Here is a 144,179-nt window from a genome sequence, read left to right as displayed (position 1 = left end):
TCAGCGCTGTGTCTGCAGCGAGTATCCTTGAGGCAAGAGGTAGCATCTCTCTCCCTAAAGCTGGTTTTCTTCCCCTCCCTGTAAAGGGAGGGGAATCCTCCAAGCTCAGTGTTCCTCTCCTATAACATAATCCACTGCCTTGAGGCGGCCTTCCAAGCCCACTTACGTCACTTCCCCATACCCCGAGGGGACTGCAGATCATGGAAAGCTGGTACAAACATGAAGCTCTGGCTACAGACTTTGCCATGAGTATCAAGTCCCTTGTCTCTGACCCAGGAGTGTCGTGTCTTCTGCCAGCGTCCATAGAACCATGCCATGTTAGATTGTAAGTAGGATAAAACCCCAGACCATTAGCAGTTCTCTTCGGTGCCTCTCAGTGTCTTCTCCCAAAGGTACATGGCACCATGACCCTCATCTGTGTGTCTTAGTGTGACCCCCACTAAGACCCTGCTAGGTGACATAAAGAAAAGGTGAAGCCATTGATGATAAAAAAAAAAAAAAAACAAAGCCAAAGTAGAAATTCATTATCCCCCTCCCACTGGCTGGGCTTGTCTGGCACCCATGCCTGGAACCCCAAAAGCACCACGACAGGAGAGGACTCACTGATGGTGTCTTGGCCCAGCATAGGTACCTGGCTGATTTGGGTACATTCTTGGTGGTTTTAGGAAGAAGATATCTACCAATAAAATCTGGCTTCTTAGTCTGCTGCTATCAAATGCTCGCCATTCCCAGACTCCGTTCAGCCTTTCTCGACGAGATTTCAAACCTAATTAAGCTTAGCATTATCATTGTTTTTATCGCATTAAGTTCCCACTTGGCCCACAGCAGCAGAGACCACAAAGTCAGCGCTGCATCTTTAAACAGAAACAACAGATTTTGGTTCAATTAAAAATTCATTAAAATGCAAATTAGTTTGTAAATTTTTTCCCTCTCCTTCTGATGATTCCTCAACATGGCTTTTTAATCATAGCTGGTGCTGAAGGAAGGTGAGCCTGTGGCTGGAAAGGAATAGAGAGGGAGAGCGGGAACTCTGGACCCCTCTCACTGTAGCAGGACAATGATTTGCTGAGAGAACTCCCCCCTCTTCCCCAGTCTATCGCTCCTTTTTCTCCCCAGAGGGAACTGGTTTCATTCTCATGGCTCCCCATGGCCTGACTGATAAACTCCATCACTTTCCTGATCACAGTTTCACTGCCTCTTAAGGGAAACACCAGGATAAAATGAATAATTAACCTTATCCATCTGCATTCCTTGGCCATCACGTAAAATTTTGACAATGCTTTCAGGGAGCTTTCTCCACTAACAGGATGTTGGAATGTGACTCGGGGCTCCTGCAATGACTTAAAAATGACAGCCCCTCACCCCTGCAAGAGCTTGACCAGGTAACCTCCTTACCCAAATCCTCCCAAACCACAGAGCCTACAGAGAGACATCTACAAACTGACACAATGTCCACTATATACAGGATCTGTAAGGCTTTGACCTCACTCTCTGATCAGTCTGCCTAGGAACATTAGGAAGCTCCCAATGGCTATGCCTGGCATAGGAATGGGGAAACTGAGGCTTGGAGATTTGGGGAGATATTTGTCCAAAGTTAAATTACTAGAAAGTAGTACTTAAGACCTGAAGCTGTGTCTTCTGGATTCCAAAGCCAATTCATTACACGAATTCTGTGATTCTTTGTTTCCATTTTCACAGACCTGGTCCAGCTATGACATCCAATGGACCCTAAGACAGGTTGGATGTACATACTGACTCTAGCTTTCTGAAAGACGATGCCCTGCCGCTCTCCTGGTTCTGCTTGCCGGGGAAAGCATGCAGCTATGGCAAGTTCATTAGGTGCCCCTAATTGCTGAGAACACATTCGGGAAGTATGGTAAATGCAACTTAATTGAGAACTAATTAACTTGTTAGACTTATCTGTCGTTACATGCCAATTAAATGTCTAAATATTCTTTTCTTCTCAGATAAAGGAATAAAAAGGGGAAATCAGGGGTGAAACTGGATCTCCAAATGAGAGAATTCAGGTAGCAGGGCCTGGGTGGATGTCACCCCTGCTGGGACAGCAGCGGGGCCTCGTGGTCTGAAGTAGCCAGGCTCATTAACATCATTTTAAGGGAAGATGTTCAAAGGCAGTGGGCAGATTTTTGACTTTCAAAGACTTCTCCATTAAATCTGGTGTGAAATGGGATTTGGCCTCAAAGGCCCCAAGAGACGGGACCTGTGCAAGGGCTGTTTCTCCCACCCGGCTTCTCTCTAGCTATTTAAGGTTCGGGCTTTTTATCCCTTTGTTTGCTGTTAATCTGCCCTTTCCTGTGAAAATCCAAGGAGACCTTCCACGTACCCGCACGCCGTTATCAGGACAGCATATTGCCAGGGCAGGGCTCAGCTTCAGCCCAGCTCCCATGTAATCATTCGCTCTTAATCTGTTCTCGGTGGCTCTGCCATTTAACCCTCTCTTCTGCCAGGGTTTCCAGAAGCTCTTCTAAAGAGAATCCCCCATGGTGGGGAAGGACCACCCTCCCTGAAGGACCAGGAACAAAGGGAAAGCTAAAAAAATAAGTTTGTTCATGGCACTTCATTCTCTGCCCTGGTATTTCTTGTTAAATTATGTCTGTTTAAATCACCGAGAAGAGTGAATTCTGTTTATTTCTATCAGAAACTCAAATCCATACCCGGTCCTGGCAGATGAGGGAATCGGAGACTGTTCTCACCACTGTCTTGTTGCTGTCAGAATGGATGGGCCAGTGAGTTTGGGCTGCCTTGTTGAGATCAGTTGGCGTTGCACAAGGACAGGATGTATCTGGGTTTCTATCTTAATGAAAAGCAGGCATAGCTGCCTGGAAACGCTCCACCTGACTCTCCCCACTCCTCCAGTTTGACAATGAGCACCCCTTACAGATCTTTCTGGCTCCCTGTCTCACTGAAGAAGATCCCAAACCCATCATCCCCAGGGCTTTTCCATTCTTCCTTTCCACAGCCACTGATTATCCTCTGTTCTGGGGGCTGATGGTGCTAACATAACTTGCAACACTCCTAGAGAGAAATTAGGATGCTGAAGGTTCATTCTCTAAAGGGAGCTACTTACCTGCACTGTCCTCAGGCTGGACATTCAAACCCCTCGGTCCAGGTATGTGTTTGTAAAAGAACCCAATGGGATTCCTTAGTTCTGGTCATGAAGCCAACAAAAGAATTCATCGAAGGTGATGCGCACACCCGGTGGAAAGAAGAGTGATAAACCACTTCCTATACGGTCAGCTTAAACCGGGGTGCATAGAGCAAACCGTCAATAACGTACAGTGGGATTCTGATAAGAATTTCCAATTTCTTCTCATTGCAAAACTCATGCCACCCTCCTTCATACCACAAGAAGCCTGCCTGCCCTCTGATTTATCCGGGTGTTTTCAAGTTGATTTTACTGCCTAGGCGGCTACTTCCCTTCTGTTGGAATCTCCAACCCCATTCTTATCCGACCTCAGTCTGTGCTGGGACATGGCTTCTCTGTATGAAGCTCTTGCTTGCTTCTGTTTGCAGAAAACACTCAATCTCTGCTTATGCATTTGTTCAAAGTTCACTTTAAGTACAGAGTATTTATCAACTGGATTGCTCTGCAAAGCGCCTGCCGCCGGTTACTCATTACAGGGAATGGCTTCTCTTCCTATTTTGCATGGCCCTGCAGCTTTCTGTCTGTGTCTCTCCCATTTGAGTGTTCTGTTTTCCCTGGCCAGCTGCCTCTGTTCTCAGCCTGCAACCTGACAATTGGGGGCATATTTCAAACTCTACCCCTTGAGGGTGGGGAAGGTAATGGCCAGTTAGGGATTGACATTAAAAGAGCTCTTCTATTGCATGGAAACGTGGTTACTGTGTTAAAATCCTCCTGGCAGAAACAGCATCCTGATGAGGGAGGTTTAACATAACCTTTGGGGATGGAGGTAGAAATGGGGACCGCAGGGAGGTGTTGTTTCTGCCCAAGAATGATGCTCTCAGCCCTGGTGCCCTTTGGAATCCCCTGGGGAGCATTTGAAAATTCTAACACCTCTGTCCCACCCTAGAGATTCTGATTGAATTACTGGGAGGAGGGAGCCTGAATCAAGGTTGTTTCGAGTTCCCCAGGTGAGACTGAGAACCACTGGGTTAGAGGTTGGAGCCCCATCAGATTCAGCAAGAAAAAGGGAGCTTCTCATTCAGAAGACAGGCAGTCTCAACTTCAAGTCCAAAGGACCAGCAGCAGGATTGGCATTCAGACTGCAAAGCCAAGAGTCCCAAGTGGGGCAGAAATGGAGCACAGTGTAAGGAAAGCCAACCAGACAAGAGCCACAAGGATCTGAGTGACCAAGTGCGAGGGACCTACAGCTCAGCCTTGAAGGCCAAGATGTCTGGAGCCCCAGTGCTCAGCTTGGCTTAATGCCTGAGGCAGGACCCGTAGGGGCCTGTGACTTCCTGCTTAAGGCTCTTAGACACCATTCTGTCTGCATAAGCTAATGGCTGAACCATTTCATACCATTGCTACATAGATTATATGACAAATATAATGGTGTAGAATCATAGAGAGCGGGAGCTGAAAGAAAAATTGTAGTCCAACCTCCTCCATTATATCAAAATCAGATCAAGGCCTGTTTCTCCTGCTCCACTATAAAGGCTTAAAAGACTAAAGTCAAATGTAGAGGCAAGCAGAAATGGTTTGAGTCTTTAGTAAGAAAGTTCCAATTATCATCGACTCTGTTATTGCAGAGAGGTGGGAAATGGGGAAGAATACCTAAAACAACCAGTCCCAAAATTCAATGTTCTTGAAATGTGCCAGAGCTGGTGGTGGGTGGGTAGGGGTTTAAAAATGCAAAGTCCTGGGCCCACTCCAGAGAGTCTGATTCAGTTAGTCTAGGATGGGGCCCAAGAGTCTGCAGTCTAAACATGTGAGGTGCCCAATTACCCCAGGGATTCTGATGTAGGTGGTACAAAAGCTGGATTTTAAGAAATATCGGTTCAAACCGTGATGGCATCATCTGAGTCCTGGGCAGAAAAGTAGTATTACAAATTGGCAGTTATCAACCCTGGCTGCATATAGAATCACCTGGGCAGCATTTTGGAAAAAAATGAATGCCTAGACCTCAACTCAAATCAATTGAATCAGCCTCTCTTAGGGCTGAGGACTTGTATTAGTTAGACATTGCTGTAATGATGCTGTGTAACAAACATCTCAAAACTCAGTGGCTTAAAACAACAAACACTGGTTCTTCACTCACGGGTCTGTGAGGGGGCTAGAGCTTGGCTGATCTAAGCTGGGCTCAGCTGGACAAACACTCTGGACTACAGGCTGTATTCAGGTGAGCTTTATGGATGCTCCATACTCTTTAGAGCAGCACCTGCCTGGGGGATGTTCTTCTTGTGACTCATCACTGGAGCGTGAGAGCCAAACTAGGCACACTTAAGGCTTCTGCTCATGTCACATCCGGTAACATTCCATGGTCAAGCCCAATATCAAGATGGGAAAAAATGCTCTGCTCAATGATCCAACTCCCACAAGGCTCCATCCCAGACCAATTAAATAAAACCTTCTGGGCTGGGGAACAGACAAAGCCCCCAAAATGTGTAGCTGGGATTGGGGCTCTTCCTTCTAAAGGATAATTCAGGTCCCAGGCAGTTAACCCTATGTGAAGGAATTACAGCCCAGCATATTTGGAATAAAACATGGCATAAAGCTCCATGGCATTGGATTATTAATTAATGATGAAGAAAATAATAAAAATCAAGAGTGCATTGTTTGTTCATGTCAGCCCTTCATCTATTTGGACTCAGTTACCACGTTCTGCACGGCCGGCCCCAGCTCCTCTGAGCGTTATGCTGTGGGTTCCGCCGGTCACTGCCTTGCCTTAACTTCCCCTCTCCTCTTGGTCTCACTCCTTGAATGCACTCTAGACATTTTCTGTGCACCCCTTAAATTTGAAGTCCCCTAGAATATCCCTTAGTGCTCCTGCTGTGGCCTTGACTTGAGACGAAGAAAATCAGGCCCCTTGGGACCCTCATACGCTGTTGGTAGAAATGAAAATTGGAGCAGCCACTGTGGAAAACAGTATGGAGGTTTCTCAAGAAACTAAAAATAGAACTACCACATGATCCAGCAATTCTACTGCTGGGTATATAAATGAAAAATCAAAAACCCTAATTCAGAAAGATATCTGCACTCCAGTGTTCAGAGCAGCATTATTTACAATTGCCAAAATAAGGAGGCCGCCTAAGTGGCCATCAACAGATGACTGGATAAAGAAGATGTGGTACAGATACACAATGGTATACTCAGCCATAAAAAAGAATGAAATTTTGCCATTTGCAGCAACATGAATGGACTGGAAGGGCATTATGCCAAGTGAAAGAAGTCAGATAGAGTAAGACAAATACTGTATGATCTCACTTATATATGGAATCTAAAAATATAAAACTAGTGAATATAACAACAGAAAATAAGAAACAGACTCACAGAAATAGAGAAGAAACTAGTGGTTACCATTGGGAGGCAGAGGCTGGGTACAATATAGGGGTGGGGAAGTTAGAGGTACAAACTGCTGAATATAACATGTGCTGCGGGGATGTATTGTGCAACATGGGGACTGGAGCCATATTTTGCAATAACTATCAATGGTGTATAACCCTTAACAATTATATAATTTTTTAAATAAAAATGAAAAAGGAAAAGGAAACAAGGGGGAAAAAATCAGACCCCTGTCCTCGAGACAAAATTCCTGTTAACTCAGCCCAATAAAACTGCTAAGGAGGAAACAGAACCCACTCACTCAGGTCAAGAGCAGCGATCCTGGTTCAAGGTCAAGACCAGTTTCTCAGCCAGTTGCCCTCCCTTTGGGGTCAATTGTCAGCTCTGCCTGTGACTCCCTGAGTTTCCTTACACAAGTCATTTCTTCCTCTCTCAGTCTCAAGTTTCCTCATCTGGAAGAAGAGGATTCTGGAAACAGCCATGCCCTTCCCGCTCTGTCCTTGGTGAGTATGGGATAACGTGGGCCTGAAGGTGGCCCGCAATGGGACACTGAGTTAGGGGGCTTGAAGGAAGCCCAGACCTGGGCTCTTCCCCAGCTCCAGAAGCACTCACTACTTTGTTGCTGCTAATGGAATAACCCCCTAACCACATCCTCCCACATGTGCAGTGACTGGGCTCTCAGTGGGGAAGCTCCCAGGAAGGAGGAGCTTTAACGCAGCTGGCAGCAGGATGTCTAGGATGCGGTCACTGTGGCTGCGCGCATACCTGCTGAAGCACGAGGAGAGTTTGCAGGCCTCACTCCCTGTGTCAGTAAAGCTCTGCCGTTGCAGGTGCTTCCCATTGTTCCCTGCCTTCCTCATCTCCCTGCACCTGAATACTTGGATCGTGACACAGAGATCATTCATCCAACTGCTCACATACTAAACGTGACCCTATGTGGCCCAGCCCTGCCTACCTCTCTGTGCTTGTCTCTTTCTTTCTTCCCCTGATTTACCATATGCCCATCATATCAGCCTCCTGGCCGGTCCCCAAACACACCAACTTCTTTTCCTCTTATGAGCCTGCATACCGGGGTCACAGCCACACCCTCAGGACAGTGTCTGCTTCTACACCAGCATTATATCCTAACGCCCTGTGTTCCTTGATGTCAGCCCCATTCCCCCCTCTACAAGCATGGCCTTAGGGTGAGTCTCTGCCCCCTTTCAACAGAATCGATGTATAACCCTCCACTCACAAAAAAAAAAAAAAAGGAAAAGAAATCCAAAAGATTTATTTCTTTCATACTCCAGGTTAAAAATTTGCAACAGCACAGTGTGTGTATGCACCATAGGTCTCAGTTTAGACAAACTTACCAGATTTAGGAGTCTTATTTTCTCTTAAGGAGCTGTACAGTGGGTTAAAAGTGTATGATTCATAAGCTTTGCATTCATTAGTATCATTTCTATGCTGCTAAACGCATAATTCTGACTCACAGTTCCCACTGAACCTATAAGCAAGAGGATTTATTTTATTGTTTCATTTTATTCTTGCTATTCCTTCCATTTCAGTGTTTCCCTAGGGCTGTGTCATGGGCAAAATTTCACCTGTGATTGGATATGGGATTACAGGGGTGGGAGCTGGGAATCTGGGTACCAGTCTCCAGTTGACAGGTACCTACCCTTTGGTAGGAGGAGGATGCTTTTGAGGAGGGTTGTGGCCCCAGTCAAAATGCTTCTAGCCAGGACAGAGGAAGCCTTGCTTTCTAGAAAAAAGTCACATTTCTGATGCCAGTGTTTCAACTTAGCCCCAGGGCATTAGCACCTCCTCCTTAATATTTTCTAGTTTTGCTTGGTAGCTTGGACAATATATTTTTCTTTTTATATGACTATCCTCAAATTCATTCGTAGTCCCCAACGTGAATAGGCAGCTCACAGAAGAAGCATACAAAAAGACATTCATTCTCACATATAATGAAATAGTTTGCATTTAAAACAACAAAATAGAAATTTTTTCCACCTAGCAGATGGCAAAGAGCCACAAGTTTGATACAACACTATATTAGCAGGTGCGGGGAACATTTCAATACATTTGCATAGCTCTTTGGCAATGGTCACCAATCGTAAAGTGTCCGTGATCCATGAGTCAGCAGTTCTGCACCTGGGCTCTCCTAGAGCTACAGTGGCCCACACGAACATTGCTGGGGAAAACCAATGCCTGTGCAGACTGGACTCCCTTTATTTATTTATTTCTTGTTTTTTATTGAAATATAGTTGATTTACAATGTGTTTGTTTCTGGTGTACAGCATAGTGATTCAGTTATATATATAGATACATCTTTTTCATTAGAGGTTATTACAAGATATTGAATGCAATTCCCTGTGTTATACATTAGAGCCTTGTTGTTTATCTATTTTATACATAGTAGTTTGTATCTGCTAATCTCAAACTCCTAATTTATCCTTCCCCCCTCCCCTTTCCCCTCTGATAACTATAAGTTCCTCTTCTATGCAGACTGGACTCCCTTTAAATTTAACCTCAAGTGTGGAGAAAAGGCAACCATCATACACTGTGGGTGAGAATGTGAACTGGTGCAGCCACTATGGAAAATAATATGGAGGTTCCTTAAAAAACTAAAAATAGATTACTGTATGATCCAGAATCCCACACCTGGGCATGTATCTGTAAAAGATTAAAACTCTAATTTGAGTAGACACTTGCACTTTGATGTTCATTGCAGCACCATTTACATTAGCCAAGACATGGAAGCAACTTAAGTGTCATCAACAGATAAATGGATAAAAGTATGATGTTGGGTTCCCCACCAGCACAGCGGGGGGAAAAACAAGAGTCTGTTTGAGGTGCAGACGAGCCATCCAAATGGAGATGTGAAGTAACAGCTGGATATCTAGACCGAAATTCAGGGGCAAGTCAGGACTGGAGATCTAAGTATGAAAGTCCTCAGCGTGTAGGTGGTATTTAAAGTCTTGAATCCCCAAGATGACATCGTTAGAGAAAGTGTGTTGCTACAGAAGATACGAGGAGACTCAGAGCTTGGCCCTAGTTGGCCAGAGGAGAAAGAAACTGTCAAAAACAAGGGAAGGAAGGGCCACCCAAGAGAGTACATTGTCTAAAAGCCTAGAGGTAGAAGTCTTTGAAAAGGAAGGAGGGGCTAACCAAGTCAGATGCTGCTGAGAGGGCTGGTAAGATGGAAATAGAAAAAGGACCCCTTGGTTGACAAGATGGAGGCCATTGCTGAGGCAGCTAGGGGCCACTTCAGAAGAATGGCGGGGCAGATCACTGTTGGAAATTGGTTGAAGAGAGAATAAGCATAAAGGAGATGGAGACAGAGAATCGACAGCCCATTTGAGGACATTTTGCTATGAAAAGGGACAGAGAAATGGGCCACTGCCCAGATCTTGATTATTTAGAGTAAGAAACTGAATTCCAGAGAGTTTATATGATTTAACCAAAGTCTCATACAAATAGGTGGTATTTAAACCTTTATCCCTGGGGCTGTCTGTCACCAAATCCTGTGTTTTCTTCCCTCCCCTGGACAGACCTTTACAATTTTTCAGGTTGTTTTCTTCCCTCTAGGTTTGTTTTCCCATGGCTATTGCAAAGAAACTAAATTCTATAATTATTCCTCAAAGCCTCTTGCAGGAGGTGACTTTTCTTATTAGAAAAGAGATCTTATTAGACAGAAGCAGGGATGAGGCCTCAGGCAGGTCTTTGTATCTTCAAAAGCAAAGGCCTTCTACTAATTCTTTTCCATAAGCGCTTTCACAGAAAGAGAACATTCAAAGAGATAACAGGGAACAGAAAGATAGACACTCTCTCCCTTTGATTGTTTCAGGTTAATAAATCAGTATTTGTGCAAATGGATTGACTCTGATAGCCACATGCATCTGAGCCAGACCAAGAAAAAAGAATTCCCAAAATGAGTACAACATGGACGAGTCAGTGCCACACTGGGCTGGGGTTACGATCTACCTGTCACTCACTGTCTTCCTAAGGACATCAGATGGCATTACTTCCCAGGACCCCAGCCATCCTATGGGCCATGACATCTGAATTCTTCCTGTGTGGATGCCAAATGCACTTGAAGTAGTCAACCCAAGAGAGGCTGAGAGCCAATGGTGGGTTCCACAAAGGTGTTAACATTATCTACTGATTAACTGGCTTACAGTGTTTACCCCTTTCTAAGTAGATGTTTGGAAGCTTGATCCTGTATGCTACCTTACACCCTAGAAGTTAACACCAAGTTAGTTGAAACAAATAATCAAATTAGGAAAAGGTGATCTGATTTGAACTTCACTTTAAAATAAAAAATAAATGTTGTCTTCTTTTCATTTTTATTAATTTAGTTAGAAAAATAATACATAAACACAGTAGGGAAAACATGAGGAATTACATCCCAGCAGTGTAGTGGGTGTGGCGAGGGCTCACCTAGATGCCCATTCAAGGGAAGACTTGCTGCCCACTGCTGCTGGAGGTGGAGTCAGCGGACAGCTCCAGATGTCAGATCCTTCAGCGTTTGCCCCAGCTCCTGAGCACTACCTTGCTCAAGACCATGCCCTTCCCAGAGGAGTCCGTGCCCAGGGACTCATCACCAATGCCTGGGCATTCCAGCTCCGTAGGGAACAAATCTGATGGATCATGGGCTCTTCAGAGCTCTCTCGGGGGTTGGCCAGGGCTTTACCAAGCCTACATGCTAATCTTGCTCCTTCCTTTCTCCAGTCATGTTGCCTCTCACAGGTGTTGGGCCCTGTTAAAAATTCCCATCTCAGTGTCTAGTTCAAAAGGACCCAACCTGGGATAATTGGTACTGGGAGTGGTCCAAGCAAGCAGGCACTAGGCTGAAGTTTTGGCGGGGGATTCCTGGCTGCTTGAGTGTCAGTGAGGACCTCATGACTGGAGGCAGGAGAAATGCAGGAAATCCAGTTGTTCACATTCTCGCTTTTGATGAATTGGGATGGTAAACCAGCTGAAGGGATGCATCAGCGGGTGCAACTTATCAGAAGAGTGTACTGCAGTAGGGATGAGGCATAGTAACTATAAAAACAATGGATTGGATGCTATTGTTAAGCACCATTGATACTCCAGAAAAAAGTCGTCAAAAGCTATCAAAAGTCAAATGTGAAATCCAGAGGTCTTCCCTGGTAGCCAACAAGGAAGCTTTGGTCCCCTGTAGCGAGAAGACAAAGAAAACTGAAGCCCAGGCTCAAGACTTTATATAGAAGTACTCAAGATGCACCCTAGCCAGGACCCCAGGAGATAGTGTTAGTAAGACGGCACCTAGAAGCCTGGAACAGTGATGGCTCATGCTCAGTGAAGCTGAAATGCTGTAACTGTCATGGCAGATGCTGGAGAAAGGAAGCGAAAGGCTCAGAGAAGTGGGCGGGATGGGGTGGACACACAATGTAAAGACGGATGTTTCAGCACATGTTCCAAGGAAGTCTCAAAAACGGTACCACTCCCTAAGGTCAGTGGTTGGAGGACACTAGCATCGCTAAAGAGTTCAGTGTTGGCTCTCCTCTGTAAGGCACGGCTGGTGGTGGGAGAGGCTATTACAGAGCTCATCACACTGAGAGGAATGAGGGTGGTAGGGCCCTGGAACAATAAAGGCCAGGTGGACACACTTGTTGTGGTAAGTAGCAGGGTAGGAGTGGCATCCAAGGGAGAGCTAGACCCACAAAAAATTCAGAACATTATGCAGACAAGTAACAGAACATATTGTCGCTGGAGGTAAGACAGATGGGCATCCAACAAGGGGACCCTTTAGCTTGAACCACCAGAAGAAACCAAGAATAGATAAACAGAAGGCTGAAGACAGTCACCCCAATAAAATATCACACCCCCTGACCTAGATTCCTTATCTGAGCCAGTTTTCAGGCTCAGACCTATTGTCTGGAGAGGTGGCTTAGTCCCAGGAGGAAGGAGCCTGCAGCACCATGGCAATAACACACCGCAATGACTTCCACAGTCCTTCCTCAGAGGGACCCACAGCCATCTACTCGGGCAGCTGTACACTGGGGAAAGGGAATACTCAAACATTTGGAGGACTGTTGGACGTAGGTCTGAGTTAGCACTGATACTCAGAAGCCTAAAGCATCGCTACCCTTCCCCCTCTGTTAGAGTCAGGGGCTCATGGGGGCCTGGGAACAAGCAGAGTCCTGGGCAAGTGCTGGCTTACAGTGTATCCACGGGGCCCGTGGACCCACCTACTGTCAATTCTGGGGGCATATTTGGGATTAACATATATGGTAGTTGGTGCAACCCCTATACAGTGGGGTGAGAACTATCATAGTGGGGAAGACCAAGGGGAAGCCTTGGAAATGTATCCTTGTTTCAAGGTAATTCTCCATAATTATGGCATTTCTGCTCATCCTCTGAGCCAAGCACACTATAAGACTGTTTCTATAACAGGCAATCTTAGAAGCTAGAAATAGTGTCTCCAAGATAGAGACCCTCAGACACATTCCAAGATGATAAAACGTCCCTCCTCCCAGAAGATTTTCTTAACTTCCAGAGTAATAAGCCTAATCTTTCTCTGGAGAGAAGGATGGGCACGTTTGCCAGCAGCCTCATGTAAGATTCAGCATTCCCTAAGCTCGGTGTTTCTTGGCTGTGACTTACGTGTGTGTATGTATGTGTGTGTGTAGCATTTATTAAGCCTACTCCACATCGCTCCATGGAGCTCGGGGGGCAGTGGGAATCCATGCAAACATTTTATGCCATGACTAATAGATTATCTAAATTTATCTTGCCATATTGTTCTCCTACCAATCAAATTCATGGACGTGCAGAAAGCAAAGCTTATGAACTGCTTGACTGCTTGGCCTGACACAGCCTCCCCCTCCAAAACAAGACAGCAAATCAAAAACAGGATCACATCCTGGAATGGATGCCAGGAATTGGCGACACTCTTAAAGACCTAAAGCGGGGGTTGACAGATTACAGCCCGCAGGCCAAATCTGGCCCACCATCTGCTTCTCTAAATAAAGTTTTATTGGACCACAGCCACTCACTTGTTTACACATCATCCGTGGCTCTTTTTGCACTACAGTAGCAAAGTTGAGTAGTTAGAGAGTGTACGGCCACAAAGCTTAAAATACCTACTACCTGGCCCTTGGCAGAAAAGGTTTACTCACCCCTGATCTAAAGATGTCAGTGTGTGTGATCTCCATCATACCTCAAATTAATTCATCAGCCTGGCCCCTGGAAGAAACCAGATGGATCCTGAAAGATGACAATAAACTACCACAAACTCAACCAAGCAGTAGCCCCAACTGCAGCTGTCATGCCAGATGTATTGACTCTGTTAGCTCAGATTCACATGGCCTCAGGTACATGTGGCCATTGATTTGATAAATGAATTCTTTAATTGGAAAAGAGGATTTGAAACAGTTTACACTCACATGGAATGTGCGACAATATGCATTCATAATTTTGTCCCAGGGATGTATGAACTCTCCTTATAGAAGACATATGGATGTTTTGAACATCCCACAGAGCAGCACATCTAGTCTAATCTCTACATTGATGATATTGCGATAATGGGGTCAGATAAGAAAGAATTGGCTAGCATGCTGGATGCTTTGGTAGGACACATGTGCTTCTGAAGGTAAAAGGTAGAACATGAATATTCAGGGTCAGCCCCATCAATACCGTTTTGGGGGGATGGGTGGGTACAGTGGTCAGGGGCATGCCAAGACATCTTCCAAGCAAAAGATGAAGTATTGCATCTTATATCTCCCACCATGAAGAAGGAAAGAAGCTCAGTGCTTGACAAACACTGGTAGATTCTGTCAAGTACTGGAAGAATCATATTCCACACTTTGCAGTACTGTTCCAGCCCATGGACTGGGTGAAATGAAATACTGTGTAATTTGAGTGGAGCCAAAGCCAGAAAGGACTTTGCAGCAAGTCTAATCTACAGGCTAAGCAGCCTTTCTACTTGAGCCATATGACCCAGCAGAACCCATGCTGTTGAATTATTGGTGGTGGGCAAAGATGCTGTGTGAAGCAAATGGGGAATTCCAGTGAAATAACCACAATGCAAAACCTACGGTTCTGCAAGGCCATAGAATTTGTACACAGCTTCTGGGAGAGATGGAACCCCTGACTGTGGAACACCAGTTGACCATGAGTTCAGAATTTTTCATCATGGTCCACGTCCGCCAGACCCAACATGCCCTCAGGTTGGGTTGTCCTAGCAGCCGCCCACCATGAAATGGAGTGGTATGAAACTGAACAACAGTTGGCCCAGAGGGTACAAGCAAGCTACATGACCAGATGGCATGGATCCTCATGACTTCCTTCTCAGCTCATGCCTCTCCAGGAGCCTGTCCGACTAGCTGAAGGAGGAAAAAGCCCAAAGTTGATTTACAGATGGGTCAGCATTATGCACTGAATATGTTTGTTCCCCCAAAATTCATATGTTGAAGTGCCAACCTTCAAGGTGATGGTAGCAGGAGGAGGGGACGTTTGGGAGGTGAATAGATTTAGACGAGGTCATGAGGGTGGAGCCCCCATGATGGGATTAGTGCCCTTATGAGATGGGGAAGAGACCCCAGAGCTTCCTCCCTGTCATGTGAAGACACAGAGAGAAGGCAGCCATCTACAAGCCAGGAAGAGGGCCCTAACCAGGAACTGAATCCAGCAGCACCTTGATCTGGGACTTCCAGCCTCCACAGCTGTGAGAAACAAATATTTGTTGTTTAAGCCACCCCGTCTGTGGTGTTCTGTTATAGTAGTTGAGACAGTCACCTTGGTATGTGAGTACAAGCTGAAAATGGATGGCCATTGCCATGCACAGGAGCCTTGCTCAGGGGTGGCCTTGGAAGAAAGAGGTGAGGAAAACCCTTCCAATGGGTGCTACTTCATGCCATGCACCTCATCATTCACTTTGTGCAGAAGGAGAAGTGGCCCATGGTTAGAATGTATTATAGCTCATGGGTGGTGTGAGTCATCTGGTTTGAGAACCTATATTAAGAAGTGGATCTGAGTCATGTAAATGGTGGACTGTGGACACAGAGATGTCCACCAAGATCCCTATGGAAGAAAGGTCTTGTTGCTGCAGCTGTGGGCAGTGGACAACTTCCAACCATCAGCTCCTTCAGGGTTCTCCCTGGCTGCAGAGTGACCTCACCCAAGGGCATACCTCTCCTAGGCTAGCACATCCAATTACCTACTGCGGGAAGTCTATAAATCTGGCCTTTTCCACTCAGTGGGGGAAAGCTCTGATGGGGCAAATATGGCCAAGAGTTCCCTGTGCGGTTGGCCAAGCATTGGTTAGGTCCTTGTAGCAGTTCAGCTCTCCACTCGGCCCAGTCTTACTTGCTTTCCCTCTTTTCCATGGTGGTCAGGACAGGAATGAGTTTTTCAAGAGCCCATTCAAGGAAGACATGCTGTCCAGTGTGGGAGGTGCAGTCATCAGACAGCCTCCTGCTGTTAGCTCCTTCCAGGTCGGTCACTTCCAGTCAGAGGTCACTCCTTTCCTGGGACAGCCTGCATCCACTGTCTGAGCAAGCAAGGCTATGGAGGTTGAGCCATTTTAGCCCCATTAAAGACACATCTGATGGACCATATTTGCTCCAGAGTTCCCCTCTGGGTGGGAGGAGGCTTCATCAGGCTTGCACTGTGGTTCACCATCTCCTTCTACCCAGTCCCACTCCTCCCCTTCCTTTCTCAGGTGTTGATCCCTCACAAATATCTTGTAATCTAAACTCTGTTTTAGTACTTGCCTCCAGAGAACAAACACTACAACAAAGAGGGAGAAAAACATGTGCATTAAAGTCACCCCAAATCACCATCCCCACCATAAATAGAGAGCTTGTCTCAGAGGCATGATAGCTCTGTCGTAAGTATGTGAAATCAGCCAAATGAATTGTAAACTGTTAAGTCACCCTTCTGTTTATTCAATGACAGTGTCAACATCCCAAATTTTTCATCAATATAAAATATAAAAGCTTGCCAGTGCCACATCTAAATGATTTGCAGCCCCCAAGCAATTTAAGAATGCTACATTCATGCCATCCAGACATACTGACATCCAATATTTTTCAGTATGTATCTCTAGACCTCTTACCCTCGGTCTTAGTTTTCTATTAGGACCAAATTACCACAGACCTAGTAGCTTAAAACAGCACACATTTATTATCTCATAGTTTCTGTGGGTCAGGATTCTGGACAAGGCTTAGTTGGATTCTCTTTCTTAGAGGTTCCCACAGGCTGCAAATAAGATGTTGTCCAGGACTAGCACCTCATCTGAAGGCTCAATTGGGGAAACTCACTCAATGTTGTTGGCAAGGTCCAGTTCCCCGTGGGCTATTGGATGGAGGGCCCCAGTTCTCTAGTGGATGTTAGCGAGATGCTGCTCTCAGTTCCTTGCCAAATGGGCCTTTCCAACATGGTGGTTGGCTTCACCAAAATGAGCAAGCCAAGAAGTCAATAGAGAGAACCTGATAGCAAGACTGAAGTCACAATATTTTCTAACCCAATTATGGAATTGATATCCCCTTAAACTTGCTGTATTCTATTGGTAAGAAGCAAGTTACTTGCTGGAAGAGGATTGTACAAGGTTGTGGATACCAGGAGGCAGATGTCAGTGGGTACCATCTTGGAGGATGCCCATCACACCATGCAAATATGTACATGTTTATGCTTGCAAAAGTGGGGTCATATTGTTTAATAACATAATAAAATGCAACCTAACTTCCACATACATAAACGTCACCTATTTATGACTGTACATGACTGCATAGTATTCCACCAAACAGCAATCACATGGTTTATTCTCAAAACCCTATTGCCAGACAGTAGGTTGTTTTCGATTTTTCATTTCTATGACTGACGTTACTATAAATATCCTTATAACTAAACATTTCTACATTCACTTATATATTTGCTTAGAAAAAAATTTCTAGAGCTGGGTGGAATTGTTGGATTGAAGATATACACTTTTTAAAGACTTTTGTTATATTATGAGATGTTTTTAACTGATCTCCATTTGATGGACTTAGGTTAACAAAAGGCCCCCATTCCTCTCTGTAAATCATATTACTGCTCTCAAGGCATGCTGGCTGTGTAGGGGGGTGGGGGCAGGCCTCCTTCCAGTGGGTCTGCACACTTTCGTTCTCACTAACCATCAATTCATCCTAGAGAACAGGTGTCCCATATAACAGGGCTTCTGTTACATTGCTAAATTGCCCTCCAGAGAAGTTATTCCATATCACCCTCCTGTGGGCAGTATATGGGATCAGCCCCATTTATTTAAAATCTGTTATATGAGAAGGTGCTGACCCATCCTCAACAAAGTACACACATTCTGGATTCTTCTTCAAACAATGATGTGAGTTTCATGTGAATCCAGTTCTTAGATGCCCCTGGAGCCAGGCACAGATCAAAGTGTGTGAATCAAACGAGACATAAAACAACAGGGAGTGGTGGACCCTGCTGAGAGCTGAAAAGTCTGTGGCCCACTAAAGACTCTAAACTCAAAAACATTTTTAAACACTTTGCTGGCCCAAGAACATATTTTTGTGACTCAGGTTAAACTTGGGCTATGAGTTTATGGCCCATGATTATACTCGAGAGACACTTCATGGAAAATAGTCATTGTCTCTGAGCATGGAAGAAGGCATTCCCTAAGCAAAGCCAACTGCCTCACCCAGGGGACCCTAAAGTCTTTACAACGAAAAAGTCATACAAAACGGGCCAGCAGGAACTCCAAGATGGACAAAGGGCGCAAAAATTGGTAAGTGTTTTCTTGTGGGGAAGCAAAAACTACATGTCATGCAAAGCAGAAACGAATGAACAAATAATGACAGCTGTTCTGGGCACAGTGTTCCCTTTCTCCTTACCTCCAATGGGAAAGGAAGTGGATGTATTATTTTATGTCCCTTTCTTTGGGGGAGGGGAAGGGACGTCAAGAGAAAGACTCTGATTTTTGGTCTAATTACATGTCAGGATATCTGAGGAAAGAGGGGACATTTTATATTTTTCATTAAAGTGTAGTCGATTTACAATGTTGTGTTATTTCTGGTGTACAGCATAGTGATTCAGTTATAGATACACATATATATATATTCCTTTTCATATTCGTATTTTTAACTTTTTGATTTAAACAGCTAGAAATTCACATCTATTCTGATCGTGCCCAAATCAGGGATAGTAATAAATCAAGGTGTCGCTTTATTACTGATTTTCACTGATGGTGCAAGGTGTCATTCTATTACTGTTTTTTGTTACTGATTATTTGAAGAACTGCTCAAATTTAATTTCTTCGCCAAGACTAGAAGGGGCATTAAGAAAAAGACCCCTCTGCAGGGATAACTTGGATTTTTCCAACTAGTTTTTGGTGATCCATGTCCACCTCCCCTTGATTTGTTTGTCTTAGATACTGATTTCCAGAGATATGTCTACTTTTCGTCTCAACTCCAGTGACATTGTGCTTGAAACTGGCTTCTAACGCAGGTCAATAACAAAATGTAAGATTCTTGCCATCCAGGCAATTGCCTTCTCACCCTGTTCCCATTCTCTCAGTTTCTCCCTTGACCCTCCCTGTCCCCGTATTCACCTGCCACTGGCTCATCCCCAGCAGTTATCACCTCATTTTGGGTTCCCCACCCCATCTTGAGCAGTGCCACCTGGTGGCTCCCCTCAGCTATTACAGCAGGACAACAAAAGCAGTACAGAAAAGCTTATCAACTGAATGGAAATGAAAAGATCCAGGACTGACTGCATAAAAGAAATCAAATGACTGATAGATCAAAAAAAAAAAAAATCCTCCTTTTCTGAAACGATTATAAAATCACAAGTTGTAGGAATGCAGAGTAAGGATTGATTCTGCGGGGACTAGTTTACAAACATCAAAACTGTATTCCCATCCATGTCTTCATAAAAAAAATCTTTGCTATTGTATTTGTCAATGGCTGAGGATGACTTTTGAGTAGTTAACCACTTCTCATGGAAGCCCTCTCTTCACTGGCTTCTGAAAGCAAAACTGTAAAATGGTTTTCTATTATCTGGCAAATTATGATGATTCATCAATATTATTGATACTTAAGAGTTTATCCTTTCAAATGGCTACAGCAACCCTGGAATAATAATTCCTGCTTCCTACAAAGCATCTCCCTCTCACTGTCACTAGCTGCCACTGTCGACCTGGGTCCCAGCTGTAATTTTTGCCACATGAATGAAAAGATGAACAAAGAACTGTAAACAAAGTGGCTGTAAATCTTTTCAGCATTTGTCTTTTTTTTTTTTCAAGCTAAGCTTTGGAAATAACAATCAAAAATGTTTGTTGGGGTGTGATTTTTAAATTTCTCTATTTTTTCAAATAGGTGCTGCTTAGTGATTTCTGCTTCGTTGTTATCTGTGCTCAATTTCTTTCAAGAAACAGAGGGGAGAAGTTCTTTTCCTGCCCAGCTTCATCTTTCCCACTGATTTCCTCGCCCAACACATGCCCCTAATGGAGCTTGAAATGAACGCAGTTTTGCTTTTGTTTTCTCCGTTCATCGAGCACACCTCTGCCAGAGGCCAGCCGGGGTCGGTGCCTGGGGCATCTGTCCCCTCAAGCAGCTGGCACACCAAAGGGCAGTGGGGAGAAGTGTCCCCTTTGCTAGGACTGGAACCACAAGGGAATCATATCCTTTGAAGTGAACTCAACTACAGAGGGTGGAAAAGAACTCTAAAATACAGAAAAGCCAGGAAATTAGTGATCCAGGTGGAAAAGTAGGATGATTACAGTGCTGGGAATGTGTGTGAGTGTGTGTTGTGGGGGCGAGGGGCTTCTAAAAAGCCAGGGGAACTCACTTATACCTTAAAAACTACAAGAGTTACAGAACTCATCCCAAATGGTCCAAATGGGGATGCTTCACACAGAGGAAGAGGGAAAACAGGGGCCATTGTAAAGAAATTCCTCTGAGTTCTCCAGATGTCACTGGTTCTCCCTTCCCGTCTGACCTTCCCTGAACGCTCGAGAATCCACACGATCCACCAAATTGGTGAATGTGACAGAGTTTGGCCAAGGATCTGATAGAGGTAAAATAATCTGTGATGGGGCCCTTGGGATCTGAGACCCCAGCTTTATCCTTTTGGAAGAAAACTCAAAGAGTAAGCTGGCTTCCTAATCTCTGCCGGACCCAGGTACTGCTATATTGGGAGAATCACGCTGACATTTCTCTGACTCAGTCTGTGAATAACTTAAATGCTCACAGGCGTGGCTGTTAACTGCCCAGTTTGCCTCCCAGGGATGTCAGATGACTGGAGGCCACGGCTGCTCCCAGGGCCACTCAGGAAAAATTGCTAAACAGTTTTGAGATCAAAAGAGTAACCCCATATTCACCTGTCATCTCGGAGAATTTCCAGAAACCTGCAAAATGGACTGTATTTTCTCCGTTGAATCGAGGCTGCAACTGGGGTTCTGTTACTGACCAAGGACTTGGAAACAAATAAATCATAGCTATTACTAATATTATGCTGATGTGAAGACAGGTACGCAGCTACAAATCTCCATAATCATCCAGAATTGTCAAAAGCATCTCCCTGTTGGAAAACATTTACTCTAAGCTTCAATTATACGTAGGATTCCAATATACTGTGAAGACTATTTGGAACATAAAATCATGAAACTCTACTAGGTGGTAAAGGCAGTCTTCCTTAAAAATGTTCAGTATAATAAATGTTGAGTTGTAATGATGTCCTTTTAGAGTTTGGAAGAGTTTGATTTGGATTTAATAAATTTCTTTAAAAAAATGTTATCTGAGGAAACTTAAATTACTGCCTTCTTTTTTATCTCATTAAATTTCCTCCTAGCAAAAAAAAAAAAAAAAAAAAAAAAGGATATTCCAGAATATATCGTGGTCACATAGCTGCATTCAAGGTGAAGATTATTCTCAAAGAGAGCTCTGCACTGTTGGGATGATTTGAAGACCTGGCTAAGAATTTTATTTGTGAAGATTTGAAAAGAAAGGATATCTTAATGATCTTCGTGTTTCTTTCACCCTCCATTCCCCCCATTTGAACAGATACTCAGTCTCTTTGTCAGTGTGAAAGATCTTCAGCAGAGTTTGAGCAATGGTGAGGCAGAGAGGGGAAGCCGCCCCCTCAGCCCCTGAGATTTGCGAGATTTGGGGCACCACATGGGCGTTAAGCTGCTGCCTCCACTCCCTGCAGGAGTTCCTCTGAATCACCCCCGTGCTCCAGAAGCTGGGGCTGGGCTGTGATGCAGAAACAACCAGCATGGCCAGGTTAGGTCATGATTGGTGACAGCAGGTGAGAAGGATGTGGGAGAGAAGCATCTCCAGGGCTCGGGACACCAGTGGGGCAAGGTTTTGTAAGCTGTGCTTTCCTTCATCAGAAATTGCAAGGTGAATGAATATTAGGTAGATGCTTACAAAACATCAAAGAATGATTGGAAATTGTTTGCAAAACCACTTTTCTTTACTTAATATATGTGTTTATACTGGGTTATTTAGAAAGAATATTAAACTCTGGCAGAAAAAAACATTCAATGCCAAGAAAACGGGTACAACAAATTTTAACGACATTTTTTCTTGATTAGTCATTTATGATCATTGTAGAAAATTTATAAAGCAGAGAAAAGTATACAGGAAAATAAAGATCAATTCAAGTTTCACCGTCCGGAGATAACCACTGCTCGCATTTTATATATGTCCTTTCTGTTTTTGCATTATGCTAAATAATAAATTACAGTAACGTAATGAGCCCTGACTTCATGCTAGGATGCCATGCACTCCAGGTACATTACCTTGGTTCATTCTTACTGAAATTCGTGAGTTAAGCATTGTTATTTTCTTCATTCAATATTTAGGAGACTGAGACTTGGATCAAGATCACACAGTTCTAAGTTCTGGAAAGTGATTTGCATGATCTCAAAATCTACTCCAAACCAGAACTATGCAAAGTGTGGTCCATGGACCAGTGTTGGTGTGTGACCTGCGTGTCACTGGTCCCTGCTGAGACAAGCACAGGAAGTCAAGACAGGCATTTTAGCAACTTTCATAGCAGTTTCACATTTGCCACATCAATGTGTGTGATCAGTGGCTCCCCTCAATGAAGTGGGCTTGGGGGTGCCTAGCAGGCACAGGGAGCAGCCCGAGGGGTGATCTGCACTCTAGTCATGCAGAAGGACACATATTGGGCTGCAATCACTGAGAAGTTAAAAAAATAAAATTGAAATCAAATAAAATCAATAAAATCAAAAATCAAATAAAAATCAAATACACCACAAGTAATTTGAGAAGCAGTGCTCTAAACCATGTTTTTAAATGAAGGTTTTATTATTATTATTCAGCTATGATGAGGCCAACAGATCAGGAGATCCACTGAGAAGATAGTTTGTTACTTACAGTTCCAAGAAGAGGGGGCACCTGGGCCACACGGGGCCACCAGGGGAAGCACTGGGGTCAGTCAGGAGGCAGAGGAAGTAGAAGGAAATTGTGGGCAAGAGCCTTTATTATGGTTTCCATGAACAGGTGAGGCAAGGTAAACAGGCTCAGGATTGGCTGGTTTGCATAATTTCAATGGGCTCTGAGGCATAGGGGCATAGGGGCTGCTTCTGAGTGTCTGGTACCCAGCCTTAGGGTGTTTATGGCAGGGGGATAGTGGCTCAGAATGCGAGAGCCCCATAGAGCAGTGGTTGGGGTGGGGACTCTTGACTCGCTGGTTTGCACATGAAAGGCACAATTCCAGACAAACCCTTTACCATCTCTAGGAACTGACTACCCTGGGCGGGGCAGTCTCTCCAGGGCCAGCAAGGTCCCAGATGTCAAAGCATTAAAATCAAAATACCTGCGTGACACAAACCACTAAACCGTCTCCCTAGGGTGATAACAATGAAATAAATGTAGGAAAGTACGGTAACAGGATGCTAAGCATCAGAAAGATGCAACAACATGAAACTCAGCCACAGAAACAGCTCTGTTGCCCGCAGACTCTGTCATTTCTAGTTAGTGGCTTTTGGCAAGTCCTTGCTTTAGACAATCGTCCGAAGGCAGGTCTAATGAGGACTCATATGCGGAACTGGAGGTGGGAGAGAAAAAAACCTACAGCGATCTCTTCCATCCCCATTGTGGCAGAGCCTGCCAGTTGTCCCCCATGCTCCTACTCCCCTTCTTCCGTGATAGACTTCTCAGCTGAGTGCATAGAAGGCCAGAATAAAGATTCGTTGCACGCTTCCCTTACAGCTAAGTGTGGCCACATGACAGTTTCCAGGCCAAAGGGACAGAAGCAGAAGCACCGTGTGGCCAGTTTCAAAAACTGTCTTTTTGTCTTTATCTCTTCCTCCATTCTATCGCTTGGAGCCTGGATGTGATGGGCCACAAGGAAAGGGCCTCACTGGAGGGATGGAAGAGAGGCAAGCTGGAAGGACCTGAGTCTCTGAGGACCTCAGGGATCCCATGGCCAAACCAGCCATGGCTACCTGCTTGGTGACTCGCACATGAGAGGGAAATAAACTTGGGGTTTACTGTTACTTGCAGCTAAGCTTAATCCAAACTAATACTCTCATAAGACCACTGGTTTCTTGATCCTTCTGGAACCTTCCCAGCTTGCTTTGTCACACCTGACTGTAGGAACTGGGACGAGAAGATGTACAACCACGAGGAATACATTTGAGGAGAAGGACTCCCAAAGGGACAGTTTACAAGAAACCCACTTGGGGCCAAAGGGCACTCTCCTTTAACCAGTGTTTTGTGCTAAAGATCCCAGCAGGTCGACATTTCAATGAACACTTCCATCTGGAGTTTACTTTATTATTGTATTATCTAATTGGGGGGGTATGTAATTATGTTCATTTATTTTTAGAGGAGGTACAGGGGATTGAACCCAGGACCTCATGCATGCTAAGCATGTGCTCTACCACTTGAGCTATACCCTCCCCTCTGGAGTTTACTTTAGAAATGGTGTTTCACCGAGCATGCTCACCAGGTCGATGTGACTGTGACAACTCCCTTGCCACTGATTACTGGTGTTGCTGGAAACAGCTGATTGTTAAGCAGGACCATGATTAAAAGTTAAAGGATACAAACTTACATTAAGTAAATTAGGTTAAAAATAAAGGCAATTCATACTCAGAACACATCACTTCCTAATTTTATTTTCTACCTTTTTCTATTACCTATGCTCTTGCGATTTTGAAGGGTGAAAAGTTGCATTTCTGAGAACATTCAAATTTTGCGTAAATTTCAGAAAAGAAGGCACGTTCTCTCGGCTGTTGGAGGTGCAGAAGTACAACAACCTATTAGTCTGTTCCAACTACAATGTTCTGCCTCTTTATACACCCACCCCACCTAGAGCTGTCCGCAGCTCCCGATTCGGAGAAGGTGAAAAAGGAAGGCCGCTATCACTCTGTAGTTTCTTAACATTCTAAACTACTTTCGGAGAGAGTTCAAGGGTGTTAGGCACTAGGTCAGAGTTTTGGGTAAGAAAATTATTATTTATTATTGAATTTAAAAAAAAAAAAAAAAGCTTTGGATTGACTAAAAGGCCTAGGTTCTTCCAGGCGGAAAGATGGAAATTGAGATTTACGATTATGCTCTCTCCAATGATGAAGAGTGTGCAGGGAGTGAAGATAAATTTGATCCTCGAATCCTGGCATCTCAGAACTAAGGGGATACAGTAAGAATCAGAGGTGGTGCCTGTTTACAAATCCATCCGGAACTGCCCGAAGTGCTGGAGGGAGGCCTTGGCCCAGGGGAGGTGACTGAATTAATTAAAATGTTCTCTCTGCCAAGCAAACCATGTTGGGCAATTTGGCCTCTTTTGAGCCTCAGTTTCCTCACATGTAGAATGGAGATGGTGGTACCCGTGTGAAAGGATTGCCAGGAGGGGTCTTCATGACTCCCAAGAAGTAGTTCAGGTGAAAAGTCTACATATCTGGGGGGATGGGTGGGGGGAGTTGAGTTAGATGTGTAAATGGTAGCCGTAGTTTTGGGGTCTCCATGAATTTCAGCTCTGGGTGGGGTCCCCACTCTTGAGGTTGGCCCTAGAGGGAGAAGCGTGCTGTAGCCAGGGTCAGGGGTGAGAAGTGGCTGCCCCATTGCCGGTGTGACTCCCCTGGACTCCTTCAGGGCTCTGCAGAGCCCTCTGCTCCTCTTTCTTTCGTTCATACTCCCTTCCCAGGGTCTAATTAGGTGCCTGAATAGTTAATATACTCTATTAATTTGAGCTAAAATATTAATGGGTGGTGATGACTTTTAATTTGCTGCCACTCCCTTTTTTTTTTTTTAAACTTCATTTCTGCAAAGCCAATCAAGCAGTGTTGCAGGGAAACAGTGTAAAAGTTATTCTTGCATATTTGGGAACAGCAAGCCCTTAGTTTGAGAAAAAAGAAGACTTTAAATAGTTGACTCAAAGGCAGTACCCTGCTACTTGTATTTTAAAGCAACATTCCTTGCCTCCCGAAAAGCTACAATGTGACACAGTATGCAAAAGTTCATTTGAAAGTGATGGGATCAGAAGGTAAAGATCCGCCACCCCACATAGGCTTCCTACTAGCCAATGCCTTTTTGGTGCTTCATAAACATATCATTTGTGTAGCATTCAACAGAAACATTTCTCATACTTTGGGTATTTTAACCCATTCAGTGGCTTGACTTAAAGAAATGATTACTATAGGACCTTCCAGTTTCTTGGGAAAATCAAGGCAAGAAAAAATAATTTGCTGAAACAGGGGAGTCAGGGAGAGGGGAGGGGTCAGGATGGCCTAGCCAAGCTAGTATCCAGGTGGAAGTTTACCTGGTATTTACAGATATGACACTTCCAACCCATTCACTCTTCCTCTTTCCAGATTCCAGGAACAGTTTTCAGAGACAGCTGCAAAGGGTAGTGAGTGCGCACAGATCACTGTAAAAGTAGCTGGCCCGTGAGATTCAAGTCTAAGTATTTACAGACAGCATCCCCCAGTCAACTACCACAAGGGTTCCTTATCACTCTCCGAGTGAAATCCCATCTCAATAACTCTCAGTGCAAGGATAGCCTCTCCATTACAAAGCCAGCTCTGTTTCCCAGAAGCTGTACTTGAGGGACGTTGCTCCGTGAGTCTGGTTACAAGGATTTCCCTGTGAGGGATGGGACTGTTCACCAAGTTTCTACTCTTCCTGGCCACTCATAGGGACTCTCCTCAAGTGAGTCCGAAGAAGGGAGCCTCTGCTCCTGGGATGATAACGTAGGTCGCATAATAGGAAGTGGAATACTGTTGTAGCCGTGCTTATCATGGTGACATTTACCTGACCTGGGATGAGCTTAGGATCATGGCATTCTCTCCATGCTGTTCAGCAAGGAGTGTAGTTGGTAGAGAAGCAGAGAGCAGAGGAGAGAGAAGCCAGCCAGGTTCCTCTTGCTCTTTGCGGTGATCTTATTAATCAATTACAAGCTATTCAGGAGACCACAGCTGTGTTGTAGCTCACATCCCATACCATAATTACCTACTTGCAGGTCTGTCTTCCTCCTGAATTGTGAGCCACTAGAGGGCAGGAACCATGTCTCTCTCCTCTTATGCTAGCTTTAGCCCCTAGCGCATAACCTGGCACAGAGTAGTTGCTCAATAAATATTGCCGAGTGATGGAGTAAATGAATGAGTGATTGAAATATCGAGCAGTATGACAGCTGCAGCCCAGTCTTTCCTCTCCCTTTTCTGATATCCCAACCATTTATCTCAGAAACACAAGACAACATGGTAACAAACACAACTCCACAACTCCAAAGCCACTCATCAAACAAGACCGAGGGAGAGATCTAGGCACCCAGAAAACTTGGAAACAGGAAGTTCGACCACGTGGCCAACTGCTCTGATGGGAAACCCTGTTTTGATGTCTGTTACCACCTCTAACAGACAGGGAGAGTGACATCCAACACTGCGCTCAATATCATGAGAAAGTCTCATGCCAAGAAAAATATGTGGTATTCTGAAGGAGCTCACTGTAAGAGGAGCAGAGGGGCAGGACTTGTGCCAGGGGCAGGGAAATAAAGAATCGCTGTCCTGGGGATTCGTATACCCCACCTCTGGGGAAAAGACACCTGCTCCCCACACTCCCCATTTCTCTGTGCTGTTTCTCTCTCCTGTTCTCCAGGCAAAGTGAGAACTCTTCCTGCAGGGAAGAGCTTATCCTGGCTTTTAGGGTCAGCAATAGCTGTCCAGCAGCCCCCTAACTTGGAAGCCTTCCTCCTGCCCCTCCTTCCTACATACAAAGAGGCAGAGGGACAGGCAGTATTTTGGTGGGGAAATAAAAAAGTCCCTCTGACCAACCCAGGGTCCCTCTGATGGAGCTAAGGCACTGCCAGCCCCTTTCCAGACCCCTCTGAGTCTGGCTCTGTACGGGTGGCCCTGAGGGCACAGCCAAACTGCCTCTCCCATTCATTTGCCAGTGCTTTCCAGAGAAACCTTTCCATAGAGCTTCTCAAACAGAACTCTTCCCCCCAAATTCAACCCCCAAGGACACTTTCATAAACCAGATGATCATTTCTGGGAAGTTACATTTCCTGATTTCAGGATTGTTCCAATTAAGTGCAAGAAAAAGAAAATTTAGGTAATTATCTAATTCCAGTAAAACTTAATGGGGCCCTTCTCACCCCGGGCTAATGGTTGGTGCAAAATGTAATTTGAGTTAAACTATCTAAGGCTGGGGAAGTCGCAAATATTCAACATGGGGGGCATTACCCCTTGTGGGAGACAGATTTTGTAGGAGACCTTTCGATCAAGACAGGACTCCCGGGGTGGTGGCGGGGTGGGGGTGGCGACTGATTTTGCCAGGAGAGGGCAAGAACTGGAAAGATGAAGCCCAGCTCAGCATTAGCACCGCGAGGTCCCAGGCAGGGTGGGCTCTGAGTCTACCACTGTGGGTGGAGCCGCCACTCCAGCAGGATCCCAGGGTTCTAGCCAAGGCTGCATGACCTCAAGCAACTCAGGGAGCCTCTCCGGACCCGATCTCCTTGGGTCTATCAGTGGAGACCAAGATGACTGCCTTGGGGGTGGTTTCTCAGGGGCCGAGCATCTCGCCCACAAATTGCAATCTGCATCTCCGCCGAAGTTGGCCTGCCTTGGATGTGTCTTCTCCACTCCCCTTCCCCCACCCCACCTCCTAATTCGTCAACTGCTGAAACATCTGCCTGGCTGAAAACGCCTCTTCGCCACGCGCTGGGAGCTGTCCCCAGGTGTTGGTCTTTGTGTCGGAAAAACTTTGCGAGAAAGCGAGGGCGCTGGACAAAGAGCGAGAGAGGGAGGGCGTTTGCCAGCCAGCGGGCAACGCCAGGGCGGTGCGCGCTCTTCCCTGGGCTCAGCTTGGTACCCGGACGCACGCGGTGCCCCGAGCCCGGCCTCCCTAGGCGAAGAGTGGAAGGCTTCGGCCACATCCCAGCGCCCTCGGGAGCTGAAAGAAACCAGGAGGGAGAAGCAAAGGCGGGCGGCTGGACGTTGGAGTTGACTGCGGTGGGAGGAGGCGAGCAGAGGCGCGGAGCAAAGCTGTCAAACTGCGCGCGGAGCCCCGAGCGGGGCGGGGGAAAGGGAGGGGAGGGGAAAGGAGAGGAGGGGCGGGCGGGCGGGAGCTGAGAGGGAGCGAGCGGGCTCGCCGGGCCTGATCAACCCTTGTCTGCCGCTGTCGCCGCCGCCGCCGCTGGCCGGGACTCGCCCGGAGCGCAGGGTGTCTGCCCCGCTGCGCGCCGCGCGCCGCGCGCGGAGGCTCCGGCGCCTGTCGCTGCGCCCTCCAGCCCCAGCTGCTCGCGCCGGCCCGCGCGGGTCCCGGTGGGCGCGAACCCACCATGCAGCTGCAGTTCCGGAGCTGGATGCTGGCTGCGCTCACGCTGCTCGTGGTCTTCCTCATCTTCGCAGACATCTCGGAGATCGAAGAAGAAATCGGGTAAATAGCTGCGCCCGGGCCCGTGCCGAGCCCTGGCGGGATCTCTCCCCACCCTGATACTCCGGATTCCCCCGCACACCCGCTTTGTGTGCGCCGCGCCCCGCTGTCGCTCCGCTGGAGAGGTGGGAGACGATTTTGACCGGGGGTGGCGGTGCCCGGGGCCCGGGACCGTTTGGGGAGCGGAGGGCGGGGGCGCGGCTGCGGTGGGGAGTCCCCGGGCGAGGAGCACTGGCAGTCTCCAGCTGACCCGCGTAGGGGAGCAGACTCGCCCACCCGGCCCCCCTTTTCCCCGCGCGTCCGCGCGCGTTGTCGCCGGGGTCGAGGGAGGGCGCCGGGGAGTGTCTGGGGCGGGCGGAGGGGCCGAGAGTGGAGGAGGCAGGAGTTTCTTTGTCTCCGGCTCGGCCGCTTTCTCGCCTTGGCAAAGTGGGCAGGGGGCGCGCGGGGATCTCTGCGCTGGGGGAGGGGATCCCCGGGCTGGAGCGGACGGAGAGGGATCTTTACGGGTTCTCGGGAAGGGGAGTGTCCCCAGTACAAACAGATACGCACACGAGCCTCCCGCTGTCTCGGGAGCCCAGCCTTGGGGCGCGGGCTGGCACCGCCAGAGGCGGAGCGCGCAGGGGTGAGCTGAGATCCCTTCCCCACCCTCGCCTGGCTCAGGACGCTCAGATAACCCTGCGGCGCCCACTGTGCCCCCGGGTTCCCATGCGCTTTCCGCTCGGAGACAGAGACCTTTCGGGAAAGTCTGTACCGCCGCCCGCTGGTCTTTGGGGTCCCCAGGCAGGCAGTCTCGCCTCGCTTTTCTCCGGATCTCTCCAGGGGCGGGACCGCGAGCCCCTGCCCGGGCGGGACTTCCAGGAGGCGCAATTGCTGCATGGGACGCACCCGCTGTGGGTCTCGGAGGCTGAGACTCGCGCCCAGCAGCCCCCGGCACGCGGGGTGGGCCCCTCTCGGCTTCCGCGCCACAAAGAGCCTCCAACCGGCGGTGGGCAGGTGAGGAGGCAGCCAGGGTTCCGAGAGACCCTGTGGCCCTAGAAGAAAGTGAGGTCACGGAGTGGGCACAATGTCCCTTCCTCCGTGGGGCTAGTAAGGATGCAGGCTCCCTCCGCTAGCCCTGCGCTGCGTGCGCCCCTCCTTTGTCCCATTTGTTATTTCATTCACTATCAGCGCGAGTTAAGGGCCTGGCTTAGCTGACAGGTCCCTCAAAAGGGAAATGCCAGTCCTGGTCCCGGATGCCCAGGCCCTCAGCACTCAAAGCTGGGGCAGGCGCCACTTCCTGCTCGCTCCGTTTCTGCCTGCCCCTTCCCATCTTGGCAACCCCAGAATTCCTTCTGTAAACTCCACTGCTATTCAGGAACACCTTTCTCTGCCTCTTCCTCTTCCTCCTCCTCCTCGGTTTCCCCAAGAGCTTAGAAAACTTTCACAAATACTGTTCAGTTAATGCACGACGTGCTTCCACGCGGAGATGAAACACTTCTTTCCGGAGCTGTTCGCCTCAAAAACATGGATGGGAAAGGAAATCGAAAAGGACAAGTCTTGGGGTGATGGAGGACGCAGTGGGGAGGGCCTTCCTCTCCGCTCCTCCACTCTCCTCCCAGATGTGGGCACTGCCTGGCCCGACCACGTGCTGACCTTGCCTGGGAGGGAAGGACCAGCAGCTGCCCATTGTTCTGCTGTGAAAACATAAGTGCTGTACCCATTCAGGCATCCCTGGCTTGTCTGCTGACTGAACTTTTACCCAATTTCTTCTACATGTCAGGGACTTTAAATTTTTAAAATGCAATCAGGTAATCACTTTGCATGTAATGCTGCACTTTCCAGCCAAATGCATTGTAAAACCCCCACTCCCCACATTAGATTGTTCCACCAGGGTATCGAAAAATAAGCTTCAAGGCCTGCGCTAAGAAGGGTACTTACATATATGTTTAAAACCCAGGGCTCTTCTGCTGTGAATGTGTTCCCTGAGACCTATTTCACTGAGGAAGGGGTGGGGGTCCCTGCTTGGGCCACTCCTGGGAAAAATAATCAAACTAGTCAAATGTGTTACCTTGTGTGGCATTACCCTTCCCTCTGGTGCCCCTGTCCTCAGGCTGACCCCAGGATTGACCAGTCCTGACCCCAGGCTGAGACACCCTTCTCCCTTAGCCCCTCCTCCAGTCCCACCCACAGTCTGCCCCTCACATGTTTAGCTCATCTGGGATTTGCCATGACTGGGGGACGAAGGACATGGGGCAGATGACCAGAATCCCGACAGCCCCCTGTGTCTGCTTACAAGCCAAGTTTCAAGCTCAGTCACTTATTTAATCCTTGGAACCAACTTCGTGCAGCCAGCAGGGGCTCAGTGCGGTAGGTGCCCTGGCGCAGTGGCCAGTGAGGGGCGCCTGGAGTAGGACTCTTGTTCTCACCGTGTGCCTTGCCTCTCCAGGAGACCTGGAATCATACTCAAGACCATGATGCTAGTGCACCAGCCCTGCCCACCCTTCCCCTAACTTGATATCGACCTGTGCTGGGGAAGGTTGCAAATTACCTGCCAGTGTCAGTCCTTGGGAGAAAACGATGTTTCTGTAAAAGGATGGCTGTTTCTGGAAGGCAATGATGGGACCTTGTGATCTATTAGGAAGGGAGGAAAGAAGGAAGAAATCTCTTTTTGGAGTAAAATTTCCTTGGATTGAGGAATGAGAAGTATAAGAGGAAAGACAATTCCATGTATATTGTCTGGAGAGGCAAAACTGAGATACACTTTTGTTAAGGTCTTGATTTTCTTTCCTATAAAATGAGGCGTTTGATGTCGTGGTCTCAGAGATCCTGTCTTGCCCTAGGAATCATATAACAGGTTGTGAAGGGCAGGCTTCCTTCCAGGGCTATTTCCTAAGAGACATGTCATGTCTCTGTTCCTAAATGATGATTTTCAAAGTTCCATTTCTAACTTGCTTGCTTGGGGAAATGCCTCCCTGGGGCTGAACAAGAAAAAAAAGTGTAGAAAGATGAGTTCTCTGCAAAGCACTCAGAGAGTGAATTCAAATTCTAAATCAGAGATTGGGTGGAGCTTTGGTAAAACAGCCCCCATCAACTCATGCAGCACCCCAAATTTTAGAGTCAGTTAGAGCAAGTTGTAAGCTAAAATCTTTTTCTGATTGTCCCCTGGGCTTTAGCCTTGAGTATAACCTCCAAGAGAGAAGTGTGGGCAAGTCTGTCTTGCCCACCGTGGTGCCCCCAGAACTTGACACACAGAAGACATTCGAGAAACACCTATTGAATGAATATCCTTCTGGGGTCTGGCCCAGTGATGGACACGCTTGGCATCCTTGGGCAAGGCTGACACTCACAGAGCCTTCAGATGGGAAGGGAGTGTAAGTCTCCCCCTAAGGAACCTCCTCTGTTTTTACAATTTAGATAAATTTGACCCTGAGAAGTAACAACACTTATCCAAGATCACACCCTGGCTCGTTAGGGACCAAAAAGCCTGCACATGTCTCCTCATTTGTAAGCCAACTCCCCAAATGAGGTCCTCTAACTATAAAAGAGTTACAGAACTCTGATTAAGGAGGATGTAACTGGTAATAATAACAGAAATCATGGCCATGGTGAAGATGAGGATGATGATGGTTAACATTTATTAACTTATTGAGTGCTTGCTATGAACTGAAGGCTATTCCAAGCTCCTCATAGACATTAAGACGTGTCATTGTCATGGCAACCCAGTGATCACCTACGAATGGCACCACCTCTGGTCCCATCAAGTTCAATGCGATGCTAGAGGACAGAATGGCGCTATCCCCTGGTTTAGCCAGACAGGTTCACCTGCCATGGGCCTGAGCATCCTAGACTCATAGGTGGGGCCTTGGGCTAAAGCTTCTGAAGGTGGAGAACTCCCATTCCATTGCAAACCTGATTCTGATGTCAGCTGAAAGCACCTTCCCCGCTTCTACATGCCATATGATTGGGTATCCAGAAGTCTGGACTAGGGCTGAAAGTAAGGATACTTAACAGGCGATCCCTCTCAGGCACTGACCTATCAGAATGGACATCTGACTGGTCAGAACGGATGCCACCTAGTACACCATGGCCAGGGCTCCTGGTGCACCCCAGTCAAACATCAGACTCTGTCTAGAAAAGCGATGGATAAGGAGAAGCTAGCTCTGACCATCAGATTTGTGAGCAGGAAGCTACTGCCATCAGTTAAGGGTGAAGTGAGGTGCACCTTTTAATGAATGAGTCCAGGTGGATGTGAAAGAAAATGACCTTGAGGACTTGCAGTCCAGGTACTCTGTAAGCAACACGTATTTGCTTAAGATGATGCAACCTTTTTATGCCCATTCTTCTCCCCAGTCCTAGTGTACTTCACTCAAGCGTAAGCATGATTGGAGGATAAAATAGGACAGCAAGAAGGTCTGGTTTTTAACTGACTTGCTCAAGTCCTTGCTGCCAACTGTTCCTAGCTTCAAATTTAAATTGTAAATAGATATCCATCTTAGAAACCAATTCACCACTCAGGGCCTCTCTCCCCTTGTAAAGCAGGGTTGCTAGGTTTTAGGTTTTACAAATTGGGGATGTTGTAAATTGCAAATTATAAATACTTCTCAGAGAGAGGGGAATTCTATAAAGGCTCCCATTGTTTTTAGTGTGGCATACAAGGTAATACATAATCTGGTCCCTGCCTCCCTCTTCAGCCTCCCTGGGCTCCAGCCATTCTGTATTGCCCACAGTTCCCTGGTATGTATCTTGATTTTATGCCTCTGTGCCTTTGCACATGCTCTTACTCCTTTCTGGAACAACCTCCTTGCACACCCTGTTCTTCCTGACCCCCATCCCATCCTTCTGTCCTTCCCCTGACTCCTCCTTCAAGGCTAAGGGCTAGTGTCATCTTCTTTGCAAAGCATTCCAGGACCTCAGACCTTCCTTGGACAGTCTGGGATGGCTGTCCTCTGGTGTGTACACTTAGCATCCTGTCATACCAGCAGCCTATGGAGATGGACTCAATGCTTACATTTTATTTTCTCCCTTAACCCCAGCCATGTTGATAAGGATATGGTTTAGTAAATAGAGCCCATGCAGTATTTTTGGAATGAACAAACTTAGGCCTGGCACACGGCAAAAGTAAACACTCAGCCTCTCTGCCCCCAAAGCTCTGCACTATTCCATTGACAATTAAATACTCCTCCACTTGCTCAGAAAGCCCACTGCTTTCCCCAGCGTGGGTATCCAACATGGGGGGGCACAGCCCGGTTAAGGGCACAGTAGTCATTGTCTCAGAATGTTGGGGAGAAGATCAAGGGGAATGAAAGGACCTTTCTAGTTTGCAAAAGAGGAGGACCCAGTGGTAAGTTTCCTGCTGCCAGTTCAGATAAAAAGGAAAGCTGTAGCGCCCCACCTGCAAGCCTCTGTCCAGCTCTTTATTCTCCAGAGAGCCCTTTGTAGCCCTGCTTCTGCCAATAGTGCCAGTCCCCCAGCCACCCACCTTCTGCCTGGAGACGAAGTGCCCTCTCTGTCCATCTTTATCCCCTCCAGGGCTTCCACACTGGCATTAAGAGCAGACTTACTTGGGGCCAACTGTGTCCTTCCAAGGGATGGTCCCCAGAAAGGATGTGTTGTGTGTTTGAAACACTGAAGGAGGGAGAAAGAAATATGAAGTCAGGTCGATGTGTGTCATTTTAGAAAGATTTTCTTTATGAAGCACTTTTAAGTGGTGTCTTGATTTTCTAACACTGGTCAAACCAGGCAATCGTGATGGATCAGCCGAGACTGTGGCAGCTGCGAGGACCTTTGATGAGTTCGGGAGCCTAGCATTTCTCCGCTGCCTCAAGCAAAAGAGAGTTTGGGAGGCAGATGGAAAGACATAGTGGAAAGACTGAGGGAGGGGCAGGATGGTCAATGCCACCCCGGGAGGGGGGGTGTCAGCTGGCCACCTCCCTCCAGGGGCTGGGGACAGGTCCATCCATCCAAGAGAAGCCCCGGGGTGAGATGCTTGGGTACCATCTGTGTCTGGGGAAACTGTCCTGTGTCTGAATGACTGCTGGTCTGGGGCTTGTCCTTAAGTGTTGAGATTAGTCACTCTCCTGGGTGGCAGCTGGGCTGGTTTTAAATTCTGTCCAGTCTCCTGCAATTCGTCACTCAGCTTGGAAGCCACTCTGTGTCCTGACGGGACCTGTTTGTCCCAGCATTTTCTTAGCTTCAGCTGTCAGAGGCTTCGCAGTGGCAAAGGGAAGTGATCCAACCAGGGAGAGAGCAGTGCCCGACAAGACGTGTATCTGTATTACACGTGGCAGGGAGCAGCTCCTCCTCCGGACACTTCCAGCACTTGGAATCCTGATTCGCTGCTCTTGGAAACCCAGCATCCCGCCTTGCCGTGTGGGTGTGTGTTTGAGTTGGGAAATTGCTCTGCGAGGATGAAGCTCTTGGCTGTCACTGAGTTTCCCCAGCACTTCACTGTTACTATTGGAGGAGCCCGGAGGTACTCAGCTCTGCTTCGTGGTCCCCTTTTAAGACCCAGGACTACAATTTCTCCTCTTCCTCTTAGTCAACAGCTGGGGGTTGAAATGATCCTGAGGTCACTGTTCCCCATGCTGATCTGCAGATGGGTAGCGATCCCAAAGGAAAAAGAAAAAGGAAAAAGAAAAAGAAAAAGCACAACATAGCCATAACAGTCATGTTAGTTTCAAGTTTGCCGACTGTCATTTCCTGAGAAGATCTCTGCTATATTCTGCGATGTTCTTTTTTTTTTCTTTTGGGGATATTGATGTCTATTCTTTCCTGAAAGAGGCTGATGGTACATAGTTGTACTGTTTTTCCTAAACTGAGTCTAGTAGCCTACTTTTCTGGAAATGTTGCTGATCGTTGAAATCTAGGGTCTGAGTTTACATTGAAGAGTAATCAGAGGGCATCACTTCTGGAAACAGGGGCTCGCTCCTCACACATCTATTCTCTGTGAAGGCTGGCTCCAGCAAAGAGGAACAGCACGTCGTTTTTTTGACGTGTCTGCTGTGTGCAATACGACAGCCTAATCGCTTCATCTCTGTTTGCACCTGTAATCATCCCAGCCAAACTATGAGGTCCATGTTATTGTTATCTTCATTCTACAGATGAGAAAACTGAGGCACAGACCAGTTAAGTAACTTGGCCAGAGTCACACAGCTAGTCAGTTGCAATGTGAATCCAAGCTCCAGGGAATCAGGAGAACCATCCAAAACTGATGAACAAAATGACATCCAGTGGGGGAAATATGCATGCGCACATTTCCAAAGGATTAAGCTTGGAAACACAGTGGTCTGTGTGAGAGAGAAACTGGGAGGCAGCAGCGCTGGAGGAGAGCTCAGGAGACAGCAAGCAGGGGCCAGGCTATAATGGAATAGGGCAGCCCAGAAGATCGATGCAATTTAGGGTTGCCAGTTCCATGGCACCTTGTTTTGGAATGGTGCCCCCTACGCTGCCTTCCCTGTTTCCCCCTCCTCCAGCCCCCTTCTTGTCCCCACTGGGTCTCATCAGAGTGTCTCTGGAGCATGTTTGTTTGACCAGCTCATTACAGGAAAGACACACACCCACTGAAGGAAGAGAAAAACAACCCTAACCATTAAAGCGGGAGGAATTTTCTTCTGGGGAAAGACAGAAGGGCTAGTGCAGTCGGCTTCCTGGAACCTGGTGAGGAAGGAAGGAAGCAGGCAGGCTGGGGACGGGCTTCTGCAGGGGGACTGTACAGGCCCAGGGACCCCCTTTCCTAGGGGCTGACATTGTACAGAGAGCTCCACGGGACAGTCACATAAACCTCACAGCCACTCCGCCTATCAGCAGATGAGGAAGTGGAGGCCCAGAGAGGTGCCAGCACTTGCTAAGGTCACACAGCCAGTAACGTGGAGCTAAGATGGCAACCAGGTTTGCCTGACCCCACCACCAATGCTATTCTGAGTGACTTCTGTGTCCTGGAATCACCGGGCTGCCTGCTCCTGTTTGCCCTGCCTCCCACCTCCTGCTCTGGGCCATTTTCTGAACCACTCAGATAGTTTGCAGGGGAAGCTGGAAACACTGGAACTTCAGAAAAGACTCCCAGCAGGTCAGGTGAGCCTCCCAAACAGTATGGCAACCACGCCCTTGGGTGCAGCATTTCAGGGATTCTGAGAAGGGGGCAGGAAACCTTGGAGTCTGTCCAGTGAAGTGTGGGCGCTTGTTAGATATCCCGTCTCCGATTTCAAGAACAAGAATATTGGCTGTGCTCAGAGGAGCGATACGCAGGATTAATTCACACCTTCTTTCTTGGTAAATGCCAACGTGGCTTAAATAATGAAGCGAGGAGGCATAAGATACTTGGAGAAAATGAGCTGGTAAATTGATAGGGCGGGCGACTTTCCTTTGCGATTCTCCTGTAAGCAGCAAAGCCCCTTCTGTTACACCTCTGAGGTTCCCAAAGTTTGGGAGTTGACTTTAAGTGTCCGGGTATGGCCACCAAACCTCCAGCAGTGTCAGAATGACTCATTAGGGCTTCTTTGTAAATCTCTCCCAGCTACCAGCCTGGCACCTTCCCCTGTCTATAAGGACTGGCAAATCCTCCCTACGAGCTAGACTCACTGCTCATACCTCTGGACACTGGGCTTTATCTTTGGAGCCCCCGGGAGCTGCTGTGAGAAGACTGAGGCTCTTGTGTCTGATGAAACACTTATTACCTGTGTGACCTTCGGGCAGGTGGCTTCACCTCTCTGAGCCTCAGTTTCCTAATCTGTATAATGGAGTATTAATAATATCCACCTCACAGTGTTCTGGGGAGTAAATAAAATGTAAATGATGGAAATGGAAAATGGTGCAGCTGCTGTGGAAAATAGTATGGCAGTTCCTCCAAAAAATAAAAATAGAATTACCATCTGACCCAGCCATTCCACTTCTGAGTTATGCCTAAAAGAATCAAAAGAAAGGACTTGAACAGATATTTGTATGCCCATGTTTATAGCAGTATTATTTGCAGTAGCCAAAAAATGTCCACCAGTGGATGAATGGATAAGGAAAACGCAATGTGTACATATAATGGAATGTCAGCCTTAGGAAGGAAGGAATGTCTGACACATGCTACAACATGGATGAGCCTTGAGAACATTATACTAAATTAAATAAACCACACAAAGAACAAATATTGTATTATTTCTCTTATACATGGTAACTAGAGTATTCAAATTCATAAAGACAGAAAGTAGAATGGTAGTTGCCAGGAGCTGGGGGAATGGGGAGTTATTGTTCAGTTGGCACAGAATTTCAGTTTTGCAAGATGAGAAGAATTCTGGAGATTGGTTGCACAACCATCTGAATGTGCCTAACACTACTGAACTGTACAGTTGAAACAGTGAAGATGGCTGATTTTAGGTTATGTATATTTTTACCACAATTAAACACACACACACACAAATGGAAGCAGCCAAAAGAGTGCCTGGCAGGTGCTCAAGACACATTGATTTATTTGAAGAGTTTAGTTGTGATATTAACAAAGCAACATCAATGCATTATTTAATTCAAAAAATAATATAGTACCAAAAAGCATGGGGAGGGGGAGGGCGTAGAGGGAGAAAAAGTGGAAGGGTCTCAGACGAGAATTAAAGAAATACAAACCATTTCTTTGTTGTGAGTATATTTGGATACACTTGCTTGGAGGTGGCCCAAATTCCCAACACCTGGGATTTAGGGCTGCGGAAAGTGCAAAAATATACTTATTGTGGACACTTTGTAAACACTCGTTGGCCTGCCTTGTCTAATTTCAGGGAAGGGGCCCACAATGTCTCGTAAAAGCCTAAACTGCATGGAAGGCACAGAGTGGTGGAGGAGAGAGGCCAATGGTGCAGACAGCCCCAGACCACCCCTCCCTCCCAGATCCAGGTTCCCAGCTGCCCCTTTCCTTACCACCTGCATCAGAGTAGCCACAGTTAGTGCTTTTGGCTCAAGGATGAATCTGAACAGAGAAGAGAGTCCCAAAATGCTGAGCCCCTGAGGTCTGGTTTCCACTGGGCTGGGACCTGCTGAGATACAGCTGTCTTTCCCCTTTTAGGCTCATGCCAGACAGTTCCCATAAGACAACAGGAGAGAGCAAGTGCTGTGGTTTCCAGGGGCAGGAAGTGCCACAGCCGGGAGCTGTTACAAATGGCACTGGCCCCACCCTAGAGTTTCTGATTCAGCAGGTCTGGGGTAGAGCCTGAGAACTGACATCACTAACAAGTTCCAGGTGATGCTGATGCCTCTGGTCCTTCCGAGGACCACACTCCAAGAATCACTGGGCTAGAGCCTTGTCAATCAAAGTGTGGTTCTTGGCCCAGCAACTTGGGCAGGATCTGGAGTTTTGATAGGAATGCAAAATCTCAGGCCTCACCCCAGATCCAGACTTAATGAAATTAAGTCTGCATCGGAACAAGACCCCAGATAATTTGCATACACACTCCCTCCATTGGAGGGAATAATTGGCTTCCTGGCTTTCTGCAGAGCCCCAGCCCAAAGCAATGACTGTGGCTCATCAGACAAGGGGAAACTTGCCTGAGGACCCCTGTTGCTCATCACAGAATTGGCCCAGAGTGACCTTCAAATGGATATCATAAAAATTAATAATGGTTATAATTATAGCCATTTGCTGGATACCTGTGTGTGGGCCAGGAGTTTTTCATACAGTATTTCACACAATTATTATAAAACCCTGGAAAAACCCATTTTGTGGATAAGTAAACTGAGACTCAGGTAAAGTAACTGCTTAATAAACATTGGGGAAAAAAAAAACCCTGAATTTTGTCAAGGTCTAGCTGGCCGTTTCCCAGTTTAGCCCTGTGGGTTAGCCTGCTTCTCTCCCTTTGCCCTTCCCACAAGTGAGGCCCAAGGCATTAAGACAAGGGGAAATCTTACCCAAGGATTGAATCAATGTATTAAATGAGCGTAAGGAGGCTGCAGAGTGTCTATACCAGAAATAACCTTGACCCATGGCTGGAGCATGTGATAGAAATTTCCAGAGAAGCTGGTTAGCCAAGTACTCCTTGGCTGTATCATTAAGCCCTCTCATGATCTTGGCTAGGATGTGATCATTCACACAGCCAATGGCCCCACTTCACAGTTGGCACACGCAGTAACAGTTCTCTAGAGTTCTTGGGGTTCCTGAGTGGTTTCCGTGGCTTGCCCAGCCAACAGCAGTCTAATTCCAAACTCCATTCTCAGTTATAAAAAGCAGAGGAATTGATGGGGGAGGCCTCTAAGGGCAGTCGGAGGCGAGTCTAGGGGAGCCTTTTAAAACCAATCTGCTACTTCAGATAAAGACAGCCTCTGGGCAGGCTGGAAGCCAAGAATTTAATTGTGTTTATTTTTGCCATAACTTCCTATTTGGGGCAAGGGATATTGATATTCCATGTATAGTAGTGATACAAAGATTCCTTTTATGATAAATTCATTTATGTTTTTGAGTGAGTCGATTCAAAGAAAACTATTAAGTCAATAAGGTAATATGAGCAAAGTGACTGCAGCCGACGCAGTGACCATGTGCCAGCTTGACTTCTCCTCGTAACCAGTATCTGCCCCCTTGGCAGCAAAGCCGTGCCGACTCCTTGAAAACTTCTATAGAGAGTAAGTGAGTTAAATCTTCCCCAAAATCACCTAGTTACAGACATGCTTTCTTATGGTATGTGGGAAGTTGCCCAGTGCACAAAAGAAGACTCGTCCAATGAAACAATCTTGCGGATGACTCGAAGGGCAAGGATGATTTAGACCCTAGAGGCCCCCACCACACCCCTAGCAACACCACTAGGTAAGAACCCCCATCTTACATCTCCAGGCACCCTTTGTTTCTCCTTTGACCGCTCCTCGCGTTCTGTGTTTCTTGCCCGGTGCCTTTATTGCCTGCTAGACTGCAGCGTTAGGAGGGCTAGGAACATTTCAGATCTGTGTGGCGTGGTAGTTCCAGCTCCTTGCATGGTGCCCGGCAGACAGCAAGTGCTGATTTGGAGAACAAAGGGAGGAAAGGAAGGAGGGCAGGAAGGACGGAGTCAGCTCCTGAGAGAAGCTCAGAAAGACCCCTGCCACCTACATTCTGCAACCATTTATCCATTTCTTCCTATGGCCAAAGGAGAGAAAACATGGTGGGTTACAGGAGCTTCCGCATCATTGTCTGATTTGAAACCCACTGAATTCCATCTTGTTTATAGATGAAACCCGTTTTTCCTTTTCCCCGATTCCGTGGAGGAAGACCAGCCCACTGTTAAGGTATTCTTAGCAGGATAATTCGTGGTGCTGGACAAGCTCTGTGGCCTGGGTCCATAGAAGCCAGAGGATTGAAGGGATGTGGATGTGGCCAGAATTGGGAATCGGGGAGGCTGGTTCCAGGCAGACTGAGATCATGCTGATAACAAGGAGATTAATAAGGGTCTGCAACCTACTCTGTCCTGTAGCAGGGAGGAGGGTTTTTAAATCAGTGCTGGTCTGGCCGGCTTAATGGTACCTAATCTTACCTTTTGAAGCTGGAACATTTGAGAGTTGAGATCAACTGACATAAAATAAAGTAAAATGTGTTGACTTTTGGATTTTTGGTCTTCATCGGAGTCCCATTGTGTTGTGCTGTTTTTATTTTCTGTCTTGGAAATAGGCAGAGATTAGCCACTGGAGAAAGTCGTTCTGCCAGGACTCAGTGATGATATATTAGCTTTTGTTCTTATTTTTTTTCATCTTCCACAAGATGATTGCCCATGAGGGAAAGATCCATTTCTGTCCTGTTCATCTCCCTTATACCCAGGGCACGTCACCTGGTAAAGGCTCAGGGATTGTATCTCAAGTGCAGCATTTCAGCATAACCAGCACACACACTCTGCCGTGGACCAGGCTGCGAGAAAAGTCAGTCTGTTTCCGATTAGGTGTAGGAACAGCAGCTTTACAAGCCACTCACCGGGCCCCTGGAGGAAAGCCTCAGGAAGGCGCCCTGGTACCTGGTTTCTGTGACAGTTACTATGAGCTCTGTGTGGTCATCACCAAGTTTTGTGAGTAGAATGCATCGGATTCAGTATACACAGGTGCTCACAAGCCCTGTGCTGGGTGCTGGTGACATGTAAAGATAAACCCAGCCCAGAAAAAGTGCACGAGGAGTTTACGGTGATGGCCGAGAGAGTTCTCGCGTGATGATGAGAGATGTGTCTGGAGTGAGTGAGAGTTCGGAGATCTGGGCTTTGGTTGTGGACCTGCCACGTCAAGGGCAGGCCCTAAGCTCTCGGGGCCTCAGTTTCCCCAGCTGTAAATGAGGATTCGACAAACCCACAGATCTCCTCTAGCTCCCAAACATCACCACTGGGTGCCTTCCATGTTGGGTGAGTCCAGACTTACTGGAAATAGCTCGTCCTTTTGCTATGCCTGGAAATTCCTTGCCCTGAAATCTTAGAGCAGGGCAATAAATAGGTGCTGATCTATTTTCACCTACCACCTGCTCTACATTAAAAAGGGTGGAGGGGGAAGGCCACTCTAAGGAAAGGAGGAAGGCAAACTAACATACTGAGCATGCCACATGCCAGGCATTGCTGTAGACGCTTTGCACATCTCAACGAGGCCTCTTTTGGGGGGAGGGGAGTGGGGTTATTTATTTATTTATTTTTAGAGGAGGTACTGGGGATTGAACCCAGGACCTCCTGCATGCTAAGCATGCAGGCTACCACTTGAGCTATACCCTCCCCCTCAGCAAAGCCTCTTGATGAACTTACAAGACAGGCTCGGTAGCGTCGCCATCCTCCCAACTCTCAGTACCGCCAGCAGAATCATTCTGTTACAGCGGGATTGGTGTTCCAGATAAATTATGCTCAATTTACCATGTTTTAGAAAAGCACGTGAGTGTGTGTAATAAAATACAGGAAAGCTATCATCAGTCATAGCTCAGTTGGGGAGTTTTGGAAGCCTCCTTCCTTTGGTTGTCAGGAAGATTCATTGTCACCAACAAGCATCTCAGTCTAGTGAGAGTCCCCGTCCTCAGTGAGCCCTGCTGTGTAATAGAAACAGAAATGGCAATACTTTGTTGATGGTGCTCATGATTCAGACTATAGAAGGTCCCAAGAGGGAGTCCCCACCATGGGCGGGGGAGCAAATGAGATATTTTTCTGGAGGAGGTGAGATTAGGGTGGGTCTAGAAGGAGGGGTCCAAGACTTAGCAGCAAGAAGACTGAAGTTGGTAATCCAGATGGGAAGGATGGCCCAAGCCAGACAGTACAAGTGCCCATCAAGGAGCTGTTCCTAGCTTTGGGGCTTGGCTGGAGTGGAGGACATGGGGGTGGAGGAAAATAAGACAGAACAGAGGGTGCAGAGCCAGGAGGTCAGGGGCTGAGGGACTCACACTTGATTCCTTGGGGGTTGCTTAGGTCTACCTGGGGGTCCAAAGACCTCTGAAGAGTCTGTGATGGGTTTCAGGAGATCCATGAACCTCTTGATGTTTTAGGCATTTTTCTGGGCAAAGGATTCTCAAAGGGATCCACAAAGCTGGAGAGGAGCTGCTATGGACAGTTGGGACCCCTGGAGTGTTTGGAACAGGAATGTGCAGACAATAGGTACGTTGCTGGAAGAGGCAGAAGTGGGGAGACCACCCGGGTCCCCTATAGGAGCTGCATGGAGTGTCTGGGCTGGGAGGAGAGGGTATCAATGGCCAGGAAAAGAGAGTTAGGGAGTCTTGGTTACAGAAGAAATGGCAACCTCTGGGACTGTCACAGGTGATGGCTGGACAATGGCTGAGCCCACTGGATTCCTCTTGTCAGAATCCAGGGGGAAAACTATTCCTTAATGTCCGATGGAGAGTTTGGCTTTAAACATAATGACTTTAAGAGGATGGAGTTCATCTATGTGGGAATGAAGACATTTAAAAATCACCAATCACCAATTATTGGAGTGAAAGGACAAAGAAGCCCATTCCCCTTTGTCTTCCAAGCAAAACAGCGAAGGCCCCAGGATGGGAAGGGGCTTGTCTGTGGTCACCTAGATGGTGGCAACCATGACCAGTGTGTGAAAGAATATTTAGGAGAGAGATCAGAGCTGAGATGGAGACCCCAGTATTAAGCTTCGGTCTTTGCCCTCATTTGGGGAGGATGGTGGAAGGAGGGGCCAAGGAAGCAAAGGCCATGGAGAAGGACAAAGAACTAGGGGGAGAATCGAGACCAAAGCAGTGACCAAGAGGGCTGAGCGCCCCCTGCAGGAGGGCCATTGGCCGGGGCATCCGTGGGCTCCTGGTGACAGGAGAGCGGACTCTTTCCTTGGACTGGTGAGGTGATGCGAGATTTCAGAGAGGTCCCTAATGAAAGGGGACCCCTGATTACAGTCTGGCCTTGCTAGAGCTTTGAGAAGCAAAGAGAAGCAGGTCAAGGGCGGAGACCAGGCAGGAGGAGACTATTTTACAAATAAAGGTGTGTATTTGTAAAAATAAGGTAAAGAAACGATGAGGGGAAAGAAGGAAAGAGGAAAAGGTTGTATCAGAAAGCCACAATCTTGAGGCAAAAATGGGACTAATAAACAGAGGCGGGGAGAGGAAGAGGACGGATGAGGATTCAGAGACCATCAACGGAGTGAGAAGTGTCCAGAGACGACATGAATTTTAAAAGAGGGAAGGTTGGGAGCCACTAACGCATCAGCTCCTCTCGCCTTTGGGGCCGTGATCTGCGCAGACCGCTCTGCCTGATGCGCTTCCCACAGCCCTTTGAAGGCTGCCCCCTCATATTTTAGGGTTCTGACAAAACACCAGCCCCCAAAACAGCTCTTCCCTGCCCACTCCCAAATGTACCCTCCGTCTATAACCCTCCATCACTGTGTCTCCAGTTTTCTTCTTAGCACCACCCAGTCTTTGGGTAGGTGGTTATGACTGTGTCCTTTGCTGGAGTGTTTCCTGTATGTGTGTTCCTATCTCCAAATTTATAACTGGAGATAGTGGGTCTCCATCCCCTACTGTGACCCCAGAGTCCAGCCCAGGGCCTGTCACATAGTAGGTACTCAATTAACCCCTGCTGGTTGGGACATGGAGAAAGGAAAAGAAAGGATTTCAGCCATGATCGACTTTCTCTTCTTGGAAAACTTGAATAAGAACAATAATAAAAATAAAATTAAAATAACACCTGCCAAGCTGTTGATATGTATTCATCCTCTCTCTCACTCTTCAGTTTACTCATTTTAAGGCATGAGGAAGCTCCGTTTTAAATACTCCGCTAATGAAGATGGAGTTAGGGATCCCTCCAAAACCTGTGTTCTTTTTTGCTGCCTCATTTTTCGACAGTGTTGGCTCAAAGAAATATTTCCAGTAGGAAGACAAGAGGCTAAATCCCTTTCTCCCATCCCATCTGTGTGTCCTCTCCCCACGCCTGCCCGCAGCATCACCCAGTTCTGAATGTGCCCTGCCACACCTGCCCGGGCAGGCAAGTTTTACAAGAGGATATGATCTGTCTAGAAAGAAGGGTTAAATCTCCCATCCACCTGTCAGTCTACTGCGGTCACATGGGAAGTCAGCAGGGAAAGAATTCTCTTTGCCTTTTGATTATCCTAAACACTCAGGAGGGGGCTGGCTGTGCCCCCTCCTCCCTAGCCTTCTCCCCGGGGTGTTTTCTACAGGAATGTGATGGCAGGAGAAGTGGGGAGAGGGTGAGGCTTTGCGGGAGCCCCCAAATGCAGAGCCCTCAGTGACGACTTGAGCCGCTGTCCCCTGGACTCTGTCCAGGCAGGCCTGTGACTGTGATGCCCCTCAGGCCCCAGCCCACCCTGAGGGTCTGGACTGATGCTCAGGGCAAGAGGAAGAGCAAAAAAGGAGGGCTGCCTGTTCACCCATCTTTGTTCCTCTTCTTTGTGCTTGTTTAGAATGGAAACCAGGCTCCCAGCCTTCTGCAAAGCCTGAACTTCCTGGCAGAAGCTGCTGGCATTATTCAAAGTGTCAGGGCCGAAGTCTAGAATGAGGAGGTAGGCATCAAGTCAGAGGGACAACCCCAGGCCCCTGCACACGCCCCCCCCCGTCCTGACGTGGCTCCACACCTCCCCGTCTTAGCTCTGGCGTGTGACGTTTTGGGCATGCCTGGAGTCAGGTGTCGTGTCCCAGGTTCGATGACCACCTGGCCCTGCCCTCTGGCTTCTCTTCGGCATTTGCTCCTGTTACACTGAGTTCCAGTTTTGACTCAGCTCAGGCTTTGACCCTTACCCCACCCCCACTCCTTGCACCAAGTTCCTGATTTGGAGACCATCCTTCGGATGGAGCCGGGTTTAAATCCTGCCTCTAGCCCCCTCCCTGCTGTAAATCCTTGGCTATGATGCGTCACATCTCTAAGCAAAATGGGAATAATAAAAAGACCCACCTCATAGGGTTGTGATGGGTACAAAAGGAGAAAATCCACGGTGAGAACTTGGTCTGTGTCTGTCCCGTGGTCCGTGCTCTGGCAGGATTGAGTCTGCTGACGATCACTCCTCTGGGCTCTGTCCATCTGAGCAGAGTCCTCCTCAAGTGCCCACTCAGACACCCAATTCTGGCATCACCCTGGACGCAGCCCTGGGTGCCACCGTCCTCCCTACGCCCGTTCCTGCTCCCTCCTCCACCAGCCACAGTGGTGTTTGTGGGGTGAAGTCATTTTCCACACCCTAAACCCACAGGCTGGAGTTCATTTTTTCCACCCTGAGCACTGTCTCTGGGCTTTTCTCCAAGGCAATCAGAAAGCAGCTCACAGGGAGGACCTAAAGGGCAGACCCCCCCACCCCAGTTCCTCCCCAGAGCCTTGGGCTCCTACAGAACACGAGATGGGGAATGGGGATCGAGGCCCCAGCTGACACCGGGAGACATTAGGGCTGAGTTTCCTCCCAGAGCCAGGACTGGCTTCCTCTTACTAGTCTATCAGTCGATGATTCAATCAGCAAGCCCCAGAAAGCCGCCTCACACCATGTTACAGGGAGAACAGAGCTCCCAGACTTCCTTTCCCGGAACTTTTGTCTTCTGAATATTGGGCATGTTGCTGTGGAGAGGGTTGCGTTGGGGAGGTCAGTGCCCCTCAGTGTTCCTCTTCTGCTATGGTTGATTTCATCAATAAGCATCTTGTCAGTCATCATTGAAAGGGAACAAGAGACTAGTACCCCGTGCCACTTCCTGCACACCCTCAGGTCCTGTGGGCTTGCTGTACTTGGCATAAGAGGGCCGTCTGAGTCAGAGAAAGTCATGGAAAAAGTGACATGAGCTGAGCTTTGCTGCCTGAGTGGGGGTGGATCTAGGGATCTCAAACTCAAATGCCTCCTTCAGGCTCCAGGCAGATCACAACAATAAATGAAACAGCTCAGTGTAAGGCAATAAGGAGTGGTGTGGACTGGGTGAAAATATACTATGTACCACCCCACCCCCCAGCATGAAGCACAGCTGCTTCTCAGCTCCACCAATGACTGTGATTCAGGGTTGCCAATGCTTTGATTGTTCAAAAGAAGCCAAAATTTAGGATACTTTATAATGACTAGTCCCTTAACTTTTAACTATTGGCCTCTTATTTTTCAAAGATTCAACATTATGCAAGCCCCCCAAATACACATTCAGGGCAGATATGACCTGAGGTTGTCAAGTCATAAACTCTGAATGAAGTCAGTGGAAAATAGAATAAAGGATCCTGGAAGGAGAGCATGATGTTCAAAGGCACAGTCTTGTGATCTGACTCACACGTGCCAGAAACAGCCCATTGCTTGGTGGAGTTGGCAAGGGGATGTGTGGGAAAGGTGAAGATGAGGACAAGGAGCACCAGCTCAGAAAGGGTCTTCTGCGCTATGCTAAGGAGCCTGAACTTTACTTTGAAGATGGTGGGTCTCTGTGCAGGAACCTGGGAGAGTGTCCGGGAGGGAGCACCATGCTGCACTTTGCCTTTTGGAAAGCCGGGTCCCACGTGGGAGCTGTTGGCAAAGAATGACTCTCTGCAGAGAGGGAGCTAAGAGAGAGGCCACAGCGGTGGTCCAGAGGGAAGGCACGAGGGTGCGGCTCCTGCTGTCCTCAGGTGGTCAAGTCTGAAGGCTGGGTGATGGGAGGGTGGGGAGTGCCCACAGCATCCTGATTCTGAACGACTGGGTGGGGGCCATTCCCTGAGACAACCCTGAGAGAGAACAGGGTCAGGGTGTGAGAGCTAGTCTGAGGTCTGTGGGGGTGGGGGGGAGTGTCCAGGCTATTCTCTGATTCTGGAGCCAGGAGTGAGCCTGAAGGTACCTGGAGATATGTGGGCATAAAGATGAACAACGGCAGCTGGGGTTTCACAAGGGCTAAGGGTGAGTTCTGAGCGACCCCAACATCTAAGGGACGGTGGGGGATGGGGGGGACATGCGAGGGGGAGGCGGGGAAGAGTTTCAAAGAAAACCTGGAGAGGTATTGGCACTTGATGAAGGAGGGGGATACTGGGACCTAAGGGATATTTCAGGGTCTCACTCAGTGTCTGCAGAGCAAGGAGGACTGATGTGTCATCCATCCACTCAGGGATCAGGTCACACTACAAACATCCCATTGGGGCTCCATGCATGGGCCACACCCAGCTCTTGGCAACATGACTGTCAGATGTGCCTCTTGTGCTATTTAGCTGAGTACTTCTTTGCTGAAGAAAACGCACTGATTTCTTTTTTATTGAAGTATAGTTGATTTATGATGTTGTGTTAATTTCTAGTGTACAGCATAGTGATTCAGTTATAAATATATATATATATATATATATATATACCTTTTCATAGTCTTTTTCATTATAGGCTATTACAGGGTATTGAATATAGTTCCCTGTGCTGTACAGTAGGACCTTGTTGTTTATCTATTTTATATATAGTAGTTAGGATCTGCAAATCCCGAACTCCCAATTTATCCCTCCCCACTCCCTTCCCCACCAGTAATAAGTTTGTCTTCTATGTCTGTGATTGTGTTTCTGGCAAACACACTAATTAAATCTCAGGCAGGCCTCCCCTCTGGATGCTCCCCCCCACACACACACACACACACCATCAGACAGAGCAGCGGCAGTGGCGGGAATCATGGCTCTGCCATGGTTAACACGCTCCATGTTCTTCTGTCCACTGCTCCCTGTTTCTCCCTAACGGACGGCACTGGAGGAAGGCAGCTTCCCTGAGGACAGCAGTTCCGAGGGGGCTCAGCAGAGTTCACATGCAGCAATGGTTTCTTCTGACCCCGAAGGCAGTAGCCGTCACCTTAAGTAACGATACTGCAGCTGACAGTCATGTCTGTCCGGTGCTTCTCACTGCGGTCCCACCACAAGACCCTGCTTTGCAGAGAAGGACATTGAGACCTTGAGAGGCCAAGGGCTGCAAAGCTAGAGCCCACTGGGAGCCAGAACCCTAGCGCCGTCACTCGTGGTGCTGTTGTCCTCATTCCAGATGACAGTGACGTTCCCTGAGTGCTGACTGCTTGTCGGGGGTGGGGGGAGGGGAGGGCAGCGTTTATCCAGAATCAGCAGAGTGGGGAAGGGGACACATGAAACACCCAGAAGAAAAGTGACTTTGAAGTCCTCCCCAACCTGGGTGCCCTCCAGGGGTTTTCTCAGGAAAAGGCTGCAGCTGTGTTAACAGGGACACGGCGTCTGAGTGCAGGTCTGTCAAGAAATGAACAAAAGAGAGGGAAGAAAGGCCGGCTTAAGGTAGAGGCCTTTCAAGTCCCAGCAAGGCGGGCTCAAGACCCCCACGCAGCACGTCGGAGGGGCGATCTGCTTCTCTCTAAAGAGCACGGATTTATCCATGCCGTGTGACATGAATGAAATGAGAAGTTTTCAGGGCCGCCAAGCTCTCCATTAAGGTTTTATGGTAGTATATTTCTAATACAATTTAAAAAGCAGGAAATGACAGTCAAGGCTAACACTGTGTCTGCAGCTGGAAGCCCAGTGACTGTCAACAGTGGACACTAAGTGACTGGCCAGTGGAGGTGCTGTGGTTTGAATGTTTGTGTCTCCCCCATCCCTGAAAATTCACATATTCGAATCCTAATACCCAATGTGATGGAATTTGGAGGGAAGGGCCTTGGGGTCATGAGGTCATGAGGGTGGAGCCCTCATGAATAGGATTAGTGCCCTTATAGAAGAGGCTTCAGAGAGCTCCCCCGCCCCTTCTTCAAGGTGAGGATACAGGACATCCGGGACCCAGAAGAGGGCCCTCTCCCAGCCATGCTGGCACCCTGATTTTGCACTTCCCGCCTTCAGAACTGTGAGCTAACAATTACTACTGTTTATAAGCCTCCCAGACAACAGTATTATGTTCTGGCTGCCCAAATGGACTGAAATAAGATTGAATGAATTTTCATATGAAACTGTCCCTACACGTAGCTTTCAATGGCTGGATCACATTTTATCCTTATTGGTGTGGTTGGAGAATCTGACTTGAATCTTTTCCCAATTAGCTCACCAACTGTCTCACAACGGCTTGTTGAGTAACCTTTGCTTCCGCCTGTCTCCAGCACCTCCCCGGCAGCAGGGTATTAGATCCTTACATGCAGCAGGTAAAGAGCAGGGTGCAGGGGCCACCTTTCTGCAGGCACATGTGGTTTGGTTACACGTGACCTGAATCCCTGCTCTCCCAGTTTATCCGCTGGGGGTGACCCCCGGGCAAATCATTTAACATTTTGAGCCTGCGTGTCCCATTTCTAAGACCAAAATGCAAAAATTAACATGCCGCTGGGACAGTGCCAGGCATGTGGTGGAGCTCAAACAAATAAAATTATTAATAATTTTCACTGGTTTCTTGGAATCCACTTCTCCTTCCTAGGGACGTGTTTCGTTAATATGTCCTTCTCGGACTGGGATTGCCACCTGGGATGGTGAGGGCATCACTCTTAGGGAGTAAATTTTGGTGGGTGCAGGAAACTGTTTTACTGGGGAAAAATTCAATCATATTTTGTTTTGAAATTTTTATAAAGTGAATATTTTGTAAGAAAAACTATAGAAAGTAATGCTGGACAAAATCTGGTTGGGTGTGGATACAGAGAAAAATTGAAATTTTTAATTGAAGGCAGCCTCTGTCAGGGGAACAGAAAGAATCAAGGAAGGATTTTCTGTCCTTGTTCATGGAACCTTATAGTGTTGAGAGGAGATGATTTTAAATAATGGATTTCTGGAGCCAGAAGGAATCTTAAATTTGCTCTGAGGACTCCAACCCTTATCTTCAGTTGGGGTCATTTATCATGTCTCTTCCTAGGAGTTTATTTCTTCCAAAGGGAGAAGGTCTCTCCAGGAGCCTCCCTCTGGTCAGACCCAGGAAGCCCCAACTTTACTACCCGGGAGTGAGGAAGTGCAGCCGTCATCCAACATTGACAGAGTTCAAATCAGATGTGGACAGAGAAATGCTTAAGGTGTTCAAACAAGAGCTCTTTTGCTCTAGTGATGGGAACATAAACCAGAACTGAGTGGTACGAGGAGAGGGTGGAGTGAGGAATCGCAGACCGTTGGTGTAGAAGCAGTTTGCTAAGTGCTGGTGAGAGATGGAGAAGCAGCCGGGGGGTACGTGGAAGGAAGGTTAGATGGTTTATTTAAGATGGGAAGAGCAAGCCAGTATATAAACATGAGTAGATGGGAGCCAGCGGGCTGGCAGATTGATGAGGAGCTGGACTGAGCCAGTCTGCTGGGTTCAAATCCTGGCGTCCCCACTGAGTAGTTGTGCGGCCCTAGGCAGGTTTTTCCCCTTCTCTGTGCCTCTGTTTCTTCCCATGTAGAAATGGGCCATCATTTCTGCATCCTAAGCCTACTGTGAGACTTAAATGAACTAATATAATATTTGTATAATGGAGTCCAACATATCCTAGGTCCAAGAGAAATACCAGAATGATTACACATCCAAAAGGAAGCTGTAAATACATGAGAAAGAGGAAAGAAATAGTTGATAGAACAAGAGTCTCAAAAGGCAGGAAGAGATGGCATTCAGAGCACAGGTGGAGGTTCTGGGTTTGGATAAGAGGACAGCTGGCCCCTCTGCTGTGACAAAGGACGAGAGGAGGCAGATTTCCCTCTATTCACAAATACTCACTGACCCCTTACGACGTCCGGGCCTTGTGGGTGCAGTGATTAACCAGACAGACACAGCGCTTCCAGTGGGGAGCTTGCAGTCCAGTGGTAGAGGTGGATGGAACACTTAACACACGGTATGGTCATGAGAAGATAAAAGGAGATGAGAGCTGGGAGGCCCACAGTGAGGGGAGCGAGTCAGCACGTGCCATTTTAAATGGAATGGCCAGGGAAGGCCAATTTGAGTAGGTCAGCTTTTAGCCAAGATTTGAAAGAGAGGGGAGGAAGCCATGGGGTATCAGTTGGAAAAATGTTCCAGGGAGAGAGAACAGCCAGTGCAAAGGCCCTGAAACACACTGGGTGGATGTGGGGGGTGGGCAGTGGTGGTGGGAGTGAGGCCAGGGTTTCTCTTCTTCCTCCCTGAGCCGTGCGTCCAGGAGGCTGACTCCTCTTTCTGCAGCAGAGGGATGGCTTCAGCTTTGTTGACTCATCTCCTCATTCCACAGTCCTCCCTGGAGCATGCTGGAAGTGCAGGAGATAACGCCGCTCCATGGCTTGGCCCTGCACTGGGAGGCCGGTGGTGAAGCCACGTGCTAGGTGAAGCCACAGTGATGGCTGAGTGTAGGATGTACCTTGCTGCTGGGGTGACCAGGACACCGAGGCAGGATGAGAGGCGCTGGTTTACTGTAAAGCCAGGCCTTCAGAATGAGGGTAGGAGGGCCTCAGACGGGCCCTACAGCCATGAACAACTTACTGGTGAAGACTTCTCTGCCCATGGCTTTTACCAGCTCCTGCTCAACCAACTGCAGATACATGTGTCTCCTCTGAGTTTTAACAGCTTTAGTTTCTGGGGTTTTTGGTGGTCTGGATTCGTAATGCAGCAGTCTCTTAGAAGTCTTTTATTATAGTTCATCTCCTTTATAAGATGGGTGTAGATTGGGAGGATGACAAGTCCTGTGTGAACTGGTAATCCCAGTTTAATGTATCTTCTCTGGTTGGTGCCTCGGTTTGCTCCAGAAGTGTCCTGGTCTGCATGAAAATTATATGGCCCCTCTGCTGGTTATTGGTGACAGTTTCATGATGAGAAAGAGAAGCGATCGGGAAGAAGTGTGGTGGAAAATGCTTGGCATCCAAGTGACTTGTTTACTTTTCTGACATGCAATTGACTATAAGCACTTTTATAGAGAGACTGGGGAAATTAGCTGGAATCAAAGCTCTGAGTTCTCACGGATGTTTTCTGAAGTTGAGCAGAGGGAAGAGCCAAGAGTGAGCTGGTGGTTCCTTTTTATACACCGACAGAAACTGATTAACAAGCAGAAGTTGGCTGAAATCACAGCCAACAGATACATCAGACCAAGCTAATATTTAACAAGAAGCAAGAGGGGATGGCAGATAAGGGAGCTGAGCATTCATGGAGGAAGGCATAAGAAGAGAGATGCCTATGAGTTGGCTGGCATAACCCCCTCCCATTGGTACCTACGGCACCTGCGGAAGCCCAGTGCCTGAGATCTCAATTGTCATGGAAACACCACTGTCAAGGCTGAAACCTACACTGGTGTCTTCAGAGCTCTGTGCCTAGCAGTGCTTCAGTGGAAGTTCAAGAGCTCCAGTGCAATGATAAAACTTGCTGTATAGGAAAAGGCATCTCAAAGACTATTGAGCACATCAGTGACCTGATAAGCAGGAAGATGAGTGGGTGGACCTTGAGGAGAGCAGCAAACCAGTACCAGACATGGGTGGCACTGGGAATAAACCTAACTTTCGTGCCAACATTATACCAGAAGTGTCGTTCACTGCCTGCAAAGGTGAAGCTGCTGACAGGGGGCCCCTGCACCATCACACTGAGTCCCGGCTGGCAATCCAGAAGTGACCGGCCAGTTCCAGCTCTCACTGTGATCCAGGGTAGCTCCAGGGGATTGTGGTCCTCGCTATTGTTGTGACTTCAGAAAAGCTGTGCTGATGCAGCAGAAGCCTACCTCAACCAGAAGGATGCCATCAGGGGAAATACGGCAAAGATGCCTACTATGTGGAGGACAAGGTTGCATTTTGCTCCTAACATCCTGGAGCAGGAGTCAGCAAAGCATGGCTCACAGGACACATCCAGGTAGCTACCTGCTATTGCGTGGCCCTCAAGTCAGGAGTCAAGATTATTTTGTATTTTTAAAGAACTGGAAAAAATCAAAATAAGTATAACTTTAAGATTGGGCTCTTTACAATATGTCATGTGCTATTCTGAATTGTTGCATTCATCAGCTCATTTAATCTTCACGACAACCCTATGAAGTAAATAAATGCTATTACTCATTTTTTAGATGAAGAAACAGAAGTTTCTAGAAAGGTTAGTAACAGTCAAAGATCACACAGCTGAAGATTAATTCGTCTAGAACGCAAACCCTGGGAGTCTTATCTCAGAGCCTGTGCCTTTAATTTGTTTCCCTGTATGACAAATTCTCCAACACTGTAAGGGTATATACTGTGTAAATCCAAAAGAGAGATTCAGGTAACGCAATCTGGTGAGTTCCCCAGAGGGAAGATAACAGTGTTTCAGAGACACAAGGCAGGGCTTTGCAGAAGGATGGGGCCACCTTTCTACTCCAACAATAGGAACGCTGACTTTGAACCTCAATTAAGTAAAATCTTATCCCCCACAAAAGAAGTACATTCTTCTCATTAGACCTGTTACCATAAAAAGGAACTCATTTTTATTATATTTTTAATTTATCAAAAAGAAATTGGTGGGAATGTGTGTTCTCTTTTGGTTGTTGAATTCCCTTCATCAGCATCAGAACTTCAGTTTTTCCTCTTGGCCCACAAAGCCTAAAATAGTTGCTGTCTGGCCCTGTGAAAGAAAAGTTTGCCGGCTTGTGCCCTAAAGAATACAGAATCTTAGGATTGCTGTGGGATATGATTGGAAAGGCTGGTGAATGGCATGGATGCAACAGTCTCTAAGTCTTGGAGCTTGGAAAGTATGACCTTGAACTTTGGGTCTCCAGCTGACCCTAGCCTTTACATCACTCCTGATCAGCTGGTGAATGGGTACCAGTCCTTCATCAGGGACTACCCAGTGGCGTCTACTGAAGATGCCTTAGGCCAGTATGACTGGGAAGCTTGGAGGTTCTCCACTAGTGGAGGTGGTATCCAGGTGGTAGGGGACGGTCGCACAGTAAGCAACCGGAAAAGAACTACCAAGCCTAGTGGACAAGCACTCATGGAACTGCCTCCGCTCAGAGTGAATGAAGGAGACCCTGTGATGGAGTCTCTTTAGGTGTGCAAACTGGTCCAGCCCAAAAGCTGGAGCGCCATATTCCCCGCTCTGCCGGGGTGACTGAGGACACTTTTTATCACCAGCCTTGTTGCGAGGATCTGCACTGGACCAGCCAAGTCAGGTGCCCCTTTGCACATCTGAGCACTCGGCCAAATACAACCAGCTCCTCGGATGGAGGAGGAAACGGGCATCAAAGCTCAACTTGCCGGCCACACATTTAGGAAGCTTCTAGCCAAGTAAGCTCTGGGCGAGAGAGCCCCTGAGGCCCTCGAGCACGGGTCAGCTGGGGGGGTCTCTGCTCCGGTTCTAATCACAGGCGCTCAATGATTCAGGCACAAATACTTTGGAGGGGGCTTTCCTTCCCTTGTCTCTGTGATGTTCTACCTCCTTAGAACTGCCACATCCAAAGCTAGGCTATTAGCTATTAGCATGTAATACGTGCTATTACATGGATGAGATACATTGAAAGCATTATATTAAGTCAAAGAAGCCAGACATAAAAGGGCAAATATTGTTTGGTTCCACTTATAAAAAAATGCCTAGAGTAGGCACATTTGTAGAGCTAGAAAGAAGAATAGAAGTTCTCAGGAGCTGGAAGTAGGAGGGATGAGGGAGTTACTGTTTAGTAGGTATAGAGTTTCTGTTGGCAGGGGTGAGAAAAAAAGTTCTGGAGATAAATAGTGGCGATGTCACCACAATATTGTGAATATACACAATGTCACACTATAAAGGGATGAAATGGAAATTTTCTGTTATGAGTATTTTACTGCAAAAAGAGAAAAACTCTTTCAAAAAAAACGAAAACAAAACCCTTGAACCCAGTTGGAAGCCTAGCTCTGCTCATGGGACTTAACCCAAATCCTCCTTTTTCCTGCTTTTCTCCTTACCCAGTGTGCCCATGGGGCCACACATGTATGTGTGTCCTTGGAGGACCCGCAGGCAGGACCCCTGGTGGTTTTTACGCACAAATTGAAAACAAGCATTCGGTATCCTCCCAAAACTATGAAGGCAGAGTCGTCTGCAGATTCATGAACTGTGCTTTAGTTTAATCTTCTATTCTCAGGACTAATCAGCTGTTTAAGTTGGGTCCGGATTCTTAATTAAAGCTGTCAGCTCTTGAAAGTTCATTCACTGAGCCTGACTCTCCAGTGAGGAACCAAGGATGGGGGGGATTCTGACACAGCTATGAGACCCCAGCGCACTGGAACGTGACCTGCCCTGTAAACAACCAGGTTTGGATGAAGAGTATAAACAGAAATGCACTTTTCAGGTTTGCTAATTGCTTTTCACTAAAAACAGATCCAACTGTGGGTGGCATTTTTTTTTTAACATACTATTTCTATTTACTGTCTCAGTTTACTGTGTACGCTCCACTTGGAAAGAGTATTATGTCGGTGGTGGAGAGAAGATTGACATCTTAAAATGCAGAACTTTAAAGCAGTCAACTTCTGTCCTCACTACGGCTGAGACTATTTACCAAACGGACAGCGGTTATCACTAACATAATACCTTGTTTTATAGAGATCTTTTTTGTCATTTGTGGACTTTTGAATGATGGCCATTCTGACCGGTGTGAGGTGTTACCTCACTGTAGTTTTGATTTGCATTTCTCTGATAATTAGTGATATTGTTCCCATATATTTTCTTATTTGGACGATCTAAGCATCTTTGTTTCTACGATTTCAGAAGTTTGTGAATTATCTTTAGCAAATTTTTCTCACCTGATCATCTTCTGTCACTCAGCCAAGCAGTAGTCCCCCATCACAAGGGACGTAATCTCATTTTAATAACAATGGAGGCAAAACCTAATTAGAAAAAAAAAAAAAAAAACCCTTGCCAATTCATGTGATTTATTTTGAGCCCAAACATCTGCAGTCTGAGTTGCTTTGAATCACGGGCTGCCCCATTCTATGGGTATGTGAGAGGTGGAGCTGTGTCTTGTGCAGGTAGAAATAGTACGTGGGAACCTGGCATGCAAACTGCGGGGAAGACTTCGGAAGAAAAGTCCCACTTAACACTAAAGTTAGATTTGATTCACTGAGCCCCAGCTGGGCGAGGTACTATGCAAGGCAGAGGTGAACACGACAAGGTCCCCTTGTTTTAATATAGGTTTTATTTTTTTTTATTTTATTTTTTATTGAAGTATAGTTGATTTACAATGTTAGTTTCAGGTGTACAGCAAAGCAATTCAATTTTACATGTGCATACATATCTTTTTCAGATTCTTTTCCATTTTATGTTATTACAAGGAATTGAATATCGTTCCCTGTGTGTATAGTGGGTCCTTGTTTATCTGTTTTGTATATAGTGATGTGTATCTGTTAATCCCAGACTCCAATACTCCCTCTCCACCCTTACCCTTTGGTAACCACAGTTGGTTTTCTATGTCCATAAGTCTATTTTTGGTTTGAAAATAAAATTTGTATCTTTTTTTAGATTCCACATATAAGTGATATCATATAATATTTGTCTTTCTCTGGCTTACTTTACTTAACATGATAATATCTAGGTCCATCCATGTTGCTGCAAATGGCATTATTTCATTCTTTTTTATGGCTGAGTTGTAGTCTAGTGTGTGTGTGTGTGCATGTGTATATATATATATCACATCTTATTTATTCAATAATCTGTGTATGGACGTATTGTTTCCATGTCTTGGCTGTTGTAAACAGTGCCGCTATTTATAGGTTTTATTATTACTTAGGTATGGTCAGGCCAACAGATCAGGAGATGACTGCCATTGAAAATGTAACTTGTTACATTCTCAGATGGCAAGAGGAGTGGCGCACCATACCACACGGGGCCACATGGAGAGGCACCAGGTCTCTCAGGAGGCAGAGGAGGAGGGGGGAACAGTGAACAAGAGCCTTCATTGTAGTTTCCATGGGACGGAAGGGTGGGCAGGCTTAGGACTGGGTCATCTGAATAAGTTCAGCAGACTATGGGGCATAGGAGTTGTCCCTGTTCGTCTGGGATGACTGTAATCTCTGGTTCCATTAAACAAGATAGATGCGTAGATGTCTGGTACCTGGGCCCCAGGTGATCAGGGCAGGTGGACAGTGGTCCAGAGTGTGAGACCCCAGTAAGGGAGGTGGTGGGGGTGTGGGCTCTAGATTGGTTGGTTTGCATTTGAAAGGTGCATTTCCCAGGCCAGTGGTTTATGATCTCTAGGAACTGACCAACCCTGGGAGAAGCAGTCCCTCCAGAGTCAGCACGGTCCCAGATGCCCCAGCACAAGATATAGAAAATAAAAGATATGGTTAATGCACAATGTCCAGGGGCTTCCCTTCTAGTGTGGCAAGCAGCTGAGGAAGCTGAAAGCAAAACCAAATCTCTAGACCTTGGTTTCTTCAACTATAAAAGTTTAGACTATGTAATTGGCAAAATCTTTTTAAAGCCTCCCACCTGGGGTTCCATGAAATAATGAAATACGAAAAGCAGTTGATGCATGCTGTAACAGAATTGAGTGCTTTGGGAGAAGGAAAATGTGGCTGAGAATTGAAAATTGGGATGATTTTGAGGGGAGACACAGGGGTTGGGTTTGGGGTTTAGCATTGAAAGGCGGCGGGATGGATTGGCTGGTGAGAGAGAATAAGGTGGTGTGGTGGTGGCGAGGGGATTCATCTTCTCAGAGGCACCAGGAAGAAAACAAGAGTCAGAGCAGAGATTCTCAAATGAAGGCAATTTTGCCTCTCTGCCCCAGGGGACATTTGGCAAAGTCTGGAGACATATTTGGCTGTCATGACTTGGGGAGTGTGAGGAGGGCTGCTCCTGGCATAAAGTGGGTAGAGTCCAGGGGTGTAGCTAAACACCCTACAGAGCACAGATAGCCAGCCCACCCCCAAGGCCACCAACAGTGAAATCATCCCTCTCAGAATGTCAGTAGTGCTGAGGGTGGGAACCCCTGAGTCAGAGAAAGGACTGGCATGAAAAAGTGCATGGGTTGTGGTACCCAAGTCAGCAGGACCGGATGCTCCCCAGGACCTGGCCTGGAGGCAGGAGAAGAGACAGATAGTAGGAGGGAGTTGTTGGCCAACATCAAGTCCTCTCCAAATCCCTGGTTACATTCAACCAGGTAGATGCACAGGTGCAGTGCCGTCCTCACCTGGAGCCCTGTTAGATTTCATGAAAGTTGCTGAACAGAGTTTGTTGAGGTTTTCTGGTTGTAGAAGCAGGATTTTAAATCTTTATGAAGTCAAATCTGTCTGCGTTTTTCTCCTAGGTTATGTTCTTACACTTCTGAATGTAAAAAGTCCTTCACACACACCCCTCGAAGCTCATCGAGATTTGATAAATATTCTCTTTCATTTTCTTACCAATTTCTTATGGGTTGCCTTCTTTAAATAGTTAACTCTTTAATTCAGTTTTTCCCAGAGGTGCTGTAAGTATTCTTGGTGACAACGGAAGACGGTTTTAGGCATTCCACTGATAAATATTTTTGTGGTAATGGCTTTGTGTTCTTTTCCAATGAGGATATCATCATGATGTCAAACCCATATTTCCACAGATGGCATTGCTTAGGTTAAGATGTTTTTAAAAGATGAGTCAATTTAAAGTCTTACGTAGATAGTAGTGTGGGTGATAAAATATGGCAGACTGCTGATAGGAATAGGAGAATTACTAAAGTCTGAGAAACGCTCGTTACATCCACTTGAAATTTATCTTGCTGTCTAGAGTAGGGGAATGCCCACCTGACTTCCGTCCAACTTACCTCCAGATTATTAGCCAACTACTTCAAACCATTTCTTGACTTTCTCACTGATCACGGCTTTTTAAACTCCTACATCAATTCTCATGTGCAGCATTTCTGGGCATTCTTTTTTGTTCCATTAACCTTTTATTAGTCTTGAGCTATGACCACACTTTTAATTATTGTACTTGACTTATATCTGGCCCAACAAGTCTTCCCTCCCCCCAAGGAATGCTGATTTTGAGGACTGGGGTCAGGGTCCGGGCATGTGAAAGGTCAGTGACATGTGGACAGCAGGGTGCCCAGGAAAGCTCTTGGGGCCTGACCTGAGTGGGATTATGGTTACAGGTCAGAGCAGCCAGATAGTTCCAGACCCTTGAATTAGAAAGGAGAGCTCACCATCCCAAAGGGAAATGAAGAGAGATGAAAAAGAGATATTACGTGTTGATTGAAATGTGAAGAACCAATGATAGTCTGTGTAATTAAGAACTAGACTGGGCGTGATGAAATTTGAGACCTAAAGGGAGATCTGGGGAGGCACTGGGTAAGTCATGGTGCTGTCTATTGTCTGGTCATCGGCTAGGAGGCAGGATATTTTCTGTTACTAAATAATGTTGAAAAGACATTTCAGTCTATCAGGAAAAGACATATATATATATATACACACGTTTACACACACAAACATACACAGTGTTATATCTACAAGTATGCGAATCCTAAAGAAAGCAGATAGAAAAATCGAGACTTAAAACCGATGAGGAGGTAGGCATTAAATGTCCCCCAAAGAATTCCTATTAAATCACTCAATTCTTTAAATACACAGCTTTCACAGTGACTTTAATTGTTTCTTTAGAGTGTACCAACGCTGTGACTGAAAGTCTAGATGGCACTTTTAAAAGATGAGAAAAGTATGAAGAAATATTTCTTCAAACCACAGATCCTATAAATCAGTGGGGGGAAAATAATTTAATAAAAATAATTAGTCTCACACACAACCTTGAAAAAATACCCAGAGCACAAAGTGGGCTCGGTACCAGGGACAGATAGATTCATTTACCTCCTGGCCCAGGGTGATTAGCAAAGCAGGGTGAAACTTCACGGCCCAGTAGCCCCCATCCAGAATGGAATCAGACTGAACTGGATAGATGGTGGGTCTGGAAAGGACCTTAGAATGCTTTTGCTCCAAGACCTTTTCCTCCAGAGGAAGGAGCAAAAGACCCTGTTACACATCCATCTCCCCCTCTCCCACAAAGTGACACCACTTAATATTATTTTTCCTGCCACCAAAAACCAAATGATTCTCACATGTGGTTGGAGGCACTTGTTGAGTCTGTCTTGCTGCCTCTGTTGAACTTCTGTTGTCTCAAGTTTGGAGAGAGCACAATGGGCAACATCTTACCACAGGTGAGTGAAAACAAGAGAAAACCAGGCAGCAGATGCTAAGTCAGGCAAGAGTAAATGCTGAGTCATGATGGAAGCAGGTGCTGAGTCATACTAAGGCAAGCTAGCCTGTGGGATTAACCAGAGGAAATGAATCCCAAAGGAGTTTGTCTCAAAGCTCAAATGGAATTCTCAGATGGAAGAAATTCTCAAGTGGAAACCTTGATGCAAATTAAAACAATGCTCAAGTGGGAGGCAGAGGAGGATCTGGGAGGTCTACTTCCCTGTAAATGTCTGAGTTTGTGGCTGGGCCAGGATGCTGTCCATTCTGGAGGGGCCAGGGTGAGATCTCACCCTCCCTCTGTAGTTCTCCAGGCAGGCTGCGGGATCTCCTGGCTATTGAAGAGGGCTTTGCAAAGAAGAGCTGGCTTTATAAATAATGCATTTCCTTTGTCTTGCAGGAATTCTGGAGGCAGAGGTACAATCAGATCAGCTGTGAACAGCTTACATAGCAAATCTAATAGGTTTGTAAATTAGATTTTGTGTTCATTTGTTTTTGCTGTAAGGCAGCTATTAATCTGCTTCTCTTCTTTGCTGGATGGTGCCCTTCTTACTTAGCAAATAGATCTGTTTTGTTTCACTTTGGCTTTGCATTTCCCTAATCACTTTTGGGGGAGGAGCTGTCAATAGAAACACCATGAAATGGCCCAAGGTCTAGATGCCACAGAGGTGGAAAACTCAGATGGATAAGAGTTGCTTTCTGAAAAAGAGCCCACCCACTTGAAAGCAGTTGGGCCACCACTGCGCTTATTCATAACTTGCATTTTTGCTGAATAATGGAGACTATGAAGGGAATCAGGACTTCCACCCAATTTCATTATAGTAGATAGCTTGTCTGGGAGGTAAAGACGGTGGGGGCAAGAGATACCAGTGGTCCTTACAGAATTCCAGAACCTTAGAGCCGGGTACCTTTCTCTTTTATATTCTCTTGCTATAAATGGGGAAACTGAGGCTCAAAGAGATTAAAGTGATTTGCCCACAATCACACAGCTTATGAAATCTTTACACTACACCCTCTGCTGCCTTTCATGAGAACAGCAAAAATCGCAAAGGGTCAGTTCTGTTTCCTTCCGTAGGCTCCCTTTAAGCCTACGAGCTAAAGTAATGCATCTACCTGACTCAAACCCTTGAATTTTCTGTCTTCTGCAAAAGTTACATATATTTGAATTCAAGACAAGTGATACCAGCTAGAGGATTCAGGAAAATTAGGGGATGGGAGTGTGCGGGGAGAGTGTGCACACCTAAATGAATTTCTTCCCTACCTCCAAAAAGCAAAATAGAGCATTGGGCTTAGACCTCGTTAAAGGGATTTCGTCTTTTTCGACTTAGCTGTTCCAAGAGAAATGCAGAGGACATAGATGTCTGGATTGAATTCTTTAAAGCTCCAGAATTTGGCATCACAAATCCACTTATCATTCTAACTGTGAGAATGTGCTGTCAGCACAGACAAAAGGAACTTGTGATGTGACCCACATGCATCTGTGTGCATCAGGCAGAGGCAGGCTGGCTCCTCCACTGCCTTGAGAGATGTAACTGTAACCTAGTTTCTTAGAAACCTACTAGCATAGATTTCAAGCATCTGAACTCAAGCGTCCTGTAATGCCTGGTGTTTCCAAGGCAGGTGGAAAGATGGTATGCACCCAGAATTGTGATTGGCCCCAGGCATTCAGAGCCAGCCAGCAACTTCATCCATCCAGGCTCCCCCAGGGTTGAATTCAAATTCAAATTCAACAAACATTTATTTATTGAGTACCTGCTATGTTGGACCATTGGGGAATATAGAAAATGAGTGAGGGGACTCGCCTGCTTACAGTCTAGTGAGAGAGAGAAAAAGAGCAGGGATAACTCTGGAAGAAGGTGGGTATTTGAAGTGACATCTCAGAGTCACAAACGAGGGGGTAATAGGATGCGGGAGAAGAGGGAGAAGCTACAGGCTCCATCCATCCCATTGCCCTGATAAAGTTTTTTGATTTCTCTTTATTAAGTTTGTAAAGCATTTGAGGATACTTGGTTGTTAATGCAACCGCTCTTTGGAGTTTTGCAAAAGTGGCTTGAGGAAGTATCACCCTTCTGTCAGTGACTGCTAGGTTTCACTAGGAGGAAACATTAGGGGTTGGGGGTGGGGAGGCAGAGAGTTGATCACCCTCTTCCCGTTTCCCGGGAAATATGTAGGTTATACCAGAGGGAGAGCGTTTGTGCATTCTAGAAGATAAATAGACTTCCTTCCCTTCTCAGGTAATAACTGCAATTTTGCTCCTCCGAAGAAGTTTACATTCAAGCTCGTGCAAAAACAAAACTATTAGACTTGTCGTTGGCTTGCTAACAGATCGCGTCTCTCATCTCCCTTTTTTTTTTTTTTTCTCTTCCAGAGCTGAAGTTGTAATAAATGGCTCCTCGTCACCAGCTGTTGTTGACAGAAGTAATGAAAGCATTAAGCACAACATCCATCCAGCCTCGGCCAAATGGAGGCACAACCAGACTCTCTCTCTGAGGATCAGGTAGTGGTAATTACCTCTAGGACAAGAGACAGACTTGGCCTTCTTCGGCACAAGCCGGCAAATTGCCGCTCTCCATCATCTAAAGAAGTCAGGATAGAAATAAAATGTTTACCTCCTGCCGAGGCAGTTTTCATCTGTAAGCAATCAATTGGAAATAAAAACCCGAAGCCAGCCCAGCAGCCTAGCAGATGTGTATGGGGACTCAGGATGGGGAGGTGGCAGGAGCACCTGGCTGAGGTCCTGGGTCTGGAAGGAGTGAGGCTCTCGGGTCAGCATCAGTGAGAACCTGGAGGGTGGAGACCACAGACGGCTTCTCCCAGAGGACCCCCAAGCAACAGCGTTGACTGGCATCCATCCCCTCTTTCAGCAGCAATGGTCCTCCCATTTGTCTTTGGAGAGCTGTCCCCTCCCGCAGTCCTTGTGGCTTGAGTATGTAGCCCCTCCCTGATGACATGAAAATGAAAAGCCGCAGCTGGCCATCAGGTTACCCAGGAGGTAATGGGACCCCTGACCACAAAGGGAGAGGTCTGTTTAGCCGAGAGCAGCTCTTGTCCTGATCTTTGCAGAGTGGTGTTTCCAGAGCACCGTGGTCATTGTTGAGTGAGAATGGGGAGCCATAGAGAGGGGATTCCAATGTCGGCACTTTGCCACTTGACTTTGATAGAGCCATGGCCGAGCCAGCAAGGACTGGTCAGGATAGCCCAGCCGTTCACTTCCCGGGGAGCCGAGGGCACCGACATGAATCAGAAGTGCTAGCAGGAAATACAAATACAAGAAAAGTAGAGCAGTGCAGTGTGATGTACACATGGGCAGCGTTGCCTCATCTAAATACATGGAGAGAGATCATCCTGAGGGAGGGTACTTCATTTTGTAAGGGGATGAAGAGGGCTGGCCAGGAAAGGCTTGCCAGGAGCAATGGGTTTTGAAGGGTGATTTGGAGTTTTCCAGGCATGCCAAGCTGCTGTCTGATGTCTGGCGTTTGTGCTGTGTTGCTGGAGCACCAATCAGGAGGAGGGAGTGGAGGTGATGAGGTTGGAGCGGTAACTAGGACTAGATGGGAACGCCTTGATTATCACAACCCATCATCACGGGGAGGAAGCCAAGAACAGGGGGCCGGGGCACAGTGGTCAGCCTTGACCATTGCCACCAAAAGTGTCACCGCACAGAGTAAGACACTGCCCCCTTCAGTTGGGCTCACTGTCAAAACGCCCCCACCCACTGGTTCCTGAGGGTCAGGTTTGGGACATGAGGGAGTGGAGAGAGAGAGGCATGAGACTGGAACCGTGACGGCTGAGAAACCATCTGGAGGAGCTGAATCCTGTCACCACCGTTCTGCCACCCCTCTTTCCATGCCCCCTCTGACGCCCCTGGTTGGGCCCTTGGTCTTCATCCTGCTGCCCTAACAGCTTCAGGCCCCTGGGGGTCAGCAGCCCCGTGGAATCGGTGAGGACACCTGTGCTAGTCCTGGGGCAGCCATGACAAATCCCCGCCAACTTGGTGGCTTCAAACAAAAGACATGTGTTCTCTTGTTCTGGGCACCAAGATACTGAGCACTCCCTCTCCAGGCCCTAGGGGAGAATCCTTCCTCGCCCAGTCCAGCTTCTGCTGGCTCCAGGTGTTCCTCGCCATGTGGCCATGTCACTCCAGTCTCTGCCTTGTCTTCACGTGGTCCTCTGTGTCTGTGTATCCCCTCTCCTGTCTCTTATAAGGACACTTGTCATTGGATTTAGAACACATCAGCGTAATCCAGGATGAGCTCGTCTCGAGATCCTTAATTTAATTACATCTGCAAAGCCTCCCCGGGTTAGGAGGTGGACATATATGTGGGGGACCACTAGTCACCCCAAATCCTCCTGCCAGCACAAGCCCACCTACGATCTCCACCCACCCTTTCTCCTGACATTGGGTAGAGAAAGGGATAACCGCCCCCCTTTCAGAGAAGACCAGACTGTGGATTTTGTGGGGAGCCTGCAAACACACAGCCACCACGGCAGGAACAATGTGCTTTCACCCAGGGGAAGAAAGGATTTCCTTCGTCTTCTTTCAGTTAGTCACCAAAATTATTCATAATAAAATATTCTGTGAGTGATTCGGAATGATGCTTAATAATTGGTAGTAATTTCTCATAATTAGTTAGAAATTAATTCACTCACAGAGGAGTTTATCTGTGGGCTTTCTGAGGGCTCTATTTGCTTTTAAATACTCTGGGGTAAGTAATTGCAAAAGTTTCGGCAGTTTCTAAACTGTATTAGCTTGTCAAGTTGCATAATCTTTGACAGTGACTCTGTTTTCCATCAAGAGATACAAATTATTCACTGAGGGTAGTTTCCCCTGCATGATAACAGAAGACCCAGGTGATTAATAAGGAAAGAGCAGTGGAAGAGGAGCGTGGTGCCCTGCCAAGCATTCTGGCTGCCCCTTGGTGACACTCGAGGCTCCCAAACCTGGACACAACTTAGGGTCCCCTGTAGAGCTTTTGAAAACATGCTGAGAACCCTGGGCCACTCTCAGAATCAGGATTTCTCAGGCATCAGCTTCTGAATTTTTTGTAGTTCCCTAGATGATTGAATGTGCTTCCTGCTGGGATACATCACAGGTGGTTACCATCTGAAATTCCCACAAGCTCTCAGGGATCAGCGTTACCGTCTGTGCAGTGGGGCAGCCACCTTGCAAATCCTCAGGTTTGCAAAGTGTGTGGAGGTCCTGTCCCTTCTGGGCTCGGTGGGAAAGAAGAAAGACATCATCCTGTCTGTTCTAGATAGAGGCTCACTCGCTGCAGGCAATGAAATTAATTTCAACTGATTCAGGTGCCAGATTTCCTTCTCACAATGACTTGAATCACTTAGTTCTAAAGATCTGGGCAGTTTGCACAGTTCTTTAAGTAAAACCTCCATTTAGGACCCTCACATACCTGGGACAGGAATAAAACTCCCCCTGGTGATTCTGAGAGGATTCCCATCTTTTCTGAACACATTCCATCCCATCTGTGTGCTTTACAAGATGATTCCAGAACTTTCCCCCTAAATCAAAGTCACCCTAGAGCCTAGAGAGCTATTTTTTCACTTCCTCTGTTCTGCAACAACGCAAAGGAAGGCTGCTCTGTGGGACCAGAGAGGTATGAATATTTACAAACCCAAAACTAGACTGTGAGGAGGGCGGGCGGCACATGCAGCCAAATGGACCAGCGCAGGGACTGCAGGCCGCACTCTTGGTCTCGCAAAGGGGGAGTGGTTGACACGCATCACAGTACCCATGCCCACTCACCTCCTGGGAGCGTCTGTGCCCAGAGAGGGCTTCCAAGGAAGAAAGCAGGCCACTGAGGAACACGTGTCATCCTGGTTTCCTATTCATAATTCAGGACTGCCTGTCAGATGGTGGCCCTGAATCCCGCTAAGAGAAGGGGCATAGGCAGATCGCGGTCTGGGTTTGCCCAAGACACAGGGACAGTTTGTCAGGGGCACAGGGCTTTCAGTGCTAAAACCATGCTTTCCCAGGCTCACCAGGACAAGGGGTCACCTTCCTTGCAGGGCCCTTTGTTTTGAGCTCACACATTGTGTCCTAATGAAGTCACTTCCCTAAAACGTCTCCTAGAAAGAGGGCAGGACCACAGTCACCAGATCAGCCCCTGGGCCGTTAGGACAATCCCTGCCTGGAGCCTGGAACTCAGGTGCACCTGTGTGCTGGGCGGCAGCAGCCCTGCAGGGTGACAGAGGAGGGGAAAAGCCAAGGTGGCACAGGGCAGCCAGCAACAGGAGACTTTGTCCTCATGTCTGTTTGCTTTTTGTAGGAAGCAAATCCTAAAGTTCTTGGATGCTGAAAAGGACATTTCTGTCCTCAAGGGGACCCTGAAACCTGGAGACATTATTCATTACATCTTTGACCGCGACAGCACGATGAACGTGTCCCAGAACCTCTACGAGCTGCTCCCCAGAACCTCTCCGCTGAAGAACAAGCACTTCCGGACCTGCGCCATCGTGGGCAACTCCGGGGTCCTGCTGAACAGCGGCTGCGGCCAGGAGATCGACACGCACAGCTTTGTCATAAGGTAAGTGCAGGAGGGGCTCTGGCCTGAGCGAGAGCCATGTTTAAGTTCAGCATTGCCATTTGGCCCAAGAGGTTGAAACAAGGCTGTCTGGGTGAATCCCCATTCTCAACCTTGATTGTGCATTAGAATCGCTCGGGTACCCTTTAAAAATCCCAGTGTCCAGACTGCACCCCAGACCAATTAAATCCATCAGAGGTGTGGAAGCATGTAGCCCCGGGGGCCTGAGTGCTTCCGGTGCACAGCCAAGGCTGAGGATCCCTGGTCTAGAACACAGGCAGGCAGACCATGGCCTGCAGCCTGTTTATTTTTATCAATAAAGCTTTATTGGAACACAGCCACACCCATTCATCCTCATAGCCTCGATGGCTACTTTCTCACCGCGATGTAGAGTTGAATTATTGGTCAGAGTTGAAGAGTTGCCGCAGAAAGAGCATATAGCCCCCAAGCCTAAAATATTTATTATCTGGCCCTTTATAGAAAAAGTTTGCTGACCCCTGGATAGAGCCCAGTACAAAAGGTTGATATTACAAAAAAAAGTCCCTTGGGCTGGCCAGTTGTTGGTCCAAGTTCATAGAACACTTTGAAGTGTTCTGGAAGGTGGTACTCTGCTGGCATTTTTATTATCCCCTAGTCAAAATCTGGGAAGTGAGGGGGTGGCAGAGAAACTTGGATTTGTACTTGACAGTCATTCTCTCCGAAATATCAGCAATCATTTTCCAGTCTCCTGGGACACATTTGGACAGTTACCCACGGCCCCAACACCTGACCCCAAACTCAGACAGACTCGGGAACAAGGGTTTGCTGTTTTCCCCTAAGCAAAAGTAGGGCAGGCAGAGCCTCGAGTTTCACCCCAAACAGCGCCCCACCCCTGGTAAAACTGATACGCGTCTTAGGTTTCTCCTGGGACTGTCTCCACGCAGAGAGAGCCTGGTCCTGGGCTTTGGGAAGCAGCCTTATCACACAGGACCTCCCCAGACCTCAGGACGTGGGACTGGATTGCATGCTGAGTCCTCATCCACTGTGATGGGAGAGCCACCGCAACATCACAGCCAAACTTGTTTTAGTTTGTTATCCTTTGCCAGGTTCTGTCTGTGCCTGGTGTAGCCAGCGGCTTAGTTCCATTTCTCAAAGTCCTCCAGTCTGAAGACTGCGGTGGGGGAGGTGGGGGCAGGAGGAAGGAAGTGACGGTTTTGTCTGTTTAGAAGCCAGAGAAGGGGTGAGGGTTGGGTGGGGAGGGAGTTAAAGTTCGGTCAGAGGGCAAAAACTGCCCCTGGCAGGGTCAGATCACCTCTAGGGGTGCCAGACAGCGTTGAGGAGGGCCTTTCTGACCTGGTTTCTATGGTCAGCTTTCCGTGCTCCACCTGGCCCTGCCCCGGGATTTCCAGAGGCAGATTCCAGCACACAGCACAATGAGCAGTGTGATGTCCAGAGTCCAGTCTTGGCTTGGCTGCCCGTTTGTCATATGACTTGGAGTGTGTCCCTCTCTTTCCTGGGCCTCAGTGTCATCATCTGTAAAATGGGCAGTTGGACTGGCCATCTCCGAGTCTTTTCATTAGGCTTTAGCCCAGTGCCTCTGAACTTTAACCAGTGTGTGAATCTCCTGTGCTTATTAAATTGCAGAGTCATCAGATCTGTGGCAGAGACCAGGACCCTGCATTTCTAATACCCTTGCTGCCGATGAATGGATCGCACTTTGAGAGGCACGGCCAAAGCGAGCCACACGTACTTAGACAAGAGGGACCTGAACCCCCACAGAGAGAGCCACTCAGGATAATGTGCCACTGTTCTTTGAGCTTTACTCTATGGCTCTCACAGATCTGTCTGTGGGGTAGACTTGTGTGGTCTTTTAGGACAAAGTCATATGGTTCCACTGTGTCCAGACCCTCATTTGATGCCAGGTAGCAGCACTGGCGGGTCTGCCCCACCAGGACCCCTCCTCTGGGTTCTTTCCACCTGGCTGGGATCCTACGAGGAGTAGATGGAATGTGATGGCATGGGCCGGCGAGGGCAGGGAGATTCCCTGGGTCTTTGGGGATGAGGAGGAAGTCAGGAGAGACCAAGGATGGAGAAAGTTAAATACAAGCAGCAATGTCTCAGCTTTCCCCAAAAGGTCACGCCGCCTTTTTCTCCGGCAGGTGCAACCTGGCCCCGGTGCAGGAGTACGCCCGCGATGTGGGGCTCAAGACAGACCTGGTGACCATGAACCCCTCCGTCATCCAGCGGGCCTTCGAGGACTTGGTCAACGCCACGTGGCGGGAGAAGCTGCTGCAGCGACTGCACAGCCTCAACGGCAGCATCCTGTGGATCCCCGCCTTCATGGCCCGGGGCGGCAAGGAGCGGGTGGAGTGGGTGAACGAGCTTATCCTGAAGCACCGCGTCAACGTGCGCACCGCGTACCCGTCTCTGCGCCTGCTGCACGCCGTCCGCGGGTGAGCGGCCCCTGGGTGCGGGCGGTGCCGGGGGGTGGGGGGGTACTGGGGGTGGGCGGTGCTGGGTGGGCGGTGCTCGGGAGGCAGCGCTCCTTTCCCGGATGCGTTTGCACCCCAGCTCTCCCACTCACGGGTTGTCCGACCTCTGCAAGTCCCCTCACCTTTTGAGCCTTCCTTCCTGGAGAAATGACGGGACCAGCAGATGGGTTGCACGTGGCACGCCAGGATTTTTGTTTGTTTCATTGTATTGACATGAGATCTCTTAGGAAATTTTTAAGTGTGCAATACATTATTGTTGACTACAGGTACAACGTTGTATAGTAGATTTCCAGAGCATATTCACCTTGCTTGACTAAAATTTGATGTCTGTTCATTAGCAATTCCCCATTTCTCCCTCCTTCAACCCCCTGGCAACCAACATTCCACTCTTTACTCTGGGGATTTGATTAACTTAAGATACTTAATCTACGTGGACTCACGCAGTATGTGTCTTTCTGTGACTGGCTTATTTCACTTAGCATAATGTCCTCAAGGTTCATTCATGTTGTCACATGTTGCAGAATTTCCTTTTTTGTCCAAGGCTGGGTAGCGTTCTAGTGTGTCTGTATACACATTTTCTTTATCCACTCAGCTCTTGATGGACATTTAGGTTGATTCCACATCTTGGCTATTGTGAACAGAGCTGCAGTGAACATAGGAGTGCTCAAATCTCTTGAGATCCTGATCTCAATTATTTTGCATAAATACTGAGAAGTGCAATTGTTGGATCATATAATAGTTCTATTTTTAAGTTTTGAGGAACCTCCATACTGTTTTCAATATCAGAGGCACCATTTTGCAATCCCACATACAGTGCGAAAGGGTTCCAATTACTCTGCATCCGTGTCAACATTTGCTGTCTCTCGTTTTTTTTTTTGACAGCAGCCTTCCAGAGAGGTGTGAGGTGATCACCTCATTGTGGTTTTGATTTTCGTTTTCCTGAAAATTAGTGATGTTGAGTATCTTTTCGTATACCTGTTGGCCATCTGTATGTCTTTTTTGGAGAATTGTCTATTCAACTTCTTAGCCCATTTTTAGGTTGGGTTACTAGATTTTTGTTTTTGTTTTTGTTTTTTAAACTATTGAGTTGTAGGAGTTCCTTATATATTTTGGAGATTAAGCCCTTACCAGATATATGGTTTACAAATATTTTCTCCCATTCCATGGATTTCCTTTCCACTCTGCTGATTGTTTGCTTTGCTGTGAGAGCTTTTTACTTTGATATAGTACAATTTGTTTATTTCTGTTGTCTGTGCTCTTGGTTTCACAGCAATGGAATCATTGGCAAGACCGATGTCGTGAAGCTTTTCCCTTTTGTCTTCTTCTAGGAGCTACAAAATTTCAGGTCTTGCACTGAAGTCTTCAGTCCATTTTCAGTTGATTTTTGTGTACGGTGTAGGCACGCCAGGTTTGACCAGTTGGTAGTGGCTGCCCACAGAGCTGTATGGAAAAGGATCCTCCAACGGCTGCTGTGTAAATAGTAAACCATCAGGGGACAGGAATGGAAGCGGGAATCTTTGTTGGGAAGCTAGCGCAGTAGGTCCAGGTTGGGAATAATTGTGGCTTAGACTAGGATGGTGGGAGTGGGTATGCAACGGTGTGGTCAGATTTGCTTTAAAATTTGGAGTAGAGGCAGCAGGCTTTGCTGATGGATTCTACTTAAGGACCTGCAGGGGTGAGAGAAAGAGAGAAACTCAAGGTGACTGTCAGGATTAGAGCTGGAGCCGATGCGTGGACAGTGGTGCCGTTTTCTGTGACGGGAGAGTCCAGGAGAAGCCCATGCGTGTCTGGGCGTGTTGAGAGAGGGAGCTCTTTCTTGGGCACGTTAAGTGTGAGATGCCTGTTATGAATATACCCCAGCACACCCCTGACCTCCTAGTGTGGGGTCAGGCCCTGCGTCCACCTCATGGCAGTTCATCGTCCTGCTCTGGTGACATAAGAGAACTCTGTATATTCCTGCATTGGCGGGACAACATTAGGATGCTCTTCGCTGGGGCTTTAGCCTAACTCAGTGTGACCTGGGAAGCCCTCTGAGCCACCCATAAAGGACTCTTGCTGTCCTCATAAAGGTGACCCCCACCAAGGCACCCAAGCCTGTGACCAGCACTGGTCTCATTAGGGTGGGTATCAATATAGAAATCCATTGCCCCCAAGAAAGATCCAGAGAGACATTCAATGAGAGGCAGCCACATTCATGGCTGATGGAGCAGAGTGACACCTGGATGGACCAGGGCTCACAGGAGCTGCATCCTGTATCCTTGAGGCTGACCTGTCAGATCTCCCTTCAGCATCCACCTCACCCTCTCACACAGCGGCTCTGCTGCAGCCACCCCCATCTCATGGGTTTATGTTCCAAGCCTTTAACATTGTTTCCTCCTGGAAGGAGGAAAGTCCTTACATGGGTTGGAGGTCAGAGGGGTCAGGAGAAGAAGAACTGCCCTTTGATAAAGAGAGAAAAAGTCCCCTGGCTGAGGAATGGGCAACCACCTGGAAGAAACTATGCAGCCAGAGCTATTTCCAGCTATAATGGACTCACTTCCACCTGTCAAAATAGCATTAAGCGCCAGTAATAAGCCCTTTAAACAAACAGGCTGTTAATCCTGAAATTGCAGCATCTTCCTTTGCAGGGACTCCCAGGAGGAAATACTGCAGCAGAGACAGATGAGGAGGGCTTCTTCTTTTAGCAAGTGGAGGAGGTGGGGGGACGGGGGCTTCGGGGGCCTTGGGATGGGTTTCTGCAAATGGCCTTCTCCCTCTGTGGGGGCGCTGGGCCTCGGAGCGTATGGGTGCAGTAGGGCATCACCAACAAGGTGGGTGCTGTCTGTAGCGGGAGGAAGGGCTCGCCTTTTTCCTGGTAGGAACTTACTTGGTATTTACTGCAAGAGTGGGCTGGTAAGGGATGTAGAACAGAGGCCCCTGAGAAAAGACCAAGGGGTCGTAGAGGAGAAGGCTGAGAAGGGACCTGGCTAAGAGGCAGTCTGGCCTCGCATCCAAAACATGGGCTTTGGACATAGGGACACCTGGGTTCACATCCCAGCTCCGTTACTCCCTTGGAGATGTAACAACCTTGAACAGGTGGCTTGTCTCCTGAGCCATACATACACTGGGGAACACTACCTACAACAGAATGTGCATCCTGTGCCCACACAGCTGTGACTCACTGGTTGCATGTCTGTCATACAATCAGTCAGTCATGGCTACTGCGATCATAGCAGCTGCCACCAACCAAGGGTTTAGACTTTCCTATAGACTCAAGAGGTAGAATTAGAACCAGAGGATGAAACCACAGGGAGGAAAGTACATTTAGGCTCAGTTTAATAAAGGATTCTACAGAGCAATGCACTAAGTCAGTTTCACCTGTCAGATGATCTTCACCTCAGAGTTCCAATATGAGCTGTAGTTGGCAGAATAATCTTGTTTCCTTATTAAAAATCTATTGTCCAGTAAACCGCCTGTTTGTGCGGTGGGACAGGATAAATGCTTTTTATTGTGGTTAAATATACACAATGTAACATTTACTGTTTTAACCATGTTTAATGGTGCAGTTTAGTAGAGTTAAGTATATTCACGTTGTTGTGAAGCAGATCTCCAGAACTTTTCCATCTTATAAATTCAAAACTCTGTACCCATTAAACACAACAAGTTCCCTTTCCCCATATATCCAGCCCCTGGTAGCCACCTTTCTACTTCTGTTTCTATGGATTTGGCTGCTTTAGATACCTCATATTAGTGAAGTAATAGAGTATTTGCCCTTTTGTGACTGGCTTATTTCACTTAATGTAAAGTCTTCAAGGTTTACCCATGATGCAGCCTGTGTCAGAATTTCCTCCCTTTTGAAGGCTGAGTAATATTCTATTGTATGTATATGCCATGTTGCATTTGTCTGTTCATCCGTCTGGACATTTGGGTTGCTTTCACCTCTTGACAGTTGTGAATAGTGCTGCTATGAACATGGGTGGGCAAATATCTCTTTGAGACCCTGCTTCTAATTCTTTTGGATAGACACTCAGAAATGGAATTGTTGGATCACATGGTGGTTCGATTTAGTTTTTAAAGAACCTCCATACTGTTTTCCATAGTGGCAGCACCGTTTTACAATCCACCAACAGTATACAAGTGTTCCAGTTTCTCCACATTCATACCAACGCTTGTTATTCAGTTTCTCCACATCCTAGTCAACATTTGTTATTTTGTGTTTCTGATAGTACCCCATTTTAACCATTTTAAAATGTGCAGTTCGCTTAGAAGAAATTCACTCTTAGAGGAAAACATAGGGGGATATCTTTATGACCTTGGATTTGGCAATGGTTTCTTAAGCAACAACAACAAAAACAAAATAGGTAAGATGGGCTTCATTAAATTAAAACTCTTTGGGTACCAAAAAGACAATATATCAAGAGGGTTTTAAAAAAACACCCATAGAATAGGAGAAAATATTTGAAATCGTCTGTCTGATAAGGGATTAATATCCAGAATATGTAGAGAACTCCTAAAACCCAACAACAAAAAAATCAAACAACCCAATTCAAAAATGGGCAAAGGCGATATCTTCAAAGAAGATATACAAGTGGCCAATAAGCACATGAAAAGTTGTTCAACATCACTAATCACTAGGGAAATGTAAATCAAAACCACAGTGAGTTACCACTTCACACCCACTAGAAGGGCTGTTACCAAAAAAGTGGAAAATAACAAGTGTGGGGAAATTGGAATACTTGTGTTGCTGATGGGAATGTCAAGTGGAAATCAAATTTGAGGCACCTCGGTGTCTTCATTTTACAAATGAGGAACTTGATGCTCAGACAAGCTGGGTGATTTGTATGAGGTCACTGAGCCAGTAAGTGTGACAACTATGAACCGCATCATCTCTCACTTTAATGCAATGCGCCAGATCCAGCAGAAATTCACACCCACCCGGTTCTGGATTTGGGGACCCGATGAGCTCAGTGGGCCAGGCGCTGCCGCACTGCAGAAGTGGCGTTAGGAGACTCGGTGGGTAGCAGCGGGTCAAGGCTCCACGTGCACAATGCATTTGTCCCAAACACAGGGCAGCCTCCCCACCAGGCAGAAGCTGAAGGGTCAGCACATCTCAGAACAACTTTATAAGACAGATACTATTTTCATCCCCAATTTATTCATAAGGAGACAGGCTCAGACATGTTAAGAAAATTGCCCAAGATCACTCAGATGAGGAGGAAGGGGATTAGAATCCACATGTAGAGACTTCAAAGGTCTCTCCTCTTCCCACTGCCACCCCACTTCCCATATCCTTAACATACAGACTGACCACCATCTGTTGAGCACTGATGCCCAAAAGTCACTAATTAAATAGATTAATGTTGCCTTCATGGAGCACTTTAAAAACATGCCACCAGCCTCCTATCTTGCCAATTGTCCCCATTTTTATCAATGACTTAAGTGAAGGCGTTATTTGTCTACTTAGAAAATTCACAGGTGATGTGACGTTGGGGGACTTCCCAATATTTGGGGGCCTCAGAGTTGAATCCAGATCTCTCTTGACAGGCTGAAGCAATGAGCCAATCACAGAGAAAGAAATTTAATACAGACAAATGCAAGACTCTCTGTTCTATATCCTAGTTGGGTTCTACAGGTACAGAGGGGTGAGCAGCACAAGCCATCAGTGTCTATGTGGTTGCTCACCAAGATCATGTGATCTTAGACCACCGCAGTGGATGGATAACATCTTTAAGAGTCAGGTTGGTCAGTGATGGTTGGTCAAATCCCACTTGGAGAACCATATTCACCTGGGAGTACCAGGCTGGAGAGGGGCCACAGGGACAGAGAAATTCAAAAGTTGAAAGGATTTGGGAGAGGTCTCCAAGGAGCATGAGACCAGTCTTTCTTCATTCAACAAATCCTTACAGGCACCTAGAGGGTTCCAGGCCTTTGCTGGGGGGCACAATGGTCAATACAGCAAGGCTCCTGCCCCTGAAGGGCTCACAGGTTTGGCCTCCGAGGCTCCAGGTATAGAACTAGGGTTGGGAGAAGATCTCCAGCAAGTCAGGTTCCATCTGGACACTGGGAAGAACATTCCAGCAGATAAAAGTCCTCTGAGATGAGCGTGGTTGCCTCTTAGGAACTGACGAAATTCACATTCTTGGAGATGCTCAGGCAGCAGTGAACGCCCCTTCCTGGGCAGTGAGAGGGACTCTGTGTTACACAGACAGTCCGTGTGCTGTTTGCCAGGGCTGCCATGATGAAGTACACAGGCTGGGCAGCCCAAACGGCAGACATGCGTCCCCCTCCAGTTCTGGAGGCCAGACGTCCTTCCGGGGGCTCCGAGGGGAGAATTGGTCCCAGCTTCTCTCTTTAGCTTGTAGATGGCCGTATTCATCATTCTCCCTGTGTTCCTGTCTGTCTCCAAATTTCCCTGTTTATAAGGACGTCAGTTATGTTGGATTAGGACCCACTCTCATGATCCCATTTTAACTTAACGACCTCTGTAAAGACCCTAATCTTCAAAGGTCACATTCTAAGTACCGGAAGTTATGACTTAAACATGTGACTTTTAAGGGGACACAGTTCAGCCTACAACAGTTACTGTCCTAGAGAGCCACCCTTCCCACGCAGAGAGCCTTTGAGTCCACACACCTGTGCTGGGAGAGTCTCTCCCCCCTGTGTACTCTCAAGGTTCTTGTCCATCTGAGGCAGTTACAGGACCTGGACAGCGCAGGGAAGTGGGCAGCGTGGTGCTGAGACCCTGAGCAGAAGGCCTGCCCTTCCACTGTCACCACTCCTGTCCCAGCTTGGGTTTCCAGGGGCTTCTGGCTCTGCCGGCCTGCAGAGTGGCACAGTGCCTGGTGGGCTATTGGCAAGGGACGTGAGCAATGGAGGGAAATGACATCCAGGCAGTTGAAGGTGGCTGCAGGAAGCAGGAAGATCTGGTGAGCAGCTGGTAGTGAATGGCTCCAATTCAATTACAGCGATGGAGAAGGCCCACTGAGAGGGCAGGAAAGCCGCTCCGCCCACAGGCCTGGTGCAGAGGAAGCTGGTGAATCGGTGCTTAATTAGGCATCAGGAGTGCTGGGCGTAGGTCCTTGGACGGCACTGATCCAGCGGGTCCCCTGCCAGGGCCAGAGCAGCAGATCCGCAAAGGAGGCTGGGCTGCCGGGCAGCGGGGAACAGACCCTGAGGCCGGAGGGCAGGTCGAGGCTGTCAGAGGAAACATGGTGCAGCTCGTAGGGAGGGGGGGAGTCCACCACAGGTGAGAGGTGCCACCTCCCAGACCCGCCCCTCACAGTCCTCGGAGCGTATCCCCAGGGACACAGGAGCCGAGCCCCAGCCTCCTCCAGTGGACACAGGGTGCGGAAGTGTGTTCCATGACTATGTCACAGCAAGAAAGGGAGGGGGGGTCCTGGGGAGTGAAGGCACAGATGGTGTTTGGTCCTTTTTCATGGACTGTCTCTCCATATTTTTTTAAAATAGCAATGCATATAGTCAAAAGAAAAATCAAATAGTATAAAAGGATTCAAAGCGAAAAGTGAGCCCTCCTGCACAGAGGCAGCCTGTTAAACTGGTTTTCTGTGCGTGTCCTTCCGGAAATGCCCACTCTCACACCTAAGGGAGCAAGCTGGAAGTACTGCGCCTTGCTCAGTTCTGAAAATTATTCCGTATCGACACGTACCGCCTCACTCTCCTTCACAGCTGCCCAGCGTTCTGCCGTATCTGGGCCGTAATTTATGTGAGCAGAAGCCATCAGTGGGCATCACAGGCTTTTCCGGTCTCCCGCTGGTACAGTCAGTGTGGCCGTGATCGTCCTGGACTGACATCTGCACACGTGCGTGTATCTGTAGGCTTGCTTTTGAGATGTGCCTTTGCTAAAAAGAGAGACGGATCTGTGCTATGTGCGTTGTCAGTTTCCGTAGAGGTTGCCAAATTGCCCGCTGTAGAGGCAGGTACCAATTTACACTCCCACCTATGATCATTGAAAATGCCTGTTCTCCCACAGCCTCGCCAGTGTGATGTATTATCTGTATCTGTTCTCCCTGCCAATCTGCGGGGAAACGGCATCTGATTGTTGTGCGAAATTGGATTCCTTTAATTATGAATGAGGTTAAATATAACTTTTTTTTTTCTGTTTGGCATTAGATTCCAGAATCCAGCCAGCAGGTTTAAACCCCCGAGAAATGGTCTTGCTGGGTCCCTGCAGGGCCTCTAGGGACACAGCGGATACCTGTGTGTGAATGGCAGTCTCTCGGCTCCCTGAAGGGCCCACCTTGTAGCAGGAGGAACCCCTCAAGTAACCAGCATCATGGTTTTTTTTTTCCTCCTTTCTTTTGGCAACATACTATCTAAGATGCTGTCAGCCTGCCTTTCACTCGTGCAGACCTGGTGGTCACTTAGAAGGGTTTAGCGTAAGTCTGGGCTCCTTTACCTCTCCTGCCAGGGCCCCCAGAGGGAGCCACTAGCCTCTACTTGCTCATCTTCACTCACTGCTTCATTAAATAAGGATTCGCGAAGCACCCACTTTGTGGGTGAGCTATGCTCGCATCTGGGGTTATGTGGAAGCAGAAAGTCAATCCACTTGCTCAGAGAAGTTTAAATTGTAGGGGAGGAGAAAGACAAGTAAGCAAGTCATTCTAGCGTAGCCTGATCAGGGCTATGATAGGAAAAGAACAACATCCGGGGAGATCTGGGAGGGCTTCCTGCAGGGGGTGGCATTGAAGCTGAGACTATAAGAAGGAGTCGCCAGCCAGAAGTAGGAGGTGGTGGTGTCCTGGAAGATAGCACAAGTTCCTCGTGGCACTGTGGCTGTGCACGCCAGGGGTGGGAGGGATTTCAAGTCCAAATCTCAAGGACTTCACAATTGGACTGAGGCTGCCGGATGTTAGTCGTGGACCCAAGGAGTCACTGGGGAGTTTTTGGTGGCATGGTCATACTTGAGGGTAGCCTGGCTTACTTGAGCAAGAGCACTGGCTAGGGTAAGCCTGGAGGCCTGGAGACCAGGAATCGGCCTTGAGCATGCCCAGGGCTTGACCAGATCTGCACTCCAGCCCTAAATTCTGAAACAATCCCCCGCTCCTCTCAGCTCTCCACTACCACAAAACTGGGAAGCTGCATCCTGAGGTGCTCGCCAGGGCACCAGAGCTCTTAAGTGCTCCCAGGGAGAGGACAGCAATGGGCTGTGGGACCCCCAGATTAGGGCTCCAGCTGGTGATGTAGATGATGAGAGACCAGGAGTCTGAGAGCCCTGCTCCTGGCTCTGCTGTTCATTTTGCACTGAGCATCACCAACTGGCCGCCTGTGAGGCATTCCTGTTCCTTATGGGCGATGTGAACTTTATCCCACAAAGTGCCTTTAGTGTCACAGAGAAAGCCCTTCTGGTCCCTTTCTCCAACAGTGGCAGCCACTATGCTTGCCACATATGGAGCACAGGAGTCCAGGGAGAGGGACAAACGTGCTTTGGAGATAATTTTGGCAATCCTCATTTATTGCCATCCATGCTTGTAAAATATGGCGCTTAATCGTCTCGGCAATTGGGGTAACCAATTTGAAAAATAATTACTGCTTTCTTTAAGATTACTTTGCCTTCTAATTAAAACCTCCAGACGGGGATATTAAAGGTGCATTGTCAATACAGCATCCCGGATGCACCCAGCTAACCTCATTTGGGAAGGCAAAATTAATTAGTTTGTGTTTTAACACCCAGCTGTTCTCCTAAGGAAAGAAATCGTCTACAAGTCGGCCACGCACACAGTCTGTAAATTGGCCAGGGCGACTGAGGAGATATAAAGGAACAGGAGAGTGATTTGTTCCTGCATAACTCAGTCAGCTTCTGTTGCAAGCTGCTCATTAAACGCCACCCCCGTGTCCCCGTCAGACATCCGCTCAGGAGTTCTTGTTTACCCAGAGAGGCAGAATCGGAAATGAGAGGGTCCCTCCCTGCCACTGAGCTCTCAATTCATCTCGGAACCTTGTTTGCTGTTAACACCTTTCCAGTGAGCCTGTCTGGGCGGTAGATCTAAGAGGCTGGGCGTTTCTATTCCTGTCCCAACCGGCCAGAGTCACAAAGCACTGCACTGCCAGCTTCTCCTCCTCTCTCCTTTTCTACTCCTTCCCACTTCTCAATTCCATTCGAGCCAAACATTTGCTGAGCACCGTGGAAGCCAGGATAATCAATTCTAGTTTATGCTACAATAACAATCCCCAAAACCCTTGTGGTTTGGCATCACGGAAGTTTATTTCTCATTCTCACCAAGTGGGATGTAGGTTGGCAGGGGCCCTCTTGCAAGCTGTGACTCAAGGATGTAGGATTCTTCCATCTTAAGCTGACACCATCTTCAGAGGAGGCGTTGGGGTTCCCAAGGCAGGAGAAGAGAAAGCTCTTGGGGAACAGTTGGCCCAGAAGGGACACCCTTCCTGTCACAGCCTATTGGCCGGAACTGGTCACATGAGCCTGGCTCGATTCCAAGGGGTGCTGGGAGATGCACCACACAGAGCGAGGTGCCTTTGAACCCCCTACAGTATAAGGGGACTGTAAGGCATGGACCCCGTTCTGGAGGACATCACAGTACCTTTTCCAGTGGGAGCCCAGCCCAGATAGCAATGAACTATCAGCCTGGGTTGATTTGCATAATAGGAGCAGTGAACACAAAGCTCATGATAATAGGGGGAATGACTAACTCAATTTGAGCTGAGAAGAAGAGGGTGGAACAAAGCGAACATTTCCAGGAAGATGTGATTCATGTGCTTAGTTCTGGGGGGAAGAAAGAGAGTTCACCAAGGGGACAGGTGGGGGAAAGGCATAACCACCGGGAGGGCACCGCACGTGTCTGTGTAACTTCAGACCCGCCTATGAGCTACTTGGATGTCCCCTGCTGATTCAATTCCTCCCTGTCTCTCTCTGGGCAGAGCATCAACAGCCTGAAAAGAAATTCATTTCTGAAAGCCTTACCCAGCTAAAGCCTTGCTATCAGAAAATAAACAAACCGCAAATCCCTCATATGGCATGTGGCCGGGGTTAGGGCTTGAATTTGCTCAGGGAGTGAACAGTCTGTGAGATGCTCTCATGCGGAGACTCTGCCGGTGGCTCGTGTGTCCCTGGATAATGTCAACAGCAATGGCGGCCAATTCATTCCCAGCCCCGAGGCCCCCAGAATCACCATGGGGTGAAAAAAGCCCAAGAATAGAAGCAGGAAGGCTGCATTTTATCCGAGCTCTAACTACCCAGCTGCATGAGAAGTTTGCCTCTTCTCAGGCAAGTCACCCTGGACTCCTGCTTCTTCCTCTGTAAATTAAGAGAAGAGGACAAGTTCAATCCAGGATCACCCACAGATGTAGTCTGTTGACTCACCCAATAGAGATGCACATGATTTTTTAAAAAATTTTTAATTAGTTGTCAATATTTTAAAATCTGGAGAATTTGCATTAAAATCCAGATTTCTGATGCCTTTGAAAAAAATCAGAAAATTTGACACCCACCACCATACAGGACAACAATAAACTGGCTACCCCTATAGATGTCACAGTCCCCACCACTCCCTATTGCCTTGGCAACACTGAGGCCAGGTGTCAGTTTTCCTTACACACATGTCCCAACTCCCAGCTCACTCAGTTATATCCGCTGCCAGGCCACTGGGACAGATGAGTTAAATCTTACTTAAAACTCTATGACTATTCTTTATGCTTCCTTCCCCCCGCCCCCCTTCTTTTCTCTAAATAAGTCGCATTCTCAGGTTCTTTTTGGCAGAACCACCTATCAGTTAGAGCAGAGTTCTTAACCTTGGCTACCCATTTGAATTATTGCTGGTGGGGTGGGGGGAGGCAGTGGTTAAAAATCCCAGGGTCCAGGCTACACCTGGAGGTGAGACCCAGGATCAGTCCTCTTAAAGCTCCAGGTGATTCCAGTGTGCAGCCTAGGTAAAGAACCACGGAGTTAAAGCTGAGAGTGTAATGGACTAGCTCAGGCAGGGGTGAGCTCCCCGTGATGAGAGGTGGTTAAGACAAGGTGGATAAGCACTTGGCAAGGATTAGCTGCTACTCTTCTGGATACTTCTCCTCCGTGCACTCTCCCTGACCTCACCCCCCACCCCGAGCCCTCCGAAGCTCAGCTCAGCCCCACTGAGCATGTAGAGTACTGAGGTGGTCTAAGGAAGGGCTAGCTCCTTATCTAATTAGCCCCAGCCTCAGCCTCAAGCACCCCCTCAAGCCAGCACCTTGCCTCCTACATATTAGCCAGTATTAAAATTCTCGACCATGGCAGGAAGAAATAATGATGGTCTGCAGGATGTCCACCAACTCTTTTTCCTCTTATTTTTTTATTGGGCTTGCGGTTACTGGAGCCATTGTTCTGTTCTCTGCCTTTGTCCCCTCCATCTGATTCTGGGTTGGAAAATTCAGCTGCAGGGAAGTTTCTCAGCTCAAGACAGGATGAAATAGGAGGAGGTGCAAAGAAAGGGGTCTTCAACTGACAGGCCTGTGAAACGGCAGTAGTTGTGAAAGGGGGCCACCCGCAGTTCCTGGAAGAATCACGTTCACCTTGATTCTGGCCATCCGGGACGACAGCCTCCGTCAGCAAGGAGATCACCCTGGCCTGATAGACAGGTTGGGGTGGGAGGGATCCTGGCAACAAGTTTTATTATATCGAATGTATGATTTACTGAAATTATGTGAGTTATTAGGGATCTATAACTTTGTCTGATGCAAAGGCTAACGCCACCTTCCAAAAAATAAAGGATTTAAGGTTGACTCTCTGAAACGTTTGGGGGTTCCTTTTTTGGAGCTGCAGAAGGACCCTCTGGCAAAAGGAAGGGCATACTTGGGCTTCTAGAAAATCTGCTCCCCCAGACTTTGAGCTAAAAGCCCTGTGAATAATGTAAAACAGTTTTAACTTTCAGCAGCTTGTAAGTGTTCCGCTAGGCATCCTTTTACTTTCTGGCATGAATCTGATTGACATGTGTGACTTCATAGTCACGTACATCGTTGTGCTGGGGTGCCATGGGGAACTGCTCCCGCCCATGCTTCAGAAGGGGAGTGGATGGTTCTCACCATGGCAAATGGGAACATGTGGGATGGGGACCCACGGGTGTGTTTGAGTACAGAAAAATGCAGTGTCTGGTGTAGACACAGTAGAAAGGAGTTTGGGGTAAGGACTTACACCTTTCCACCAAGGTGTATGCATTGCATTTAAAGGGGTTCGGCATAGGGTAAGTGGAAGGTTTTACTAGAAATCAAGAGATTGGACCACACATCCTGGTAAGTTCTAAATCCAAGCAGGAGGAAAACCATGATGGAAAACAAAAGTGATGGTGAACAGAATGGATGCTTTCCCACTTCCGGGGACAGTTCTACATGGTGATGGAACTTGGAGGATGTCTTGGCAATCCCTTGGTCTGTGCCCCATCATTGCATCAAAGTAAAAAACTTGGTCCAGCAGGGAGAAGTGGCTTGGTCAAAGTCACACAGTTGACAGAACTGTTGCTGAAACCCCCTCTAAACCTCTGTTGCTTAGTCTGTGAAATGGACATGGTTTTTTCCTCGCTGCTTTCTTGGTTAAGGTAAACGGAGATCGTCTGTGAGGCAGCTCAGCACCTCACTCAACACAGGAAGCCCTCAGCCTAAGGCTCTGCCCTTTCCACTCCCCGTGCCTCCTTTCATAGTCCTGAAAGATTCCTTCACAGAACTCAGCCTCACAGGGCAGACTATCCGCTGACCCCCTCAGCTCTCCAGGGAAGCCACATGCGGTCAGAGATGGGCATCCTACCACAGAGGGTGGGGCATCCTATGGGCAGAGATGGGAAGGAAACCTGATGATGCCCAAGAGGCAAGGATGTCAGCCCCTCCCAAAGTCAGGCATGGCGATGGGCAGTGGGCCCGCTGCAAGAGGTGCCCCTTTATCAGGATCGGCAAACCAGAGCCAAAGCACCAAGCCGGGCCACACCCACGTCTGTGTCGTCTGTGGCTCTTTCGTGTTACAACGGCTGAGGCCAGGAGTGTGGCCAACAAGCCAACAATTGTTGACACCTGGCCCTTTATGGAGAGAGTTTGCCCACCCCTGCTTTGGATGTCAACAGGTCTGAACTCAAGTCAAGGCCCTGTCCTTTCTACCCAGGTGACCTTGGGCAGGCATCTTCATCTGAACCTCATTTCTGCATCTGTACCTGCTCACAGGCCTGCCTCGTTTCCAAAAAGTCACGTACGTGAAATCACACAGCATAGGAGCCGTTCTGTTACTTAACAAACAGTGGCTGTCGGTCCTCTGTGAACAGGGAACCAGTCCCTTGGTTGGTCTCTACAATTCCTGGAGTGGCAGGAGGCAGGCTGTGGGACAGGATAAAAACGTTCCTCTTCCTGGAAAGGATGATCCACAAAATCGTGGATTTGGGTTTTTTTTCGATTTCACAAACTCATGTGTTTTTTGTTTCTTTCTTACATTTTTTCACTTTTTTCTTTCCCAGATACTGGCTGACCAACAAAGTTCACATCAAAAGACCCACCACTGGCCTCTTGATGTATACCCTGGCCACGCGCTTCTGCAACCAGATCTACCTCTACGGCTTCTGGCCCTTTCCGCTAGATCAGAACCAGAACCCTGTCAAGTACCACTATTATGACAGCCTCAAGTACGGCTACACCTCCCAGGCCAGCCCCCACACCATGCCCTTGGAGTTCAAGGCCCTGAAGAGCCTGCACGAGCAGGGGGCTTTGAAACTGACTGTCGGCCAGTGCGACGGGGCCACGTAAGATGGGTGCCCCGTGGGACTCAGTGGCTCACATTCCCTGCCGGCTACACCACAGGCAGATGGGAGTTGGGGTGGCACAAACTCTAGAACAAGCAGGCTAGTGGTTTTCTTTGTTCAAGTGTAAAACAGTGACCAGAATATATATATCTATACCTGCATATATATATTGACCTGAGTATTTATAACTGTGTGGTGTTCATCTAGCATTAGGCAGATCAGCCACAGGAAGAAGGTGTGGAGAACCCACCTGAATCAGACTGAGACTCAGTCCATCTTTGGGGGCAGAAGGACTCGACATGAAAAGAAGCCAGTCCCATGACATTGGATGACACGCTGCCTCCCGGGTTGGAGGCATCTTTGGGCTCATGGATGATCAGAGAGCCACCTGTTGGCCGCTGCCCCGAGCCTCTGAGAAATGTGGATTTTGGGTGAGCTGAGACCCAGAGGGGACCACTTGACCCAAGTGTAAAATGGTGCTGTTCCCAGGGAAGAGGGAGGTTGGAGTGTTCGGCCCAGCAAAGGAGCACGAGGTCAGCAAGGAGCCGAGGCCACGTCGGAGCTGAGGACCTTGTTCCATGAACTTAGAGTTTAACTGCCGTTGGGACGAACCATGGTTGACCCACCTGTCCCAGACAAGCCTCTGCAGCTCTGGAGAGAAGGCTGGAGAAGACACGATGGACAGGTCACATTCTGGCTTTGCAGGAACCCCCAAGAACCTGGGATGGAGCGGGCAGATGACACAAAAGGGCTGCGGTGTTCCAAATCGTGTCTTTGAAAAATCACAGCTTCCTCCTAAGGGTTGGCGCTCCAGCCCAGAATAAGGCAACAGAGTGTCCACAATGTGGTGGTGGTCCTTTCAAATGACTTGAGCCCGTCAGGGAGGAAGGGACCCTGGGCTCTCATGCTCAGGGTGAGCCTCCTTCCTGCCCTGTAAGGATGTCACATGAGGGACTGTACTCTTCCCTGCTGCCACCAGGGAAGCCACCACAAAAGCTTGAAAGGGCACTTCCAAGATAAATGTCATCCTTTTTAAAATATATATGATTGCCTTTCGGGGTGCCTCCAGAGCCCCGAGTGTAAGGCCTGGAAGAATTGTAAGCGTGTAGCTCCGTTTCTCTGCATCGTGCACTCCGTGGGGCCTCTGCGCCCAGACTGCTGCATCATTGTCACTTTCTTGTCACTTTCCTGTCCGGATGGTCACACCAGCTGGCACTGAGCTCCAACACTGAGGTTTTCAGCTATGCAGGGAGAGGTTCCAATGTCCATCCCCACTACAGAGGCAAGGATTTTAGAATTTGGCAAAATCCTCCCCCCACCAACATTAAGATTCAGAGTTAAGACTTTTTTTTTTTTAACCCAAAGCCAAATGCAGTATCCAAATACTGGACATAATCTCCCCAGGGAAACCTGGGCTCGATGCCAGTAATTTAGGGGCTGGAATCACGGGTCACATATAGACAAGCATTAGCCAGCCTGACGTGTTGGATTTATTCCCTCACCTGATAAAATAACAGTGTTTTAAAGTATATTTGAAAGATAAGTAAAAAACCATTATCTTGAAGGTGAAGGGAGTTAAGAAAAGTAATCAAGAACTGCTCCCAAGCATATGAAACCGGACATAATTGGTGGCAAATTCAGAGTAGGATATTTGCTCTAAATTGATGCCGGATGGGAAGCCCAGTGGCGGCGGTGGAAGGATGCTCAGAACCATTAACCCCACATGCGGCCGCTCCAGATCCAAACCCTATCACAACTACACGTCTCTGTGTTTCTTCCCTTGTTGTTCTTCTTGTTGAAGCTTGAAGACTGAGATTTGAGATTTGCATTATAAAATGAATATTAAAAAAAAAAAAAACCCAGCCCTAACAGCCTCTGTGGGAACAGAAGAGTTCAGACTTCTCACGAGAAGTGGAAATAATTAGTATCATATTTTACACTTCTCCAGGGCCTTTCACTGTGAGGCTCTCCAAGGCCCTGGAAGACATTTAATTTCTGAAGCTTGCAGTGCCCTGAGGAACAGGCAGAACTGCCAGCGGGGCCTCCGTGGATTAGCCAAGGCCTTGGGTTCCAGAAGGTTCCAGCGAGTGCAGAGAAGAGCCCGGTGTTGGGTCCTGGAGTTGGCCCTGCCCTCCCCATACCCACCAGTGCCCCTCCTGCAGGAGAGTCAACGAGCCAGAGGTCTTTGGAAAACACGGTTTTCTCTCTGTGTCTTCTTGATCTTGCTTCCTTACCCTGAAACTGATGGAGCTGAAGGGGAAAGAGCTCTGACTGCCTGCCCCTGGGTTCTCTCCAGGGAATGGCTGGAGACCCAGGACCATCCACACGTCACCATCCCCAGCCTGCAGGCCCTGTGCTGCCAAAACACTTTGACCGAGTGATGGCGGGAGCCCCAGGGCCTCAGTTTCCCCTCACTCTTCGCCTTTCTCCCTCTGGGCATGCACAGGCAGGAGGCAGCCTGACCTTTCCTCCTAGTCGAGCTCAATTGGACCAAGGTTCCACTGCCAGCACTGGTGCAGCCCAGCTAGCCTGGGGCGGCCCCGAGGGGTCCCAGCCTGTACCTGGTCCCCAGGACCCTGACCCACTCACTGCCTTGTAATGACAGTCAGCCTCCTGTTGACCATCAGTGGCCCATCCTGAAGCCCCTCAGACTCTCTCCATTGGCTTCAAGCCTGCAAATGACCCCCGCTGTCAGCCTCCTCCTTCACTGAAGAGCTGGAGCCATCTGAAATCTCCTGATCGTGCCCTGCTCCCTTCACTTCCTCCCATTTCTGCGGAAAGAGCATCCAGCCTCTCACCAGTCCTCAACCACCCCTCTGCCGCCTCTGTCCTCTCTTTCCACCAACAGGCACTCCCTCCACCCGTCCTGGCTCCTGCGGCCTCGTCCTTTCCCCGTCAGGCCTGGGAGGGGCTCCCTAGTGCTGGCCCTGCCCCTCTGCTCAACCTCCAAGCTCCTGGGACCAGCGACTCAGCCGTCACATCGAAAGCCCCCTTGTCATCACCAAGCTCTCTGCACCACTTGGCTCTACACAGACTCCTCCCGGACACTCCCTGTCCCCTCGGTGCCCAGGAGGCCACACTCGCAAGGTTTTTCTCATCCCTTCTCAATACCTTTTCATTGTTTATTTATATATTTATTTATTTATATATTTATGATTTATTTATTGACACCCTTACATTAATCTAAAAACTAGCCGAGGTAGATCCCACCATGAGTTCCCTCTCTCCTCCTAGCCCCACTTTTAGACCCTCCCCACCTTGGCCCCCTCTCCTGGCCCTCTTTCATCCCTACGTGCTCCGTCAGCCACCGCCCACCTTCCTTTGGCTCCACCCTCTTCTTCCTGCAGCCCAGCCCCTCCCCCGCATCCCAGGCTGGGATGGCGCGCTGCTCCTTGGTCATTCACCCTGTCTGCTCCCCGGCAGCACTCAACACCTGTGAAGCCAAGCGTATTATCTCTGCCTCCCCTTCCTCCACAATCCCTCCTTTTCCTGCTAGAAGACCCGCGATCCTCTCAACCTCCCCATTCTGAGACCCTAAAGTCACCTTCGTCCCTCCTGCACGAATTTCCTTGCTACTCCATCCCATGAGCACTAACTACCCTTGCCTTCCGGTCACTCGGGCAATTTCAGGAGCAGTCTTCTCTCCCGGATTGCCTCTGGGCAAGCTTGCATAGTCTCCAGTCCATCCTGCACATTCATAGAGATTTTTTTTATCTCCAGCTATTCACAAACGTTTAAAATACTGTGCAGGTCTTCATCTGTTACTACAGACTGTCCATTAAGGCCCCATTCTTCCTTTACACCCTGCACTGGTCCATCGAGTCATCGTCATTGCTGGAAGGGGTGCCTGGTTTTCCTGTCTCCGTGCCTTTGGTCTTGCTGTTCTCGTCTCCTGGGATGCTCTCTTCTGTTTCCATTGAGGCCCACACAGAAACCACATCTTTCATGAAGCCCTCCCTGACTGACCAACCACTGGGCTCTCTCCCTCCGCGGAACCACCGTAGCACTTTATTTGTACCTTTCTCACGGCACTTACCATATTCTGCCTTGTATTATAGTAATTGTGCACTTGTCCTATGACCGTCCTTAGATTGTAAGCTCGCCAAGGGCAGGGACCGTGTTTTATTCATCTGTGTCCATCACAGCACCAGGGGTGGTGCATAGCATACAGCAGTTGCTCAATAAATGTTTGTTGGGTTAAATCCTTAATGCCTGTTGAGGGTTGTATAATGAAGGAAGTCATTTTGCATCTGTAATGTCACAAGAGCTTTCAAAAACTCAGGTGAGTTGGGAAGACAGAGAATCATTATCTGCAATATATAGGTCATAAAATTGAGGCAAAAAGAAAAAAAAGAAAAGAAAAGAAACCCAACATGAAGCCAGAATTTGCATCCAGGTTTTCTTGTCCCCACTCCAGGGCTTTTTTGCTTATCCTTGTGGCTGGGTCACTGTAAACTGAAAGCTGACCCTAAGCACTGCCCTGGCTGCCACAGGTCTGGGCATCATCTTCACAGAGTCAGAGGAACCCCAGTGCGAACCCCCACTTGTGTGCCCATCAACACAGGCAAAATCTCACTCCTTTTTGGAGAGGACAAAAGCCATTCAGGTTTTACGGGGCCCAGGGGGTGGAGCTGTGGGACCTTATAAATCATTCCTGCTGCTGTTGTCACGGGTGGAAACCATCCGTCCAGATGGCAAAGAGACTACCGGCTCCAAGGGGCTGCTGTTTGATAAATCTCTTCATGCCTAATTAAGGCTTCCCTTCCAGACTGAACAGAACAGGAACGGGAATGAATGATGCCAGTCAGATGGGACTCCAGACACGCGTGCTGTCTCCTGAACGCCCTTAATGGCATCCCAATGACACTGACAGCCTGCCCTAGCCCGCCTGTCTCTCAGCAGCACTGCTGGCTGTCATCATCATGTCCCGTCTTCATCCTTGTCCTTTTGTTTCCCCTCTCCAGGGTTCTTTCCTTTGGCACCTGCCAGGAGCAGGGTGAGCCTGAAGAGTCAAGTTGCAGCTCTTCTTGGGGACCTGAGCCCTGCCCTGGGGCAATGTAGTGAGGTGACAAGAGGGAAGGAGGAAGTGGGGGACTCTATGCCGTAGAACAGGGGGCTGTTTTGGTGGTGGACCATTCACAGCATTGGGAGGTTTCCATGGTTACTGTCCAGAAGCAATGTTTTTGTCAACTTCGGGTTTCAAGATGAGGCTAGGAGTTTTATTTCCATCCTTAGTGGTCCAGAGGGTGGGGCCAGTTTCCACATACAGTGCATGGAGCTCTCCAGGTCACTCAGCGTGTCTAGAATCACCCCAGCTGTCTGTAGCCAAAGCCCAACAGAACCGCCCAGCAAGACACTGAAGGCCCCACCACTTCCTCAGCCATCCCACCTCCCCTTAGAACCTGGGGTGGGAAGTGGGGTTCCCAAGGGGTTCCAAGAACTATATCAAGAAACCGCAAATGCTCCAGCCGTGACAACATGTTCACATAGTAAGGAGGCTTCTCTAAAACGGGCCTGGCCCCAGTGGTCAGCAGCCGGTCCTTGGAGAAGTAACAGACTATGAGGAGCTGACAGCCAGGCGGTGGGGAGACTGGCCCACATGGACGCCAGCAGGGCAGGCCCAGCCCCACAAGGAGTGCAGACCCCAGGGCCGAGCACTGAGGTGAGTCAGGGTGGGGCTGGCTCCGCAAAACACCCCTTCGATTTAGTCCAAAGCGCCTTCATTTTCTAGAAGGAGGTTGTCACGGCGAAGCTTCTGTACGGAGTCTGGGAAGGGATGGCCGGCTCAGCACCTAATGGAAGTTGGCTTTTGTGAAGAAGAGCACTCTGGGAGGAGCTGTTTTGCTCAAGGAAAGCCAAGATTGTGCTTTTCCAACGGCCAGGGTTGGAGCGCGTGCAACACAGTGCAGTAACAGCGGTGGCCGACTCTCCTGCCCATGGGTACCTCTCGGCCAGAGCTCTGGGATGGGGACCCGATGATGCAGAAGCCGGCCGCTCGAGAGCCGGGGGGCACGGACAAGACACTTGTCACCAGTGCTTTCTCAGCTATAAGATGGGGAAAACACCTCCCTACCTCCGTCCTGGACTTCCTGTGAAAATGCAAATAAAGGATGGGGGAAAGAGAAGCCCTGCAGGCGGAAGTGGGAGCAAATGAAATGCAGCTGTGAGTGTCAGAATTCTGCTCATCGAATTGTCCTGCTTAAACCTGTCAGCAGCTTTCCTTCATCCCTGGAAGAATGTTGGAAGCATCTTACCATGGCTTCCAAGGTTTTGAACCCTCCTCCCCTCTGGCTTCACTACGTTCCAGCCACACAGGCCTTTTTGCTTGTCCTAGAACTTTCTAGATTCATTCCAGCCTCAGGACCTTTGCACAGGCTGACCCCTCTGCCTGGAAAGCTTCTTCTCTGGCTCCCTGCAAGCTGCTTCCTCCTCAACTTTCAAGTCTTAAATTGAATGTCACCTCCTGGTGATTCGGTCCATGGTCTCCCTCCGCCAGTCACTCTACACATCACATTGTCCAGCTAGGTGCTCTTTGTAAGTGATCTGAGTTAGCTCACTTATTTTGTAATTCTCAGCCCTGAGAAAATTCATGAAAGATCCCAGTGCTCAGACCACCCTGGGACAAGTTTAATCGATATGCCCAGAAACCAATAAGGGACATCAGGTTTTTTTTCTTAAACTCATTCTAGGGCACAGCCAAGATTAGGAAACACTGACCTATTCACTCCCTTGTTTATTCTCTGCTCGCCCTTCTAGAATGTTCACTGGGGACTCTGTTCCACTACAGTGTCCTGTGCCCTGAGGGGTGGAAGCGGCCACCTCCAGGGTAATGGTTAATGTCTCTTCTTGGGGTGCTGGCCACAGGCTGCAATGTGACTGCTTTCCTGGCTCTCTCAGGAGGCATCGACATGCATGGTGACACTTTGTCCCCTGCAGCCCCTGGTAGATGGATAGCATTTTAGCTGAGCAGCTGGATGAGTGTTTCCAGTCCCCTTCCACCTCCTCAGAGAACTTCATGACTTTTGCCTCACATGGCAAGCCCATCCCCGGCTCCACCCCAAAGACCTCGTCCAGCTCAGCTACATATTGGAATCACTGGGAGGCTTTTAAACCCACTGGCACCCGAACCCCGTCCCCCAGGGACTTGGAAAAAGTTGGGAGGAGTCCCAAATAATGGAAAGAACACCAAGGCCTCCTGAAGAGCAACAGGGATGGCTAAATGCTTTACATGGACCAGGTCATCTGACTCTCACAGCCACCCCTTTCCCGTGAAGGCTATTATTATTCCCACTTCACAGATCAGGAAACTGAGACAAAGAGGTTGGTTAACTTGCCCAAGGTCAGAAAGCTAGGAAGTGGTGGAATTGGGATTCAAACCCAAGTCCTCAGGTTCCCAAGGGGTTCAGGAAGCCCCTAAGCTTCACCTTGACCAGCATCCTTCAGTGCCTCGGGGGCTGCGTTAGCCTTGATGGTGAGTGCTGTTCCTGCACCAGTCCCGGCCGCCAGCCCCTCCCCACCCCAGCTGTCACTCCCAGGTCCACCGGGTGGAAATGCTCATTAGAGCAGTGACAGTGACAGGCGCTGGCTGCCCAGCCTCGGGCCCTGTAGACATAGCCGCTGCCTTTTGAACTTGGCGGCGAAGCTGGGACTCAACATTTCCCCTGCACGTGCTGGGCCACCTGGCCTGGTGTCTGGGGAAGAGATGGGGTAGGCAGCCAAAGCATGAAACCACTAGAAAACGTGGAATCGCCTTCTGGCAGAGCCCAGGCTGGAAATGCGAAGCCAAATTCTTGGCTGTGCCCTAAAATGAGTTTAAGAAAAGAAAACTGATGTCCCTTATTGGTTTCTGGGCATACCATTGCGAAGTAGAGCAATGAAGCAGAGGACAGAGAGGCACAGGCGACGAGCAAGAAGGCCACAGACACGGGGGGGAATGGCCCTGGGGCTCTTCCGTGGACTCTGCCGGATGTCACCAGCTGTCCTGGCCGGGACTCTCGCTCCAACAGCCTGCCTCGAAATTAGGAATTCATACCAGGCTGGGTTACAGCAGAGAGGTGGCCTCCAGCCATGCTCCTTTGCTGCTTTGGTGAGACTGGGGGACTTCAGACCACCCAGCCCTAACCCCTCTTCCACAGCAACTGCCCGCAGCGCGGGGTGGGTCCAGCCAATTCATCCCCCGTCTGTTTCCTCAACAGTAAACTGAGAAGAGGAGACCTCCCGGCTCAGACGCCCTTGGGATTGAACCTGATGAGACACCTTGAGTCTTTCAGCCCCAGAGGGCAGGTGATGGATGCAGGCGACTCACTGCCTTCTTCTCCAGGCGCTCTCCCAGGCCAAGCGGGCAAGGACTAGTGCACAGTGAGTTCTCAGCTCCCCCATCCCAGCTCAGCCCACCTCCTTGCCTGTCTTTGCAGTGATTGGGAGCCCCGGCAAAGAGTAGGTGCCCAATAATGAAAGAATGCCTGTTGAATGAATGAATGAATGAATGAATGAGTGATCCCAGTTTCCCAAAAGCGCTTCTCTCTGGCTACTCACCAGATGGGTTCCCCTGGCCTCGGTTTCCATACCGGAACAAAGTAGGCAGGTTTCTCTGCCTCCCTCTATGGGAGAGCTGCAGGAACGGTCACAGTCATGGAGCAGACAGATGTGGGTGTTGCATACCAGTCAGCACCCCTAATTTAGTGTCAGCACCCCTCAATTGCCTCCCCATTGCATTCCAGAAGAGGCACGTTTTCCCAGATGACTTGGTGTCCCTGCGTCAAGTAGTCTTAGAGTGGTCCATTTACTGAGTGTCTGGCACGTGTCAGCCCCCACACTGGACAGCGCTGGGTCCTTTGCCTAGACTGTCCCCCTCCTCCATCAGCTCGCTAAGGTCAGGATTATCCATCCCTGTTTTTATGGAGAAGGGAACCAAGGCTCAGAGCTTGTCAGAGGGCTAGTAAGTGGCAGAGCTGTGCTTTAACCTGGGTGGAGAATTCCTTCCTTGAATCTCTGCCTCCCTCTCTGCACAGCAATTGGAGTTTCCTCGACCTCACCCCTTAGACAATCCACCTCCAGCCACCATTGGAGGGAAATGTACTCAAGCCTTAGAGGAAAATGGAAGCTCAGATCAGAGGAGCCATCTGAATAATACAGAATATTGAAAATGCTTCTCCCAACCCCAATCTGGTATGGGGAGCCATGAACAGATCCTGGGAGAGACACATCCCTGCTACTTGATGAAGTCTCTTTTCATATTTGCTCCCTTATATGGACTGATTTTTGCTGTGGAAATAAGAAAAGAGACTCAGAGTTTAAAACAAGGCTTTGTCTTTACTGAAAAGCTGCATGGAAGAAGAGGGTGAAGTGAATTCTCACAAGTAGAAGCAGATTGACAACCACATCTCCACCGCTGAGTGCATTGAAATCTCAGGCTTTCTGCTGTGACAAGGGACAGCCTGAGATCGTCTCTGAGAAGTGCCTTGCGGTCTGTATGGGAGGAGGGGGGTCATGCTTCTCCTCAAATAAGAGGAAGACAAATCTTATAATTTAGCCAACTCTAAAAGGGCTATTTGAATGGGGTGCCGATGACATTTATTTTAAAAGGGTCAGGAGGTTTGTCCAGTAAAACATTAAAGAGATATCATTTCATCACAATTATGGGTTTCTTCGTCCCACCACAGGTTATGTGGGTGCACCTCTGTCTATTATGGAGTAAATGTCTTTATTTCAATTACCTCTTCTCCACGAACAGGCTCGTGTGCGTCAGTATTAGAAAGATTTTTTTTTCTCCATTCAGGTTACATTTTTCTCTGTTCGTTTTATTCTGCTTGAGATCATTCTGCTGTCAAGAATTCCTTGTCCAGTGGCAGGGAAAGATAAATAATTTTAAAATCTCACTTCTCACCCAAATTCTATTACTTCCCATCCTCTCTTCCTGCCATGCGTCTCCAGAAACTTGCCAGGAACAAATTTCTCCCACTCCAGGGGCAGCCAGGTGAGGTGTCCTTGTTTCATAACATTTCCATACAGGTTTGTCTCCCCCTCTGCAGTGGTGTTCTGCCCCCAGATGGTCCTGATGCTGGCTGTCCGTGTCTCCCCTACCAGCTTCAACTGATCCCTAGTTTTCTGGGGTTTGCCCGCTTTCAACTTGACGTTATTAACTTTCAAGCTGATACACGGAGGTATCCCAGCAAGTAAGTTGAAGTCCACTGCAATTTCCAAGGTGCCTCTTCAGAAGGTCTGTGATGGCCTCTGAAAGTCTGCTAGTCTCCAGTCCAGTCTTTCGGGAAATACTACAGAGTCTCTCAGGATTGCTGTCAACGGCATAGACTGTTCAGGTGGAGCTCAGCTTTCTCCTGATCTTTTTCCAGGACGATGGACGTCTCCTGACACCCTCTATTGGGAGTCAAACTGGACAGAGAAGAGGAGTTGAGGAGGAAGTCAATGGCAGCCCCGTAAGTCACTGAACTGGGCTGCACTTTTTCTTCTGCCCGAGAAAGAAAAGGATACAAGAGGACAGCCAGATCACTGTGCACTGAAGCTCACCTCAAAAAGACTGTGGCAAAGGCAGAAATGGCCAACAAGCATTCCATCTGCTCACCACACTTCCCCACCCATTCTCAGTTAGACGGGACCTGACTGTAAGTAGATCTGGCCAGTTGACTGTAGGCAGAAGTGGCATAGAACTTCTGGAATAAAACAGAGGAACCAGTACATGACCATCTGGCTGTCTATTTCCCTACGAGGTGCACAAAGAGACTGCAGGATCCAGATGAAACAACTCCAGAATGATGGAACCTCCATCAATCTGGGTCCCTGAATGAGGACTAGAATTCCATAGCAACCTTCCCTGAGTAAGTTGTGTGCAAAATTAACCTTTATTGTGCTCAGCCACTGAGAACTGGAGATTGTTTCAAAACACAAATCTAGTCTCTCCTGACTAACACAATGCCCCCCCACCACACACACACAGAGTTTTCAAACACCATTTTGGTATACAGTAGTGAAATGTGAGCACTCAAGGATTATCAGGCATCTGGTCCATCACCCTTCCAATTGCATCTCTTGGTCAAAGTCTCTTTCCAGGAATCTCTAGGTCATATCTCACATCCATTTAACTCATGGGAAGTTCACAACACTGCCACTCAGCAGCCCTGGTTCTGCTGGCCCTGGTGCCTTAATTTCTAACTCAGACATATGTCAGGACACAGAGCACTGAGTCCTCCAATTCCAGGGAAGAACAGCTTTCTAGGTGGTCCTCCAGATGGCTCCTCGCCCCTACAGGATGTGGATTGGGGTATGGGTGGATTACACTGCATACCAACAATTCTCCCCCAAAATATCCTCACTTTCCAATTTCTAGTTTCAATTATTTTATACCCTTGAGATGGATGATGGACTGAGGGGTCAAGACACTGGTTCGAGGTCACCCCCTTTGTAAGCCATGCATAGATGTCTAGCTCCTGGCTTTGGAATTGAGGGTGTGTGCTTGACTGCTTTTGTTTTGCTCTTGGCCTTTGGCATCTCAGCTAGAAGAGAGATACGCTGTTTCAATATGCTGTTACAGGTAACGGTTCAGGCAGGTTGCTTGAAAGCCCATCCTATAGGTTCAGGCAATGTCAGAGACCTAGATTTGTAGAACTCTGTCCCTAAGGACCCAGAAAACAGACATCTGGTATCTCAAGAGCCATGATTATGGCTGATTGAAACTTAAAGAACTGTAAGAAGATGCAGGCCATACTTTAGCAATCTGAAACAAGATGAAATTCCACTATCTGCCTCTTGCTTCTGGCTCACAATCTTATTAACATCAGAATTCCAGATTAGCTGCATCTGTGTTTCCATGACATCAAATGGTCTGTGGCTAGAACGGTTCCCTAGCTAGGAAGTAAAACGGCACGGCAACAGGCGGATGGAAACAGGAGTTTGCACAGAGGCACTCCTGGTGTTAGAGAATGATTTGGATGCTGAAGTGCCCTTCTTCAGTCACTAAGCGGTTTCCAAATGGTGCCCAGGCTTTAAAGGTCAACTGTTGAACAAACTGAATCATAGTTACAAAATGTTATTGCTGGAAGGGACCTTGGAGACATCTGGAGCAGAACCAGGTAAGCGATCAGCATGCTCCCTCTCGGATCCTGGGCTCATGGCAAACACAGAATTCATCTCACCACGCCTCCCACAAATCCCAGCCTCAGCCGGCACCCGTCAGCGCACGATGGCACGAAAGATGAAATCCATTTACCGGTTCTACCTGACCCCTTACTGCACAGGTGAGGAACATTGTCCTAGCACTCGCTCAAGGTCAACAGCAGGGAAAAGAGCAGACGTCCCTGTTCCATATTCTTTCAAGCACTCCACCTTGAATAAACGGGAAGATGGGTGTTTCTCCTCTTATCTCCCTTTGGTCTATTCCTCCCATCAAGTCTCTTCAAACAGTCAGCTTATTCTAGTTGTAGATATGATTCAGATGCCTTGCTTATCAGTCTCTTCTGAGCCACAGTTCTTTGTTTTTCCAGTCTGAGATTCCCCTCAAGAAGCAGCAAATTAAGATCAAATGCTTTTGATTGGGCCAAAACACTAAATCTATTATTTCTAGAGCCTCCTGGCCTTAACAAAAAGCCAATGTTATGCTTTCAAGTTAAAAGGCCTAACATATTCCTGGAAAAGTGAAAATGGAATACTTCCAAGTGCCGTATTATGGATGCAGTAAGCTCTCGGAGCTGATTGCATTTGAGGTCTTGAGTCTAGAAGGGACCGAAGAAATCAAAAATCATCCCTTCAGACTCTCCACATCTTTCTGAATCTTTTCCAGATGCACTTGCCTACCTCTGTCCCGAATGGAAAGTGCATGTAGGTTAGAGGTGAACCAGAAATGCAGATGTAGAGCAATGGTGCATCCTATTCTTGGATTGCGTGTTATTGCTCCATATGGGGGTGGGGTGGGGGGTGAGCCAAAACATATGGTGCTCCATCTGTAAGATGGGGCTGGCTGGGTCCCATGAATGGCTTTTAATGCAAGTAGATTCAGCCTAATTTGGTCTGCCTCCAAAGGAGAAGAAAAGCCAGTGACTCAAATATTGTGTAAAACCATTGAAATTAATGGCACAAAACAAGACTCATTTGTATTCCACTTAATTTAAAAGATGTCTGCTTGGTGTAAAGAAACAAATTAGTTACGGGGGTGTTTGGACTGAGTGTTCAACATTCTCCTAGAAGGAACAAAATGCCTTTTTTCCTTCTTCCAAGCCATTCTCTGTTAAGTTATTTTGTACCATTCCCACCCCCCCAGGAAATCCACTAAGCATCTTGGCTTCTGTAATGGGCTGAATTTCATGGAGTTCATAGCATTGGACACAGTTGAACCAACTTCAGCTTCCCAAGACCAGTGTGGGAGGAAGAATCCCAGAAGATGTAAAAGCTGCCTAACGGAGCCATGTTGTTCATGCCCTTTCAGTAAAGCTCCAAGGACCACTGGGCATAGTAAGCAGGAGACCCAGCCCTTCCTGAACGCAGCAGGAGAGAACTTGGAGTTCATCCCTGAATGATTGCACCGTGCTTCCATGCCACACATCCCACTGGAATGTCTCACAGGGCTTCCGTGCAGCCCCAGCATTTCTCTGTCCCTGCACTATAAGCCATCCACTCTTGGGATAACCATGATAATGGAGATAATGCAGTGAGATCTTGCTCTGGGCCAGGCATCACGCTGCACATTAGATGTGAAGTATCTGATTCCATTCTCACAATAACTTCATAAGGTAGGCTCCATTCTCTGCACTTTTCAGATGAAGAGGCTGAAGCTTAAAGAGTAAGTTGCCAAGGTCAAAGAGATAGCAAATGGCAGAGCAAGAACACCAATGTTCCTGCCCCAAAGGCTGCGCTGAGACTGAACAGGAAAAGGCGATGCGGCTGCTCCTATGAACATCCCCCCACAGCTGCTACATCTTTCAACTGGGACAGCCCAGCCTAGCACTCGTACTAGTTAACTCAAATTAGGGCTGACAAGAAAAGCCACCCCTCTCTAGCCATGACCCGCAGTCAAAGCAGTCAAAGAACGAAACCTCGATGGCATCATGGCCACCTGGATGGGACTGGCTTCCTCAACACTGTATCGTATGACTCAGATAAAGACCCCCTCCCCCCGCCCCCAGTCAAGGCCAAAGTTCATCAAAAACCCCACACTGACATCTTTGCTTTCAAGGGAAGACTTTGGGCTTTACAGTCCGTCCTTGGCCGCCCTGGTCACATGCTTTTCAAACCTATTTCAGCAACATAGGCTGTTTTTCTCCCAAATGAAATCATCTTAAGAAGACTTGCGGCTTCCTTTTCCTCTGAAGGACAAACTCTGAAGATTCTGAAGAATTTAAAGGTTCTAAGCATCACCACTGGAAATCCAAGGATTTAGACCCATTTTTCACCTTCTAACTGTAAGGGTCCTGGCAGACCCAGAGTCATGAACACGTTTCCCAGTTTCTTGCTAGGAATCAGGTTTACTATGGAAAGCTACTGGGCTTATTGTTAATAAGAACCATTCTCATAATTGCATGCATTAGGCCGACTATACCCCCTAGGTGATCACAGAAGGTGGACTTCAAGGGGGCCCATATCTGAATCATTTCCGGAAGAGAGAGTTATTAGAACCCTTCAGCCAGAAGCAGCCTTTCTTTTGCAGGAGGCACACGGCGGGTGCGAGGCGGTCATGCCTTGTTTATTGCTTGATTTGAAGGGGGTCGCGGAAGGCATTGCGTCGGTTTGGTGTATGCCTGCTGATGCTTTCAAGATGGGGGTGAAAGGTATAAGAAAATTAAAAGAAGACGACTTTAGCTCTTTAGTATACATTTTAAATGAATTTATCCTAAAAATAAAGTTGTGGATTTCTTGAAAAGGTGGATCAGGGACTTTCTTTGCTGAAAAAATCATGGAAGTTCTTTGGTTCTTTTCTTCCTTTCTTTCTTTTCTTTCTTTCTTTTCTTTCTTTCTTCCTTTCTCTCTTTCTTTCTTTCTTTCTTTCTTTCTTTCTTTCTTTCTTTCTTTCTTTCTTTCTTTCTTCCTTCCTTCCTTCCTTCCTTCCTTCCTTCCTTCCTTCCTTCCTTCCTCTCTTTCTTTCTTTCTTTCTTTTGTTTTTTTGTTTCTTCTCTTTCTTCGACACCCACCATGAGGCTTAGCTCAACTCATTTCAGGTTCTCCTATCACAGAGCACACCCATCAGAGTTCTTCATCGAGAAGCTATTTATCAGCGGCTGATTCAGCAGGTGCCAATGTAAGCGAGTTTCGTGCACACGGTTATAAAAGTGGAAAAGTGGTGTGAGGTGGGAGATGCTGAGCTGAGCTGGAGCGTGGTCCCAGGAAGAGGGCCTGGCTGCCCAGGCTCAGAACCATCTCCTGCTTCTAAAATGAAAATTCGCTACTGAGCCCAGGTCCAAGAAAATGTGTGTTAAGCTGACTCATTGGCCCCTGCCTCCTCACCCTCTTCCCTGGGACCAAGAAGCAGCACCCCCTGCCACGTGTCTTCTCCCCATCCCCACTCTGCACCTGCGCATGAAAGTCCATGTCCCCTGCTCCCTAACTCAGGACCGCCTCTCACTCCTTCTGCAACATCTAATCTGTAAACAAGCCCGGAGTTCTGCCACCTGAACAAAGAGCTTTTAAATCTTAAAACGTGTGTTGCAGACGCGAACCGCAGTCCCCAATTTGGTGTGCAACTAATAAAACTTGCCTCATCTTTCTATAACTCAAGTTTATCTCTACTTTGAGCCATCACTCCTCAGGGCTAGGGGAAACTCCTCTATCAGTTCAGAATTTCCTCACCTCCCCGTAAGGCTGCTTAAATCCTGGGGACTTATGTGGTGCCATGGCTTGGGGATGGGGGTGCCCTCTGGTCCTTGATGTAAGTGTCAACTCAGGCATCTACCAGCACCCTCTTCCTTCCTCTCCAAGGTCCCCTTCCGTCCAGCTCTCTGCTGCTTCTATGCCTGTTGGAAGGTCCAGGAGTTATTCTGCTCTTCTGGGTGGAGCTTATGGAGCTGAGGATGGTCACCCAGCTTCCAGGTTCTACCCTTAATGTCTCTATAAACACACTCTCTGCCTGGGGTTCTCACTTCCCCTGAAGCACAGTCATCCACGGGACTCTGTTGGATTTGTTGAGTCTGACATACTTGTTGCTGCTGGGGGGCTGCAAGATAATCGCAGTGGAGTAAGGGAGGCAAAAATAGGAATTATCAAGGGATTGAAAACAGCCAATGTCTTTTAAAAACATGCCCCCACCCTCCAGGCGACCACCCAGCAGCAGCCCAGGTGTGGTTTGTTTTCCAGCCTCTTTAGGAGATCCAAGCTTGAGAAGGTTGGAAATGAGGCAGCCTATGATCACGGTGGGGACAAGCCAGGACCCCCCTCCCTGGAAGGCAGGGTGTGAGCTGGAATAGGCAGCAGGGGATGTGGGGAGTGAACATCGCCCCGACCTCTACGCCCCGAACATGGCTCACCTTCCCCAGAGATCCTGGCCGTTTGGACAGCGAGCTCCTAAGGAACTCAGAATCCTTGCAACTGACACCTTCCTTCATCTGACACAGCCCACACCATGTGCTGAGGACAGGCATCCCGAGACTCCTGGGTCCCTTGGGGAGTGAGGAGGTTGTGGCTACTGTCCCAGTGAAGCCTTTGCTAGGTTTTCAGCTTTCATCTCTCAGGTGTGAGTTTCCCAGACCCGCACAGGAGAGCCCTCATCCTGCCAGCCAGGGGAGAGAGTTGTGATTTCGTGGTCAGAATCCTTGAGACGGGAAGTTGGGAGTCAGGCGATCTAGGCTCAAATTCTTGCCGTGACTCAACCTAGCTGTGTGATCCGGGCCTCCCAGAAGCTCCCATGTATCTATTTGTAAACTCACGGGTGCCCCTAAGAACTGAACAGGAACATTTGTGTGAAATCCTTAGCACAGTGTCCGGCACACGGTGAGAGCTGACATCACAGAAAACTTAGTTAATTCCATCCTCACGACCACCAGCTTCACCCAGCCCATCTCCTCGCCCCTCCTCCTGGGCAGGCAGCCTTAGGGGAGGGGTTCTCCAAACTCCATCCCCTCCTCTGAAGAGCAGGACATAGGCCTCTGTTGTCCCCGTCCCCAGGGAAGCCCTGTCTTTATGACCTGACCCAGTGGGCCCTGATTTTGTCCTGTGTTTGTGGAGTGAAGGACATGGGTGGAAGAGTCGGGACCACTGGGGCCAACTCTGGTACCCTCTCTCCCTCCCCACTCCACTCAGCCTTCGCAGGCCTGCCTCTGCATGGGGCACAGGCTCTGAGTCACCCAGGTGAGCACTGGGGGCCCGAGACCATGCCGTTTCTGTGCCAGCCTCTCCTCACTGGGCAGTCTCACGGCGCTTTGCTATAAGCTGAGCCTTTCCAGGTCAGCTCACTGTGCCTTACTGTCTTAGAGTGTCACATTGGCTTTCACTGATGGGTAAAGAGATCTACAAGACAGTTCTCTGACCCTGAACCCCAATATTTCTGAGGCTCGGATGCCCAGAAATCAGAGCCTGAAGCGTTCACTTCTAGTGGCTTTGGGGCAGCAAATGTGGTTTTCCTTTGGGGCAGGGTTCCCCGATTCTGGGAAAGACCATTCTGCTGCCTCTTTCACGGGGTGCAGATGCAAGTCTCATGTAAGTATCTGGATTAACAAAACCAGAAGCAAACTCTCCTCCTGGGATGTGGATCTCCAGTTTTGATAACATCAAAGAAGATCTTTGCAGGAGTTAAGAAATATCTCTTCAGAGATGATTCCGATGCTAGCTGATTTTTGATATCACCAACCTAGTCAGATACGGGGGTTGAGGGGCTCTGGAACTGGGGTGGGAGTGGGGGGCGAGGGGACTTGAACAGCAGACTGACAGCTGTGGAAGGGGAGGCGCCGTAACTTAGGCAGGCCCAGGGCTCCGCAAAAAGGTTGTCGTGGGGAGCGGGCTGGGGGGCGGAGATAGGAGCCCTGCGAGACGTGCCGATGAAGCCCTTTGCAGGAAGTGAAGCCCCGGAGCCAGTTTCAAGGTTTTATTTTCTTTCACGTAATTCCTTCAAGCCTTGGTGAAGTTTTTTAAACAGATCAATGTTTGTGTTAGTCCTTAAGAAAATAAAAAGAAGAACCAGTGTTTAATTCTGGGGCCGAAGCAGACTGCTGGGGGAGCGGGGCCCCTCTCTAGGGAAGGGCTCCCCATTCAGCACTTGTGGGTGGATTTCCTGGATGTCTGCGGGAAGGGATGCTGACCTGCCCTGGAAGCACCTGAGGCCATGGTCACTTGTTTTCTAACAGAGGGAGGCATAAGAATGCATTGACTCACCGTTTATTTGCAGCACGCACCGTGTGCCAGGCCCTGTGCAGGGTGCTCAAGATACAGGGTGAGGAGAACAGTGGGGGTTCTTGCCTGGAAGGACCACCCATCACCAGGAATGGATGAACAACAAAATAATTCTGCAGGCAATGTATTAATTAGGGCTCTGTTGGGCGCAACCGAAGAGAAGAACAGAGAACCATGAATCTACGACTTTGATGACTTTATTGGAACATTATATTTTATCATATTTTCAACAGCAGGTTATTATATTATTTAAACATCAAATTTTATTGGCATCCTGTCATAACAGCAATGGACATCGGGTAAAAATGAGGTTCCAGACATGGTTCTGGTTTGCCCGCTTCTGAGACAAGCTTCCAGAACAGAATTCTGGCTGTTTCCCCCTACAAATACAGCACAGGGGCAAGAGTGGCCCAGAAAAGAGAACTGGTCAGGAACAGGTGGGTGTTAGGGGCTGAACTATGCTGCACAAAAATTCATACGTTGAAGTCCTGAGCCCCAGAACCTCAGAATGTGACTGTGTTTGGAGACAGGACCTTAGAGAGGTAATTTAGCTAACGTGAATTCGCTGGGCTGGGCCCTAGTCCGATATGACTGGCGTCCTTAGAAGAAGACAGTAGGACAGAGACCCGCACAGAGGGAAGACCATGTGAGGACGCGGGGACAAGGCGGCTGTCTGCAAGCCAAGGAGAGAGGCCTCAGGAGAGCCCAGCTCAGCCAGCATCTTAATCTCAGGCTTCCAGCCTCCACAATGGGCAGGAAACACACTTTGGTTGTTTAAGCCCCCCAGTCTGCGGCATTTTGTCACGAGCCCTAGCAAACTTACAGAGTGAAGAAGAGCTTCTGGAAGGAGGCGAGGACCCCGACGCCGGCCAGCAGAGCCCCCTCCTCTGCCTGCCCAGCATCCCACCCCTCCCCTCCTCTCAGAAGGTGGGGGCCACTCGGGGACCGAGGGCAGCACCTCCTCTTTCTGACAGCAGCCTTCATCTTCCCTGACGCCCAGTCATCCCTTTTGCCAGACTGACTGTTAGCGGAAAACTGAGAGCCTGATCTATCCTCCTGCAGACTCTGTGAGCTTCGCATCTTTCTTGCCTCCATCCCTCTTCCTTTAGCCAAGGGGTGAATACAAAACAATCTCTTGACAGTCCCCAGGAGCAATTGTACTTTGCAGCTCCTCTCCCAGAACAAGGGGCACGAGCTTGTAGTTGAAAGGAGATTGTCTCCTCAGATTTAATGAGATCCACTGTGAAAACAGACTCCCCAGGAAAAGGCGGAAAACATCACAATAAAAAAAAAAAAAGAAAAGAAAGAAAGAAAAGAAAAAGAAAAAAAGAGAAGAATTTCCATCCAATTAGTGTCTCTAACACGGCCTCATTATACATCTGCTTTTGACATTTGCCGGTGCTGTTAGATCTGAGCTGCAAAAATGCCTTTTGAAAGGCAAACTGACATTTGCCATCACCACCCCCCACCCCCTCGCGTCCTAAAACTTAAGCACTTACCGTGGTAGCTGGGATTAGGAAGAGGAGAAGAGGGGCCTCGAGTGAACTGAGTCATGGCGGAGAAGGAGGAAGAGAGGCTGGTAATTGGGGAGGGGGAGAGGGGGAGGGAACATCGCGGTTCCGTGTGAATGACCCTCCTCTTCCGTGTCTCTGTGTGCTTTCCTTTTCAGGGAACATTTAATAAGATACAGAAGCCAGATTTGGTTGAGCTGAATGCAGGATCGCCATGGCAACCTTCCTTTGGAGGTTACCCCAAGTCAGGTAGTGACAGCAAAGCTGAGTTAAAGGTCACGCCTGCCGAGAAAGATGGGCATTGATAAAGTACTTTAACAAGCCCCAGAGGATCTGGTATTTGAAAGCTACCTACAGAGGTTCAACTAGGCCCTAGAAATGGGAGGCAAACAACAGCAGGTGAGAGGGGGCATCCTGTGGGGGATTCCATCAGAGCCCCAGGCTGGCGCTGTAAAACACCTCGTCTTACAGAGAACTCGGGTATCCACCTAAAGCTCAGACCTGATGCGCTGGGTAATTGCTCAATGGAAGGGCTAACAGCCATTTTGCCCAGGCCTCCGGATGGTAAGGAAGTCTGCCTGTGCCTCTCGGTGCCCAAGACAAGCATTCCTGAAAAGTTCTGAACAAGCCAAGTTTTTGCAAATAGAACAGCACTGATCTTCGTTACCACACCAGGGGCGCTTTATTTAATCTCTTTTCTACTAGAACATTCCTTTAAAATCTTGGAGTTGAGAAGCCTTTTTTTCTTCGCATGACGCTGAAGCCAGAAATCTTTGAGAAAACCAGGTAAATATGAATGTCCATGTGTCTGGCCCTAAGGAAAATGTGTCAAAGTGAATTTTAAGCATCATAAGAAAATATGACAAAGGAACCCAGCCTTCCTCATAAATGAGCAAATGCCAATTTAAATGATAACAAATAGACAGAAGTACATGAAAATATTTTTGCTTATCAGATAGTCAGAGATCTAGAAGTGTGTTCATACTTGCAGCTGATGGGGGATGAAGATACAGGCATGCATTTTTCTTTTTAATTGAAGTATAGCTGGTTTACAATGTGTTAGTTTTTAGGGTACAGCACAGTGATATGCTTATACGTACATATATATTCCTTTTAATATTATTTTTCATTATAGGCTATTACAAGCCATTGAATTTAGTTCCCTGTGCTATACAGTAGGACCTTGTTGTTTATCTGTTTTATATGTAGTAGCTAGTAGCTGCAAATCCTGAGCTCCCAGTTTATCCCTCCACCCTACCCCTTTCCCCCTGGTAACCACAAGTTTGTTTTCTATGTCTGTGAGTCTGTTTCAAAACAGGCATTCTTCTACACTCTTGGTAGGAATGGAAATTGGTGCACTGGGTGGAAGGCAGTTTGCAAATATCTATCAAAATTTAAAATGGTCCTCCCTTTGAGCTGGAAATTCCTACATATCTGCGCTCTTGCAGAGATATGTGGACACAGATGTTCATTCACTGCAGCACTGTTTACATTAGCAAAAGATTAGAAATAACGTAAAGGTCTGTCAACAGGAGACCAATGGAAGAAATTATGAAACATTCATAAAATGGGAAAATATACAGCTTTTAGAAAGAATGAAAGAGATTTATGGGTGTTGACATAATCTCCCTGATAAATTACCTGAAAAAAGCAAGTACAGAGTTGTGAGCATCGTTTGCCCATGAGATACCATCACATCATGCCTTTCCACAATTACAGAATTCCACTCTGTGCAGGTATTAATTCTTCCATTTAAAGTGTTAGATTTAAAAGGTTATCTGGGATTTGAATTATAGACATTTGTCCCACATAGTGGACATTGTCAATACCTCGCCAGCATCCTTTTCTCCCTTCCTCCCTCACAGAACCTCAGCTTTGTTCAGGAGTCCGTCCCTCCCTTAAGCAGCCCATGTGATTCAGGGGACATAAACTTACCCAGCTCCCGTGGTGGGCCCTGAGCCAGTGGATCTTAGACTTGAGGGGGCATCGGAACCAGCTGGCCAGCCTGTCAAGTCATAGAATGCCTGGCACGGTAGCTCTAGAGTGGGGCCCTGAGAATGTTTATGTCAAAGAAGCACCAATGCTGCCCCTCCGGGGACCACACCTTGAGAAACTTTGATTTAAGTCAAGTGCAGAAAACCCCTCCTTTTTGCCAGTGATGGCTCCAGATCTAGGACACCTACACCGTCTGAGATCTGTGCTGTCAGTTTGATGGGATGTTTTTTGGAAGAAAATTCCTTCTCTTAAAAGAGATGCTCAGGTCAAGCCAGACTTTCTGTCCTCGCTGTCCCCCTGAACATGAAGAGGACAGGGACGAAATCCTGACTGTTACTGGCAGGTATCTTATAACCACAAGAGAAATCAACCTTAAGATGTCCCTGATACTGCGAAAGTGGAGCAGAAAGATGAAAAGATCCAAGTCCCGGATCTGAGGACCACCACCAGACTTCCTTCTATATGAGCCAACATGTTTTTTTTCCTTGTCTTTTTAAACTTTTTTTATTGAGTTATAGTCATTTTACAGTGTTGTGTCAAATTCCCGTGTAGAGCACAATTTTTCAGTTATAATTTAAGCCCTTCTACATTGTGTCTTCTGTTACCTACAGACAAATACTTCCCAAATGACACAAGCCTAGAAGATATTATTTTAAAATACTTGAGTTAAAACCATTTTTCCCTCATGGCAAATTGCCATAAACTTAGCACAGACTAATAACAGACTGGGAGAAATATTTGCAACACACACCTTACGTGTTCCATCTCAGTTAATTCCCCGGTCAAGTGAGCCTTCTTGCTCTCTCTAAATCCAGTGTCACACAAAGGTAGATAATGAAGAAATACGGCTCTGAATCAAAGCTCAGAAAATAAATCTTAAAAATAAAATGTGATATATCCATACAACTGAATATTATTCATCCTTAAAAAGGAAGGACATTCGAATACACGCTACAACATGGGTGAAACTTGAAGACTTTACGCTAAATGAAATAAGCCAATCACAAAGGACCAATATTGTATGATTTCACTTACATGAGGTACATTGAGTGGGCAAATTCATAGAGACTGAAGGTAGAATGGTGGTTGCCAGGGGCTCGAGGGAGGGAGGGAGTGATGGGGGTTACTGTTTAATGTGTATGGAGTTTCGGTTTGGGAATATGAAAGAAGTTCCGTAGACTGTTTGCACAACAGTGTGAGTGTATTTAACACTACTGAACTGTATACTTAAAAATGGTTAAGACACAAATATGTGTATGTAGATGCATGACTAGGACATTGTGCTGTTCACCAGAAATTGACACATTGTAACTGAGCATACTTCAGGTTTTAAAAAATGGCTTGAAGTTCAGTAATAAAATCTACTCTGTAAATCAAGCAGCAGTTTTCACAGAGACCACAACAATTTATATTAAGGAATAGAAAGACTTGTGCAAGTCTTTTAATGAAGAGACTTAAAATAGAACACTGAGAATTAATTTGAGCTATATACTGAGTTGAAACTTCTAGCCATTGAATAGAAATATGTTTCTCCATGACTGTATTTTCTGGAAACTGCTGAAATGAAATCAAAGATGTGAGAGAAAAAAAAAAAAAAAACGGTTAAGACAGTAAATTTTATGTTGTGTACATTTTACCACAATTTAAAAAAAATGTTTTAAACCATAAAAAAAGAAAACAAATCTTATATACTAAGTAGCTCTTGTGGAGTAAGAGCCTACAAAGAGGTCATAACACTCAGAAAAACTTCTTTAAAAAATGTTTAGCTCATCTATCTTCCCCATATCCCATAGAGTGTGGCAGCCACCCCCAGTCTTCTCTCTCTACATCTGCCTCCCCCACCAAAATGTTGCTTGTTTCTTCTCTTCATGATTCCTGCCCTGTCTGGATAAGTCACTATCATGTAAAGTCATCCAATCCTCTTGGCTACTACCAGTACCATCTTTCCCAATGATCCGTGAAGGATTGAAGTCAAGGTGGAGGGTGTGAGAGGAAAGCAGTAATATTTACACCTGTCAAATATGAACTAACGTAGAGACGAAGAAGCGACAGCAGAATTTGAGAAACTTAGTACAAACTCACATCTGGAAAACCCAAGCTGTCAATCGTTCCACTCATCTGCCATCAACAAGGGATTGAGATTCTTAACACAAAAATAACTTACAAATCAAAGAAGAGGGGAAAACCACCCTGATGGAAAAATTCTCAAAGAACATGCACAAACAAATTAAAGAAAAGCAAATTGAAAAGGATGTTCAAGCTCACTAGTAACAAAACAAATGGAAATTAAAACAATATTTCAGCTAGAAGATGAACAAAGATTTTTTTTTAATTAATTACAGATAGTGTTGGCTAGGGTATGGAGGAAAAGGAACACACACACTGTGCTGATGAGAGAGTAAGTGAAGAAAAATTAGGTAATAAGTCTCCAAATTTAAAACCGGCATATATCTGACCCTGCGATTCTGCTTCTAGTATTTACCCTAACAAGTTCATCAAACGAGAAGGAAGGAATCGCAAGAATGCTTTTGCAGAATCCTCAATCTCTGCCAATACTGGCAATAACTGATTCCCAGATGTTTTTTCACACCTGAGTTGGAGTGTGTTCATTTCTACCATATTACTTCTACCATACACTAGTAATATTTTTAAAGGACAGGAATTAAATGCTTTGCTATTGCTATTTGACCTTTTACCAGCACACTGCAAAGAACTCAAGGAAGATTTCTAGAATGAGAAAATGATGCGTGAATCTTAATGCAGAAAGAGGTGTGTAAGTCAGTTCCCACCGTGTCTTCAGGTAAACCTATAAGGATCTGGTCCTACTCCTTTGCCCTTGCCTTTCCTCACTTTGGACTATGTTCCCATTCATTACATGAATGTGATTTTTATTTAATATTAGTGTTTGTAGTAAATAGGGTTGATTGCCTGCCCAATTCCTTTTCCTCCCTATCTTTCCTCCTGATAGAGCAAAGCCCAAGTGCCCTTCAAAATAGAGTGTGTAATTGGAGACTCCCAACAAAAAGATGGGACCCCAAATGCTATCCCTTGGTATAAGAGTGATCTAGGAATAAATTCACCCCTCTAAGGACTGCAAGAAAAATAATCTGCCTCAAACCTATGGATTAAGCATTCGTATAATTAAATATAAAAAGAAACAGAATGATCCACATAGCACATCATAAGTAAGTTAAAAAAAAAAGTATTCCCACCAAAAAATAATATCTATCTTCCAAGAATGCATATAAAAGAAAACCTATACGTTAAACATATTGGAATGGTTGCCTCTGGAGAAGGGGGAGGGGAGGGGAGTGGAAGGGGAGATTGTTAGAATAAGAAATATGTCAACATATAGACCAACATATTTAGCCAAAGAAAACAAAAACACTAATTCAAAAAATCTCATATTTATTGCAACATTACTTATAATAGCCAAGATTGGAAACAAACTAAGTGTCTATTAACAGATGAATGGATGAAGAAAATGTGGTATATGTACACAATGGGCTATTATTCGGCAATAAGAATGAAATCTTAAAGAATATGAAAACAAATAGATGTATGTATATGCATGACGGGGACATTGTGTTGCACACCCAAAACTGACACATTGCAACTGATGGTACTTCAATTAAAAAAAAAAAAGAATGAAATCTTGCCATTTGTGACAACATGGTTGGATGCTGAGAGACCATATGATCCCACTCATATGTGAAATTAAGAAACAAAAGCAAAGAAACAAACAAAAACACAAAGCTCACAGTTACAGAGAACAGACTGGTTGCCAGAGGCTGGGGGGCGGAGGATGAGTGAAATGGATGGAGAGAGACAAAAAGTACCAACTTCCGGCTATAAAATAAGTCACTCAGAAGGATGTAATGTGCAGCTTGGTGACTGTAGTTGACAATGCTGCACTGCATATTTTAAAGTTGCTAAGAGAGTACATCTTGAAAGTTCTCATCACAAGAAAGAAATTCTGTGACTATAGATGGTGATGAATGTTAACTAGACTTCTTACGGTGATCATTTCATAATATGCACAAATAGCGAATCATATTGTACACCTGAAACTAATATAACGTTGTATGTCAATTATACCTCAATTAAAACAAAAAGAACAGAAGACCAGAAGCAAACCTTCTCATATGTGAAAACCTGATTTACAGTAAAGCTGGCATCTTAGCAGCGGAGGAGAACTAATCAGTAACTGGTGCCAGGATATTTGGTTATTTACATGGAATCAAATGAAACTGGGCCCTTACCTCGCAGCATGTACACAAACAAATTCCAGGTAGATTAAACATTTAGATGTGAAAATCAAAATGCTTAATTAAGAACACGGTACAGAAAAAGATCTTTAAGACTTGGAAGGTAAAGATTTATTCCTTGTACAAGACCTAGAAAGCACAAACCATGAAGAAAAAGATTAGTAAACACTACTATATTAAAATTGTTCAAAAGGCATCAGAATGAAAGTGGAAAAGTCAAGAAAGAAATCAATACCATATATACATAATCAATAAGAAAAAGATGACAAATTTTATCCCACTGATTTCAACAGAAAAAAAATCAACGAAAGAGATAAATAGGCACTTTATAAAAGAGGAAAACCTGAATGGCCAATGACTATATGAAAAGATGTTCAATCTCCTTGGGAAAAAGAGAAATTCCAATTAAAGCTTCAGTAAGAAGGCAATGACACCACCAGATTGGCATCATTTAAAAAGCCTGCCATTTGTCGAGGGCAAGGAGGAACCAGTGTACTGTGTAACTAACTGGAACACTTATGCAGTACGGATGGTAGTGTGAAATGGTCACTTTGGAAAATACCCCAGCAGCAGTTTCACTCCTAGGTGTACACCCTCGTGCTGTTTTCACCCCCAGCTGGGTGCACTGTAGTCCAATTCTGGCACTAACCACCTGGAGTTAGTGTTGGCCTTGCTTTGAGCAAGGTCTGGGAGGATCCCGGACTCAGAGCTTCTACGCCACTCCTCCTGGTGCAGGGCGTATCTTCCTCCCCACACATCAGTGTGCCCCCCAACCAGGAAGCTTCACAGAGCCTCAGTGTCCTGGGTTTTTACTGGGGTTACATTACGTGGCCTTGATTGATTAATCATTATCCATGTGATTGAGTTCAATGTCCAGTCTCCCACCTCTCACAGAGGTCAAAGGACTGAAAATCCCAACTCTCTAACACTTGCTTTTTCTGATGACCAGCCTCCACCCTGTCTGTCTAGGGACACACCTGGAGTCACCTCATTAGCATCCTCATTAGCATTACAAGGACACTCTAGTCACTTAGGAATTTCCAAGTGTTCTTGAAGCTCTGTGCCAGGAACTGTTGCCAAATATCAGACAAATTCTTTATTTTTTTAATTTTTTAATTTTTTTAATTAAAGTAGAGTTGATTTATGATGTTGTATTAGTTCCAGGTGCACAGCAAAGTGAAGACAACCTACAGAGTGGAAGAAAATATTCACAAATGATGAGACCAACAAGGGTTTAATTTCCCAACTATACAAACAGCTCAATATCAAAAAAAAAACAACAAACAACCTAATGAAAAAATGGGCAGAAGACCTAAATAGACATTTCTTCAAAGAAGACATCCAGATGGCCAACAGGCACATGAAAAGATGCTCAACATCACTAATTATCAGAGAAACACAAATCAAAATTACAATGAAGTATCACCTCACACTGGTCAGAATGGCCATTATTGAAAAGTCTACAAATAATAAGTGCTGAAAAGAGTACGGTGTTAAAGGACCCCTCCTACACCGTTGACGGGAATGAAAATTGGTGCAGCCGTTATGGAAAACAGTGGGGAAGTCCCTTAAAAAACTAAAAATACTGCTATCATATGATCCAGCAATCCCACTCCTTGGGCATATATCCCGAGGAAACTGTAATTCAAAAAGATACATGCACCCCAATGTTCACAGCAGCACTATTTATAGTAGCCAAAACACAAAAGCAACCTAAATGTTCATTGGCAGATGAATGGATAAAGAAGATGTGGTATATATACAATGGAATACTAATCAGCCATTAAAAAAAGAATGGAATAATGCCATTTGCAGCAACATGGATGGACCTAGAGATGATCATACTAAGTGAAGTATGTCAGAGAAAGACAAACATCATATAATATCGTGTATATGTGGAATCTAAAAAAATGATACAAATGAACTTATTTACAAAACAGAAATAGACTCACAGACATAGAAAAACGTATGGTTACCAAAGGGGAAAGATGGGGTGAATAAATTAGGAGTTTGGGATTAACAAATGCACACTACCATATATAAAATAAATAAAAGGACCTACTGCATAGCACAGGGAACTAGATTCAATACCTTGTAATAACCTATCATGGAAAAGACTAGATGTATACAAATTCTTTATCATCCCACAATCCTAGAGAAACTCCTGCATCTATGTCTCAAAGACACGCACAAGAATGTTCAAGAAGCACGTTTGTATTAAAAAAAAATGGGGAACAACCCTCATGTCCTTGAATGTCTTGTGATCAATTCATACAGTGTAGCACTGTACATACAGTGATGACAGAGGAGGGCTGGGGGAGCAGGGAGTCCTTGGTTAGAAAGAGGAAGGGTAAGAACCATGTGCCCCTCCCCCTCTACAGGGATGGATAGACCCTCCCTGGAGATTAAAGGTGACTCTGAATATAGGGGCTGGTGCTTTCCCCTTGATTTCAGATTCCCGAAGGCAGAGCTCTGGCCAAAGTGTCTCCCTCACCAGTTAAGAATGAGAGGGTAGACTACCCCATCACCATCAATAATTATCAACTCCCTGAGGGCCCAGGGCCAAGGAAAAGGACCCAGGCTCTCTCTGTCGCCAGCAAAGGGTCAATGGTCAGCTTGGGGGTGAAAGCAGACAGTAGTGCCTCATACAGGACTGTCAGAGAAAGAGAGAAGATGAGGCCACTCCTCTGAGATGCTTCTGCAACAGGAAAGCAGTGTGAAACAATCATGGCCCCAGGAAATCTACATCCCTGCCCGGCAGAGACCCCTGTGCGGGCACACACATCGTGCTAGGTCCACCTGGACCAAGAGTGGGGCAGCTCCCCTCCCCACCCAGCCGCGGGAGGTCCGTGACGGACGGAGCCAGCAGACACTCTTTGACCAGATACGCAACCCACCCCGGCCACCTCGTGGAGAGAGTGTCACGGTGACAACCTTTGGTCAACTGTCCTTTCCCCCTAAAGATCAAAGCTCAGGCCAAAAATGATGAAGTGCCCTGAGGTGGCAAGTTTTCTGTTTTTCCACCCTCAGAGAAATAGGGCGCTCCTGTTCTAAGGTGAATTTGGATGGAGAGATGAAAGAAAATTCAGTTTTGTAAACTGAAAGTATAAGTTTTACAAACTGCCCGACCTCTGAAACAGCATATCCCACTCATTTCTTGATATGGATATGCATACGTGCATACGTATGCATCGTAAGTGTATCTTTGTTAGCATTTTTAAACAGAACACGAGAACGCGCCAAGTATACTGTTGCGTAACCGGCTTCTTCCAACTCATGGTGCATCAGGGACTCTTCCCGCAGTGATTTACGCAGTATTTCACTCTGTGAATTATATATAATACGGATGTGAAGACAATTACCTAGGCCCCCTGGGTCTTTTTTCAGAGCAAACATCTCCTGCTCTTCTGTGGCACCCGTCCAGACCCCTGCTTACCTTACTCTGGAAAATTCCAGCTTGTCACTGTCTCTCGTAAAGTATATTGACCAGGGATACGCCCAGTCCAGGCCTGGAAAGGAGCAGAGGCATTTAAAAAGGTGATTTTCCTGGCATAACATTCAGCCACAGGGACCTGGCTAGGATTAACCTGTGTCACAGCCCTTTGTGGACCTCAACCTGCAAGTCTCATTTCAAGGTGCTGGCAGTAATTCAAAGGCACTGTTTTTGACCTTGCTTTCTGACCAATCCAGACGTAACTCTTTCTCAACCAAAATCAAACTCTCTGGTTTTGGCTGCTCAGGTGTGATCTGACCTCCAAGATTCCTCCGGTGTAGCTCGTGTTAAAGATCTCCACCCAGAGCGTTAGCATCTCCTTCTTTATAAAAAGAAAAGGGCTAAATGGTAAATTGTGTGTTATGTGCTTTTTTTTTTTACCACAATTAAGGAAAGAGGGAAGGGAGGGAGGGAGGGAGAGAGGGAAAGAGGGAGAGAGGGAGGGAGGAAGGAAGGGAAGGAAGGAGGGAGGGAGGGAATGAAACTCAGAAGTAGGTGCAGGCCATGAGCAGTATCTGTAGCACCCAGGAGAGGGGCGCTCCCAGCCCCAGCTCACCTCCTTTCTCTTCCCACCCTGGCTTCATGTGACATCACCAAAGGCGTCCCAAGCATATCAGTCCATAAGTGTAAGTTCACATCACATTCCTCTGCCAAAAAATGGCCTCCCCTTGGCCATCTCTCAGGCCCTGGAAGCAGGCTGGGGAGCTCTGGGAGGAATATTCCAGGTCCTGACATCCAGGGTGTGGTCGGGACAGTGGGGGCAGGCTGGGGTGGAAAGGGGCCGGCTGGAAGAGGGGCCTCCAGCCCACTGAGCCCAGGGCAGGGCCCACTGTCCTGCAGGAAGGGGTCCCACCCAGAATGGCCCGGCTCAGCTGGCCTCCCAGAGGAGTGACTCCTCAGATGACTCCTTAAGGGCAGGATAAAATCTGCTCATTTGAGGCAGGAGAGAATATCTCAGGCAAAGAATGACGGTTAAGAGAGAGTCGGGGGGATTCTGGGTGCCAGCAACCAGTCTGTACACAACAAATGGGGTGAGTGTGCCTGGTGGGGGCGGGGAGGACTAGAGGACATAGTGGCGGAGAGTCGAGGCCTAGCAGGCCTGGGAGGCCGTGCCTACCTGGATTCTGTCCCGAAAGCAATGGGGGCCCAGGAATCATTTTATTCTAAGGGGGAATGTGATCGGTTTGTATTTTAAAGAGGCAGCACTGCCGCCCAGGAAAATAACAGAACAGAGAATGAATGAGAGCAAAAGATAATGGGGAGGAAAGTACAGGCTGCTGAGGGCAGACGTTGCAGGAGCAGGAGGGGAAAACAGGGATCAGAGGGCGGGCGGGAGGCCGCCTGTGGGGGCCCCTTCACGGCTCACTCGGACTTCAGACCTGAGATGACCTGAGTTCTTGTCATGGAGGAGACTAGCAACGTTATTTGACCTCCTCAAACCTCAAGTTTCCCTCATCTTGAAAACAGCACAGCGATTTACTGAGAGAATTAAAATAAGTGTAGACAGAATATAAACTGCCCAGGAAGGCCTGAGCAGGACTAGGACTGGGCGCAGGCCCACAGACCGCCCCCAGCCCGGCGACCGAACACAACCAAAAAAGTGATTTCTCGCTCGCACGACCTGCCCAGCCTGGGCTGGGCTTGGCGAGGTTCTGCTCCGTGGTGTCCTCACTCTGGGACCCAGGCTGACAAGGGCTGTTTGTTCTTAAGATGCTGGTCTCCACTCAGGGCGGCTGGGTTGGCTGCGGTGGCGGGGAAGGAGGCCTGGGGACCCAGCACCCACACTTCAAAGCTTACGCCTGTCAATTACTTCCACGGCGTTACAGTGACGCAAACCCCCAGCGTGGGAGATGGCGATGCTCAGCAAACCAGAATCTGGAGAGAGCTAGGTATTGGGGAATATTATAAATGGCAACCACGGATACGTTTGAACAATCACAGAGAACCCCGGTGTGAACTGACAATGGATGGAACGATCACGGACCTCTGTGTTTTCCATCCAGTTATCGCCGTCTCGGTGTTGGCCCTGACACCCCAGCCTCCAGGACAAGGCAGCTCTGGGTCCTAAGAAGTCCTGCACGTGGCTGTCATTTGATTTTTTTATTTCTCTGGACAACCACACACCCCCACCACCAAGAATCACGGAACTCAAGCCCCAAGAGCCCATTAACCTTGGATGCTCCACAGGGCCGATGCAAAGAGCTCAGATCAGTGAGATCAAGCAAACGGTTTCTCAGAAGTCCACAGCAAAGGGCGGGCGGCTGGCGGCTGGCGTGAGGCACCAGGACTGGTCTTTGTGGGCGGCTGGCAGGAGCCCGGGGACGTTGCCATTTTTCCTACAGGCTCAGAATGGGAACGGATTTTTTACCTGCTGAAGGAGCCGCCGGTTAGCAAACACTGCTCTTCCAGGAAAACAAATACGCAGCTGGGAGACCCTTTTTCCCTCCGAGATTAAATATCATTAGCTCGGCTAAAAAAGATTTCAAATACGGAGGCTCTTTAAAATCCCCTCCCTTCTCCCTTTCCTCCTTTCTCCTTCTGCCTACCCTTTGATGGAGCTTCAAGGCCCGCACGCAGCAGGACTCATAATCGCTATTTCATCTTAAATTTCTATAGCAGGAAATGTAGGTCACTGATCTTCCAAGTGGCCTAGTTTCCCAGCTCTAAATAGAAATCTTTCCCCAGGTTGAGGGGTTTTTTTTTTTTTTTTTTTTTCTAGATTTGTCTCTAATAAAAGCGGGACTTGCTTAGCCAGGCCAAAATGGCTGCACTCCGGCCTCCTCCTCTCCCCGCAGCTGCACACCCAGGAGATTGGAAGGACCAGCTGTAGGGCTTGCAGCCTCCGGAGTGTCCGAGGCCACGGCTTGCTCTGTAGGTGACACGAGGGCCAGAAGGTGCCTCTGAGGACGCGGGTGATAAGAGTCTAACCAGGAGAACCTGGCCACTTCTCCTCGACCAGGGAAAGCGAGGACAGAGCAACCAAGATGTGTCAGATGCCTACCTGTGCTGGACACCTGCGTTCTTCACAGCCATCCCTGTCCACGTCGGCTCGGGGTCTTCTCTTGCTTTCTCTCTTTCTCTTTCTTCCTTCCTCTTCCCTCTTTTCTTCCTTCCTCCCTCCCTCCCTCTTTCCTTTCCTTTCCTTTCCAATCTTTCTCCTTTCTTTCTCCTTTCTTTCTTTTTCCTTCTTTCTTTCTTTTTCCTTCTTTCCTTTTCTTTCTTTCTTTCTTTCTTTCTTTCTTTCTTTCTTTCTTTCTTTCCTTCTTTCTTTCTTTCTTTCTTTCTTTCTTTCTTTCTTTCTTTCTTTCTCCTGTTCATTGTAGAAAACTGGAAAACACAGATCAGTGAAAAGAAAAACAAAAATTAGCATTAAAACTACAGAGAAAAACCCTGCTGGTGTTTCTCTGTGTATCTGTCCGGTTATTTTTTCTCAGCATGGACACTGATATAGACCCCCTTTAACAAGACTGGGATCATAATATTGTGTCATGTGGTTTCCCTCCTTAACCTATGTTGTAGATGGAAACACTCTTTCTGGTCAATTCACGTGTGTGTCTGTGTGTATGTGTTTACATATATGACCTTGGAAGGTTCCTGCTAAAATTCCTCACAGAATTTCATAAAAATAAATTCTCTCCCTCACACCATACACAAAAATAAACTCACAATGGCTTAAAGACTTAAATATAAGACAAGACACTATAAACCTCTTAGAAGAAAACACAGGCAAAACATTCTCTGACATAAATCGTACCAATGGTTTCCTTAGTCAGTCTCCCAAGGCAGTAGAAATAGAAACAAAAAATTAACAAATGAGACCTAGTCAAATTTATAAGCTTTTGTACTGCAAAGGAAACCATAAACAAAATGAAAAGACAGCCTACAGACTGGGAGAAAATATTTGCAAACAATGTGACTGACAAGGGCTTAACTTCTAAGATACACAAACAGCTCATACAACTCAATAACAAAACAACAAACAGTACAATGGAAAAATGAGCAGAAGACCTTCATAGACATTTCTCTAAAGAAGACATCCAGATGGCCAACAGGCACATGAAAAGATGCTCAACATGGCCAATTATCAGAGAAATGCAAATCAAAACTATAATGAGGTATCACCTCATTTCTTCACACCTCATCAACATATGAAAATTTTAATTTTGCTAGTAAGATAGAAAAATGTACATCATTTATAAGAGCCACATTGCTTCTCTTTGGGATGGTACCATAATTTATCTTACCAACTCTCTCTTTTGGGACTTGGAGATTGGGATTTTTATTTTGTGCAACGTTAGAACAAACACCTCTGTGCACGTGTCTTTTCACTTCCCTCATCTTCCTTTTGTTTTTGTACTCCATACTCACACATAAATTTCTGCATTTAGGAGTATTTTTAAGGCCTGAGATACATTTCCCATATTTTTTTTTAAGTTCCCAACAATTTGACATGGACACCAGCAACAGCTAGATATTTTGCCCCCATGTCACAAGGGAGGAATTCATCCCAGATGCATCTGACTCCAAGTGCAGGTCTCTCTGTGAACCCAGGCTGTCCCAGTGTATCCGGGGTGCTCTAGGTGCCCTGTGGCAGGTTGTTAAACCACGGAATACTGGGTAAGGAAATGTTTTTCCGTTTCCAATTCTCTTTCAGTCCTTCCGATGCGATTAATGAGACTCTTGGTCAGTCCTTTTTGCTACTCCTTCCTTTTAACAAAGAAGCAACAGGCTTCCTGCTCGTGTCTTTGGCCAGCCACAGCATCTAGCCTGATTTTTTAAAAGATTGTTTTTAATGGATTTGCACTTCCCTTCTCTGAAGCAAGTTTGATTGATTTTCCAGGAATTAAAGCCTTACAGACTTCTGTTTTCAAATCATTTGGTTAAGGGTTAAAAAGTGGCTCAACTCTTTAAAAAAAAAATTAAATCATAGTACAGGCGGACTGTGAATAGGGCAAAAAATTGTAAAGGTTGCAGATGGAGTCTAGTTTGAGAAGTCTTACACGAACTGTGTTTCTTTCCTGGGAGAAAGAGGAAGGAATGGAGATTTCATTGATTTTTATGCCCTGTACTGGGCACTGAGCACATAACCTGAAGAGCATCCTAGCTGTCGCCGCGGGGAGGTTAGGCCAGGCAGGCAGCTGGTGCAAATTAAAGGGCTGTGGACCTTAGCCTGGGAGGGTGGTCGACAGCGTTCTTAGCAGAGGGTGCTGGGAGGATGTTGCAGGATGGGGTCAACTGCGGTTTCCGGTGCCCATTGGAGGTGGTGTGAGAACATCGAAGAACCTGACCCCCCAGCCCAGCCAGCCCCCACCCCTGCTTCCCCACAGCTCAGAACAGTCCCTCTGTGGCCCTGCAGGCTTGACCTGGTGATAGCCTTTCTGGGGCCCTCTCGACACAGTAACCAGAGCCCACGCACAGGTGGGTCACGTGCCTCCGAGCCGCCCCTTGCACACACAGACGTTAGCTCAGGACAGCTGCACTCCCGAGGGTGGCCTGTCCTGCTCCTCCAGACCCAGTCCAGCCTGGCTGAACCAGTAAAGCTCTCTGCTTCCCAGTGGCCAACCCACCCCTCCAGTGAGGTTCAAACCCCTTCCAAGTGTGTCCTTCTTTGCGTAGACGTCCTCAGCCTTAGGGAACGATGCAGCCTCCTTTTGCCTTGGAGATATTCTCTCATCTTAGTTACTCATTTTTCATAATCAACCTTCCCTATTAACCTCCTGTGTGGTTGCCATCTCCTGATGGGCCCCAGTCAGGCTCCAGGCCTCACCTCCCCCGCACAGGGCCCCAAAGGATGCCCTGCGGTCACGCTCCGGCACCCGGTGACCCTCCTCCCGCTCTTCCTCCTCAGCTCCGGTCTCACCAGGTCTGCCGCTAGAACAGAGCCCCTGGCTCCTGACCTTCGAGTCTTGCTCACAAAGGATTGCACTGTAATCTCACCTCTTACAGTGGCTCTGCGACCTCAGCCCTAGTTCACCATTCCCAGGGCAGGCTCACAGACATCCCTGCGGGCGACCCAAACTGCAACAGTGCAAGGAAGAGTTGGTGCTCCTACCCCCACTTTACAGATGAGGAAACCGAGGTTCCAATGTTTACCGCTTGCCTCCAACCACACTGAGAACAAACAGCGTTACTGAATCTTCCGATTTCCACTTCAAGGTATCGCCACAATATCACTGAATCACTCGCCCCTTTTCTCCGGGGTCAGAAGTGCTCGTTCCTACACAGCTCTAGGTGACCTAACGTCACGCACGGAGGGGATGAACCCCTGTCCACACTGGGCCCCCACATTCGGCAGCACGTTTGAAGTGCGGCACGGCCGAGCCCGTCGGTGGCTGCCGAGATTCAGCCTGCGCCCCACATGCTAAGCCACGCACCCCAGCATAGGCTGAGTCAGCCTGGGGCGGTGCGCCATTTTGGCACTTGACCACCCAGAAGAGGCATTTTTATGTACTTTGTACAACTACCCAGGATGTGCTGGCAGCTGAGAAGTACAAATTTCATGTCATTTAAGCTTAGCCCAGCGTAGAGTCGACACTCCACGGGGCTCCTGGGCAAGGCTCCTGGTGGGTGGGTGATGGGACAGGAAGAAGGGAAGGAAAGGCCACTCTGTGGACCCGAGTCATTCGTCCCTGCAGACATCCCTGACCTACACCTCATTCTGTCTGTCTCTTAGGCATCTGTCCATGCAGCCCTCTTGCCTAGCCCACTCAGGCCCTGAAACCTCATCTGCCCTTCCAGGCTTAGTCTGGGGGCCCTCTGGAGCCACTCTGATGCTCCCTGCCCCACGAGAGCATGGACATCTCCGTGGAGCTGACTATCTCCATGGACTCTGCGCAGATGAAACATTTTGCCCACCATTTCCCTAGGGGCTTGAGCTTTTGGAGGCTAACGTCCAAGAAACTCCTCTTTGTTCAGCTTTAAACCCTGGGCCAATGAAGCCAGAAAGGCCTGGTCACCCCAGTGGGGAAGAGCATAAAGAGGAGACATAAGGAGGAGCGGGGAAAGCCCCAAGTTGGGAGTTTTGAAATATTATTGCATGGTTTTCCTAAGCTAACCACACAGCACAAAAGGAAAGGCTGCATTTCCCGATGAGGTAACAGAACAGCCTGAAGGCTCTTTTTTCCTGCACCAGCAGTGACATCAAGCATTGGCCATCCCAACTTCGTGACCAGCAGCTGGACCTCAGGGTCCGTCCAAAACCTGACTCAGAGTGACATTAAGCATCTTGGCAAGTCTGTGTGAACACAGCCAACTGAAGCAGCCTCCTGTCCTCGGAGATCTTCTGGAGAATCCTTCGCATTGTTGTTGAATTTTTCCTGAGCCTCAGGAATGAGCAGAACTTCACGCTCAAAGAGGAACCGAGGAAGGGTTTGAGAATCCAAGCAGAATCACCAGGGCAATGTGTCAGGGACTCAGATGTGGAGCCAAAGAAGAGATGGAATAACTTGCTGCTTCAATGTTCTGTTAAATTTGCCCAAAGCACATCCCCGGTGAACCAAATGTCCCCACCACCACCACCAGAAGGGAGAGAAAACTGACTTTATAGTGCATTCAGTGTATGCATTAGCTCTTCTAAAGCCCAGGAGATCCCACATCCTCAAGACTAAGGCTAAAGATTAAACTGAGCTGGTTTATTTATTCCATGAAACGCTCCCCAGCAATACCTTCTGTTCCCCAAACAGGTGTCAGCACCTCCTCTCTTTCCTCCGCCCACCAGACCCTGGTCTGCCCCAGAGGAAACCCACAGCATCCCAGATCTGGGAGGAGAAGGAAACAGTTATGTCTATGCTTTGGAGGGGACCCAAATTCCTGTCCAACAGCCTGTGGCAAACCGCCATAGATGGTAACAGAAAGAGTAACCCTTGGCAGGGTCCAGTGTGAAGTGATGAGTCCGAATCCACCTCCTCTGCCATTCTCACTAGTGGAGAAGCCCGCGGGGACCCAGGGTGGGAGGAGAAAGGTGTTCTCTGGATTCCCTTGCCCGGGTTGACCTCCGGCCATAAGTTAATTCAGGAAGAGACAAAGGACTCAGGCTGATCAATCCTCCTATTTCAAAAGCCAATCTGCAGAAAGCCGAAGGACCCTATCCAGAATCTTCACAGGCATTCAGAAGCCTTTGCTGCCAAAGTCCAGCAGAGGGACGATGCTTCCAGAATGCTTAAACCCACTCGCCTTTCCTGACTTTGCCGGGAGCCTGGTGGTCTCAGCAGGGGTTAACAGGGCCCGTTGCCTCTCTTGGTAAAAGAAAGTCATTCCAACAGACCTTCTTCTTTTAGGAAACTTGGGCCAGACATTCTTGTCAATAGGTTTAACATCTAAGCATTGCCCTTTATTCAATGAGACAAATTTTTAACCTATTGAAGTTCTAAGCCATTCACTTTTCCACCTAAAGACAGAACAATGGCATGGCAGCATCCCCCCCTTTTCTACTTGTTTGACCCCATCTCGCCCATGTTGTGGAGCCCGACATTCCAAGCTTTCTGCTTACTCTGCCCACAGCTCCTCGAAGGTCCTCATTTCACCACCTCTGTGTCTCTCCTTCTCCTGGTTCAGAACGAGGGATGTGTCTCAGAGCATCACGGCCTCTCAGCTTGGCCCCCAAAGGCCTCCGTGACCCGGCATGGTCCCTGCTTTGGGTGGTTCTTCCTTCTTCATCTTTAGTGGGGAAAGGAAGGTGTGGGGCTGTGGGGAGTAGCTAGTGCTTCCCAAGCTTGAACAATGTCTGTACCTCTGTTGACACAATATTTTTTATTTCTGGGACTCCCAATGTTGACCTAATTATTTTTATTATTGTGTTAGTTGTAACAGAAAACCCGAATTCAAATTGGCTTGAACAAGAAAGGGGACTGATTTGGTTCAAACAAATGAAGACCCGGGAGTATAATGACTCCCGGGATGGTGTGGTAAGTCTGGCTCTGTGTGTGTGTGTGTGTGTGTCCGTGTGCGTGTGTTTGTGTGGGACTCAGCAGTGCGCCTCTCCCTTCAGGCTTGTCCTGACCCAGCCCCAGATGGCTGCTAGGAGCATGGGGTGGGGGATATGCTTTTGGGGTTCATATCCAGGAAACAGAACCCCATCACCTAGCCCTAAACTGAGCTCTGAGGAGTGTGTTGAGCTGTTCATTCAGGCCATCACTTATGGAACCGATCACGACAGCAAGGGGAGTGGGGTCGCCCTGTTTTTATGAAAATCCATCAAAACCCACCGCTGGAGCTGGAGGTGTGCCAGACCCACCCAGTCACTCCAGGTGGAAGGGAAGAGTACGGTTGGTGGGGAACCAACCACACGTCCATATAATTACAATGTGTTTCTTTGATGAGTTTGCACTTGGATCATTTCTTCACCCTTCCCTGCTCTACTCTGTATTGCGTGTGTGTGCGTGCATGTGTGTGTGTGCAGTGGAGAGGGGCTGATCCCTGCGGGGTGCATTTCCCATCCCGCTGTTGTTGGGGCTTCTGCTAGATTCATCCAAGGGGAATCATTTGATTGAAGAAGTGGAGGCCAAGGGGAGGGAGAAGCCAGAGTACCTCCTCCCCTCTGAGCCTACCTTGGGCAGCCCCTCAGGAGACAGCTGCACCTCCTGCAAGGCTCCAGCCCCCACGTCCGCCCTTTGCTGCCCCGGCATCGCCTGGCGGCCCCACCCTGGGCTCTGAAACTCCCCGCTTTGCTGTCTCAAGCCTAGAGGCACGGGTGCCTTCCTACCAGTTTCTAAAGCGCATCCCACTTGGGTCTCAGCAGTGTCACCCTCTGCGTAACTGCTTCCCAGGGTTAAGCTGCCTCTGTTTCAAATGTTTAGAGTGGTTTCCGTTTCCCTGGCGGAACTCTGCTACCCTCTTAAACAGGTTCAAGCGTAAAACCAGGTATAAATCCTCCAAGCACAGGGCTCTGACACAACCACGAAAACAATAAAATTCCAAAGAACCTTAACTCAGCATGATAGACCTAGAGACAACATCATTTTCCTGAACAAAATTCCGTCTTGAAATGTGACTATAAGCCTGTCCCCCGAGGTGCAGTTTCCTCCTGGGTCCCGTCGGCTTTTGCCACCACGTGCTACACAACAGGACCAGATGCTCCCCCTGCTTTTCTCTGTTAGAATTTCTGTGAAACTTTCATGCATAGAATATCAGCGTCGATTGCTGGCTTTCCCCTCTAAAAACCATCGTGAAGATGATCTCTGAAACCTCACAGCCAAACTCAGTACTCACCAGTTACCATCATCCAGATTTTCCAAAAATGTGTATCTATATGTTTCTATTATTAAAATGAAAGCACGACATTTTTAAGTGAACAGTGAAAGAAGAGCGTGGGTTTCACAGAGATACTAGGAGATGAAGAGCCCTGGGCCGAATGTCACAGCTCCTGCAGTAACGAACGCGACTGCGCACAGACTGTGTGCGGGGGAACGCCCTAATTCATCGTAATGACAATCCTTCCAGGCAGGCATTATCATTTTCATTTTACAGATGAAGAAACAAGCTCAGAGAAATTAAGCCACTTGCCTAAAGTCTCACATCTAGAATAAGGCAGAGTCTCACGCATTCTAAACCCAGGCCTCTTCATTCACGCCACGCGTCCAGGGGAGCTTGAGTTGCAAAATGCATTCATTCATTCATTCGTTTAATAAATATTTACAGAGCACCTTCTATGTGCCAGGCACTGTTCTAAGCACTGAGATGCAGAAGTGAACAAAATAGACAAAAACCTGCCCAGTAGAGCTTACGTTCTAGAAGAGGAATCAGAAAATAAACAACAGTGATAAATAAAACATACAGTGTGTGGACAGCGACAAGTGTCAGGGAGGTGGGGAAGGGGGATTGAAATTTTAGAAAGGGTCAGCAGGGAAAGCTTTTAAGCAAAGATCTGAAGGAAGTAGAGAAACAAGACACACAGCTGTTGGGAGAAGAGCGTTTCAGGAAGGAGCCAACGCTACAAAGCATACCGGGAGGCCAGTGTGGCTGAGCAGAGAAAACCGGGCAGGGTCAAGATGGGGTGTAACAGGAGATACTTCCAGAGGATGGTGACGAGCCAGACATCCGGGGGCTTGAGGGTCATTGTAAGGACGCTGGCTTTTACTCTGAGTGAGACACAAACCCACTGGAAGGTTCTGAGCGGGATTACTCTGGTTGTTACGTGGAGAAGAGATTAGAAGGGTCTAGGATGGAAGCTGGGAGGGGAGCTAGACAGCCGTTGCAGTAAATCCAGGTGAGAGTTGACAGTAAAGGGATCAGGATGCAGGTGGTAGGAAGTAACAGAATTCTGGCTATATTCAGGATTTGAAATATGACCAGGCGTGCCTTAACCCCTCAGCCTTTCCAGCCAATCAGTTTATAAGGACCAAATGCTTTCAATCCAGGGAGACACAAAGGGCCTCCAGCACCAACACAGCCCAGAGCAGCGCTGTCCAGTGGAATTTTCTGCAATGATGGAAATACCCACACGCTCCAGTATGGTGGCTCCTGACCACATGTGGCTCTTGAGCACCGGACATGCGGCCAGCGTGACTGAGGAGTCGGCTTTTTTATTTTATTTAACGAATGAACATTTTACAAAACCGTATTGGACAGCGCCGCTCTGGAGAACCAGCCTGATGAATTGCGTCCCGGCAGCTCTGGGCTCTCTGTGGGATTTACAGAGAAGACAGTCGTTGGCGCTTTCATTGTGTGCTCTCAAATCTCAGCCCCTCTGCCAGGAGTTGGCGTGCCTTTGAGAAATGGTGGCAATGTGAATAAAGTGCTAATTTTATCTCTGAAATGGCCCATTAATAAATAACAAAGTGTTTATAAATATGCAAAACACACAATTAGTCAATTCCTCAAAGTCTCCGTGATGGGAACATTAAAAACGTGTCCTCAAGTGAAGAATCAAAATAAATTTGGTTTCTCTTTAAACCTTGCAAGCAATGAATACTGAATCACTTAACTTCTGAGAGTTGTGACACAAAAGCAAGTCATTTATTGGTTCCTCTGAGCAGGAGCCGCACATTCTAACTTAATTCATAGATGTGGAAATCCATTATAAGAAGTAAATGAGTTACCAATGAGAGCAGTGGCAGATGGCAGCTGTTTTTGCACGACTTCATGGACCTTGAATTACTCTAATCATCGTTTTATTTAAGCCCAGAAGGCCGTAAGAAATAAGTTACTGACTCCACTGAAATATGTCTCCCTTAAACATAAACTAGAACCTGAAGTACGTACATTATTCAAACAATATCTCGCAGCGACAGGCACCAGCTCACAGGATAAAGGCGACCATGAAACCCTGCAGGACTTCCTGGAACCCGGGGGGTCCCCTTATCAAGGTAATCAGAAAGGAGTCCCCGTCAGCAAATAAAGACACTGTCTAGCTCAGCAGCGTGACTGCCTTTTCTAGAGTCCTTGTTAGCATATCTGCTGCACTTCTTCTCCGGGAAATTGACAGTGTTGGTCCCTGTTTCACAAACCAGAAATCTGGGCATTATGAGGTTTTTCCTAGCTTCACTGAGATATAATTGACATATAAAATCACGTAAGTTTCATGTGTACCAAGTGTTGGTTTGATACCTTTATATATTGCAAAATGATTACCACCTCCATCACATCACATAATTACTGTTTCTTTTTTGCAATGAAAATGTGTACTGTCTTAGCAACTTTCAAGGATATGATACAGTATTAGCTATAACCACTCTCCCGTACACTAGGTTCCTAGAACTTGTCGATCTTACAACTGGAAGTCTGTCCCCATTTCCCCCACCCCCCAGCCCCTGGCAACCACCACTCTACTCTTGGCGTTCAGCTTTTTTAGATTCCCGTATAAGTGAGACTGAGCGGTATTTGATCTTCTCTGTCTGACTTACCTCCCTTAGCACAGCGCTGGGCATTACAATCTCCCTTCCCGATTCTGCTCCATTTGTTTTTCTGGAATAAAAGAGCCTTGTAACCGGTCCCCCTACCCCCTGCTCTAGCTTCCTGCTCCAAACCGCTCTTCACACAGCAGTGTGAAATGTCCCTGGGCCATGAAAGGTCACTGGCTCATTGTAGACACTCAACAGTTCTCATGACGTGAACGGATGAGCTCAAAGATGTGGGCAGGGTGGAGTAATGTAGCTGTTGGAGAGAGTTGATTTTGACCCTGAAAGCGTGTAGGAAAGCATCTTAACCTGATTTGGGTATTGTCAGTGTCCTCCCGCCCAAGACCACCAGCACACCTGTGGTTAAACACATAGGGTTAACTGACTTCTTGCAGTCAGTGAGAACACACACCGAGGGCAACTCTGGGGGACTCTCAGCCAAAGGGTGTTAGAAATGATGGCTTTGGACTTGCGTTAGTGATTCCACAGAAGGTTCAAGGAAGTAGGGTTTGCTCTGAATTCAATGTTGTCAGGAAGCAGGGGGATTCTGTAGCTGGATTTCTCTATAACTCCTACTTGAAGGTGGGAAGAATGAAATGAAGCTAAAACTGACTGGTAAAGAAGCAACATGAGCTACTATAAGTAGTCGTGTGAGCCAGGACATAAGGCTCGGTGGTCACTTCTGTGGTTTGGACAGGGTGTGTGTGGTTGTCTCTGTTCAGACATGATTACAGAGTGGCCTTCTTTTTGTCTTCATCTATCAGGGTCACAGGGTAGCCTTGCTGACACTGGGGGTTCTATGGCATGTTTGCTTTGGACAGAAGGACACATGGCCCAGCTGTGAAGGCCAGGCCAGCTCTCATCTGCCAAGAGCTGCTTCTCATCCTTCTCAGTAGGATGCAGAACAGAAGCAGGGTGTCAGGTTAGAGGGATGGAGCAGCGGTCCAAGTGAGAGATGACTGTGGCTTGTGTTGGGGTGACGGCCATGGAGCTGATGAGAAGTGACCGATTTCAGGATACGTGCATGGTCATGGCCCACGCTCAAACCATATGGACTTTCCAGCCCCTCGGAGGCACACCAACCACTGGTGCCTGCAGGCCCTCCTTGGAACACTCCTTCCCAGCCCCCTTCTCCACCTCCACTACAACCCAAGCCCTGTTCCCTGACGCATTCCTGTATATCCTGCTCAAATGTTACTTCCACCAGGAAACCTACCCCAGACCTCCCATCCTAAGTCTAGGTTAGCTGTCCTTCCTTTGTGCTTCCATAATATCTCATTGCATTATTATCATTTCCTTATCTGAATACCCTGTTGGACTATAAGCTGCATCCAGGAAGGAGTGATATCTTGTTCACTGTGTGTACACAGGTCTCGTCACATAATCAAGGCTTAATGAATACACGTCGAGTGAATCGATGCTTTACTGACATTTGTGGCTTTCTCTAGACTGGTTTCCAGCAAGTCATTATCCATCCCCGACTCCTAAGCCCTAACGCCATTTCAAAACTAAGCTGCCTTTTCTTTTGCACACACTCACTGAATAACATATTCCTGGCACCACTGTTCAGATTTCCTGAAAACTACATCCATAAACCCCTGTAATAGCAGAAGCTACTGTGGGATGCTGTGACTAAGTGGCAGTAAATGTCTTGGTTGTGAATAGCTTCGATTTAATTTGTCAGTAGAGTTGAGAGACACAAGCTGTCCATCCTGGATGATTTTATAAGTCAAGAACATTTTTTTGGTTTTGTCCTTTATTCACTCAACAACTGATTTTTCAAGAGCCAGGTATTCTTCTAGAGGCTGAAGCTATAAGAGTGAAAAACTAGAGAAAAATCTCTGGCCCAGTGGGGCTTCCATTATAATGGCTGGGAGAGTCCATAAAGAAATGGAGAAATAAAATATATAGAATGTTAATAAGCAACATATGCTAAGGAGAAGAATGAAAGCAGGGTGGAAGGGAGATATAAAATGTTATGGGAGTTGGGACCTTAAGTAGTGTCTCCAGGAAAGGCTTCATTTAGAAGGTGGTTTGGAGGAAAGGCCAGAGGAAATAAAGGCATCACGTTCAGTAAACGTCTGGGAGGAGGCAGAGGGCACAGCCAGTGCTAAGGCCCTGGGGCCAGAGAGTGTCTGGGCTTAACACTCATCAAGGAGGCCAGGGTGACTGGAGCGAGAGAAAGACAGGAGTGGAGAAGCTGTTAGAGCCAGGCAGCAAAATCAGGGTGGGCCTTCGAGGCTTTGTCAAGGAACATGGCTTTCTCTCCATTTGAGGGGGGATCTTTGGAGGGTTTGGGTGACATTTGAATATTTAAAATATTACCAAGCACTAAAACACTAGCTGCTGTTTTCTAAGATTAAAAATAGATTAAAATCTGTAACTTTTGCTTCTTGATCATTTCCCAACCACATAGTTTTAAAATTCTTTTTGTTAGTAAATGTAATATGCTCATTATAAATGATGCAGGAAGTACCAACATGATAAATAAGAAAATTAAAAACCACAGCTCTTCAACCTCTGAATGATAACCATTGTTATTTTAGTGTATTTCCTGTCTTTTTTCTTTACCTATACAATTTAAATCTTTACGTAGAATACACACACACACATATATGCACACGTATGTTACTCAAGCCTTTTCCCCTTTCGCATCATGACTGTATTTGCAACGTTATTTAAAAATTCTTTGAAACGATATTTTCAACGGCTCCAAAGTGGCTCATGACATGAATGAACCATAGTTTCCTTACTGTGCCCTTCACACCTCTTCTCTCCCAGGCGGCAGCAGCTCTGCTTACAAAACAGATAAGAATGTTCCCAACTAGCTTTGTTTCCTGCTCTGAGACCGCACGCCGGTGACAGCGTGCGTCATCTGAGGGTCGGACAGGAACAGCTTGTGGCGGCACGTGGTGATTGCTTCTGTGGGAATATCCTTGAGTTGAACAGTCCTGGGTCGAGGCTCTTCTGTGGTTGGATTCACTCAGAAACAATTGTCGTTGTTTTGAAAATACAAATCTGGCACGGCTTCAGTGAAAACAGTGGTTCCGGAGCCCTGTCTTTCCCCCTCCCTCCCTGCTCCCCTGTGCCACGTCAGATTTAATCAATCAGGAAGGAAGACAGGGGTGCTGGCCCTCCTGCTGGGCTCAGCGGGGGGGGGGGGGGCGGGGGGCGGGCGTGATGCTACTGACCTGCCCCCGCCTGTCTCCGAGGCCTGCAGGGGCCCACCCCCTGCTCTGACATCCTGACAGATGTCTCACTCCCCAGGACTCAGCCAGCCTCACCTCACCCTCTTCCTCCAGCACCACCAGTCTCTTTCCCAAACTCACATCACAGAGGTTGGCAGGCAGTGACTAAAGATCGATCAGGTTGTCATTCATAATATAGTCATTAACACTGAGCTCCCTAAAAAGTACCCCGGTTCCAGCCCTCCCCAGTCCAGGTGCCCAGTGAGGCTCATGACGGACTTCCTGCTCAAAAAGACCAAGTCAGAGAACACGAGGCTCTTAAGGCCCGTGTCTCCTGGTTCAGGAGGCCAAAATAGACCCCAGCCTCCATCTCACTCCCCGCCGATAACCAGACTGATCCTCACTCTTGTCATCTCAGGGTGAGCTGGGCACGGCTGTGATGACTTAAGACCATGGATCTCAACCCTGTGCACTCGGAGCTTGTTAGAAATGCAGATTCTTAGGCCCCCCGCTAATGAACTGGTTAGTAAGTCAGTTCATTGGATCAGAGCCTGCATTTTAACAAGCTCCGCAAGTGGTTCAGATGTACAGTAATATTTGAGAAGAACTGATCTAGGTCAGTGGTTCTCAAATTTGAGTGAGCACCAGAATCACTTGGAGGGCTTGTTAAAACACAGGCTGCTTATTATTCATCTGTAAGAAAGAATGGAGATTATCGTACTGACTAAAGTAAATCAGACAGAGAAGGACAAATATCATATGACATCACTTGTATGTGGAATCTAGAAAAATGATGCAAATGAACTTACTTACAAACCAGAAAGAGATTCACAGGCATAGAAAAAAAACTCATGGTTACCAGAGGGGGAAACCTGGGGGGAAACATAGGGGGAGGGATAAATTAGGAGTTTGGGATTAGCAAATACAAACTATTATACACAGAGTAGATAAACAACAAGGATCTACTGTACAGCACAGGGAATTACATTCAATAGCTTGTAATAAACTATAATGCAAAAGAATATATAGATGTATAACTGAACCACGATGCTGCACACCAGAAACTAACACAACCTTCTAAATAAATCAACTATCCTTAAATAAAAATAAAGGAATGAGATTCTGATACATGCCACAATACAGAATGGATGGGTCATGAGAACGCTGTGCTTGACAATAAGCTGAACACAGAAGGACAACGACTGAGCGATTCCATTTGTCTGAGGTCCCTAGAAGGGACCAATCCACAGTGACTGAAAGTAGAACAGAGACTCCCAGGGGCCGGGAAAAGAGATCAGGAAAGAGGAGGGAGTTATTATTTAATGAGTACAGAGTCTTTATTGAGGATGAGGAAAAAGTTTGGGGCATAGATATTGGTGATGGTAACACAACATTGTGAATGTTTTCGGGTCCACTGAATCGCACAGTTACCAATGGTTAAAATGATAAACATTAGGTATATTTCACTGCAATTACAAAATTAAATTTTTAAAACCCACAGATTGCTGGACCCCACCCTCATAGTGTCTGATTTCTGATCCAGCTGGTCAAGACTGGAGTCTTGGAATGTGTGTTTCTGTCTAGTGCCAAGTGAAATAAGCCAGTCACAAAAGGACAGACACTGTATGATCCCACTTCTGTGATGTTCCCAGAGTAGTCAGATTCAGAGACGGGGGGTAGAATGAAGGGAGGGGGAAAGGAAAGCTGTTGATTACTGGGTATAGAGTTTCAGTTTTGTAACATGAAAAGAGTTCTGGAGATGGATGGTGATGATGGTTGTACAACTTGAATGCAACTAATGCCACAGAACTGCACACTTAAAAATGGTTAAAATGGTACATTTTGTGTTTTATGTTTTCTACGACAATAAAAAATGAGAGGGACAACACCAAACTGGTTATACAACAATCACAAATTTTCTTGAAAAATCCAATCCCTTACTAAACGTCAAGTCAGAGTTAGGTGGTCAAAGTTACAGCTTTCTCAAGGACAAAGCTAAATTCACTTTTATGATTAAAAATAAAAGGGCAAAGTTATTCAATGATAGCCGACATGTTTTTTGAGTAGTTAATAATTTTGAACTAATATAGAAGCAAAGATATTTCTTAATCTCCTCAAGTACCCCTATTTAAAAAATGGACAGCAAATACATAAATTACTTGACGTCTTAATGCCAACCAAGGGAATCGTTCCTGTAAAAGTAAATGAGATATTATCAAAATGAGAAAGAATGCTTTAGCAGATCATCATGCTAAACAAGCTGCTCTAATAATCATCCTTATGCAAGAACATCCTATAGAAAAGTATATATATATGTGTGTGTGTGTGTCCCTGGAGAAGTTCAAGAATTTCATAATAGATGCACAAAATTTGGCTACCAAATCTGAAAATAAACACTGTGAATGATTGAATTGTAAGATCCGTGAGGATAAGATCTGATTAAACCAGGATAGCTAAACAGCAACACCAGATAACCTCAAATGTATCCTTGCTAAAATGTACCGTGAAACAGCTCATCATTGTCGTGAATAAGTGGACCACAGTGTTAAACCACCACTGGTAGAGAAACTTTTCTCCAATATCACAAGACATGGCCAGTTGCTTCCTCATCTGTAACCAACAGAATTTGGGGGGGAAACTGTAAAGGCAGGGTATGGATTGGGATCGTGTAGCAAGAGATACTTTGACACTCTTCAAATGGATTTTACACAGCTGCCTTCCTCTAAGGGTTGTGCATGTGCGATGGTAATAGTATGTTTATTTTGTGGGTGGGCTGAAGCATTTCTCTTATACAAACCTAGCATTCACTATAGCTTAAATACTATTAGTTTCGTGGAACCAACTTGGGACCTTCCAACTTTTCCATCCAGGGACAGAGAATACATTTTACTGGAATCACTATTTGTAAATTATGCTAAGTTTTGCTCTTTTCTCAGAAACCCTGTTGTCCTTATCACCTCCTATCCTCAAACACAGTAGAAAGAAAAAATGAAATGTTGAAATGAAACTAGCTAATTACTTCCATGTCTTACAGTCCTGAGTTCTTGTTCTTTAGGAAATCATGACATCAGACAAAATAGACTTTAAGACCAAAAGAATACACCGCGACAGAAAGGGTCACTACAGAAGGATAAAAAGTTTCAATTTACCAAGAACATCTAGTCATTCTAAATGTGTTAACATCCAATAAAAGGGCCTGAAAAAATATGACGCAACACTTCACAGAACTTCATGAAGACATGGAAAAATCCACCACCATTTCACCATGTATTCCTCAATTACTGACTGGTCAGGAACAAAATCAGCAGATTTAGAAGATCTCAGCAACACAATGCATGAACTTCGCCTAATAGACATACACCGAATTCTGTGACAACAAGGACATTACCCACAATTATCATGCACACATGGAATATTTATACAAATAACTCATATGCCAGGCCATCAAGAAGCCAGCAAATTTCGGAGAATAGTTTCTCAGACCATATTCTTGGAACACGGGCTGCTTCCATATCTTGGCAATTGTAAATAATGCCGCTAGGAACATTGGAGTGCATGTATCTTTTCAAATTGGTGTTTTTGGTTTTGTTTTTGTTTTTTCAGATATATACCAGGAGTAGAATTGCTGGATCATGTCAGAGTTCTAGTTTTAGGTTTTTGACAAACCTCCATGCTGTTCTCCACAGTGGCTGCACCAAATTACATTCCCAGCAGCAGTGCAGGAGGGTTCCACTTTCTTAGCGTCCTTGCCAACATGTATTTTAAATGATGGCCATTCTGACTGGTGTGAGGTGATATCTCATTGTGGTTTTGATTTGCCTTTCCCTGCTGATTGAGTATCTTTTCGTGTGCCTGTTGACCATCTCCATTTCCTCTTTGGAAAAATGTCTGTTCAGTTCTTCTGCCCATTTTTTAATTGTTTGTTTGTTTGTTTTTTATGTTGAGCTGTATGAGCTGTTTATATATGTTGAATATTAATCCCTCGGCGGTCACATCATTTGCAAATATTTTCTTCCATTCAATAGGTTGGCTTTTTGTTTTGTCCATGGTTTCCTTTGCTGTGCAAAAGCTTTTAAGTTTAATTAGGTCCCATTTGTTTACTTTTGCTTTTATTTCCTTTACTTTAGGAGAGGGATCCAAAAATTATATTGCTGTGGTTTATGTCAAAGAGTGTTCTGCCTATGTTTTCCTCTAGGAGTTTTAGAGTATCTGGTCTTTGGTATATGGTGTTGGAGAACGTTCTAATTTCATTTTTCACGTGTACCTGTCCAGTTGCCCCAGCACCGTTTATTGAAGATACAGTCTTTTCTCTATTGTATATTCTTGTCTCCTTTGAGAATCTGACCATTCTTCTGGGTAACTTTGGTGTGTGACAGACAGGGCACAGCAGACCAGTGACAACAGAGACCACTCAGTTAAAAGAACTGGATAGAAAACTAGGCTTCCTAGAGCAAAATATGAAATTGGAATCTTACCTCACAACAGATATAAAAATCAAATCAAGATGGATTGAGGATTTAAATATTAAAAAAAATAAATTTTAGGACTAACAGAAGAAAATTTAGAAAAATATTTATTGATAGAGAAGAATGTTTTTAAAGGCAGAAAGCACTCTATAAAATAAAAGATTAATGTGTCTATATCAACAACGGAAACTTTTCAGCTTTCATAGGAGGTGGAGCAAACTTATCACAGACAGGAAGAGAAGAAAGATGGGTCTGTAGATTTGATACACGAATTTGAAGAATTTATGTCTTTCTTCGTGACTTAGAAAGCAAGTTCATGCTAGCAGGAGGGGTAAATGTGTCGTGGGCAAATGAAGAGGAAACGGAGTCAGAAACCCAGGGGATGTGGAGATGGTGTGTATCGGTCACTGAAGGAGGGCGGGAGGGAAGGGGGGACAGAGAAGCCCAACTGGTGACCGGGCCTGGCTGTGGCCCCAACGGGATCAATGCCCTGAACTGGGGTTCCACCTGCCCAGTGATGTGAGTGCCTCTGGCAACACCCACCTGCAGGCGACTAGGGCTTGGTTCTCCAGCCAGTCCCACCAGCCTTCTAACTGGCTGCAGGCTCTCCCTAACTCAGTCATTGGGTTGCCCACAGGCCCGGCCTCCTCCATCGCATCAGATTTCCATCTCTTCCTGCAGCTTTCTGGATATTTTAGTAAGAAAAGGCTACTCTGGGGACAGTTAGCCAAGCGCCACCTAAAACCCTCTCCTTGTACATCTTAACGGCTGATTATCACGGTTTAATCATACTCTTCCACCCAAAACTGACTGGTAAGCATCGCTCTAACAGCGCGCAGCTCCAGGGTAACCCTTTGATCTGCCGCTCGGCCTGCCTGCCTAGCTCAGGGGCCCGCTTCTCCCTGTGGTCTGGAAATCAGGCAACCGCCGGGCTCATGCCGTCAGTGAGAGACTTGAACTTTCCTTTCTGGCTGCAAATTACACTGCTCTGCTTTCTCTCCCTCCTTTCTCTTGAGTTCCCAACAAGAAAGAAAAATGAGTACAACCACATGGATGTCTTCATACTGAGCATGATCGACTCTGAGGGTTCTTCCTAATTTCCTCACAACTGTTTGTGGGCTTGAGCCACTGTTTCCATGTCCCAAGATGTCCTCCGGCTGCCCCCTTACTGATTGTGCAACCAGTCCCCTCCGGGAACAGTTTGCAGACTGGCTGCTGACATAATCTTTTATCTGAGGCCTGACATTTCACCATAGGATATTTTTCTCATTTTTTTAATTTGAAGTATAGTCAATTTACAATGTTGTGTTAATTTCTGGTGTACAGCATAGTGATTCAGTTATCTGCATGTATATCCATATATATTCCTTTTCATATTCTTTCTCATTATAGGCCTTTACAGGGTATTGAAGATAGCTCCCTGTGCTGTACAGTAGGTCCTTGTTGTTTACCTATTTTATATATAGTAGTTAGTATCTGCAAATCCCAGACTCCCAAGGGGTTAATTTCCAGAATATACAAACAGCTCACACAACTCAATAGCCAAAAAACAAACAACCCGATCCAGAAATGGGCAGAAGACCTACACAAACATTTCTGCAATGTGAAGACATACAGATGGCCCACAGGCACATGAAAAAAATGCTTAATATCGCTAATTATCAGAGAAATGCAAATCATAGAGCGTTTGTCAACAATGTGAACAGAAAACATAATGAGGTTTTGTTCCAACAAGGATGCTGGGTTGCCCACTTCTCTCATGTGGAGGTAGAGTGTCAGCACCCCAGGCCTGATTCTGTCATTCACGAGTTACCTAGTTAGGTAAGTGTCTTCCCGCAGGTCATTTCTGCTTCCGTGGCTCTTCCTTCTCCCATATTAAAAAAAAGGAACAGTCATGCCACGCTGCTTCCTCCCTCACAGGGGTGTTGCCTGGATTAAATATGATAACGAATGCCAAAAGTGCTTTGCAAACTGCAAATCTAAGGTGTTATTATTCCCTTGGTGAAAGTAAACGTAGGCCATACATCTTCCCTGCAGGAGTAAAAAGGTTTGGAGTTTTCATTTAAGGCAAATTCACAAAATTTATTGGACCCCTTTTGTTTGCATGCATTTTCTAGACAGACCGCTGTATATAAATCATCTCATTTTTATCTTCACGGTAAGTCTGTGGAGCAACTAGTATTAAAACCCACTTCACAGAGAAGGAAACAACAATTTACAAAAACGAAGCAATTCACCCAATCTCACACTTCTTCTCCATAAGGTCCTCGGGATTCAGGGTCCTTCTAGCCCACAACGTTGCCTTCCTAGGGGTGGGTCCTTGTCCTCAGCATCCAAGATGGACGGCAGCATCACACCCGAGGCCGGAGAAGGAAGGAGGGGCAAAGAAGAGAGGCAAGCACTTAAGGTCACAAGAGATGCCGTGTGACGCTCTGCCAACCTCTCCCTGGCCAGAATATAGCCACACGACGACTGGTCAGTTTGTTGGCAAGATGCTAATGGAGCACTTGGACCGGGTAACTGAAGAGCTTTTAGTAACGGGGTCCCATTCAAAGGTGTTGGGTCCCTTTAAGGGAAACACACAAGGGACATTGAGGGGCGTGGGAGGGACGGTCATCGGAACCCAGAGAAAGCCGGAGTTACAGCTGCAGGAGAGGGGTATCCCAGCTGAGCTGTGACCTCTGGTAGAAGAAAGTCACCCTCTGTCTCATCGTCCCCAACCTGTACATATGCCAGCCGCACAGACCATAAAAGCCAACAGAAGCCTACCCTCTAGCCAGAAGGGCAGGGAAGGGGCAGCTGAGCAAGACAGAGAACTTTTAAACAATAACCCATCCATTCCAACCAAGTGCCACACAAAAACACTGGGGTCCCACCCCTCCCATGCCCACAAAAATTGCGTGAGGGGCTTAGTCAGCCGTCCGCAAAAGTTTGTGATGAGATTCTCCGACGACCATCCGCCTCAACCAGCATGGTGTCAGGAAAGGCTGTGTGGGAGCCAGGACTTTCGTCCTCCCCAGGAAGACTGAAGAGACTCCGGTCTCCCTGCGTGTTGGAGGGAGACACGGGGGAGCCTGGAATCTCTCCTCCCTGCTGGGGTGGCTGTTGTGGGCTGAACTGTACCCATCCCTGCCACCCTACAAAGTTCATATATCAAAGCCCTAACCCCCAGGACCTCAGAATGTCGCTGTATTTGGAGAGAGTGCTTTTAAAGGGGCAATTAAGGTAAAATGAGGTCACTGAGGTGGGCTCTGATCCAACTGGACTGGTGTCCTTTTAAGAAGAGGAGATTAGGACACAGATGCACAGAGGGAAGACAGTGAGAAGACACAGGGAGGAGAAGACGGCCGCCTACAAGCCAAGGAGTGAGGTCTCAGGAGAAGCCAACCCTGCTGACATCTTGACCTCAGACATCTAGATTCCAGGACTTAAAGAAAATAAATTTCTGATGTTTAAGCCACCCAGTTTATGATACTTTGTTGTAGCAGCCCAGCAAGCCAACAGAGGTGGTGTCAGAGGAGACCTAGTGGAAAGCCTGGACTTACAAGAGCTCAGTGGTGACACGGTCACCCCCCCAGGGTGTCAGTGGAGGCCACATGGGCACACCCCCCACTCCTCCCCACCAGGGAGGTGTCAGCAGAGGCCTGGCAGTAGCAAGAGGGCCCCCTCCCCTCACCCACCAGAGGCAGAGACAGATGCTGAAACTCAAGACTCCAGATCTAGAGTCTTACAACATAATACCCAAAATGCCCGGGGTTCAGTCCAAAATCACTGATCATGCCAGGAACCAGGAAGATCTCAAACGTCCTTACAACAGTATTTGAAGGAGTGGATTAGTTCAGCCGCAGTAAACAGAAGCCCCAACACAACCTGGCTCAAATATTCTAGAAAATTTATTGGCTCACATTACTCCAGCAGTGGTGCAGACTTCAGCAACGGTGGCCCTGTGGCTCAGAGATGTCCCAAGAACCTGGTTTCTATCAACCACTGTATAGATTCAACTTAAAGCTGACTGGCCTCAGGCTTGCAGGATGGCTGCCAATCGCAAACAGGACCATGGGCTTCCCCACTCAGTCCCGCAGGGAGGTCACGTTTCCCGAACCATTAAAGACAATTCCTGGGCATCCTTCAGATCGCATGTTCACCCTGAACCCATCTCTCTGACCACAGAAATGCCTTCTAAAGATTGCCTGAGATCAATCAAACCCTGGAGCAGGAGCGAAAGGGGGTAGAGGAGGGAGCCGAAAAGGTGGGTATCTGTGGGTTGGGACTCAAGGACCTTCTATCTGCTTCACCTCAGGCACCCGACCTCCCGCAGAGGGTAAGCTACAACCATCCTCCCCACTAGCCCCCGCCCCAGGGATCACTGCAAAACACTTAGGACGTATAAATGCAACACAGGAATAAAGCACTCAGGACTGCTTTGTTCATGGCGATTTTGGCTTTTAGAATATGTGACATCAAGTTCTATGTATCATGGAGGCCAATTTGCCACTTTTCATATTTTCAAAACATCGTACACACACTCTCCCATCAGTTGGAAGAAATGGCCAGTGAGATGGCACTGACATTTTTTAGTCTCCTCCCTTTGGGAGATGCCCAGTTTGCCTGCTGAAGCCTCACGGCTGGCGAAGGAGGCGCAGACCTCGGGCCCCCGTGGAGGCTGCTGGGTTCTCTAGCATTGATAGGAAAACAGGTGAGCCTCCACCAGAGAGGATGTGAAGGGAATCTTGAAAGAAACAGAAAACAATTTGTGGCAATTTCAAAATCTTTTTTTTTCAACTTCAAAATCTTTTTTTTTTTTTTAAACGCCAGCTTCTGAGCTCCAGAAAACACGAGAATGTCAGAAGGAGGGGCACTGTGGGAATCCTCACACTGGCAACTTTTCAATGCATTTTCCTGGGCTCTAGACCTAGAGACAACCAAAAATAATTTGGCAAGTGTACGGCAATTATTCATCAACCATTTACCAAGCCCACGCTGTTGTAAAGGGCACAAGGCTTGATGCTGGGTATAGATTAGTGACACTGGAAGATTCCACCCCCATGCACCATTCCTAACATCAAATCACCTGTCCCAAAACATAAACCATCTCGTTTCCTGGGCGCCCGGTCAGGACAGAAGAAGGAAGAACAAAGTTTTCCTCCAGAAACACATTGCAGAATCCACACGAAGGAAATACATCTTTTAAGAATCGAAGCAAAACAAGAGATAACGTTTGAGTCCGTACGTGCCACTCACTGTTCTATCTCCTTTACATCTATTAACTCATTCAATCTTCACAACAACCCTAGGAGTAATTTACTCCTTTTACCCCCATTTTACAGATGAGGAAACTGAGGGACAGAAGGATTAAGGAGCTTGCCCGAGGTCGTGCTTAGAGGCAAAGTGGAGACCCAAACCCAGGCAGCGGGCCCAGAGTCTGTGTTCTTAACCAGCATCCTCTACTGCCGAAGCGCACTGCTGCTCTTAACAGAAAACACCTGCGACTTTGCTGCCTCAGTGGATCCAATTTTCACCAGGTTACAGGTGCTGCTGGTTGCTACGTTGTAGACCCCTCACAAATCCTGTCAAAACTCACCTAGAACCAGAGCCACTTAGATACATCACGTAACTTTAAAGTAACGATGATGGTTTCCTCATATCAGATTTTCAAACACATTACCCAATGGCCCTTGTCATCAAATGCCTGTGCTAACTAGGTTTAAAACAGAGACCTAACTGGTAGTTTCAGGGTTGAAATTCTAGGGAAGAAAAAAAAAAAAAACTCAATTTCTCCTAAGTTCTTGGTTTCTGGTAAACCAGAAGTCACCAGATGATGTCACTCCGACCACCAGAATTTCTCAGCCAGGCCCATGCACATGGCCTCCAGCCCAGTGGACACCCTAGGGGGCTCTCCCTGCCGCAGAACCTGCAAGAATTCCTCCACTCAAGATCCAGGCTCCACTCGCAGGCAGCTACCCAGTGGAGGCCATCTGGGTCCCTCTGAGCAACACAAACCTGCCCAGATACAGACAAGCTCATGGGTCCCCAAGGAGGCGTCCCTGGCCCAGAAGCCGCGAGCCCCCTCTGATGGGCTGCAGCACTCACCACCAGGAAGCAGGTCTTCAAGGCTTCTCAGCAGCCTGGTTTCTGGCCCACAGATCTCGCCTCTAGCTCTGAGTCGGCTAGGTTCTCTTATTCCAGTCTGTACATCCCACAAGATGCCGGGAGCCCCAGGAGAAGGAGAAAGGGCCACTGCAGGTCAGTTTACATTTTCCAGCTGAGCACTGGGTTCCTAAAAGGAAATCTTAATTCTCAGGCTTCCCAACCCTGGGACCCCTGGCAGGAGAGCTGGGGGCCCAATGCAGCACCAGGGAGCAACCCAGCCTTGGAGGGAGACACTCAGAGGGCACCAGAACCCCAAGGGACCACAGCAACATCGAGTCCAGCTGATGTCTTAAGACCTGCGCCTCCAGCCCGCGCCCTGGAGGGGATCAACTCTGGAAGCCTGGGTCGCAGCCCGCGGGGAACCTGGCAAGAGGAAGTCTCCCCATGGGCCGCGGCTGCTGTGCTTCCAAACTTGCAGGCGCTCAGCCCTCTTGTCTGCGGCTGCAAGTATAGACAGAGCAGGGAGGAGACAGGCCTCTCTCCTCCCCGGGGTCGGCAGGCTTTTTTAGCACCACTGTGGCAGCCCAACACCAACCCCCTCACTGCCCAGTGAGCACCCTTGGTCATCACTCCCCATCCAGGGCTCATTTCCACAACAGAAGGCTGACAAGCACCACCCTCCCATTCTTCCTTGACGCTGGGTCTCCTCGGAAGCGCAGTCTGCCCCACACCCTCCGTCCTCCCCCACCATCACAACCAAGGCCACAGTAACCGACCCCGCCCCCAAACTCCTGCGCCATGTCGGCCTGTCATCAGCAATTTCATCCACACTCACTTTCCTGCAAACGTCCTTGCCAGGCCTCAAGCTGTCTCTTGGGGACCACTGGAACTTTCAACAGAAAGGACGCTCACTCATGGTGATCCCAGTCCTCCCAGGGGCCCCGCCACAGGGCCCGGGCTCCCTCTGGGTGGGAGAGGCCTTGCTCTGACCTGCACCATCCTCCCCTAGCCGGGGGCGGCGGGGAGAGGCTCCTGCCTGTTGCTGGAGATGGAGGGAACTCTGTAGTACTACAAGGAGGCGACTTCCCCAGGTCGGACCCAGGCAGGTGCTGTGGCCCCAGCCACCCCACGGGGTCTCATCAGCTCCCCAGGGACCGAGGCCGCCTTCCTCAAGTCATCCCAGCCGATTCCTCGGCATTTCCCATATTTGTCTAGAGACGAACCTCGTCTCAGAGTTCCAAGGAATGCACTTTCCCAGCAAGGTCCTGGGCCCTTGTGTCCTGGGCCAGAGGCCAGGCTCCCGTTGGTCTCGGGCTGTGGGTACAGAGATGCGGGTAGGGGGCTGGCCACAGCTCTGAACACAGGGGTGTGGAAGGAGGGGCCTTTAGGAATGAAGCCCAGCCTCCTCTGCTGGCCCCCCTCAGATCACAGTTCGCTCTTCCAGGGAGAAGTCTCATGTGAGTAAGTCCTCCTGGCTTCTCCTCTGGCCTTGACCTTGACAGGGAGACCGGCCGCTGTGCCTCTTAGCCCACCTGCCCCCTCCAACGTGGGCTCTGATGCCAGAACCAGCAGATCTCCTCAGAGGATGCCCCCAGAAGCTGAAGCCCTCTTCTGCCAGCAGCCGGCCCTGGTCCAGCAGGGTTTCCAGACTGAGAAACCCACACGGCCGCCGGGGCGGCAACATCACTGTCATCTGTGAACCAGCCAGATGGGGCCCACCCTCTGGCTCCACTTCGAGAAACTTCTAGGGGAGAAGTTCCAGGATTCCATCTCCGGGGGGCCCCAGTCAGTGAGCTCAGTGTCCCCAACTGGGCACCTGGCAAATGCGCTTCTGAGAGCTCATGCTTCTGGCAAAACAATAAGGTTCTTGGGAATCAAATCCATTCTCTGACCCCACGCAGTGGCCTCTATCCACTCAGTCTACCCTTCCCTTAAGACCTGCGCCTCCAGCCCGCGCCCTGGAGGGGATCACCTCTGGGAGCCTGGGTTGCAGCCCGCGGGGAACCTGGCAAGAGGAAGTCTCCCCACGGGCCGCGGCTGCTGTGCTTCCAAACTTGCAGGCGCTCGGCCCTCTTGTCTGCGGCTGCGAGTGTCGACAGAGTATGTCAGGCCTCTCTCCTCCCCGGGGTCGGCAGGCTTTTTTAGCACCGCTGTGGCAGCCCAACACCAACCCCCTCACTGCCCAGTGAGCACCCTTGGTCATCCACTCCCCATCCAGGGCTCATTTCCACAACGGAAGGCTGACAAGCACCACCCTCCCATTCTTCCTTGATGCTGGGTCTCCTCGGAAGCGCACTCTGCCCCACACGCTCCATCCTCCCCCACCATCACAACCAAGGCCACAGTAACCGACCCCGCCACCAAACTCACGCGCCATATCAGCCTGTCATCAGCAATTCCATCCCCCGGTGGCGGGGGAAAGCCAGGGGGCACAAATGTAGAAGGAAGAACCAGAGCAAGAAGAAGGCAGCGGCCTCCTACTGAGTCTTGCTTAGGGCTCTGGGTGCAGACGGTCTGGCCTCAAAGGGGATTTACCCTCCCGTGGAGAAAAGAGTTGAATTCACAGAAACTCTGAGCCCAGATTTCCTCAAGTGTAGAATGAGGACAGCAGGCTCTCCTCTGTGGTCGACAGAATAATGGCTCACCCACA

General features: G+C 47.5%; 1 protein-coding gene, 1 long non-coding RNA gene and 1 other non-coding gene across 3 annotated transcripts; 2 read left to right on the top strand and 1 right to left on the bottom strand.

The window, feature by feature from the left end:
* Window positions 1–29,046: 29,046 nt before the first annotated feature.
* ST8SIA2 (ST8 alpha-N-acetyl-neuraminide alpha-2,8-sialyltransferase 2) lies at window positions 29,047–89,565 on the top strand. The gene is made up of 6 exons (XM_074354019.1): window positions 29,047–29,343; window positions 62,056–62,118; window positions 64,024–64,152; window positions 67,940–68,197; window positions 70,333–70,626; window positions 85,083–89,565. Exons 1-6 carry the CDS (start codon window positions 29,246–29,248, stop codon window positions 85,366–85,368), a joined length of 1,128 nt encoding a protein of 375 aa, XP_074210120.1. The 5' UTR covers window positions 29,047–29,245; the 3' UTR covers window positions 85,369–89,565.
* On the top strand, window positions 49,957–50,095 carry LOC123619097 (small nucleolar RNA U109). Its single transcript, XR_006727636.1, has one exon. It is a non-coding gene; the product is annotated as a small nucleolar RNA U109 (small nucleolar RNA).
* A 14,162-nt stretch (window positions 89,566–103,727) lies between the features above and the next one.
* Window positions 103,728–120,218, bottom strand: LOC123619075 (uncharacterized). The gene is made up of 3 exons (XR_006727605.2): window positions 117,124–120,218; window positions 114,896–114,968; window positions 103,728–114,783 (listed from the first exon to the last, which is right to left on the bottom strand). It is a non-coding gene; the product is annotated as an uncharacterized LOC123619075 (long non-coding RNA).
* Between the last annotated feature and the right edge of the window lie 23,961 nt (window positions 120,219–144,179).

Source organism: Camelus bactrianus, chromosome 27, assembly GCF_048773025.1.
Source record: "Camelus bactrianus isolate YW-2024 breed Bactrian camel chromosome 27, ASM4877302v1, whole genome shotgun sequence".
Classification (NCBI taxonomy): Eukaryota; Metazoa; Chordata; class Mammalia; order Artiodactyla; family Camelidae; genus Camelus; species Camelus bactrianus.
The sequence above is the reverse complement of the archived record's forward strand: the minus strand, read 5'-3'. Positions and strand labels throughout refer to the sequence as shown.

Coding starts and splice junctions, on each gene's coding strand:
- ST8SIA2 (XM_074354019.1), top strand. CDS start 29,246: ATGCAGCTGCAGTTCCGGAGCTGGATGCTGGCTGCGCTCACGCTGCTC. Junction 62,119..64,023: donor TTACATAGCAAATCTAATAG/GTTTGTAAATTA, acceptor TTTCTCTTCCAG/AGCTGAAGTTGTAATAAATG. Junction 70,627..85,082: donor CTGCTGCACGCCGTCCGCGG/GTGAGCGGCCCC, acceptor TTTCTTTCCCAG/ATACTGGCTGACCAACAAAG.